Genomic DNA, 131,325 nt, shown 5'->3' with positions numbered 1-131,325 from the left:
TCCTAAATATATCTATATCTACTGTGTATATAAATCTCTTTCTTATATTTGTCCACCTGGCCTGCCGTCCAGTTTTAGCCAATGCTGGGCAACACTTTAGTTTAAGCTCCCTTATTTAGTGTTTATCAGCATTACACAAATATTTAGTATATATAAGGGTTTAATGTCTTTTGGTGATGTACATTAACATATTGAAGTATGTGATGTATAAACAGATAATGAATGACAGTATACTAAAACACAAACATAATAATATATGTCTTCATAAGAAATGTTAGCATTGCTGGCAAATACTGTACATTTAGCTGCAGTACACTGTGTTAAATGTGTGTTCTTCTGCTTATCAATGCCAAATAGTAGACTAAAGGAAAGTGCTACCTAATTCTGACCTCAAATGAAAACAACATCAAAACAACAAATAACTTACAGAAGACTAATAGTTCCACCTATTTGTACAATAGCAAACAGTGAGAAGATGAGAAGCTGACTATCGAAACACACACATGAGGATTTTGTACTGGGCACTGTCCCTGGGGAACATGACATATACTCAGCAGAGTAAAAACAGTGACAGAGACATGCAGGCCATACAGACCGTGCTTTGGGATGAAAGAAAGCTTCAAAAATAACTCAAAATGGTTTGAACTTGACATAGCCACCGGCAGGAAACCACCATCACTCAGGAGCACCACCCAGCCAAGACACACTGGGATGGAAACCTGGCGTCCTCCTTCACTCAACACAGATCTCAGTATGGGAAGGAACTGGCCAGTTTATACAGCAGTACATTAAACAGTTCTGATGACCTCTGACCATCCACTGTCTTCTCCTCAGCTCCAATTCACAACACAATGATCAAGTCTTTTTTGTTCAAATTGTTTGAAGATTTACATACATTTTTCTATTAATGTAATGAAAAATAAACAGCTTGATCAGGTAAAATAAGAAAGTCGATGGATGATGTCACAATAGGCCTTTTTCACTGAGACATTTTGATATATCACTAAAGGAAAAGCACAGGTCAATCGTGGCATTGTCAGGCTGGCTCGCTGTAACGCTGTCTTAACCTATTTGTACACTAGAATAGACCTGAGCCACATTAATGCTATTGGAAAACATGTGAAAACACATCCACTGTTAGAGTTATCTCATAGTCTGACCAAAGGAACAAAAAGAAAAGAGCTCAAGGTCCTTTTTCTGTTCAGACATGGTCTTCAGGGTCCGATGGCTCCTTGGTCTTTATCCTCCAGGATTGATTTACAGTCTATGTCAAACACATGATTAAAGTCCCAAAGTCATGTAACAATGGAGCAAACATGATAACTGAGCCCCCTCCACTCACTCCACCCAAGAGTTTTGCATATCGCTCCATCACTTGTTTGAGCATCACTGTACAGAATGTCTGTGTCTGAAGGCTGTTTTCACACTGATCTGTTGAAGGAGGAAAGTTTCTGGGTGCTTACCTTAAATCTCACTTTAAGACGTATGAGCAGGATTTTGTCACATCAGTCAGTGTGGAAACAAATCCTGGTCCGATATAACTCACATGGGTGTGATGTGGAAGCTTCAAACCTTGTTGTCACCAACACTGACAATGGGCTTTTCAGTGAAAACTGAACTAAACTGTTGAAATGAAATAGATTTGCATATTCATATATTTACATTCTTGATTTTAAAGTAGAACAAACCCTCTGAAGAGGTGGAAAACAGATAAAGAACCGCTGTATTTAAAATGATAAATGCAACAAAATAAGAAATCAAGGAAATTACAGCACATGAACAAATGTGTGCATTGTGCTAATATTGTAGCTATGAATATATACTGTATGTGCAAGCTGCATTAAGTTGGTACGATTTACAAGTTGATTTCCTTTAAAAGGTTTCCCATCAAATGTTCTCGTGTAGTCTCTACACTCAGGCAGTGTAGATTCTTATATAAATTATAAACAAAAACATCTTAAATGAACATGTCTATTGCTTGGGCTCGCCTGAGTTGTATGTGTAGATTTGTTTGGTGACATCGCCATCTAGTGTTGGCTGGTGTCATATTTAAGGAAGGCTCCACTGAGGTTGAACATGCTCTGTTTTTAGTCTGTTTGTGCTGCGCTCTGACACAGCTTTTAAAATATTTTATGTAGACACAATGGTGGTGGAATGTAACTAAGTACATTTCTTCACGTACTGTACTTTCGTACAAATTTGAGGCATTTGTACATCTACTTGAAAATATCTGTTTCTTGGTACTTTTTATTTGTATTCCACTACAGTTCATGGAGAAACATTATAACAGCTATGGTTACTTGTTACTTTACCAACATTTTTCATACAAAAGTATCAGAATATGATAAACTAACTATGATGTAATTAAAATGATCTCTACTACAACAGTGAATTGCTACTTAGACACAATACATCATCAATGATAAACCTTAAAATGAATTGACTATAACAGATCGTGGACAAAACAATCAAGGACTTGTGCTTCATTCTGTGAATAAGGAGTGCTGAAAGTGCAGTTGTGAAATGCTGCTGTCACCTTGAAACAGGAGAGAGAGAGAGAGAGAGAGAGAGAGAGAGAGAGAGAGAGAGAGAAAGAGAAAGAAAGAATTTCAAAACACTATGTGATGTATAAGACCAGTACACCACACCTGTTCTTTACATCTGAACATACAAATATTCCCTATGGAGCATCCTAAATACTTCATACTGCCCACACACCTGGCACATACATGCACTTGCTTGCATACGCACAGGAACAATGGTTTCAAGTCTAGGTAGGCATAAGGATCTGCATGGAGATGACAGTAAACAGTGAGAAGAATGTCCCCATTTGGAGAGCTGTTGGCTGCAAACTAAAGAGGGAACTGGCACAAGAATTTGCTATGAAGAAACAAGTGTGTGGACAATGTTGATAATCACTGGCATGCTGATTTATAACCCAGACAATGTAATGATTGCATGGCCTAACATTCACTCAGCTGGTGTAAATGTAAGGAAAACAAGGGGATAAATGATGGTTAGTCATCCAGGTGGTGGATTACTGTGGTCTGTTCTACAGCTAAATTAGGACACTAGCAGACAAATCCAACTGAGAACAGTATGTATCTGTCTATTGACCACACTGAACATCTTAGACATTTGTGCTCACGTGCATGTACACACACACACACACACACACACACACACACACACACACACACACACACACACACACACACACACACACACACACACCACTGGACCTCCAAAAGGCCTTTGCTCTGACTTTCTCACACCATGGTGGCAGCATAGCATAAAGGCACGAGTTTCAGCAGAAGGTCACTTGGAGGACTCACATTCCTTTCTCACCCATTGCTGTTTTTCCACCTGGGATCAAAAAATATCCTTATTTTGTTCAGGTTTATGCAGCTCTTTTATCTAACTGTCACAGTATATTCAGTTCTCTGACCTGCTGCCATTGCGTCCTCATCTGCTCACCGGTGCCCTCAGTACTTTTACACTCAGCCATGTCTACCTGCCTGCTCACCCGATCACACAACTGAGGCTCATAGCAATCAGTGCAGTATATAAGCTGCTCTGCCACACTCACTCTTGGCCTGACTGTCATTGTTTCTATGTAAGACTCTCAAACTCTTTCATATGGACTGATCTCCCTTTGCCGAACCTGCCTGTTTCTGACCACACCTGCTCTCCTGTACTCCGGTAAATATATCAGCCTTTTTTACCTGACCACGAGTCTTGCTTTACCCTTCCTGAATTTTTGTTTGCCTGAGAGTGTTTGGTGTTTGCCACACTAAACACTTAAAGAGACTCTTAGACTTAGTATTCAGCACATCCCGAATCCTTGCCTGCCTGTGACTGCTTGGTGTCTGATTCACTTTGCATTAAGAAAGACTCTGTATTGTTGCTACTCATCTGGACCTGGCAAGTCTGAGAATAAAGTCAGTACAAGCTATATCTGAGCTGTAGCGGTTCTGCACTTGGGCCCAGAACCCACCCTTGTGACATGAACTGGCATTTAAATGTCAATGATACACTGAATAAAACTCACATTCTTTAAGAAATACACAGGAAGTGAATGTATCTCCATTTCAAATAGAAGCAACCTCAGCTTTATTATCAGCCTAAAGGAAATTTGGTTTGCAGACAGGCAGTAACACAGAGATCACAGGAATATACTGATCAACAATAACCAATAGGCAAGGACTTAAGCAACATAAATTATGTATCCACCTTATTCCTAGCCCCATGAAACTATCAGGATCTGGTAGGAGCAGGTTTGGTTATTTGCAGAAATTAAGGATGGTTATTGAAACCAACTACTGTATTAATGTCAATAAAATTATTAATAAAAATTAATAATGATGGGGTACCACCCTGAGATCCAGGACCAATAACCAACTGTGGATACAGTCTTACAGAATGGTTTTTCACTTAAAATGCCAATGTTTAAAACACCGTTTTACTTTTACCAGGTGAGCAGTGAAGGGTTGAGTATGAGCACTGACCCTCACAACCAGCTGTTATGACAACACATATAGACAAATAATCACAGATTACTGCTCTATAAATGTACAACAGTTTTTATATAACATCAGCAATACTGATAATCCTTCAATTAATAAACATCTATTCACACAAACATCTACACTAACAAGCATAAATGCAGCACAGTTTTGCACATGTAATGTGTGTATTTGTGTGAAGGGAAAAGGGGGGAAGAGAGAGAGAAGGCAAGATGGCGGATGTGACCATGTCAATGGCTACAAGGATCCAGACTGCAAAGCTTGACAAAGAGATATGAGAAGCACAATGGAGGACATGTTTACATGTCTCTGACAACAAGATGGCGGAGAGCAAAACTGAGTTATACTTCCACTAAGAATTGTGTGTGTGTGTGTGTGTGTGTGTGTGTGTGTGTGTGTGTGTGAGTGAGTGAGAGAGTGCGTGCCTGTAAAGGCACATGGATGTGTGCATGTGTGTGTTAGTAAAAGAGAGGGAGACACAGAGCAAAGCAGAGGGGATCCTAATGGCCATGGGATGACACAATAATTGTCTCTTTATCACACAGAAAACCCAACATATGAACTCAGCTCAGAGTCTGCCAGCTGTGGCTCTGGTCTTTTAGCTAATAAAGTGCAGCTTACTGGCACTACTGCGGTGGCAGAAAACTAACAAAACAAAGCCTGACGGCATGGAACACACAATCAATATAGTGTGTTAGGCACACAGAAGCAAGCAATGACTGAGGTATCTCAAACAGCAACAACAGGCCTTGGCAGTCCATTTATTTCACAACAATACAGTAAAACTAATATAAAGCTTACAGTAACACACAATTATTAGTTTGTCTCTGCACAGACAAAAGCCTATTACTTAAGGTCGCTTTAGAAGCAATTGGCGTGTTTCAGTCTGTCTAGGTCTGGTGATGTTTTTTTCCAAACTTAGACAGTAACAGGGCAGTTATGTTGCTTCATTGCTGGTTTAATGGCAGGCTGGTCCTCCTAGTGGAGGAAACAGCAGAAAGTCCACTGGTTGAAAGACAGTGGGATGTAGAAATTATCCTTCTCTTTCTTGAAGAAAATGTATAATCTATGTCTTTTTTCTGCAAGCAAATTTAGATAGCTGGATATTCAAACAGCTGATCCCTTCCAAGATCCAAACGTTTTCAGTGAACACAAACAGTCTGTTACTCGTGCCCCAAGTTAAAGGACGTTGCCTTGGCTACTTAAAGTACAAAGGTTTGATTAAGAATGATACACCTCTTACAGCAACTTGACATCACAGTGGAAAGGTGAGGTAAACCGGAGTGTGATTCTCACATCCTTGATGATGTCATGGGCATGTTGCAGGATTTTGATTCTAACCAAATCTTACACTCAAGTGACATTTGCTAGGCCTTACAGTGTTTTGGTGCTATTTCTTTGTTCTTTGGACATGCAGGCCAGTCTTGTGGTGAGGTCCAAACACTGCTTTGCATGAAATATGGACACAACGTCCAGTTATTCTTGTCAGTGAACCAGCTGAATCAGCGATGGTTCTGTTTGTTTTTTGGGGTACTAGATGATATATAAACTCAGTCTGTCAAACCTTAAGCCGGATAAAGTGATCATACCTCTGCCTTCTACACAGGAGAGGTGGAAGGATGACCTGAACAAGTGCGCTCAAATAATGGACATTTGCATATGTAGCAATGTTGGTCCCACGAATCCATTATTATCGATGGTGAAGCAATGAACGATTTAATAAGCTCTGAGGCTTATCGGCACTTGTACTGCAGTTAAGTCGAGCACGTTTTATTTAAGTTGGTGGAACAGAGTGTTACTGCTTACTACTTCTCAGAGCAGACACAGGACCAAGCGAGAGTCTTAAGACCCTATTATAATTGCAAGCGCAATTATTTTTAACTGCTACCAGCAGCTCTATAGCTTGTTCTGTTGGATGGTCAGTCAGTTGGTTGGTCTACAAAAACTTCACCACCCTTTGGCTGCCACAGTTTTTCCCAGTAGGAGGTTTAAATTTGGCATGGAGGCCAAGTGTGTGTGAAGGTGTATGTTTGTGTTCATGCCAATTGGCTAAAATAGGGCGTGACAATGGAATTGGCCTATTGCAAAAAGGTGCATAACTTCCAGATGAATTAACAGACTTGCATATTAACTGTACATTAATCCTCGATTAACTGTCCATGCCAAATGGCAAATGGAGGTGGGGCAGTAGGAGTGGCCTATAACATAAGGTAACATGCCTAAACACAGGCACACACACACATGCACACTTTCACACACACACAAACACATGCAGAGATAGACAGGCATGTGCATAGACATACCATTCAGCCACGTCTCCTTTCATAACTCATATACTGTTGTCAGAGACACTTCTGGAAGGCATCATTGAACACACCAGAGTTCCTTTATCATGGCTGTGAATTAGCCCTACCCTAATAATTTAGTCACTTTCACAGCTCATAAACCATGTCATGCAATCTCACAGGAGGCATCATTAGATCCAGTAGGTCCACAAAAAATCTTTCATTGGTCCACAAAACAGTGCTCACCCTATAGCAACCACAACCTTGTATCTGAAACTGAGGCTGACACTGAAATTGCCATATAGGTCAAATGTTAGAGATTGTGATGTTTGCGCTTGTTTTCTTATTCAGTCTTAATTAAACCAGGTTTGTCCCAGTGAAATCAAGGATTTCTTTTACAAGGGAGACCTGGCCAAGAATGACAGCAACACAGAGCCTTGAAGAACACTGCGATCATCTTCTGCCAGTTTATTACGGTGGTTCAGCTATAAATTCTGAGGACAAATTTGAAAAGACAGGCTCTTTAATTACCTGGACCAGTAGGGTTTCTAGGATTAAGGTCTTGTAGAACCGTAATGACCTCTTAGTGGTCAAATGAAAGTAAAGAGTTTTGCCAGTAGCTCTGCCAATTATTGGAGATATTAGGGGAATTTTCAGAGTTAAACAAAAACAGAGGAAATAGCCCACAGTAAAATGATTATTAAAATTATTTAACATTTCTGTCTTGTCAGTTACCCTGAGACAATCAATGAGTATACTTAGTGGAAGAAACAGAGGGATACAGCTTCCCTGGGTATGCCCAAAGGAAAACAAAATCCACCTTTTAGCTCACTCACTCACTGTTTCATTTGTTTGTCTGTATAAAAACAAAGTGTATGAACAACCAATTGCCAGCATATAAATTTTGAAAATTATTTAGTGAGCTTTAGAAGTGTGAGTGGCTGGATTTTTTTTTCACTTTTAGACAGAGCCAGGTTCAATCTTTGCTAATTTAAGCTAACTGGCAAGAAAGTGAATTGGTGGATTTACCAAAATGAATAGCAGAGTAGTTCTCACATCATTTATTTCCAAAACACCTCCAACAAAGGAAAGACTAGCATGCTGCAAAGGCTCACAGATGCTGAACAAGCGGCGAAAACTGTTATTTTGACACCAAGTCTTCACATTCTATTATTGGCTTTTCTATCATTATGAGAAAATGCAAACATAACAAACCATCTCTTTCAGCAACTGAACACTGGGCCCACAAATACTAACAGCAAGGTGTGACTGGTGAGCTTCATGCACTAATAGGCTTCACCAGCTGACCACATTCCACAGCTGTGTGACTCAAGGTCCACACACACACACACACACACACACACACACACACACACACACACACACACACACACACACACACACACACACACACACACATTCCAACTGACCTCATATCTGCTCAGTCAGGAACACCTTCAAAAAGCAATTCAGGGGAGTTAGTGAGTTTTAGCCAAGTCTCAAGTACCTTCAAAGTGTTTCCACTTTGTGAAAAGAGTGCTCAAAGTTCATTTGGGATTAAGGACATATGCTTTTTTTTGGACATATATTAGTCCTTATCCTGGATTTAGAGGATAAAAGTGTATTTTTTTTTCAAATGGGGATAAGAACGAGAAATATTTTTTTCTGCAAGACTGTTTTTACACTTAAATATTTTTGAATGATGGTGTATCAGCATTGAATTTTGTCTTGCCTTTTAGCTCTGCATCTCCATCACGTACGTCCAGTGCTATTGCGCTTGATTCCCAGATGTCTGGTAACTTTCCCCTTATTTTCAACAAAAGTTTTCATCAGCAATGAATTTTGGTGCTCAATTACACCATTTACCTGAGCCCATTTTGGTGTTGCCTTTGTGCCTTTGATAATATTAATTTCTCATTATTTAACTTTTGCAGATGAAGTGTAACTCATATCTGCTGAAGTCAAGACAGTAGATTACTTTTTCAGCTGTGTGTGGTGTAATTTGCAGGTGAGAGTACCTCTGCTCACAGTGTGTCGGGATGTGGCTCACACAGGTACCATCTCTCCCTGCTGGTCCTGCACTATAGTATGGCTCCTAAACAACCTTGATTGGTGCATCCTTGTCAAAGTAAGCTTGAGTACCAGTTCTAGTTATAGCTCATTCTTTAAAGCTTGGAATACTTGCTTCTGTTGTGGTCCACAGTTGAATGGTGTGTCCTTTCAGGTCAGACACTGTAGCGGCTGTGACAGAGTTGTAAACTGTGATATGAATCAAATGCTGTAATGGACAAGCCTCAGGAAGCTTCTCACCTCTGTAGTGTTCTCTGGCTTCCATTACAGCTCTCACTCTCCCCTCTGCTAGTCTGATACTTTTCTGTGACAGAGATTTTTGTGGATTCAGTGTTAGTCAACACTCAAAGTCTCCTCATGACAGTGTGCAGGCATTTGTGTGTGTCCTGGTCTGGGGCATGTACTATTCCTCATCCATCATTCCACCATCTAACATGTTCTTGACACTGTCAACACCAGCTCATGCATTTGCTATATCATGCTGGTATTGCTCACTGGCTAGGGTGGGTTAGGTTAAGAGTTAGACCAAATATAAGACTCTTGCATCTGTATTGTGAATATGGTTGTCCCCAGGGATTCTGGGCTTAGTTCTAATTGATGGCAACCACATTTCAGGTCTAGCTTCCTAAATATAGCAGAGCTATTCATGCCTCGGCATATTTCATTCACAGTAGGATACCATTCCCTCAGGATTACCTCATTGGCCCTTCTCATATCTAGGCACATCCTGATATCTATATAGAGTTTTGGGAGTACCACCACTGGGTCTTCCTACAAAGTCCATGTAGATCAGTTCTTTTATCTTTTTCTCCCCAGTCTCCTGGAGGTTGTATGCTATGCATCTGAGTGGCTGAGCCACAGATTTCACGTTTGAGTTGATGTATTGGCTAATCTGCTCAGTGTTCAACTTTCCCACTCCCTTGAACACATTTGGGTACTGCTACTGGAATATGCATGTAATGTCTGTAACAGCTGAGACATTTTCACCTATTTTCAGCACTGTCAGCTTCATGGTTGTCTGTTTCAGTGTTTCACCATTGCTTTTAATTACAATGAACTCTACCTAAGCAGTTCTGTTATCAATTGTGATTTCACAATTGAATACCCCTTGACTAGCAATGACTTAGTGGATGAACATGGGTACAAATTCCTACGTTCTTCTGGGCATAACATAAACAGAATTTCAGTCTGTCCCACACATTTTCTCCCATTACCTGTAGCACTTCAATCCTGTGACATTTTGAAGTTTCCACCTCCACACAAAAGTAAGTATCTCTGATATTTCATTCTCTTTTACATTAAATGCAAACTCCTTCTGTTTTACCACGACAATGTTCACATTTTTTTTTATCCTTTTGTGCAGCATATTTTTCAGATATGGTCTTTTCCATTTCACCTGTGACATGTCTGTCCATGTGCAACAGAAGCTGTCTACACTAAGTCCTGTGAGTTTACTTTGAATTTAAAACAAGTATACAAGTAAGTTTCACCATATCTGTAATATTTTTTCTTAGTTTTTCTTTCCTCTTTTCCCTTTATCTTTCCTTTTGTTTTCATGTACTTTCCACCTTTTTATGTGACACAAACAGTTTCCGTCTCCTTCTTTTATCCATTCGGTGATATAGCTGCCATCTGTTCCTCAAAGCTTTCAAGCTGTGAGGCTAATTCCAACATGTGGGTGAACGTTAGTCAACGCCCTTCCTCCAGTAATTCTCTGTGCACATCTTCTATTATACACTTCCTCAGAATTGCACCACTTATCTGATTTTCTGTATATGCTCAAAATTCACAGAATTTGCAGAAAATTGCTGGACAGTCTCACCTTGTTCCTGACACAACTTGTGAAATGTCTGGCAGGCAAATGCTGTATTTATTTTGAGCAACTAAGCATATATTCAGTCGTCCAACATCGGCTGTATTGTCTTTCAAAAGTCCAATGTCCTCGTCACCATTGTTGTGTAATACTTAATCAGAATCTAATCATGTTGTGGAGCTTTTGCTTTTATTTACTTTATTGTCCAAGCAACAGATAATACAACTACATGCTTCCATGCTATCTCCTTCTGTTCTTCTCCACCACTTCCTGATGTGACCTATCTAAACTAATACATCACAATAGTTTGTTTGGTGGTTATTAACAACTTGTCAGGAGAGCCTTGCACTAGTTTGCAGTCCTTTTTATTTTCCTACTAGACACATATATTTAGATAGGCACACATTTTTACCAGATCATCATTTATATTTTTTCAATAATGAGCTCCTCCATAACAACTATAGAGGTAGGTTTGATTGGGAATTTAATTTGAAAGGCTGTAAGTTACCAGGACAACCACTGTTCACGTGTCTGTGTGAGCAACAATCCACCCTACTGATGTGTCCTTGAGCAAGACACTTAATCCCTGCCAGCTGCAGGAGTGCTGCTGTCTACTTGACCCTGATCTCTGACCTGCTCGGAAAGAGCCCAAGAGAGAAAAGACAATTTTGCCACAGTGATGAATAATTTATCAAACTTTTATTATACCTCTACACTGCCTACCAATCTTTACTGGTCTGCCTGTCACTGAACCAATTCCGACTGGACAATAAGAAGAGGTCAGAGGTCAGGTGTGTGCACCTCAGACATCTAAATTCACACAGATCCCAAGGATATTAAGACAGTCTCATGACATGAAGCCTTCTTTCGCTGTGTGTATTTCACACTGTCCTTGAAAAGTTTGATGCTTTCTCTAACTCTTATATCTGGTCTTGCTTGTAGTTGGAGAAGGAACGGTTCCTGTGCTGAATGCGCATATAATTTTTAGTTTATTTCTTTATTTAAAGAGCAACTTCACACTGCCTGGAAATCTTGTTGACCTCCAGTGGTTTGAGTTCTCACGCTGCTGTAGTGAAGTACAGGTGCAGGTGTGCTGACAGGTCAGGTGTGGTTACACGTGCATCAAAGCACATTTATCAGTGATGATGGATGAGATTAGATTAGACTGTTTGGTCTACAAATTGACAGACTAGAGATGACATTTTCAAGCCCAACGTGACGTTTTCAGTTTTCTGTTTTTGTCCAACAACAATCCAAATGTAAATGTTTTCAGTTTAGCAATATGTAAGACAAGGAAAGGCTTCACAAGGTCTGGCATTGTTGCTTGAAAACTGACTTAATTGATTCACTTAGCAAAATAGTTGTCGTGAATTTTCTCGACTTATTGATTAGTTAACCAATTCTTTCTGCTGTAGTCATTTTAAACCATAGTGGAAAACAGTAAAAACCACTCACTTGAATCAAAATCAAAATTTAAAAAAATATCCATTCAGCGCTGGATCTGTGGTTTTTCGCTGTTCCTGACCTTTTGCCTCCAGCGGCCTGTCTTAAAAAGCGAAAAGGAGGCTGTCTCAGTCCTCGGGACTCGGCAGTCCTCCTATCAGCGTCTCTGACTGCTTCCAAATCTCCCAGCGGCACAGCGCATTGGACGCTCCGCCTGTCAATCATGATTTCGGCCAGCATGTGGGAGGAGCAGGGTGGAATGATGAAGGGAGGGGTGGCGGGCAAGAGGCGGTGCGGCTGGACTGTCAATTGTGTTCCATATTCTCGTCAAAAGTCGGCTGTCGTTGCACTGAGTGGACTGAAGACGAGCGTGGAGGCTGTGGTCAGTCACAGCTGTGCGCTCCGCACTCACACTTCAGCGGATCTTCTCTCTACTTGACGCCCACCGCTGCGCAGGTTCGCTCCTTTCTGCACTTTGAGATCACTGTGTTTTGGGGAGAAACGAGCAGGGTTTCGGGTAGCCGTGTAGCCAAACGCTGGATTGTTTTCAAACCTTTTTTCCACCAACATCACCTCGCTTTCATGGTTTTTCATCACGCACTGGGGCTTTAAGGGTTTCATGCACAAACTGTGCCTTGAGCGCCTCGAGGACAAGCAACACTGGGAAGACTTGTTGCTCGCATCCGGGGAGCGCACCAGTCCAGTTTACATCCAAGTCGGTTCTGTACCTGCGTGTGATGCTTTGATTCCAACAGCGAGTCATCTGTTGGAGCGGGGATGGACTGTGGAGAGCAGCTCGGACTCAAAGCCTGAAGCTTGGTGCGCAGTGAATATGACAATCTGTTCATAATTAACCAAATTGGGCCGATTAGTTGTGACAGAGCTGCTCGTGAACTGCTGATGCTTCAGGAAAGCCAGGACCCATTTATCCTTTAAATGGCACCAGCGCACAGCCAAGTCAAACTTTCTTCGGATCAGATCCGTCGAGTTGCTTAATTTTTCTCTTCGGTGTTTCAAATCGAGTCCTCCGCCTCTTCGACATGTCTGAGCGTGATGGATATGGAGACGGGCTGTGCAGCGACGGAGCGCCGGACTGCATCCCGCCGAGAGCGTCCCGCGGCCGGCGGAGCGGTGTCATCCTCACCGGTGGCGGCCAGGACACCGACACCATCCTCCTGGATTCGGTGAAGGCAGCACCTCGCCGGAGCAGCATCATTAAGGTAAAGAAAGCCCAACCTGACATGATGGTGTTATTTGCTCCATTTCACCTGTCTGTACGAACATGGAATGGAAATACCAAAGCTGACTGGATCCGTTTTGTTCAAGACGGCCAAATAATGGTGTAAAATAGTACCTTACGTGACTCTACCAAAATATTAGACTGTAGGTTGTTTAATGTGTCAACAGGTGGAAAGTCTTTTGAGGGAAATCAGAAATAAGTGAAGCTGGACTGAATAAATAGAGAAGTGATCAGAAATGTTCGTTTTTGCTTGAACTGACAAGTAACAGGTCATCTTACATTTTGGTGACGCCTGTCCAAAGCCAGCGGCCATGGCTCACAGACCAGGCTGCACCTTCCCTGCGTCCTCCCGCTCCAAGGCCGTGCTTCTTTTGACGCGAGAGTGACAGCAGCGCACCTCGTGGCACGCGTTCTTTCACGCGCGTCACATGTGCGTAATTTCAGATTCCTGTGACTGACTTTCAAAGCAGCCGTGCCACATTCTCAGATGATAGGATAGCCGTGCAAGGTGAAAAAAAAAAAACCCTTTTGACTCTTGAGCCATTGATTGTGTGTGACAGTAAAGGCTGCTGGATTCATAGTGGCGTGCAATTAAAGAGCTCCTTAAAGAGTAGTTTTCCCTCACAAGAATGAACTTTGATGTGTTTTTTTTAAAAGATGAAATACCCTGGCAAGGAAGTCTGCAGGAACAATAATTCTGTGGGAATATTATAGTGATCTTCTGCAGACAAATGGACCACACACCCTCACACTGGGAATGAATTTCATCAGGGCGTACTCTGGAAAGCAGTGGTGGAGGAAGTGCTCAGATCTTTTTCTCCAGCAAAAGTGCCAGTACAACTATATACAAATACTCTGCTACAGAAAGTCCTGCATTTAAGATTCTACTCACATGAAAGTATATGAGAATGTTCCACGAAATATACTTAAAGTATCAAAAGTACCACTAGAGTACTTTTACTTTAAAAAATGTCCCTAGTGACTGATATTGACACTTTTATAGTGTAAGTGACATTATTACATTGTTATCTAAACTGCTGCATTATTAAGTTTATCACCAGGAAATTATACTGAAGTACAATACCTGAGTAAATGTACATAGGTACTTTCCACCACTGCTGGAAAGACCCCTCACCTACTGACTGACTGATGTCATGGTGACATCGTGCTTTTCCACCCTCACCTGTGCTCAGGTTGCAGGTCACACACTCCCATGAAGGAGCGGGGTTGGATGCGAGGATCATGTTTTGGGGATCATTACCGCTAACATATCAGCTCAGTGGGCGACTCTCCACCGCAGGTTATGTGTCACCTGTGGTGATGAAGTCATTCAGCTGAGCAGAAACTTGACAGGTGGAGGATTTCTGTGATTTTAAAGACAGCTGAAGGAGAAATAGATTGACGCTTTAGTTGCCACTGAGGTTTATGACCTTCTCAGCCCATTTCCCATCTGATGTTAACATCAAGCTTCATATTTCATGTTCGTGGTCAGGTCATGGGGGAGGTTGTGATTTTTGCCAGGCTCTCATTCACACTGTATACGGGCTGCGAGGCAGCCCCGTGAGCCCCATCTGGACGAGCCAGCTGAACAGAGAGTCCTTTGACTGCTGTTGGGGAGGAAGTAGATGAAAGAATGGTCAGACAAGAGGAGTGATGTCAGTGACAGGCACGGTCAGCTGTGACAGCTAGGACGGAATATCCAACCAAGATATGTCTGAATATCAGTAACTGTCCAAGACTGAAAGGTGACACCAAATTCTTGGTCAGATTAAGTTAGTAAAAGTGAGTCACAATGATTAGTTGATTCATCTGCAACTATTTTGATAATCAAGTAGTCATTTTTTGAGGAAAATCTTCAAACTTTTTTTTTTTTTTTTAACATCTTTTTTGTTGGTTTCTTTCATTGTAAACTGAATATCTTTGTCCTTTGACTGTTGGTCAGGTAAAACAAGCAATTTGAAGACAACAACAATTTTGTGACATTTTAGACAAAATAATTGCTTGTTTAATTGAGAAAATAATGGTCAGATGAATCATTAATGAAAATAATAGTTGATTGCAGCCCTAGTTAAAGTCAAACTGAAAGTATGAACTCTCCTCACTTTTTTCTAATAGGCTGTATGTTGCTGCAGCTAGTGTTTTTGGACATACATGTGGAAAAGGCATCTTAGCCGTCAGCTTTGATGATGCCACCAATGCCTGTGATGGTTGGTACAAGAACATTTTTGCCCTTTCCAACAAGCATGCATAGTGTTGGTCCTGTTCTTTCCCTTTGCAACATCCAGCATTGAGGAAAACCCGTCATCCTGTGAAGACAGTGAAACGGGAACTAGAGTATCTTTGTTATAGATATAACATAACGAGAAATGATTCTGCAGAGGACTGTTCACATGACACACACACACACACACACACACACACACACACACACACACACACACACACACAGCTCCCTCACCTGCGTTGTTAGATCAGGAGTAATCAGTGAGTAACGTTTTACAAGAAAAGAAAAGGAGGCATTTTAATATAAAATTTCTCTCAAAAATTCAGTCAGAAGCCAAACCCCCCCCCCCCAAAAAAAACGCTCCCCCCAGAAAACACTAATGTTAGCTGCTGTCAAGGCAGAACAATACACCAAACCAATTAAACTTCTTTTTGTTTGGCATTAACAATTTTAATGTATGCAATGCAAACAAACAACAACCACATACTGTACATAGTGATTTCTGAGCAAAAATGAAATTTAATTTCACTTCGACTTCTGATAAAAACAGAGCAAGTGGAAGCAGCGAGGATGGCGAAGTGGTTTGGTGCTTGACCAGGAGTGAGGAGTTGAATGTTCTATTTATGTATTTAATTTTTACCTTTTTAACACAGCCCTCCCTTAAGATAGGACCTCTTCATTTACGGAGGATTTTTTCGGGTTACCAGTTGAAATGACGGAAAAGGGAGAGGTTAGTTCCTGCATGGCTCATATTACTACAACAACACACACTCACGTGTGTGAGACGTCCACACATACCACATTAGCTTCTGCACACATGCACGCACACACCCCTGTTTGTTCAGCTCACCCCGTTAACACACACGCACACACATATGCAGGCAATTAAGTCAGCCCTTCGTCAGTGTGCAGTCTCTGTTGCATGTATGTAGTAATTGCATGTTAAGCTTGAAACCTTACACAGTACGTAGGTAATGGTAATAATCATCATCATCACCATCGATTATTTTTGTAGAAGTAAAAGGCAAGTGCGTCTTAGTGAGTTTACGGGGATGAGCTCACAGTGATTAAAAAGGCAAATCTTGAGCGTCATTACGGCTCGAAACATGCTAAACTGGATGAGCTGCAAGAGCAAACACACTTGGATAAAGTCAGTGTTCTTCAGAGGAGTTTTGGTGCTTTCACAACAGCACATTCTGACAGAGACATGCAAGTTCTGTGGTAGGGTTGGGCGGTAATCCGGTAATAAGGTATCCCACGGTATCTAAAAATAGCAACACTATCAGTTTCATTACCGTCATTAAAAAAAAAGTGCTGCGCATATAGGTCTATAGGGGCCTAACATAATTGTAGCATCGTCATACCAAAAATGAAGTCCACTCCGTTCAATGTATCTGGTTGAATTTTTACTCGAGAAAAAGGTGACTGTGCAAAAGTACATGCTAAAAAAATGAACCTGAGCAGTTTTACAGATGTTTTAACACAGGTATGTCCAGGCGCTCATCTGGGCAGAGTACCGTTATCTCGTCCAAGCATATGGAGAAACTCCTCAAGATAATTGAGGGGCAGCACCCAATTCACCATAGAAACACCAATGACGATCCAGAAGGAAGTAACCCCAGAGATAGGCTATCGCATGAAGAGCGCTCCCTCCACTCTAGAAACCCCCTCCTCTTTATGTAAACAACCAGGACCTTCGTGATTGGTCTCAAACTAACACAGAGTCATAGGAGCAGACATTAGCAGCGTTTCTTTGAGCTGGAATATAAAAACAGCAAAGATAAGACATACTGTATGATTTAGCGAAGTTTTTTTCTGCTCACCGAGTTTTCGTCGCACAGTGAGGAGGCAGACATCTTCGTGATCATCAGACTCTCTGCTTTCATATGACACCAGGCTTGTGTGGTTTGTGTATGTGCATATAATTTCTTGGGGTATGAATTATGTTTTGTTTGGGTGGCAATGCTTGGTAGAGGCTTTTATCTGAGTTTCTCCCCGTCATTCTGGTATGCTACAAGTTAGGATTGGTGCTTCCTAGTGTGAGCATTGACCGTCTGAACTGCGCGCATGTCACGCTGCCCTGCAAAGTGATTTTTAATTAGTCACGGTAATACCGTATACCCCAGGAAAACGTGGGGAAGGTTTGACGGTACCAAAATTTGAATACTGCCCAACTCTATTCTGTGGTGAGCGAGCTACTAGCTAGCTGAGACCTCATTCAGAAGGAGAATTTGAGGAAGAGTGCCTTGTTGCTGCTGTGGAGCTGCTAGCACCAGACAAAGTAAAATTGTGTCAGTTTATCAGGGATAATTCACAGAGATGAAGGAAAACCTTCCATGGAAACGTGTCTGTGTGAACGTGTCTGTGTGGTTTGACATTCATGGTGGATTTTGCAGAACCAGTGCAGATTAGTGCAGTTGTGCATCTTTTGTACTGATGATTCATCCGGGAGAGTTTGTCCATCTTACCCTGAAATGCTCCAGTCACCTCTCGACCTTTGATGCCAGAATTAGCTTCCTTGTTCTCTGGTTTAATAAGAAAATAATTGTATGTGCTGGGTTGTAGAGAAAACCCCTCTGGTATTCTTCAAGGATACAGGGCCACAGAGAACAGCTGAGCTAGAGTAAAGCCAAACAGAACAGTGAGCAATAACAAGACCAGCTTATCATAACGTCAAACTCATTTTCCCTTTAGCTAATGCAAACTAAGTAGTGAAATGGGGTGAAACCTATAGTATCTTTCCAATAGAGCAGTATAAATGCTGTTGTACTTGTGTGTGTGTGTGTGTGTGTGTGTGTGTGTGTGTGTGTGTGTGTGTGTGTGTTTGAGAGCGCAGCAGAAAACACAATAACGCAAAAACATTTCACCCAGAAATATGCCAAAGCTAAATTCAAAATCTGCAACTGTTCAACAGTTCCGCCTCCATCGTTCAGGCTTGTTTTCACTCATTCATGCATTGTTATTCAGGCCATAGTCACCCGGATGAGCTGGTGCAGCTGCCAGAGCGCTGCTTCATCACGCATTAAGAGTGAGTTAAAGGGATGTTAATCTCAATCAAGTTAAACACATTAGGCTCAGGCTGTTATATTAATTTTCCCCAGCAAACCATCAGCAATTAGCTTACAGCATTACTGTGTAACAGGCCAGAAGGCAAACACGGCACTCTGTGGTAGGCATGGCAGTCAGGCCTGGGAGAGTGGTGTGGGATTAACAGCTGAGTGAGTACACAAGTGAATGAAAACACACACACACACACACACACACACACACACACACACACACACACACACAGACAGAGACAGGTTTCCCAGGATGAGGCTCAGGGGAAAGCATGGTTGGACGTCTCTCTGACAGGCCTGTGTGTTGCCTGACTGCTCCCTGTTAGGGTGCTGAAGGACACTGTCTGTGTCCATCTCCCTTGCTGTTGTGTTTGGAGAGCAGAGCCTTGATGTCTCAGTGTCTGACCACCAGACTGTGTTTAGTATTAGTGCAAGGCTTCCAGAGCTCATCAAATGTGTTGAACATTAAAGATTTTTGAGAACTGAAATGGGAACCATTCATTATCCTGTTCCCAAAATCCTTCATAAGGGTGACATGACAGGAATATACGGACAATGTTTAGTATTGTGTGTCAAAATCACCTCCTCATTCGCTTCTATGATAGAGACCGTGTCACACCAAGGTAAACTTTGCAGCTAAAATGCTACAGACTGAACTGTGAGATTGTTAGCAAAATGGAATAAAAAATGTCCTTAAAAAAAAAAAAGGAGACTTTTGTTCCACTGTGTGTTTTTTAAGGCACTACATGGTGATTGAATTGCACAGAGTCTGGACAGTCAAATGAAATGTCAAAGGGTAAATGTAATACAGAATATGTAGTTCTATAGTTGTTACAGCTGCTGGTTTTCAGCTGTGTTATGAAACGGGCCAGTAATCACATTATAAATCATCACCAGTTCAGAAACAGCATTACACACCATGAATGATTTTCAGAATTAAAATTGCACAGATGTGCCGCCACTCCATTATGGAAAGTCATGGAAAAGTCATGGAATTTCATATCAAGGCCACAGTGGGAGCCCTGTTTATGTTTGATACGAGTAGCTGAGTTTATTTTCGTCCTTTCTCAGACAGAGTGCCATTTGGGTTTCTTATCCCTCTCTGCCTGCCTCTCCTCTCCCATCTGCACTCTTTGCTCTCTGTCTGAAACATTGTGTTTCTGTCTTCTTCCAATCCGTTCTCCCTCCCTCGTTCGTTCAGTACCACTTTGATGTTTTCTCTTGTTGTCCTTGGCATTATTGTTCTCACTTTGTTCCATTCCTCTAATTCTGTGTCCTGCTCCTGCTGTGCTGAGAAGTGAACAATGATTTGTTTACAGCGCACTCCTGGAAACTGGTCAAGAGTAATGACAATGTATCCCCTGTGGTTTTGTGTGTGTTTGTGTGTGTGCACATGGAAAGCAATTAGGGCCACTGAGGGCCTTGTGTCTCCCAGTATCATTCTGCTACTGGTGCCACATCTCGCCGGGAACACACACCACCTCATCACAGCTGCTGGTCAGGAGTTTGTGTGTGTCACTGCAAAAGAGACAAAGCACATGTGCGTACGCAGCGCTGAAACACCTCCCAATGAAATACGTCTTTACAGAAACACCATGAAGTGCAGCCTCAAAAGCGACCAAAGCATTGACACATGGACACTTCTCAGATGATACCACAACATCAGAAGCTTTACGCAGGCAGCATTCAGTCATGGCTTTGCATTGGCTTTACATGAGTCGTGTTTTTCCTGCTCCGTCCTCTTAAGTCAGCCCCTTTCATTACATAAATGTTTAGTAAATTTGACAAGTTATTTGTTCTATAAAAGTTGCCATGGCATCCATACTTGGTTTGACCCTCATCTCAGTACCATTTTTTTGCTGGATCCAAAACTTGGTTAAGAATGTGAACCTTAAATTGACTTGTTGCTTATCCTATGCATACACCATCGACACCTTCTGGATGTAAATGCAAAAAGGCATTTATTACTTATTTGATGAAAACAGAAAGTGCCGTCTTCAGTTTTACTAAAGTCGACAAACAGTCTGACAACTGTGTGGTTCCACTCTGTGTGCACATAAACTACCTTTAAATGCTTGTTATGTGAGTAAGTTACGGAGTAAGTTAGTAATTTTCACAGTCGGTCTTAAAGGGACATAAACATATTTGGGTCTGTACCACCAGTAACACCAACACAAATGAAATTGTAATCAGTTTGAGTATATTTCCATTCAGGCTGAATTATTATGAGTATCTATCACCATATAAATGATCGTGAATATGAGAGCTGGGCTGTGCATATGTATGTGTCAGCTGATAAGTAACGAGAAATTTCAGTATGGAAATATCAAACTAGGTTTGATGTAAATTAGAAACAGTGTGGCCAATGCATAGTCTGTTCACCAGAGAGCCCTGTGAAGTGCATTTTTACATTGTAAAATGTCCGGCTTACTGTACATCATCGAAGGGACCCATTTCAAGATTGTTGTTTGTCCTGTGTTTATGTAAAGAAAGAGCCACAGACACAAACATCCTCTGCTTGTCCTTGACAGATCCTATGCACTGTAGCTTACGTGTTGACAAGGTTGCTGTCAGTATTCAGAGTAAGAAAGCTGACCTTTCTGTGCCTGTATTAGTTGCTTGCCTTGTACAGTATTTCATTTAAAAGCTGAAACTAAACAACTGAATGAAGCTTATATATGTCAGAGTTTCTGTGTGAACATGCTGCTCTCCACACATTGTTCTTGACAGACTCCAAATGGACTTGATGTAGATGTGTACCCTATAGCCCAACCAATACTGGATTTTTGAGGCCACTAGTATTTTTTTTTTGTGTACATTAACACATAACATAAACAATCTTGCAGCAGATACATTCGATTTTTTTTCTTAACAACTGTGACCATTGTGCATACTGTGTGCTGCAGACATATAGCTGAAAAATCATCTTGTCAGTTCTCTTTGGTGAACAAACTATGTAATGTGTCACTGTTACTAAACTGCCTCAAACCTAGTTTGGCATTGCAATTTCTTGCTATTTATTGTCCGACATATCCAGATACCAATTTATCTGTAATAAGCTAATGTCTGCTGATATATCATCCTGGACAGTTTATCAGTGTGTACAGTTTGCTCATCAATTCTGGTCTGTGCAGACCCTCACAGACATGGGCGGATGATGAAAATTATGTCAAGCAGACCACTATTCACTATTCTGTGTCCACGTCAGCATGGATACAGAAGTCTGACTTGAGCTTTAGTTGATCAGGTCTGTGTTGGGTTAATGGCATGCGTTCCTGTCTACCATATTGACTTTTGTCACTGTTGGGATATACTAGATTTAAAAAAAAAGAAGGCATAATGAAAAATATCCTTTGTATCTTAAAATTGTATCTAATGTCTCTTTCATACCTCATGTGAGAGGGCGTCCTCCTGCAGAAACTTCTCAAAATGCATCTACTGCATCTTAGACTTCATTCTTCACCAACAGTGATGTTGATGCCCTGGAATTCAGGTTCATTACAAGCCAAGAAATTCACAGGTGTTGCTCTTGGAAACTGACATTATATAAGCAATTGTGCCTCCACTGGCTTTGCATCTGCGCACCCGTACAGCCCAGTGTGTGAAACCTTTGTGTAGTGTGATTTCTAATTAAACCCATCACCTGACTGTCCTGTTTAAGGTCAATCCAAGAGCTGTGAGAAATCTTATCACGATCTTATATGATCACTGATACTGGCTGGATCTCCAGTGAGTGTGGAAAAAAAATTGTTTTGAACTTTGGGGCGAATTTCTCCGACCTGCACGCCTAATTTGTAATTTCATGTAAATTTCATTAATTTCCTATTTAAATGCTAGCCAGCACAGTGTGTTTTGGATGTTAAAGTGTTACTATGGGGCACTGGAGAGAATTAATTTGAAGACAATTGTTGGAAAGCTAATGTGGGTTGTTGCTTTAAGTCTGTAGCTTTTTGCTTGGTGGAGGCCTGCTGTCTGGTTGTCAGTGTGACCGCAAGCCAGTGATAGAATGCGGATGTTACTGCTTTATGCAGATTTGATCATATGAAATGATTGGATTGACTATATTCAAAATGGTTCTCTGTCAAAGAAACAGTTTTGTTCTGTCTGCAAAGTTCACACACATACTGAGACATCATGAACCACAAATACAGCATACATTTCAAACTTTTGGATTCTGATTGTACAGGAAAGGCAGCCCTGTATGCTCTATGCAGAAAAAAACATGCACTGTAATTGCAGATGGACTTCAACAGTTTTACCAGATGACTAGGAGGTCATTCGTGTAAGACTTGTAAGTATTTCGTGGAAACTGTATGTAGGAAATACGTATGACAGATAGAATGACAGACAGTTAATACATGTGAGAGCGTTCATGTCTGTCATTAGCGTTAGTGCAAATGATGTGGGATTTAAACAGTGACCTTCACTCTGGAGGTGGCAAGGTTTCCAGTGGTGGAATTAAAACACCAGAGCATAAAGAGGATTTTAGATGTGAATAACTGCAAACACAAACTAGTTTAAAGCTGAGTGGCAGCTTGGGTGACTGTGGCAAGGACAGAGGAGAGAACGAGGGAGGAGGGCAAGCAGTTTATATCTACAAATCTCTCCCTGTTTAAACCCTTCTCTCCCTGCATTCACACACAGATAAACACATTTCCCAGTTGCACAGCTGTCTTGCCTTTCTGTCACTGTCAATCATTTTGAGTTTTCTCTTCAAACATGCGGGGAAACAAGGAAGGAGATGACATTTCCTGAAGCAGGGAGGGAGCATCTCCAGCACGGAGGGGATGCAGACGGATGAAGAGAAATGCTGAGTGGTTCGACAGATTTTAGAACTGAAGAGCGAAGGACTCAACGTGAGGGGAAATACTGAAAAAGAAGGAGAGAGAAAGAAAAAGAGAGAGTCATTCAGGCAGATGCAGTTTACAGTGTGTGTGTGTGTGTGTGTGTGTGTGTGTGTGTGTGTGTGTGTGAGAGAGAGAGAGAGAGAGAGAGAGAGCTCAGCAGTGTGTGGTGTTAACCTCAGGGTGGATAAGTTATAGAAAACGCTTGAGACTGCATGTCGAGTTGTTTTACTGTTTTTTGGGCTCTAGATAGCAACACACACACACACACACACACACACACACACACACACACACACACACACTAACCCTAAATTTGCACAGCCGCCTAATCCAAATGCAACCCTAAACTCAATTCACACCTTAACCCTTACTATAACATGCACATACACATCAACAGGACTGACTTTGGTCCCCATTAGGAGGACTAGTTCTGACAAGGTCAGTGTATTATATTACAAAAGGTCCCCAACAGGTTAAGAGGCCGTTTCTTGCTAGTTTGAATCCCTCTGCTAATAACCCCAGTGGCCCTCTGTCACACACTGTGGTAGTTTTGTACATGCCTTCCCTCCGCAAATGGCAGGTGTTTGCTCATGTGCCAGGAACCATGTTGGTGCAGTTGAGGCCTGGTCACACTGGAAAGTGGAACTGAAGTTTATCTTCATATCTTCATGAAATCGGCAGCACTTGAGGCGTAGTAGCATAGCGTCTACTCACAGGGTTAGTTAGGGAACTACTGTAATTGCTAGCAAATGAGGAACATATTTGCGTAACATTATTCTATTTTCTAGTTCTGTGCTTTGTGTTCCTCTCTGGCATGTTCTCCTCAGGATCGTATGTCATTACATTAAATAAAAAGTTGTTGAAGAGGTGAAAAACTGAAGGGAATGTAACCCCCACCTCCCCCATGTGAGCCACTAGGAGTAAAAAAAATGAATGAGCGTCTGTGATCCCACAGGAGAAGAAAATGTTGTGTAGCACCATGTTAAGCCGTGAGGGATTTTATCCTGTTATATTTGGCCAGCAGTGCAGGAATGTCACAGATGATGTTATCATGTTGTGCAGTCTTGAATTTTCTTCACATGGATCTCAGACCAGCTCATTCAGACAGACTCGTTCAAGATTTCGGTGAAAAAGTCTTTAAATGACCACATCTTGAAGTGAACCACTCCTGGATTCAGACTGACATTCAGAAACTACCAGTTTGAAAGTGGGTTATTTTTTCCTAAAGCAGCTCCATGCTCATATCTGTTTTCTGCATCAGTGCAACATAATGACGCTGCTCTGAGTCTGTCCACTCCAGCTGACTTGTTAGTTTATAAAGCCAATGGGTGTGTCTGGATTTACCCAAAGTTGATCCAAGTAATGTGTGTGCTTGTGTGTATCTGTACTTAAAAGATGTTTGTTGATGTTGTCTATTATAATAAAGAGACTGTGTGTGAGTGAAGGGCATGTTTCAGCTGTTTCAGAGTGGAGGAATGCTGTGTGGCTGCCAGAGTCGGCTGCTGTGACTTCACTGGGACCAGCGGAGATCCCTGGCACCACACACACCTGCTGCCATGGCAACCACATACAGGCCTCATGACAATCCCCCCTCTCCCCCAATCCATGGTGGGTGTGTGTGTGTGTCTTTCAATAGGTTGTTTGCAGTCATGTGATGTTAAATTCAGATGGAGGGCCAGAAGTGAAAACTGCAATGGATGAGATGGTGGAAAGTTCTTACTGGGCTAGTTTCTATGAAATTATGAGAGAAGGGTATAAACAGAAAATCAGAACATACGTGAACACATGAAACTGTGTTCCAATTTAACAAGAGTTAGTCATGCTGCTTCCAGCCATTACTTTAAATCTATCACTATAGATTTAAAACAATAGCTAATGTTACATCAGCTCCTCCGGACCGCAGAGAGTTAAGCTTTTTTTTTCTGGCATTTTTCATCCCTATGAACAACAACTTTTGGTATTCGGCAAAAGCTCCTCATGGTTTCTTGTTTTGCTTGATCTGAGCAACCGTTAACGACCCAAAACATCAGCATTTTGAGTGTGTCATAGTGCTTCCTATGCAGAAAATCACTTCCGGCCCATCATCTGCGGTTTTTGCCTCAACAAAAGAGTGACATGACGTCATCTGCAAACAACCTATTGCTTGTTAAATTTGTGTGTGAGTGACTTGTCAGGCCAAGTGGCAAGTATTATGATGGGGGCCACCGGCCATTTGACAGGGGGCCCAGCGACAGACTGATGGCAGAATTGAGGTTAATTTGTGTGATAAAAGAATTGTGGATTGAATCGCAGATTTAGAGAATTTAAAAAAGCTACAACACAGATTACATAGAGCTAACATTAAATCAGTGCCAAAAGCTGACTGGAGACGTGAAAATATGGCTACGTAATGTGTTAGAAATAAGTCATTTATTCAACACACATCTTTAACCAATTTTATCGATTCATCCGTTCATCCAATCGACTTCACACTTGGTAGGTGTATTGCTGAGGACTAAAGGAAATGTAGTGTTGAGTGTGAAGAAGTTTGAATGACCTATAACCGATTAATTATTGAGAATTATTACATTTTGAAGGAGCGTTTCTATTTTTATCGGCGCATCTCACGTGATGCTACTCAGCCAATCAAATCTGTGCATTCCGATAAGTATTCTGACTCGAGTCAGTGAGAGAAATGACGTTACACACAGGAAAGAGATGAGAAAAGAGAAAAATATGTGAGTCAGAGAACAGTGAGTTCAGCTGGTGTGCTCTGAAAAGAGAAAAGTAGACAGCCACAACAGAGCTTTTAATCCAGAATGGACAGAGTATGACATGTTCACTCTTCCCACGGGCACTTCAACACCAGTATGTCTCATATGTTCAGAGACAACCATTATTGGCCATTATTAAAAGCGGCAAAGTGAAGCCCCACTACAAGACAAAGCACAGAAGTCAAATCCACAGAAAGGAAACAGTCTGACCCCAGTGTGATGTGTGGCTGTGGCTCATGAGTAGAGCAGTCGTCCACCAATCAGGAGGATGGTGGTTTGATCTCCAGCCTTGACAGTCCACATGCTGAAGAATCCTTGGGCAAGATACTAAACCCCAAAACTGCCCCTAATGCTGTGCCTTCGGTGTGTGAATTCATTTGTATGTTGCTTTGGAACAAAGCATCTGCCAAGTGACTAATTTTAATTGTACTGTAGGTGGTGTGGATATTGAAGGCAACATCGCACAGATGAGGGTGGTGTAGGCCAGATGAGGAGGGTGGAGGTGGTTGTGGGTAGGTGGGGAGCCCCTCCTGGAGCCTCTCTGGAGTGACAGCACATGTGATAGTCCTGTAAAAAATGAAAAACAAAACTCAATCACTGAGGTAGACATTCATCTAAAATGGCTCAGTCGTGTTATCATGACACACTGTGAAAAAGACTTCCTGCTTGGATGTTTTGTTCGGCGCAAACATCCAATGCTAACCTGAAAGTTCCACCAAAAAGCATAGAAAGCTTAGCTAACTCTGTCTATAGCCTAGCTTAAATATACTAACATTGTAAAATCAAATATGCAAATCAAGTCTATCTGTGAATGTGAAACCCTCTTTTCACTTACTGACAAGCTAACAGCACAGCTGTGCTATGCTAACAGTAGCTTGCTAAGTTAGCTTGGTAATATCGGCTGTGGCTTATTTATTGGTAGTGTACAAATCATCAAAGTCCATTTTTTTTGAATATTTTTGAAAACTTGTGTTATGCCCGGCCTAGGGGTGCACGGACACAACCCGAAGAGCCCCCATCTTCCCCAGGTCCCAAATAGCCACAGATCCAGAGCACCAGTTTATAACTAAATCACAATTATTTATTTGCAAAAGAAATTTAATGGACAAAAGGTCCAAGACAATCATGGACTTCAGGGTGGACAAAGGCCAAAACAACAAACAAAACAATCCTAACTGGGGAGGATATATCTTACCTAACCAAAACAAAGGAAACAAAAGACACAGGACTTACCTCCCTAACTAAGCAAAACAGAAGATAAAATTTGGGTTAACAAAACTGGCAGTCCACCCCTACTAGAGAACATTACAAAATTCACTTGAGCAAAGCAATGTGTGGCTGGTTGGGAGAAGAGGGAGATGTGGAATGCCTGCTGCTGTCCGGCCGCCGACCGCCATCTTGGATCCTTTTATAGCCGGTACCTCCGGAAAACAGCCAATCCGCCAGCCTGGATTGACAACCAGTGACCAATCACCTCTCCGCACTGTCACACTGCAATTTGCATACAGAAAACTTCACAGACACAGACAGGGACACAGAGCGCACACAGAAACTAACAAAATATACGACTGCAGTCGTAACACTTGCTAGTCTTCTTCTCTTTGTTTTAGCATGTTGCTACACTTCTTGGAGCATTACCTCCACCAACTGTCGATCAGCTTGCTTGATTTAGCAGTGATATAAAAAGTTTCATTTTCAAACAGCCGAATGACAGCAAAACAGGAACATTTTGCGAGATAAATGAAGACTTCATATTTGCTGTGATGATTTTATTATAGGGAAGCTGTACAGGGAAGAGTAGCACCAAATGTCTATAAACACTGTTGAAGTTAAAAACAAATTTCCGTTGCTAATGCATGAGAAAGACAACATAAGACGAACATGTGTGTACATCTGTTAATGTAAAATTCTGCATTCTTCATAGCTCATAGTGAACCCATATGAAAACCTCAGGCACAATGTGTTTTTTGTTTTAAAAACTAATTTTCCAATTATATCCAACGTTTTATCATTTTACCCAGAAAGTCTGACGTTTCTCCTGTGCTTGGTTTTTAATTGGTGATACATTTTGACAGGCTTTTTGGAAGAAATCCTTTCAGAAATGATAACATTTCAAACACCCGTACTCTGTCTCGTTTGATCCTTGTGGTCGGTCTCTCCGTCACCAGCCTAATTCAGCCGTGCAGAACAAATTGTTGGAGAGCAGACAAAAGAGGAAAAGGGTAATGACTTGGAGGGCGGTGGATTCAGAGTGTGAGACACGCGTGGAGAAGGACAGGTGTTATGAAGGCACAAATTATTGTGAATCATGTGGAGGTGGCAAATATAAAGAGGCAAGAGCAGGAGAAATAGAGCAAAAGGTGGACTGGAAACAGACAAACAAAAGAAGCAATACAGCACTTGGACATCCTCCCACAGCAATATAATGACACATATTGCTGTATTCCAAGATAAAATAACATGTTACTGCTGCTGAAGGGCTGTTTTTACCCACAATCCTTTCCTCTCTGCTATCTTTCTTTTTCCTGGTGTTGCTGTTTCCCTCCTTGTTTGTCTGTGCCCACAGTAGATTTTACAGCTTATAAACTCCTCATCCCTTCCTTTTATTCCAGTTTGAAAATATGTCCAAAATCATTCTGTTTATTCCTCGTACACAAGAATTATTTTCACTGTTTCATTTGTCGTGAAATGTCTGCACTACATACTACCCTGAAACACGTTTGTTATTAACAGCACACTCAGCTTTTTGCTAAAAATCCAATAATGCATTGCTTCGATTTTGATAGATGTGAAATTGGCAGTTATGTGACAGAACGCCTGTTAGTGATGGCACATAATGATGATTCAGAAATGTCCCAAATCTCATTTTACTGTTCACTTCAGAATAAACTACAAAGTGCTTATTGTTATGTAGGAAATAGTCAATGAGTAAATGAAAGAGATGTTCAACATAACAACAGTCTGAGCTCAAACATGTCCGGGCCTAATGAGGAACCACACCAGAAATACACACACACACAGACACACACACACAGACACACACACACAGACACACACACACAGACACACACTTTTGTGGAAGAGGTGTTCAGTGCATGAACTAACAGAGTGCACTCAGTGGAGTGATGTGATTTGGGGCAGTAATGCACACCGTGGATAATCCGCGGATCAGGCGGGCCGTGTCAGAAAAATTAACATTCTGATTAACAGCAGATGGGTGAAATAAAGCCTCATTAATGAGATGAGTTTATTAAATACCTGCAGCCACCCCCCGTACCAGAAAGGATAAGTGTGTCTCCCTGTTAAAACAGACACTGTGCACATTTCTGCATGAGGCACAGCAGCGTAACATCATTATTTAAATCTCCTGACACACCAACAGCATCAGTTGGGATCTAATGTTTTCTAGAGAGCACCTTGTGATAGAATCAAACTAGCTGTGTCGCCTGTCAACATGTTGACGTTCCCTCCCCTGAGCACTCAGTTGTTATTGTTACATTATTATATGAGCAGTCAGTCCTCATCTCTGAACATCATTTTGACCTCAGCTAAGCATTAGTAAAGTTTTGTGACTGCATCTTGTAAAGTTATGATGATGTCGCTGTGACAGACACATATCCATATTCTTGCTAAACAACTGATCATTTATCTCTTGCCAATAATAACACATTTTCATTCATGACTAACTGTTTTTAATGATTTGTATCAAACGAGGGAATATTTCAGCGAAACACAAGCACATGTCAGTACTAACATAGGTTAGAAGTTGACCAGATTGAATAAATCTGCCACAGTTCACCTGTTTTGCTCAACTCATTCTTCTCATGTCCTGTGTTCCGTTGCACTATATGCTTTGTTAGGTTTTTGTAACTTGTGGGGACATTACATAGACTTATATTCATGTCCTGGAGACTTACCCTAACCCTAACCATAATCACTACTTGCCTAATCCTTACCTAATCTTAACCCTAAAATGTAATGATTTATATTATGGGGATCTGCGTTTTGTCCCCACGACATGAGTAACACATATTACACACACACAGATGCACACACACACAAACACAGTCACAGCATGTGAGTGTGTGAGTGTGTTTTTCCGGTCCGACGTCAAGTGGGGGAGCCAGTGGTACCTTCCTTACTTCCTACCCACTCTGCCAAAGATGGTAATTAATGCTCTGTGTTCTTCTACACAATCAAAAGGTCGCACACACAGTGCAGGTTCTTACTGTGACACTGCTTGGAGCGCAGCAGTCGTCCTCCTGGTAAATCCTACAGTGTGGGAAATTACTGAACATTTTTACAAACACAAACTGTGTTTGTGATCCGTATTTAAACATTTATGCCTTCAGTAGGAATGAAGTGAAGTTAGAAAGCATAAAGAGACAGAATGCCCTGTAATGCACTGTTGGTTTTGATCTTTTCTTGGAATTTACTGACATATCTGAAAAAGCAGAGCAACATGAGTCTCATCCTTTAAGCCTAAAGTAAAGCGTAACCTTGAGGGAACCTGCGTTTTCTCCCCAGATGGGAAGTGAGCAGATTGTACATGGCACATACTCAATAGAAGCATTTGTTTTCAAGAAAACACTGGATTTAATTGACTCAGTGTTTTGTGGATTTGATAGATAACATGTCATACAAGGAAGATTAAGAGTAGATGGACTTGAGCCCTTAGTCTGCTATCTGCTAGTCTTCTTTAATCCACTGCTTATGACATCCTGTACAGGAATTTGCAGTTTCTGTCTAAGCTTATGTTGCATGATTTATAATTTCTATATAAAACCTCCAACCAGAAGCTCCACTGAATTCTTTATAAAACCTTTCACATTGCACAATGCAGTTGGGTGACATCATGTACAGTAATGTGAAAAGTTCTCTGCTTTTATGTGGGAACAGACAAACAGATTGCAGTATGGAGAGAGCTGCAACAGAGAGGTGACGGCATGACTGACACAACAAGCATCACAAGTCAGATGCTCTTTTTATACTTGCAGTTTTCCACAGAATGCCTCTGTGTTTGGGGTCATGTGAACAGAGGCAATATGTGTTCTTGTGGAAAAGTTGATCTGAAGTTTCTCCTTTTGACCTAATGAAATTCCTGAGAATTTCCCTTTGTGAAAGTTTAAACAAAATCAGCAAGAGTAGCGGGTCAGACACTTTTTGGAGGTTGTATTCATTCAGTCATTCACAGCAGCCATACGTTTCGAGTGAGAGAGATTAACATTACAAAAGAAGCAAGGTAATGAACAGTTCCTTTTTCCTCACTGTCTGTTACTGGATGGACTCAGGCAATAAAAAAGAGCAAATTTCCATCCCACTGGAGGATGTGAATGAGCACTTTAAAAATAGTAGCAGAAACAAGAGTTCTTGCCTCCTTACAATAACAAATCTGGGAGCGCGTGTCACAAGGTGACAACTGTCGGCGATCCGATTCCAGCCGGAGACCTGTGTTACATGTCGTACCTCTCTCTCTCTCTCTCTCTCTCTCTCTCTCTCTCTCTCTCTCTCTCTCTCTATCTCTCCCTCTTTCTCATTCTCTGTCTGCCACTGTCCCTATCCAATAATCAACAACAACCAATAACAAATCTTGTTTCCTGTTATGTGCCAATCATTTAGAAAATCACACATATCACAAACATATTTCTCTGATCACAGTGGTATATATCCATAGCATCATTTATACATACTATATATATGACACAGTTTCTAAGTTCTTTACATACATTTAAAGTAAATAGGAATTGAAAAAAAACTTTTAAAAGAAGAAGTAAGAGAAACTGCTAAGTATTTGTATGACTCACCAAGAGTAATCATGCCATTTAAAGTTTTAATTGCAGGACAGTCAGAGTCAGAGAATACCATGTACTTGGTCTTTTCAGCATCAAAAACTAATCTGTGATGAAGGAGCAATAATTGGAAAGCATGAAAGGCAGACTGAAGATGAGTCAGGGCCTGGGTTGGCATGGAGTCTGGGGCATATAATACATATGTAGTATGTACATAATATGAACATTGAAGTACTGATTAGAAAGAATTGATGGAGAATTGAACGGTGATGGTCCAGGGGTAGACCCCTGTGGCGACCCATTTCTCATGGTAAGAGGGCTTGACTGAGTACCATCATCAACAACAGCAGTCTGAGCTCTGTCTGTGAGGTGACAGTGAAAACATCTCCAACTAAAGACAACAGTAATTATCTATTCTTTAACCTGCAGACATATTCAATAAAAGGCCAGAGGAGCGGAAATGGTAATTAAATGGTCAACCATGGGTGATCTGTCAGTAATATGAACAGACATTGGTTTGGTTTTAAGCTCTTAAGAGATGCTGTAATGTTCCAAAATTTGGTGGCACCATCACAGGCAGAGAGAGCTGGCTGCTAATAATGTGATTTAGCCTTCCTCATCCTGCTGGTGCAGATGGTTCTTTGTTGCCTAAAGGTTAACCAGTCCTTGTGGTGCCACTGGATCTAGCCTTGGATTTTTGGAACAGTCCCAAACCCAAAGACATTCAGTTTCAGACATTTTGATAAACAGAGGAAAACAGCAAATCCTAACAATCAGGAGGCTGGAATACATACGTATTTTACATTTTCGCTTCATAAATGACTCCAACGGTCCATCAGTTATCCAAAAAAATACAGATGAATTTCTGTCAGCTTGAAGTCTGGACCTTTTGTTCCATGGATATCAGAAGTTTCAGTGACAGATATCTCAAAACCTAAACAAATAAATTGGAAACTCTGCACAGTCTTTTGGATGATTTGGGCAAATTGACCTTTTCCTGCTGGGTTGATCTGGGTCTGATCTGGACCCAGAAAGGCACATTAAGGCACTTTGTCTGAACAGTATGACCAGTTCAGTCCAGTTACAGTGTACAGGCCACTGCGCTCACTGCTGCACATATTGGTCTGTGAGTTTAGATGGTGAGGTCATTGTGCTCCCAGACATGCTGGGTGGAGTGAACACATCTCACAGAAGCCATAAAAACCTCCTCATTAAGACCATTCTGGCTGTAGTCTTTCTCTCTGTCATACTCTGTTGTATCACTTGAGCTTAAATGGTAAAGTCAAATCTCTCTCTCCAGCAGCGTCTCTGTCCTCCAGCAGCCATTTCCTGTACGTCACCCGTGACCTGTAACCTTGCATGAGGACATCTTTGGTTGGTTTCCTTGGCTACTGAGAGGGGAAAAATCAATTGCTTCTCTGACTTCTCCATCTGGCTCTCTTTTTCATTCATACACACCCATCATCCACACCCATTCTTTTTTCTCTCAGCACTGAGGGTCTCAGCTGTGTATACAGCACTGAGTTGAAAATGTCGGAGGCTGAGGACTGCAGTGGAGACCGTGTTTCCATTCAACTGCTTTAAGCACTATTTCTGTTTGGGCAGCCCTGAGTGGAAATGCTGGAAATTCGGGGAAAAAAGAAAAACTTGTAATACTGAAAAAAGTACTTCTGACGCACATGAAGCGCTTGATTTAAACATCACGCTAACCTGACACACCAGATGGTTTGTTACACAGAACCATCTGGGAAGTCGTCCATGGAAACTGTTTGGGAAAGAGCAGGCACCTTCAAAACACACTTGGCAGGTGATTGGATGAACCATCTGTCTATCAGTGTCTAACATGGGCTAACTTAAAATAATTAGATCATCACCTCGCAAGGTAAACATCTCGTCAGATCTGATCTGGATCCAGATCGATAGTGTGGCAGTATAGGCTAAAACTGTTGATCCAAAGAGCTGCTCATGGCTCCTGTTACAGAGATCTTATTTTCTTAACCTTCATCACTTTATCACTTGGATTAGCTGTTGACATTTTTGCAGTAATGGACAGAGAAGCTGATAAACTGTTTGTTAATGAGCAGGCAGGGAGACGGGGAACCCGGCTGGTGCACAGACAGCCAGGCATAAATAACAGTTTTGCTAAGCAGCGATTCCACTTGAGGATAGTAAGACACAAGGGACACATCCATAGCTGGCACATACTGATGTTACCCCCCCCCCCCCCCAAACACACACACAAATGTGAGGATCCCGTGTGTGTTGCAGCTCCAGCTTTGGGCCTCTATTCAGATATAACAAGGGCTAATTAAAATAATTACTGCTTTTCTAGCATGAAGAGATGTTCTCTCCCCTCTTTTCCCCCTCTGCTGTTTTGTGTTACTGCTGCAGGAATGGAGGCATCATTAGGAGTCTATTCACTCCCAAAATAGTCTTCTCCTCTCTGTATGAACATCTCTTCCTTTCTTTCTCTTTCATTCATATGCCTTTCAATTCTCCCGTTTAGCCATAATTGCTGACATTGCCTTTGTGGTCATTTTTGTCACCTTTGTCATAAATTATCTGTTGCTATTCTTTCAAGGTGTCAAAACTGGATTCACAGACATTTTTTTTTTTTGGAGATTGTCATTGAGCCCAAGAAAAAGCTTCATTTAAATATGTAGTTTATGTAACCTCACTGACAAGCTGAATGATATCAAGTCATTAAATATTTCTACATTTCTAATTTTGCAGAAATTAAACATTTTAAAAGGAAATGATCACCATATGATGCTAAACTCCAAACACTAACAAAGGTAAGCACCACACATATATCATATGACCCTGTGGGGTGACTGTGAGTTAAAACCTTTTACTGTGTTGTATATTTTATTGTATATTTTAGTAAGTAATGTGACATTATAAAGACCAACATTTTGTCCATATCATTCACCGCTAGTCAGTATTCAAGTCGTTAAAATTCTAAATCCATTTGGATACATTTTGCTCTGTAAATACACTCACCTAGTGTTCACAAATGCATTTGAATCGATTGGATGTTATGATTTAAGTCTAGACCAATAGAAAATAGTTTAATCACACACTTGTACATAATGAATCATATTTCCAAAAACAATGCATATCATGTCAGTCAGTCTGTCAGTCAGTCTTCACATATTAAATTGACACACACACATTAAACTGTCCTTTTAAACCCTAGAACTGACTGCACATAATGCTGGTAAATAAATTGTATAGATTTAGCAGATATGGTGTATGTGCTGGCATCTCCTGGCACACAATGTGTCTCCACCTAGTGGTGGCTCTATTTTTCAATCCATTGGGAATTTTGAGTTGACCCTTTGAGGTTGCTGTAGCTGGTCAGTGTGTATTGTTTCAGCTGCGCATTTGCAGATTGAGTCAGCAATGTGAAGTCAGCAGCTTAGTTTGTTTCCACAGAGCACAGGAAATACAGTATAAGCCTGTAAGCCTGAGAGCACATGTTCTTTCATGTTAAGCAGATGAAGTAAAATAGGTCATTTTTCAAGATAATATTATCATGGTCATGCTAATTTCTGTTAGCATCAAACTAATGGAATCTATCTATCTATCTATCTATCTATCTATCTATCTATCTATAGATCTATCTATCTATCTATCTATCTGTCTTATAGATAGATAGATAGATAGATACTTTTTTTTTTCCAATCAAAGAATCAATTCAGGAATTGTAAAAAATGATAGAGAATAGCTAGAGATAGAGAATAGCTGTTTGTTTACTGTGCAGGACTGATTTTAGTTGTCACAAATACGCACACACACACACACACGCACAAACACACACACACACACACAAACACACACACACACACACACACACACACACACACACACACACACACACACACACACACAGACTTGTTTCCATCATTTCTGGGGACATTACATAGACTTCCATTCATTTCCTGGAGACTTGCCTTAACCATAACCACAATCACTACTTGCCTAAACCTTAACCTCACCCTAACCTGAACCCAAGTCTTCACCCTGAAATGTAATGATTTACAATATGGGAACCTGAATTGTCCCCTTAAGGAAGGCAAGTTCTCCAATGTGACTGTGTAAACAGATTTATGCCCCCACAACACGAGGATTACATGGCCACACACACACACACACACACACACACACACACACACACACACACACACACACACACACACACACACACACACACAGTACTTCTAGGCTTCATACCAGGCAGCACATCCAGTACGCTTGATAATTCATTTTCTGTGTATTTCATCACTGTCTGTGTGTTGTTCAGGTTAGATTAGGTTTAGTTTAGGGTCAGGGTTGTTGTTAGGCTTTTAAGTTTTGATGGTTAAGGTTTAGGTAAGGCGCTGGAGACTGAATTATGTCAATGAGTATTCCTCACAAGGACAGAAGTACAGGTGTGTGTGTGTGTGTGTGTGTGTGTGTGTGTGTGTGTGTGTTGTGTTTATGCCTTTGTGGCAGGTTGATAGACATAATGATTCATTCTATCAGTCAAATCTAGAACTGGAAATATTGCACTGAGTATCTTGGAACATGAAAAGATTTCAGATACAAGCATTTCTTGTTAGACACCACTTCACTGTAATAGGCTCAGTCATTAGAGTTTCTATATTAGTGAGCAGTATTGCTATATTGGTCTCTGTGTGTTACAGTGAGCTAAACAAAGCAATCCTATTGGTCTCCTTTACCCTCTTGACACTTTGACCTGAGGAGTATTAAGCACTTTATTGATTATAATCTGCTGGAGCTAACTGACGGGATTACTAAGAGACCAGGTTAAGACATCCGTCCATTCAATTTCTATACTGGCTTATTCCTATTCAAGGAATCATTCCTATTTGGGGCAAGCATTCAAGGGCTGAGAGGTCGGCAGTCTACTAGGCAGCTAACACATAGATAATGCATGCTTATCATTTTCAGCTTTTACAGATGTTCATCAGAAATGCCTCCTTTCACTTTTCAGTGAAGATACTGTAGGTTTCAATAGATTTTCACCTGGTTCTCACACATGAATGAAGTTGATGTGAGTCTGAGTTTACAGAGTACCTCAAAGTCATTTTAAAATCCGTTAGTCACTTACTCTTTATATTCAGAATAAACGCCTGTGTATCCCAAAACTGGATTTGATAAGACAAGCACTTAAACACAAACAAACGTCCACCTAGGGCAGATGGAAAGGAGGGTGAGGCAAAGATACTGAGTGAGGTGAAAAGAACAGGTGCATGCTGGCATTCAGAAAACAACAGGAAGGTAGTAATTGTAGTTTGGCTGCTGATTTGGCTGTTTAGCAAAGTGTCCCACTCAACCCACCAACCTTTTTCAAGATTTCCACTCCATTTTTCAGTGGACGTGGCCTGAGACGATGTATGTTGGTGTTACTTTTAACATAGAAGCTCATTCAGTGCTGTATAAAGATGATGGAAGCCTGATGAATTGATCACGGTGGATTGAAGCAGGTCATAGGATGCACGTACATCCCAGCTAGCTTTGAGCTTCTGCCTCTCTTCTCTTGAACAAGGTTCAAGGATCCTTTCATACCTTGCTTCATCCTTTGCTTCTTTGACTGATTGGGGATGAGACACTGATTCGGATCACTTTAAACATTGATGACATGCAGTTATTCATAGATTGAACAGAAACGTTAGTGACATACTGTCACCAATTAGTAGCATTAGAAGTTAATGGAAATAATAGGAATTGCAGTTTAGACCTAGTTTGTCCTAGTGTCATTACAACTATAAGGAGAAATGTAAGATTATGCTAGAATGAGTACTTCTCCACCTTGCTCTGTCGGAGGCTGGACCCAGGCCTGCACTGGTACCTACTGGGGGGGCTGTTAGCCAGTCTGCCGGGCTGTTTGGTGACCTGCAATCACCATATTCCCTGGTGCTGCTGCCGAAACCAAGTAACCTTACTCGTGGATTTTGTTCAAGCTCAGTATGTATAAAGTCTTTCAGAGTTAATGTTTCTTATTACTCAGCACTAGAATAAACCCTTAAATTCATCAAGTTCAGTGCACCATGTTTGCCATTATGGTTCCAGAGGAGGAGTGACCGAAATCAGTGGACTTTCTGTGGCTTGGCATCCAATGACTGATCACTGATTAGTACCAAAAGCAAATGTTTCAATAGACTGAGCCTGTTGCTCTTGTCCAAAATTATTATTTGGTCATAGGTCTGTGATGAAAGACTTGTTACAGTTTACATTTGGTCATATAAACATTACATCATCCAAAAGACTTTGTAGAGAAAGATTCATTGATAATCCTGATATTTAAGTTCATATTCAACTCTACTAAACTAACTGTATTTAACTGTATATGCAGAAAGAAAGAGGATGGGCAAAAAAATGTCCTCTTCGGAATGAAAATGAAAAATTGGGCTACTTTTTGTCAGCTGATGATGCTCTGTATCCGAGCATGCCAACTGTGTAGCAACGTACAGGCAGACACTCAGTGTAGCATTTACAAAACATGTGTTGACATTTTGGAGATTTTCAGGAGTCTGTGGCGTGTCCGGAAGTGTTCACACACGTCTTCATGTCTCAATGCTGCCATTGTGTGTGCTCATACAGAAAATAATGGCCATGGGTGTTTTAATGAGCACCTTTTAGACACATACAAGCTCTTAACTCAGTCCCACTGTTGGTCTGCCTTCCCTATTAAAGATCCACCTACACCCTATTCTTTCGTTTCTGAAATTCTTTTTCTCTCTCTTGGATGACAGCCACACAGGTTCCCCTTTGCTCTCCCTATCCCTGACTCTCTCTCTAACCCCATCTGTCTCTCCATTATGCAGGCCTACCGTAAACATTTCAGTCACACTTAGCTGCAGCGCTGGCTGATTTATTTAGTGCTGCTCCATGTCTGCCTGCGTACAGAGCTGTCCTCTCCATCTCTGTCTTTGCCTGTCACTCCCGCTCACTCAAAGTGCCTTGCAGCATGCCTGCACGCCTGTGCACACACACACACACACACACACACACACACACACATTTTTGTATTTCTATTGTTGTGAGGATGTCTATTAACATAATACATTCCCGAGCTGCTTACCCTAACCTTAAGCTAAGCTAATTCCAACCTATCCCTTAAAACCCCTGAACCCCTGAACCCTCAAACAGCTCTCTGAAGGTCTGTCTGAAAGTAAGGACTGACCAAAGATAGCTGTACAAGTTCTCTCTCTCACACGCACACACACACACACACACACACACACACACACACACACACACACACACACACACACACACACACACAACTTGACTGTCTTGTCCCCTCTCTTACATCTTCTTCTCTTCTCTCTCCTTGTCCTCTTACCATTGTGTCCCATCTCCCTCTTTTAGCCTCAGTCCTTTATCCTATTAGAAGCTTCTGTTAAATTCCTCCTCTGTCTTTTCCCTCTATTCCTCCCTGTCCATCATACTTCCTCTCAGGTATTAGGACTCCGGGTAATCAAAGGTCTGTTCTTTATAATGTGCTTTATATTTTTTATTATCTCTGACAGTTTCTTCCTTTCTTCCTTTCCTTTAATGTTGTATTGTGTATCACTCTATAGAGTGATAACAAATCGTGCAATTATCGGTAGTGTTTACAACAGTTGCAGACTGGGAGGCATTATTTTAATTATTTTAGCAGTTGGTGAACTTAATGGCCATGCAACTTTTCCACCTGAATCATGAGTACAGAAGGTGACCATCTGTGTATGAAAATCTCTGGTTGTTCAAAACTTAAAAAGCTGACGAGAAAATTCTGTTGCTTGACCTCCTAACAGTGAGCTAAAGCTAAACACTACACTTTATAGACACCCCTTAATATGTTCAGCTGTTGCAATGTACTTTTGGTTTCTGGGTCAGTGACGTGGGGTTTTGCTCTAAATGCACCTCTGGATTGTCCAACAGTGTAGGCTGACACCTTATCTACATCAGTTCAGTTCAGTTTTATTTATGTAGTGTCAAATCATCTTTCTATGCAGAGCAGGTCAGGCCCATACTCTTTAGTGTACAAAGACCCAATAATTCCGCCATGAGCAAGCACTTGGCAGCCATTTCAGATTTATATCCCCACAATGTAAGATATCAGCTACTTCAGTCCTTGCTCAGTGTCTCAGGGCCTTGGCCCCCATGACCCTGACACCCCCCCCCAGTCATCAAAGCTGCTTGCTGGGCATCCAAACTCCACCAAAGAGCGTTAACTTTACCCAAGTGCATTTGTCCTTGCAGTTCATCCATTTCACATGTTTGTAGCTGTAATAATGCTCCAGATTAGCCTTTTTCACCACTGCGCCCAGAAAGTGCAACACTCTGCACCTACTTACTTCTTGACAATCGGCATGAGCGACTCAAAAAAAGAATTGCTTTTTTGTATTTATGAATTGCCTTGTGAGCTGGAGTTCACCACCTCTGGTGTATAGTCATAGTATAGTACCTCTAGGCTCATGTGTTTTGGTACAGCACAGTACAGCACAGTGCACAATCACTGTAGGTATGGTAAACGGACTGCATGCATTTCTTGTTGTTATCATTATCAGCCCTTTACGTTTGAGCTTATCTCTTTTGAATCTGTCAGGTGTGGCTTTGGTTTAGTTGTAAGTAGGAAAAGATAAACTGCCATGTCAGTGCAAGTGTGTGTGTGCAGCATGTGAAGTATTTGTGTGTTAGCTGAAAAAAGCACCTGGATGGCATCTGGTGAACATTGCATGCATGATGTATGAAGGCCACTCACCATAACTAAGAATGAATTAAAACAGAGTTCTAAAAGCTCTCTCCACTTCACGCCTCTGTGGCAGAGCAGACCAGTGTTTAAAAGTAAGGCTAAAGGATGCACTGAACCACAACCCAGCATATCTGCACTGAGTACCACTCAGACACCAGTGCTCTTTATCCCCAAATTTAAAATTCTGCTTACCTTCACTGTGTGGAACCCCTTGGACTAATGTTTATGTAAGGTTACATGAGGCCAGTGATCTTTTTCAAGTCAGAGCTCTACTGCCTGATCACTTCACAATGCAATGTCGTATTGATGCCAGTACTGATTCTTGAGTAAAATATGTGAGCTAGGAGAATGATATAGGTTACAAAATATTCATGATTGTCATGTCATGACAAATAACTCTTTATGGGAGAAATAATCTGTTAAAAATAAAGGTGTTTTTGCTTTCAGTGTATGTTAGTTGATAGATGTTTGCTCAATTTTGCGAAATATGCCAAGAATCTATCTAAACCAGGAATGAAATATAAGGAGGAGCCAATGAGGAATCACAATCAGAATCACAGCTGATAATGTCTAAATAATACCCCCCTCCTTATTGCTGTGTTATCCTGTTTTATTGGCCCTGTCCCTTCTTACTCCCGTCTCAGTCTCTCTTCTACATATTTTTCTATTTGTCTCTCCATTGCCATATTTTCTTCTTTCTTGCTTGAGGATGTCTTGTCTAGACGTCTTAATAAAGTCAATAATGTGGAGCGGCCTGGAGAGACTGTGTAACAGAGATAATGTGAGGCACGTTTTCCCCCTCTGCTCTTAACGTTGCTGCCCTTTGTGTCTGTGTGCACGGAAATGTGTGAATTTGTGGGCTGTCATGTACTGTATGCATGTGTCTATTCATGACTTCGACACATTGTGACATTTTTATGATTTGTTTTGAGCAATTACTTTTCCATTGAGTCAGCTGTTATGTCAGTGCTGTATTAGAGAGCTACTTTAGCCTGGAGCATGTCAGTGAAGCATGAAACTGGGGTGAATGCAAATACTCTTACTGCACACCTGAGAGCCACATGAGGCAGATACAGTGTGTGTGTTTGTGTGCTGGGGTGTGTTCTTCCCTGATGTAACTGAAATTCAGAGTGGCATGACCCACAACATTGTCGTACTGTCACCTCATATTCTCTTCACTGATTGCAGTTTACCTCTGCCACATAGAAACTCCAGCTTTCAGTAAACTGCAAGAACGGATCTTGATGTGAGTTTTTTTCCTCATTTTCTCTCCTCACGTTGAAAATTAGAATAACTGTTCACTCCAACCTTCATGCCTGTTTAACAGTCACTCAGTGGGGATTTCAGGGTCACATTCCCAGCTGATAAGCCCTTTGCACCATTGTCTGTCGTCCCTCGTATACCTGGTTTCCTTGATGCTGACGAGACCTAACCTGGCTATTGTAGAGGAATTTTATGCATGTCCAACTCAGAGGAGGTCATTTTGGGTCCAGAACATGGGGATTACTCTTATTCGATCTGGGAGCCCTCATGTTAAAATTGACAGGGTTATCAGTCGGTCTTCCTTAGTTTTGATTGGTTATTACATGCTGCTTGTTGGATTTTGATGATCACTGAATCAAAGTTCATGGTCATTTATTCATATATTTATGTATGTATTTATTTATTTATTTAGCTAGCCTTTACAGCTTGTAGTCCACTTGGCTAGTCCAAGGTGTGTGTGTTTCAGTATTTATGTGGGTGAGATGTGTGTGCAATGTCAGCTTTTGCTCATATGTTTATTCATGTTATATATAACATCTAATTTTCACATATAGAACTTCATTATTTGTCATTTTGTACGTGATGTGTGTGTTTGTGTCCTGTCTTGTGATGTATACTGTATATTGTTATCTGCCACTCTAAGATGATGTCCACATTGCTGGGTTGGTTGAAAAGGTATTGTTGGCAGTTTTGTTCTTTGAGGCATGAATGTGTTCTTGGGGTCCAACCTGCCCCTGTTGCGTAGTGTGGCAACAACTCATTTGGGGTACAGCTTCGCAGAATGGTTTCTGAGGAGTCAAGAGCACAACATCTGTGTGTGTGTGTGTGTGTGTGTGTGTGTGTGTGTGTGTGAGACCACACTGGTACTTATTTCCATGGTTACAATGATCCAGGGTGGCCTATGAAAGTGTGCCTCCTGCAGACATCGTTGTGTGCTCTCATTACTGCCCTGTGTGTGTCCTCTCCAGCTGTGAGAGGGGGAAAGAGGGACAGAGAGCGAGACGACAATGCAGAGCTTGTGGGAGAAAAGATGCATGCAATACAGCAAAAGTGGAGCATGAGGGAATGAAGAAAGGCGGAGAGATGAGTGAGAGTGGATAGAAGACTGCTGTAGGGCCTCCCATGAGAGACTCTCAACACGACAATGGAGACACACTGATGAAAAGACAGCAGAGACACAGATTGATGCTGAGAGATGAAAGCAAAATGTAACAAAAGACAGCTTAGCTATGATACTGAGAGTATGGATGAGAATAGGCTCTCAACTCTCAAAATAATACTTTATATTGATATTTAATTTAATAATCAATCGTTGTAAATGTTTTTTTTTCTGTTCAGAACATGGCTTGATACTGTCAGTTGTAACAAGTGTTTAGGACTCGAATGCAGTACCACCAGAACACAGATATAGCTTGTACCAACTTTAATCTCAGACTTGGCAGGAACAGATAAACAGCAGCAAGTTCAAAGTTGAGTTTGGATGTAAAGTGAATATAACTGATGCTGCAAAGCACTCACTGACCAGAGGAGGCTCATTCAATTCACTCTCTTGTGTTATCTTGAAATGCTTGGTGAACCAAAAATGGTCAAAGGCTGGCAAAAAAAAAAAACAAAAAAAAAACAGGACAAAACTCTTAGTCGGAGACAGAAGGCTGACGTATTTTCCGGGGGACAGGTGATCAGCTGTTGTCACAGGCAGGCAGGTTCAGTAACAAGGTCAGTCCAACAGTTAATGCTGGAGAGTTTTGCATGGATACAAAGAACAATGTGGCCTTGAGTGGGTGCAGGAGAGCAGCTTAAATACTGGGCTGATTGGGAATGAGGATCAGGTGAGGATCAGGTGAGTGGACAGGTGGGCCAGGCTGGCCAGGAGAGTGAGAGTGGAAAAGTATGGGCTGAGAAGGTGAACAGATGACGAGGGAATGGCAGCAGGTAAGAGGCTGAAACCCTGTGACAGTCAGTGATTCAACACATCAGAGCTTAAAATCGTTCAGAATGTTATATTTCTTTTGTTTTTGGGGTCATTTTTTTATTGTGATGAATATGTAACATGTGCATGCTGTACTGCCACTCACTGTTATGAATCTGTTATGGTATCGTACCTGCCGTTTGTTTCATAATGCAGGGGTCTGAGAACATAACTAAATCCTTCCTGTTAGCAGTGCTTACCATGCTGTAGTAAGAACCTGAGAACAACATCAATAAAAGCAGCATACTGCATGAGTCATGTCAAGCTCCCAGGAGATGATTGAATCCTCAGTACACCCAAACCATCGCCTCAATTGATTGGTCAAGTTGAATATATTTTCCCTCTTCAGTGGTATTGATATTAGCACACAAAAGTGCATTTTTGGTTCAGACTTTCTCTTCAGCTGTCATGACGTATTGAGGGAAGAGAACCAGAGCATTATTACTGTACAGAAATGGATTTTTAACATTTTTAGATCCATTCAGATTTGTAGAAGACGAGAATCTACATTCTTGTCTACATCTATAATGTTATTTTTTCCTCAAGCCTTTAGACAGGCTGATGGTATGTGAATTAGAAGAATCTTACAGGCATGTTTCTTGAGTCTGTTGGATTTCCTGTGATTTCAAAATAAAGTTTGATGTGAAAATAGATTAGGTGTTTATTCTGATTTTGGGATGTTACTCTTTCATATTCATCAGATTGGTTGGTAATTTTTGTGAGCACAATTCCTCATGCAGTGATTTTTTACCTTCAGAGGAGAACATGTAATTTACAAAGCAGATATTTATGATAGCAGATTAATTTCCGTTCTGACTGCAGGTGGTGACAGAGAAGGAATACACACACATACTAAAAATCCTACAATTGTACAGACATTCATCCCAGCAGGCTCAGGCTCTCGACTCCCAGTGTTCAACACCACACAGGTTGATCAAGCTGTGTGTCTTCTTCCAAAAGGAAATCCAAGATACACTCAGCACTTAATGATCACATATTAGTGGATCTATCTTACTCCTCCATTTTTATTACTGCTTTCTACTTCATGTGTTCATCCTCATACACAGAGTAAATTTGTTGTTTTGGCTCTGTGCGCCAGACGGTTTAGAAATCATGAAAACAATTACATACAGACTATTGCAGATAAATACTGACTCGAGAGTCATTCCAGTGATATAAAACTGTCAGATAGACTTGTGTGGTCTCCATGGAGATAGTTATGTGAACACTTCAAACCCCTTCTCACACACGCGCACACACACACACACACACACACACACACACACACACACACACACGCACACACTGTACACTGAGAGGTGCATGCTGTTAGATAATGACACCAAGCATTGATGCTGTGCAACGACCCTGACATTAAGGCAACTTATTACTTGTGTGTGTGTGTGTGTGTGTGTGTGTGTGTGTGTGTGTGTGTGTGTGTTTGTGTGTGTGTGCACTTGCAACATAGCCAACAGAGTAAGGAAATTTTTTGGAAGTGAGGACATTTTGGCTAGTCCTCACAACTGCAAAGGGTTGTTTGAGGGTTCAGGTTTTAAGTGCTAAGTTAGACTAAGGTTTAGGTTAGGGTTAGCGTTGGGGTTGGCCATTTAGTTGCAATGGTTAAGGTTAGGTTAAGGGGCTACTGAATGCATTATGTCAGTGAGTGTCCTCACAAGGAAAAATGTGCAAGTATGTGTGTGTTTTTGTTACGTGACATTAGTGTGTGAAGGAGGAAAAGGGCTGGAGAAGGTCATATAGTATGTTAGACGGGGCCTTGTTAAATGAGATGACACATTATGGTCTACATATAGCATTATCTGTGAGTGTGTGCATGCAAAATATGTGCTATGCGCTGCTAATGAGTTTGAGGCTGATAGGAGGTCATTGCAGTGACAAATGACACTGGTGAGGCAGTGTCTTAGATGTAGGACACCAAGAAAAGTAGGCTGCTTCTTAGACTAGTGATGTTTTCAAGTGCCTGGATATGCATGTGTGTGTGTTTGGTTGCATATGCTCCTGCTGTCTTAGTGAACGTTTATCAGGTGGATTGTACTCTGGATTGTGAGGACATGAAGGTTTGTTTTTGTGTGCCAGAGCATAAATTTGTCCGTACAGATAGAGGTGGTAGGGTAGTGTGTAGTGTAGTCGTGTATTTTATTGTTGGTTTTTACTTTTTTCTGTGGAAGTTAAAAACTATTGAGTTGAGCAATCTGTAAGCCAGTGTTACAGGAGTTGGGATTCTGAGCCTTTGACGCATGGTATCACCAGATTTGACTGATCAGACAGGCCTCCTTTGCTGGCCAAAATTTTGAGAGCTCTGTGTTAAACTAAAATCAGAGCTCAAACAACTGGATTTGACACAGAAGCTAATCATAAAACTGTTTGTGTGTTCGATTGGCTCTCTCCTTATTCATGTATTAGCATGACTGTAAAATGGAGAGCCAAAATCATGCTCTCTCTCATAGCTATCTCCTCCTCCACCCGTTTCCATAGCTGTATTCACACGTGCTGCTACCTGAACTTGGCTGCTGCTGAAATCTTTCGGACATTACCCAGACGAGCAGTTGAACAGTTGAACTGGACATCACATGTACTTTATCCAGCCAGCTCGCTATTACAAAGCCTGTGTAGTGTCTGATAGAGCCTGTGTTTGAATAGAGCAGGTCGTTGTAGGAGAATTCACAGCGAGTGAGTGCGTGTGTTGATGACGCTGATGATGCGCACAGTGTAGCTCCTTTGCACTCTTTTCTGCTTGCTTTCCACTCTCTCTGTGGCATCGCAGGTGTTCATGTAGTATTAATTTATTATTACTCATGCGTTCATGTAGTATTAATTGCGTTCATGTAGTATTCATTTATTATTACTCATGAGTTGTCGTCCTCCTGCTCGCTGTACCCAGGCACCACCCCTCGTCTCAACTAGAGTATTTCCACTTGGTGAGAACGCGACTGAGGCGGACAATCTCCTGTTGTGCTGCATGTGTGAAGGGCAGCACCGGAAAATGTCTGGACCTGATTGTCCTGAGTTCGTACGAGAAAACGGCTTATGACTCAGAGTGGTTTCTCATCGGAGGTTTCGATTATCAGTTTCTGAACAGCAGAAAAAAGTTCTTTTGACTGGCAGTAAAATTTGAGCATTTTGTCATTTTCACAATGATAAATAAGTTAATTGTTAAGGATATGGACCAAAAGCTAAGGAATATGCTTCGAGAGAGATCACTACTCACAGAGGTTCGTTCTGTGTCCAAAACAATTAAATCCAATCATAAAAAAAAAATGAAACTGACAGTAAAGTAAAGAAATTAGCTTCTACATGTTTGGAAAAGTAAATATCATGGACTATATTATAAAAGAGTGTTTTGTGACACTGCCATAGCCACACAAAGATGAGGAGATTAGTATTTGGAAACATGTCTAACTTTCACAACAGAAAAAGCTTTGAGGCTGATTTGGCAAATTGGGTTAACCTCTCAGCACTCAGTGGCTTCCCAGGGCTTTTCAGTGCGATATATCCGGCACTGTTTTCCACACAGTGGATAAGACAGTCCCAGAGGAGGTTCATGAAACAGAGGCTAGCTTGAGGAGGGGGCAGGATTTTGGCTCTTCATACAGTACTGTAAATATGACCCTTTGGATGTGTCCCCTTGAATCACTGAATACATAAATTGTTTACAAATGTTGTTCTTGATTGCTAAAAAACTGAGATAGTGCCTTTTGTACTGAGCATGCTCAGATCAAACGATTTGCACAACAGTCTTGCGGTGGATGATTAGTTAATAGATTACCTTGATTTGATTGTAAGCTCACTAACTGCTTTTTTGACATTAGTTACCTCCCATAGTTTGTGTGTTTACAGTGTTCCCATGTTGCTCTCCAAAGTACCGACGAACACACACACACAGACATCCGGTGGGCTGATGCTGAACTGATGGGGTCACATCACTGTATGTTTGTGTTTGTGTGTATATATATGTGTGTGTATGTTTACATTTGTTTGACATGAGTCTGACCTTGTATCCAGTATTTGTCTCTCATGTATTTGTCTCTGCAATTGTGCGTCTGTGTGTGTGCGTGTGTGCATATGCATTTCTATGTGTAAGGGCTTTCCTTTGTTACATAAGGAGATTATATTATGTAACATTTTGGTTTATTCAAGGAGACCAAACAGACAGTTGTATTTCATAGTATGTGTGGATATGTATGTGTGTTATCAGGAAACGGTCTTGAGATTCTCTGTAAAAGAAGTAACTCTGCCAGGACTTGTGTGCCTCTTGCCATAATCTTTGTCTTTCCAAAATGGGTCCATCAGCATTTACCTCGCTTTGCTGTTCTGCCTTGAACACGTCACATCTGGGCAGTTCACTTGAACCAGTGATTCCAGCAGCAATAGCTCACTGGGGATGTTCTTTAAAGTTGGGCCCACATTTCTGATGAATTGGCGTAGTTGGTTTTCCTGTGTTTCTTGCAATCACTCAGGAATGGTGAGGTCATCTGTGGCATGGAATAGACTGTGCATTGCAAAATAACTTAATAAACTTTTCTTGTCCGTGGGCGTTGCCACCTCTTGAGAAACTTCTCTGGTGTCTTGAAGTCCAGAGGCCATATCCATACCAGCATGAATGTAAGAGTAGTTTATGCTTCCTGTCCAAAGCTCCAGGAGTGTGTCAAGGTGCTCTGCTCGGTCAACCTCTACGATGTCTTTACGACCTGGTAGCCCAGTTAACACACTGATATAGTCTTGCTGGTATAATGAAATAGGTGTTGCTAGATGGACTTGTGGTTAGCAGGCTTCACCAGCCATTCTGGGGTCAGTTTTTAGGTGGACAGGCGGTCCACTCCCAAAGTGTTTTGGGCTGCCTGTGGAATAGGCCCTTGTAGGAACAGAATTTGGTCATCTAGTTTAGGCCATTCATTTTCACTTTATCTGTAATCTATTGCTTCGGTATAGAGATGTATTTTGATTGCCCAGGCCTTCCGGATTTTTCCTGTAGGTGGATAATGTTGTTGATGGCTTGGTCATTATAGTTTGGACTTGAAGCCAGCAACATTGTGTCCACATCATTTCGTTCTATCCCTCCCCTTACAGGTGAGTGCAATGGTTGCAGTATGTTTAACTGTGTACAGTATGTTACAAGGAACACACTGATGGTAAAATATGTGTTTAACAGGTAATTTTATGGAGTGAATTTCATAGCCCAAACATGAGAGAGCTGGCCCGGCTGCAGCAAGCTTGCTCCTTGGGTTACATTGACGAAGCATGATAGACGTGCCCAGTGCTCTTCAGTAAGAAAGTGGCTTTTGTCTGTGTTGTATGGTTAAAATAGCAGTGTTGATGTGTGACAAAGAGGGAAGTTTAAGGAAGGTAGTGTGTGTTAAATGAATTAAATGTAAAAATGCATATGTGTGAGAAAGATAAAGCAAGAGTGAAGTGTATTCAGTGGAAAACGGTAATATGCCGTCTATAATGCCGTTGGTTTAAAGTAACTGTGTGTTGGGTGAAATTTGCATTAGATGTATTTTACCAAATGTGTGGTTTCTTAAAGACATTTGTATGTTGTGAAGTTTAGTGAACATATATGTATGTATTTGCTCGTTCATTCTGGTTTTGACTTGACTTTGCCAGCAACATCATGTCTGCTTCATGTTTTTCTATTCTCCCCTTTAGAGGGGCACTAAACAAGCCGGCACCCAATTACAACGTCTAGGTGTTTTTCCCATGGCTTCCATATCCCTGTTTGCACCCAAGTGCACAAAGTGATACCTACACACACACACACACACACACACACACACACACACACACACCATCCTGCACTTAGCACATGCTGGGAGCAAGGTTAGGCACTCACAGCTGGACAGCTTCTGTCTTTCTCTGCTGTACTCACTCTTACTTTTACTTTATGTCTCTCTTATCACACACACACACACACACACACACACACACACACACACGCACAAACACACACACACCGAACTTATGTCAATCAACATGTGTATTAGTTCCTCTTTTCAATCAAATTTGCATCTGTACTCGCTGAAAACAACTGTTTTAACTGTTAAATAGGATGCACTACATGTCCAGAGACATGTAGTCACAAACCAAAATAACATGTATTCACTGTTCCACAGCAAGCACAGATGCATTTGAAAAACTCTGTTAGCAGCAACACCTGCCTGTAATTACAGTCGCTCTTGAAATAAAAACATTTGTCTACCTGGGTGCCCTGACAGGCCTCCACAGTGATTGCACAGAGGATGATTATATTAGGGCTGCAACTTGTTACTCAAGATACGTATGAGGGCAGCATGTTTTCCCTTTAAGCATTACTTCATTCTTTATGCTTTTGGATATATGAGCACCTTCAAATGGTCATGTTTGATAGCATCTTGGCAAATGACTCAAGCAATTGATCAGTTATTAAAATTGTCAGTGAGTCTCCTTCTGGGGCAGATTAGATGGACTGACTAATCACTTCAACATTATATTTTAAAATTAGGCCTTTTCACAGCAGATGATTTGACTTGTCATAGTAGGAAAAGCACAGGTGTCTCTAATAACATTGAAAATGGCTCTGTTCTATTCCAGTGCCCCAATAATTCATGACAGTGAGTAGCATGTGGGTTTGTGTGTGCATGTGTTTGTCACTGAGGCAGCTGAATAGCCAAATGAAGGTAGAGAGGTGAAAATGTGCATTTTCACCTCTCTACCTTCTATTCAACTTGATCACAGAGAACACACTTTAATTAGCTGTTGACAGTAAGTGCTTCACAAAGAACATGCTCTGTGCAGGAGACACACTCCCTCCTACACATCAAATATGATAAGTGTCAAATTGGCAAACTTGAAGTGAAATGGTCTACTCTGATGGCAGTAAACTGCTTCAGCTTCCAGAATCACTGCTCCTCCTGGTGGATAGGGAAAACATTGGTTTCCATACATGGCACTTGGAGTCATCAGGAGGCAGTGCCGTGGTCACCAAGTCATTGAGGAGGGTCTCATTTCAGCCAAGGACCCAGCAGGGACCTGGCAGGGATCTGTGTGGGCCCTGTCATGGACCAGCTGGCAAATCAAGATGGCTGCGTGAAAGGAGTGCAGCTGGATTGTATCAGATTACACCCAACATAATGCTCCAACGTGTATTCTGAGAAATATTGTCCTCAAATGTTGCAAAAGCCATCAGACATCGAATTGTATTCTTAGGATTCTTGTTATTGTATCATGAAACGTCAGGGAATTCTATCTGTCGGGGTGTCATCAGATGGCTTGTTCATTAACGTCTTACAGCCAGTTTGAGATCATTCAGAGATTTCCAGTGTTCTCAGTAAAGAGCTGTTTGTTCGTAGTACTTAATGATTTGTTGACATTCAGGTCCTTGGTGTAGCACCTACAGTCGAGCAGTAATGAATCCATTGTGTGTGAAAGCACAGGCCGCCTGCTGAGACGACACAGCATCCTGTGACCACTGCTGCCCTGCCTGTCTGCGTCACTGTAGGACGACAGCATCTTTTGCCCACAGTCTAGCCTGAGTGTGTGTCTGTGTGTTTCAGTATTTCTTGACACACTTCTGAACTTACCGCTCTACTAACCTCCAGCCCACTTCCTCTCGCCTCAGCCACTCAATTTTTCTCAGTCTTTCTCTGCCTCAGTCCCCCGCCACTGCTCTAAATTCTATTCAGGCAATAATAGAATGACATTTATCATAATCCATTTCTCGCTTGCTGTATGCCTCCCTCCCGCTCTCTTGTCTCAGTTTGTGTCCCATCTATTCTCCAATGTCAGTCCATCACCACCTCCTCTCTGCCCCCTTTCTCATCCATCCATCATCCATCCATCATCCACCCATCCATCCATGCATTGTTTTGACTCTTCACTTGTCAGGCGTGGTGCTGGTTTGAGGTGCAGATCCCTGCAGCTTGCGTCAGGGGAGATTAACTGGAAAAATGATTAACTCAAATCTACTTGATTAGCACGGCCTCACTTTAATGAAATCCAGTCGAGCGTAAATTGCACTGTCATGCTTCAGGTCCTGGAAGGAAAGTCCCACTTTCTGGACCAGTTCCTGTTCTAACTGCACTTATTTGTGTTATATACCAAGACTTCATTTCTGAAATGGATCAAGTCCATTCTGGATAAATAGCCTGTTTCACCTGAAGACATTCATTCGGCATATTGGAAAAATAGAATTTCTTCTTATGCAGTAGTTCACAAATTGTCAGCCAAGGACTTAATAAATATTGATGCGGCTCCTCATCGATTGACACTGCATGAAAAGTGGGATTTCCGTAAGTGAGCAGAGCTGTTAGCTGCTGTGGAAGTTCAGGTTAACAACTGTTCATGGGAAGGCTCTGATAACGTGCTGTTCACACTTTGCCTACCACGTAGACACGCTATACTGACCACCTTCAATTCTCTCAGCGCTGTGCCTGAGTGCATCCTGGGCAGGCACACACACAGCACTGCTGCTCTGAGAACATGCTGCTTTCACTATGCAGGCTTTGGAGACATTGTATAGTGTCAAGTGCGGTGGCTCACCTCTGAAATAACCTCTATCCGCTTGTTTGAAGTTTGGTTTCTGCTCCCTAGTCACTAAAATTCTGTTTTAAAATAGAGTGGATGTTCTGAAATTCAGTGTCAAGGATTGGGAATGTATGAGTCTTTGTGCTGTAAATATATAGGTACATGTTACTTGAATACTTTTTGAAGTTTAACCTAGGTAAAGTTGTCGGTGTGAACTTTGCTTTGAATACCTTGTGTTTTACTGTAGGGTCACGTCCTTTTGTTGGTCAGTCCAGATCACCTTCTAACTTGTCATTAGACACAGTTTTCTTGTAACAAGACCAAACTACAGATTCAGGCATTTCTGTGTGGTGATTAGGTGCTGCCTGGCATTGATCTCACCTCTGCAATTAAAGGAAAACAAAAAGAAAACCCTGGTTTCTGAGTTCACATAAACCGCTGCAAACATGCTGGGTGTCAGTGTGCTCTTACAAATCCAAGCAGCTATCAAAGACAGTGCACTGTTTAATCTCCAGGAAACTGAATAGAAAAAATGGACACAATGACAGCTTAGTTAAACTGTGAAGTTTTAGTCTTCCATACCACTATCATAATCTCTTTTTATAAGGAATATTTAGTAAAGTAAATTTTAGTAAACTGAAACACTCTATACATTGTTACATGTATTTTCTATGTCTATGCATTTAATTATTTAACATTTTGTCTTTGATAGCTGAACAATTTGTTCTTCATTGTGGCATGAATTTTCCACGCCGTCACATTGCCATGTTGAAAAATGAAGAGCTGAACTGCATTTTAGTGCCATCCAGTTCAAATAAATCTTCCATATCTTTACTGTGTGCATATGTCGTGCCGTAACAATACATCCCACTTGGTCTCACTGGACTTGTTTGAGAAACTGCATTTCTTTGGGGAGTGATTATAGATTTTTTCTAGTCAGTGTCAGTGGAGGAGTGTGAATGACAGTAGGAGTGTGATTTTCAGATTCACAATCAGATTTTGTTGACAGCTGGCAGATATTACCTTATAAATCAATAGAAACATACAATACAGCACAGTTGGCTGACATAGACCTAAATCCAAGACCAGAACTCTTTTTGATCTGTGAGGCTTTTAGAGGTGTTTATTGATGATAAAGATCATTTTATCTGTTTTTGTCGCTGTGAAATCCTGCCATTTAATGTCAGCTTTACTGACTTCATGCATCATTTCTCACTCACTCATTCTTTCCCTCTTCATTTTAAACCCTCACAGATTTCCACTTTGGCTTTTGTATAAAAAATAGAAGCAGCCACTGCTGTTTTTAACAGCAGTCACCTTTTCAGAACTACACATCTATATACCTAAATGACCAAATAGGTCGATTGCAGTGACTCCCAAAAGACATATGACCAGTGGAGGCTACCAGCGTGCACCAGACCTTCGTCCTCACATGCTTATTGTGAAATGGTTGCAGTTTGCTTAAGTTCAGGCACTAAAGCTACTTGATTCAGGAAAGGATTAATGGTTCAAATAAGTGTTCGTGTTATGTATGTGTCATAACTTAAGTAAGTTATGTAACTTAAAATAGGTCAATGTTGACTTTTCTCCTGGGTGAAAGGCCTGTGTTTATTTAATCCATCCGTCCACCCCACCTTCCTTTATATGCTCCATATTTTTTGCTTTTTGTACTATGTCACCTGACTTCCTTTTTTGCTCCTGTAATAATCACTACCCTTAACAATAAATGTAAATATGGGTTGAAATAACCACCGGGCCAAAAAATGACACTTGGCTTGTTGTTGCATGAATCCTTGTCTGAAGCTTAGCTCTAGAGTTAGCAAAAAATGTCGTCATCTTTTAGCTTTATTGGCTGTAAGTGATGTAAAGAATTGTTAGTTTTCAGACAGTTACAGTGGGTTCACAGCACATACTGCATCACACTCTGCACAGAGGGCAGCTGGCCTGGTCTTTGACCTTGTGTTTTTTTCCTCTGGATTCATGGGAACATAAATCCCTGAGCTGTTTGTGTCAGTGCCCTGATGAAGCTCAGACTGCACACCTGCCACTATGATTATTATAGCTGCAATTTAAATGAGATGTTTTGGTTTTCACATTCAGATTTTCAGACACAGTTTATTCTCTGGTGTTTTTCTGTGTCAGAGATGCCTCACATTAGTGTTTAGCAGTAGATTTTTTTTTGTCACTTCAGTCAAGTTTTAGTTTCTCAAGCTGCTTTCATGATACTAAAAACTCCCACACTAGTGATGGAAACTTACATTTCAGAAGACTCTGGGTGTAATCACTGTGACTTTATGGTCTTAAGCCCCGGTCACACCAGCATATAAATCAACAACATTTCATAGCAGATTCAGATAATTCCGGTGGAATCTAGGGGTGCTCAGGGACTGCTTTGAGGGCCAATACAAAGCAAGGTTTACTTCACAACTGAAGCTCAAGGATGGATCGATACCGACTTCAAACTTAGACCCTGTACATTTTGACCTGTTTGCTGTTTATTCTCCTGGTTAACCTGTTGAATTTGGTAAATGTTAAGTCTCATTTGAATCCAATTAAATAACCAGAGGAGAAGCTTGGATGTGGGAAACAGTTTTTTCACATAGTCTCACAGAGCCAGAGCTAATGTTATCTCCACACTTCATACTGCAACACAATGTCCTGTAGCAAGTTAAGCTGCAGCAAAATGGTAAGAGTCGTCTTTTTTTTTTTTTTTTTTTTTTTTTAACGTTGAATCAACTTCAAGTGTAGATCAGAGGCAGGCAAAACATGTTCAGTTCATGTTTTTTTTATGAAACAATAAGCTGTGCTCTCTGCTCTCACTGCTGCAAAACCAGTATGGCAACACACACACACACACACACACACACACACACACACACACACACACACACACACACACACACAAAATAATAATAATAAAATTGAAAAAAATGTGCTTCACATAACAAAGTTGTTTAGAATGTGTGTATGTTCATTTATGTTTGTTCATGTGTGTTTGAGAGTGTGTGTGTGTGTGTGTGTGTGTGTGTGTGTGTGTGTGTGTGTGTATGTGTGTGTGTGTGTGTAGCTTCTTCCTGAGGCACCAGGCACCTGAACACATAACTTCTCTCTGTTGTTTCACTTATACTCATGTATTTCTGGAGGCACGACGACTTCCACATGTTGAATTTTTCTCCTTCCTCGTATTTCCATCAAATAAACTGGATCTTGTGTGTCTGCATTTCCTTGCCGCAGAGATGTTGTAGGCATCAGCCCAAAGATTGGTATGTAATGTCATCATACAGACGTCCTCCTGTTGGCAACACATACATATCGGTGTCATGGCGTGCTGTGTCTGTGGTGGTGGCTTCACTCACAGTTCCTTACCAGTTTTATTTAAGACTCCAACAGAAAGCTCTGCTGCATTTACGCTTAATGTTTGGGAAGATGGAGCTTGTGTGGTGGTGCTATGGCACTATTTGATCAATGCAAGAGCTCAGCTGCTGAAAAGCTATTTGATTCAGAAAACAGTGACCACATTATTGAGAAATGTAGCTAAACTAGTAACACTGCCGCTGCCCAACACCGACAATGGAGCAGGCTACTCCTTCTACAAGACACGTCGGCCTAGACCTCATTTTCACTCCTGCAGCCTATAAACATTCTTTTTTAAATTCAGGTTTTCTTTCTGAAGATATGTTCTCTTAGACTGTCAATAGAGTGGAAAGAGATAGAATCATGTATCCTTTTTTTAGAACATGGCACAGGACAGGGAAAGCAGGAGCTCAGAGACGATGACTTTTGCTGTATGTATGATTTATGTAGAAATGCATGTATGTATTTCTGTTTTGACCTTAATTCAGTAAACTAAATCACATGGATGTATAATAATTGTGCTTAAAGGAAGAACACACACAGCTGGGCTTCAGTACGAAAGCCACACTTATATTTCATCCAGAAAAATGCAAGCTATCCACACTTGTGTTCAGACTTGAACGGGGCAGGTTTATACTGCACAGGGCCTGAGTTTAAAAGCTCAAGGGAATATTTGATCAGATCTTGCATATTTTTAAATGAAACAGCTGCATGTGGCCAGAACTTTCCTAACTCTGGGAACCCGAGTAAAAATGACGTAAGAGCAGGACTGGTCGTAGAGCTGATGTGATGAAGAGATTCAGGAGTGAAGTATCTTTAGTTATATATACATGTTATTTTGGTGATTTCTGAGCAGATGGTCCTGAGGGGTAATGTAATACAGCTCATGTGCTGTCAGCATTTAGCTTTGTGCAGAGGGGCAGTGATAGATTCATAGACTTTTCACTGCAGAATCAGAGAAATGATTTCTCGTGCACAAAATAGTGGAGTTCAAATACATGTTTGTTTGCAGAAATGCTCTCAGGCCCAGGCCCTCACACAGGAAATGGGTGTGACGCGGGGTTGTTCAACTGAGACACACACACACACATTCAGAATTACACACACGCACACACACACGCACACAAATGAGTTCTCTTTTCCTCTCCCTTGTTTCCTCTCTTCTCCTCTCTTTATGTCCGTCACCTTTGGTTGCTTGGCGGCGGCTGAAATCATGTTGAAGACAGAGGTGAAATAGCAGTGGTGTGTGTGTTTGTGCAGCCCAGTCACTGCTCTGACATGTCTCTGTGGGTATGTTGGTTTTTGGATGGGGTTGCGTAACTGCCGTCTGGGCCAGCGTTGGGCTCGTCTGACAGAGCCACTGTTTGACTGCTTGCTCCAGAGCCTTCTGGAGACATTTCTGCTGCAGCTTTAGAACGATCCTCCAGCACATGCACACACACAGACACACAGACACACAGACACACACACACACACACACACACACACACACAGTCATGCTCACTGACTGTATCTTCATATTTCCCCATTCATCATACATGGCCCACACGCACACATGTACAATATTGTTTAAATTTATTATGTATCACGATAAACCACTATCCCAGTTTAATTTCCTTTTATCTCCTTTTATTATTCAAAATGAGCTTTTTCCTCCTCCTCCTCATTCTTCTCCTCCTGCTCCTGCTGAACCCACTCTCCCCACTCTGAAAGATTCATCAAGCCATTTACTAAACATCTCCTTTTCAGAAGCGTACAGGGCTGCCATCCAACTGTCTCCTCCCCCCTCCTTCCCTCTCTCCTCATCTTTGTTTTCATGTCTCCTTCCCACAGTGAGAGCAGGAATAGAGCACTCAGATGTCAGCCTGGTATTTTTTTTTCTTTTTTCGTGGAATATGATTGGGTCTCTGCGTTTTTGACATACCTACATGACCTCCTCTCTGCTCCTGCTTCCCTTGCTTCCTATTTTTCTCTCGCTTTCCTACCTCTATTCATTTATTTTTTCCCTATAAGGTTCGGCTTGGGTTCCTCCACCAATTTCCTCCACCAGCGGTCTTTTCTTCCCTCTCATCTCTTCCCCCTCCCCTGCTTCCATCATCTCTCTTTTCTGTCCCTGCACATCTTCTCCTCATATATCTCTGCCTTCTCCTTTCTTAATCTCTGTCACTCTGTCCTCTTTCTGTCTGTCCTCCTTTCTTTTTCCTTCTGTCGCTTCTCCCACTTTCTCTCCCTCCTCTTGATCTCAGTTCCAGCTTAATCCCCCCCCCCCACCCAGTGTGTGTGTGTGTGTGTGTGTGTGTGTGTGTGCGCGTGTGTTTGGTTCATCTGTTTGTGTTTATTTGTGCGTGCGTGTGTGCACATTTGTAGATATCAGCCGAGTCAGAGGCCCACCAGAGAAGCCGGGAAGCTTTAAGCTGTTACATAACAAATGTCCTCTTGACTTGGAAGTGTGTCATTGCTTTGGATAAGGGCCCCTTGTGGCCACTGCTTAAAGACCCTACAGGCCTCCCTTGATAGCATTAATGCTTGGATGGAGGGATGGAGGAGGAGAATAGCTGGGTGGAGATAAAGGGCAAACAATGGAGGGAGAGATGGAAAAGGGCAAAGAAGGAGGATAGAGAGGTGATCAGCAGGGAGGAGTAGGTAAAAGTCAGACTAAGAAGCATGACTGAGGAGGTGCAGTGTTCAGAGGGTCAGAGGGGACAATCATTGGTCGGATTCAGGATAAGTAAAGAGAAATGGAAGGAAGGAGATGGAGCAGCACAGACAGAAAGGGGAAAAGCACAGGGAGAGAGCAGGCAGATGGAGAGGTGAAACTGTGAAATGGTCATGAAGGAGAGGCTGCTGTCCTGTCTGTCTGGGTGGCTTTAGTTTGCCCTCTGGTGTCACAGTAGTTGAATTTATGTGCAGTGTGTTGCAGGAGGCAGTGAGCATTATCGGCTGCCAGAAAGGCAGCCAAATGTGACGGCACAGGCTCCTGGATTCCAGGGGAAACAGTAGATGTAGCCGCTTTCAGGCATAGGATAAAATTATGAAGTGATGACATTTTATATCCAAAAGGTCAAAGGTCAACTTCGCTGTTTTTCTGACCATGATTCAATCAGAAGAGGAGATTGTGACCATGTTTCACATTTGGTCAGATACTGAACTGGTGTCCACCTTGAAACTGGTCACTGTGTAGATCTTCTGTGCTGCCGGGTTGAAGGTCTGTGTGAAACATCCGTGTTTTACAACATGTAGCTTCTGTGCAGCAGCAGCATCCATATTTGAATCGTTGTACTCCATCAAAAGCTCACTGGTTTTCCTGATACCTGATTCCTGGAATGATTTACTAGAATCATACATGTCAACATAGTCAGAGCTCCCATTTCACCAATAAATACACTAAATACCTTTTATTGAATTCATTCAAAGTCTTCACTTTGTGTATTATATGAGACTGGAGACACATGGATGGAAACTGTAACTTGACTGGTTGGTGGAGGCACATAAACATGACACAGTAATTCTAGTTCTCTGGGCTCTCTGCAGTTTATTCAGTGGTTAGAATAGGTTTAATTCATCTGATATTCCTGATCCAATTCCACGAGTGCCAACCAGAGAATAATCTTCTATTTCTATTCTGGAGCTTTAAGAATAGCTTTGCTAAAGAAACACACCTGTTAATTCCAGCTTACTGTCGGCATTATTTTGTACTTGACACTGAAACAGGAGCCTGTTCCTATTTAAATCTGCTTGAAAGTAAAGAGTAGTCCTCTCTCCTGTGCTCTATCGAGCTGTAGTGTTAGGTGATTCCAAACTCTTGCACACTTATGACTAAATGACAAAAAGCCATCACTTTAATGGATAAGTGATGTTGGCAATGTCATGTATTCTATGTCTAAAGAGCAAAATCTTTTGCACACCTGTGGATCAACAGGTGTGTAGGAGAGGACCATGGGTGAGCAAAACAGAACAAAAGACTCTCACACACTGTTCTCCTCACTTGCAATCAGAGATATTCATACGACATTTCAGTACACAAACCTTTATCAGGCTATTTAAAATCAATAAATAAATCCACTGAAAATGCCACATGTTGTCATTGTCATGCACTATTTCAAGCACCTCACATCTTTTTTTAAACCAGTGGCATTGTTTTTTTCAGTTGTGTGTTAATGACTGAGTGTGGGAAAGCTTGTTTGTATGTGTGTAGGGATTCAGGCAAAGTGAAGCAGACCGCCGTGTTGAAATCCATCAGAGATTCTCTTCATTATATGAGGGCAGATGGGCAGAGAGCCAGAGAGTAGCCAGAGCTGTTAACGGTGTGTGTGTGTGTGTTTGTGTGTTTGTGTGTTTGTGTGTGTGTGTGTGTGTGTGTGCCTGTGGTGCAAGGGGCTTTGATTGAAACACCCCCATCAACTCTGCCGTCCTTTACATTCATCTCCACAGCATGAGACCAAAGCTCCGCTACCGCCAAAGACGCACAGGAATCCAGGTCACCCTGAGGAACCAGGTTAATGGAGGAAATCAGAGTGTCTGTGTACATGGCAATCGTAAGGACCACCTCTATACCTGCCCCTGCCTTCCTGATTGAAGCACCTGTAGGGCCTTCCACCGTTGCTGCGCCCTCTCGTTCCCATTCCTGCTGTCTGCATCTCCTCTCTTGTGAGGGCCTTCCTCACTTCACACTTGTGAGAGTTGATTGTGTGGCACTTCTGGATGACAGTCCGGTCGACTGAATCGTGCTCATCAAAGGTCACAAAAGCAAAGCCCCTCTGTCTTCACACTTGAAGGCCCCCTGGCTGTATCGCTTCTCTTGTGAGAATGCAAGGCCCAGTGTGAGCAGCCGCTCAATCCAGCCCTTCAACGCTGCAGGAACAGTGAACAGAGTACATGGGGAGCTGAAAGATAATGAGGTCTGCCTCAGTGAGTTTCAGTGTTCAGTGATATCAGCAGACAGTCTGCCTGACTTCCATGCCAGTTTGGTCTCCTCTGCAAAACAGTGATCAGCATTAATAACTCCCCCAACATGCCCCAGTAAATTTAATGTGGATCCCTGAAATGTTCAATAATGAAACACATAAAAAGACGTTGTGAAAAAAATTATGATATGATGACATTGTGTAAGATATTATATAAAGAAATCAACATATGGTGAAGTAACTGAGCTCATGGTAAATGGGAAATGGACTGTATTTATAAAACGCTTTCCTAGTCTTACTTTTACAACACAAGTCTGCATTCACCCATTTCCACTCATCCATACGATGGCAAGGCCACCAACTCATTATGAGCTTTTAACCATTCACACACACTCACACACTGATGGCAAGGCATTAGGGTCAATTTGGGGTCAGTATCTTGCCCAAGGATACTTCGACGTGTAGACTGCTGAGGCTAGGGATCGAACCATCGACCGAACCAACTCATTATTACAAAATGTTATTTCATCTTTCAGCTTCATAATAACTGAACTTTATTGGATACCATATTTCAAAAGTCATTATTGCATTCTCCCCAATAACACATTTCATGTCAAGTTGTATTTGATAATGCCGCTGCAGTGATGTTGTCACTGCCCTCTCTAATTTCTCTTTATTACAGCTTGGACTTTGAGGACAGTGTTGCCATTCTGGGCAGTTTGGGGTTGCTTTGTGTGGGATGAAATGTGCTGAGGCGTGTCGGCAGGATTTGGACTGGTCTACCACATGCTGGACTGTTTTTCAGATGCACAAAGATTTACAGTTTATTAAAAATAGCTTGATCAATTATTTTCACAAGTTGTACAAACACATCCAGTCACTAAGCACAACTTTGATTTCACATTTTGAACAATTGTGTGATGCACTGCGGTCCGAGGCCGTCACCCAGTTGCTACTGCTGGGAAGCTCTCACAAATGACGGCTGCATACATCTACCTGTCGCTTCACCAGTGCTGACTGGGAGCAGGGTTTCTGTTATGGTAATTAACGTTTTGAATGAAGGGTTTATTTTGACCAAACCAGAGTTGTTGGTGATTATTTGAGTAGAGTAAGGATGAACTGAAAAGGTTTTGGTTTTGTTTTGCTTCTTGCGAGGTTGAATGAAGTGTGTTTTACGATGATAAACGCGTTTGGTGGCTGCTGGCTGCAGCACTTTCGCTCAGTGCTGGACCAGTTTCCAAAATTGCTGTCACTATTAGTCATTTAGACACAAAAACAATGGAGCATTTTGTCCATGAAGACAGATAATTTTGGACCATCATTTCTCCCATTTTTCAGGGACATTGACATCTTCCAGGAAAGCTCCAAAAAGCAAGTGATGAGTTCATTTAGTTTCACAGCTTGGATCTTTTTCCATAGATTCAGCCATTGTTTCAGTATGAAAATGTACTCCTAAAGATGATTCCTGACATCTTTGACTGCTTCTTTTCTGTGCACGCAAAGTCTAGAACCTAAATCCCAAAGACTGTGGAAAGAAACAAACAGAAATAAGATTACACATATCAAGAACGTTTCGATGTTTTCTTGTTTTTAACCTGTCTTCTTCTTTTTATTTGTTTGATTGTAGAACCTGATGATTTTATGACCTCTTTTATGATCTGTTTTATTTCACTTCCTGTGTGAAGCACTTTGTAACATGGGTTAACGTGGAGTCCATAATCACACATACATATGCACACACACCAGCTGAAGCATTGTAACATTCACACACTGTGAATGTGGTCTGGGTGTGTCTCAGACATCATTACAGATACATTATTCACAGACCACTTGAGCTTTAGGTCACTGAGGAGATGTGAGCCTTGTAAAAGGTTACAGGCCCGAATGTTGCAGCTTATTGGGCTTGTTGTGATTCTCATCTGTCTGAGATCATTTAAAGGGAATTCAGTTGAGCTCACTGAATTGAAACAGTGGTTCATTGTACAGCACAGAATTCATACTGCGCAGGAAGCGACGAGCAATACCACACAGAGCTGCTGGAGGAATCAGAGTGATAACACCTTTTATTGGATGACTCAACCAAACACAATCAGTGGACATGCACTGAAATATCTGCTCACCCACTCCCACACTCCCACTCATACACACTCAGACACTTCCAGGCACACATATTAATTGATCATTCTGGTTTTTGCACGACTCCCTCAAAGTGTTGTATCCTCCACCACTCTTTCTTTCTGACTCTGTTTCTTTCTTATTCATAAAAGACATATAAGGTAAATGAGATTGAAAGAGACACACACACGCATGCACGCACGCACGCACGCACAACACACAGACTCAGGGCAAAAGTGCTCTTTTAACAGGCTGTTTTCAGCTTTGTTGACCTGCAACATCAGTGATCACAGAGAGACAAAAGCAAAAGTCAGTGTCTGTCATGATTTGGAATAGCTTCATTTCCCCATCAACCCTACAAATGTAACATTTTATGAACGTGAAAAATGCTGGTGTAGTGTGAACGAGAGGCTAAAATCTAGAGAACATAAATGCTTTTCAGTTGCTTGTTGCAGAAGAACTGGTCTTTCCTTCCTGATGCAGTGAGTGAGGATGGTGTTGAAGCACCTTGGCCTGCTGAGGTTACACGATATACAATACCTACCAAGCCTGTACTCTTACTCCTGCCCCATGCTGGTTACTTTTCATGCCGAGTGCAGCATTGCTGAACTTTGACATCGTTAATCAAAGCAAGCTGTCTTGACAGCGCTGACCCTCACTGACTTCAGGTATCATAGCCCATTAGCTGCATCACAGTGTTCACTTTTATTTAACCCTCATCTGTGGGAGTATAAACTGCACTGCACTAAGACTGGGAAAACTTTTGTGACCTCCTAGCTAGCATGTCAGCCACTAGTGCCGCAGCCATAACAAGACTGAGACCTGAAAAATTCTTCTTCTTCATCACTCGAAGGACTGTGGCTGTGTATGAACTCCGCTCTCTACCTTAACAATAGCTACAAATGCTGAAACCTGAGCACGTTCATTATGTAAGTTACCTTAACCTGCTGCTTGATTTCCTCCCTCATCTTAAGTTTCCAGAGTGTTCAGATCCTTACCAGAAGTAAAACTGGCCATGGTGCAGTAAAATGGTCCCTGTCAGTGTTTGACTATTATATCTATTATTTTTACATTAATGTTATTGCTGCATTAATTTGTATGTTATATTTTACTGCTGTAGGTGTTTAAGGTTGCACTAACTTTAACTACTTGTTGAATCTACAGCAATGTATCATAATCTGTTAGATTATATGTTTGTTGCATCACTATCTTCTGAGAGCTAAATATTGTCTGAGCTCAGACAATCAGCCCTGTTTTCAGCTTTGACAATCCATTTTCCAGCTAATCCAAGAGGGTTTTTGAATATTTAATAAGCTTAAGAAGTAGGAGAATGTTCTCAGCCTGTGAAAGAAAGTTTAATCCTTTAGGTCATCAGAAAAAATCACAATCAACATTGCCAAAAACAGAAAGAACAATTGTGATCAAAAGTTACTAGATTAGTTGTCAGAGAAATGTAGTGATGTAACAATATTTGTCTTCTGCAGCATCAAACACAACTCAATACTTGACTATTCCAAGAGGGAGAAAGGTCTCCTTCACCTGTTCAACCCATCTGGACACGATTCAGAACACCATGACTGTAGGGTTAGCCCAAGCAACTGTCTCATCTGAGCCGGCAGCGCTGGCTCTTCTGGTCATCAAGCGTACTTCTCATATTTTGTTTTTATGTACTTAGGTTGAATGAACTTGTGTTGCTTTAAGAGGAAACTTAGTCCCAGACTGCCACAGAAGTTTGCTCTTTCTCACAGTAGACATTCTAACTTTCCAAACGGAGTGGTCACTATGTTCATGTTGGCTCACTGACTTGCCTTATTTTGACACTAATATATAGAACAGAGCAATCGTTAATGACATTAGTAAGATTAGAAAGTCTAATTGTCCTGTGTGTCCTGTGTCTCTTCCATTTGAGTGTTTGTGTCTGTGGAGCCCCAAAACTGACATGCAGTAGTCAAAGTTTAGCAGACAAGTTTATAACTGAGCACATCAGTAGATGATATTCGTAGTTAATAAGAATGAGTTTGCAAATAAAATGAAGTTTAAATGTCTGCCATTCTGCCATTAGTAATACTGAGATCTGTGTGTGTGTGTGTTCTGTACAGTTCTGGGCCGTTGTGCTGACTCTGGTCCACAGTGGCCCGTCCTTTGCAGTGGATTAGTGGCTGTAAGACTGTGGATGTGGGCGGCAGTGCAGTAATCTATTGTGGTAATCTTCTGCCAATGTGCTGGGGGATCATTAGCCAGATCATGGGATCAGATTGGGACTGGATTTATGCAACTGCCAGGTGCTGGTCTCGTGTGTTCATCAGTCTGCGTGTGTGAGTATTATGCACAAGGTTAACAAGTTGCATAAACAAATTTGTCAATAGTTGGAAACATTGAGGCAGGGTGCAGGCACAGTGTAGGGGCTGATTAATGACCTGGTGTGTGCAGTGGTGTGTATGAGTGCGAGTTTTGTCATAGTAAATGGATTTTCACATGAGTGGTCCATTGCCTCTTACTTCATTTAAGTGTTTCCAGTGTCTGTGTTACAATTGGTGAAGGTCACTGTGCAGGACACGGCGACATCCCAGAACAGTGCAGGCTGTGACAGAGGCAGACTGATGCCCGTGGTTTTAAAGTGATGTTCAATAGTCACATAAGGGTAATGTTCAGACGTCCACATACATGCGTAGTCTGAGTGGACAGAATGCATTTTCATCCCACACCTGGCCTTTTGTTTACCCAACTCACGCAAGCGCATTGTGTCGAGCCTGATGGTCGGCCAGCTGAGACCCCACCAGCACTCCTGTGCTCTTGAGTTGCTGTTTCTAACCAACATGGACCCACGTCTGGGAGCAAAACCCCCAGAAAGGTTTTGAACCGGGTCTCTGCATTGCGCAGTGTTTTCTTGGTAGAGGGCTCTGTGTGATGCAGCGTTGCTTGTATGGGTCTACTTTAAGCATATTTATATAGCAACGTACTGTCATACATGTGACCGTGAAGTTCTGCTGTATTGTTTGGCTGTGTGAGGGCCGTGTGACTTGCTGAATCGCTGAGTGAAGAGCCAGCTGCTGTAAACACTTCATCCGCTGTCCAGGCCTGTTCAATACAGTGACCTATTGTTCTGTATCAATTTATTCTACTTTCGCTCCTTTCTCCTCTCTGCTCTCTGTGTCCCCACTTGTTGCGCCTCAGTCCTCATTTCATCTCCCAGCGCTCATCTATTCTGTGATTCAGTTTGCTCCTTTGCACTGTATTTTCTATGCCTGTGTGTCAATTTACAAGCCATTTGCTCTGCCTTTTCCCTCTTTTTTCATCTTCACTAATGCATATTCTGTCGTTTTTAACCCATTCTCTTGATTTGTCTTGTCTGACCTTTCTTGCATCTCCTTTTTTTCCCTCCAGCTTTTGGTCCCATTTCTCTTTAGCATCTCTCCATCTGTGCTGAGATTTTTCCCTGGCAGCAGTTCAGTGATGGAGAGAATGATCACATCTGAACTAAAGAGAGCCGAGAAGTAAAACAAGCCAGAGAGAGGGAGATGGAGCTTAAAGCAGGCTGTGGATTATGACTGATAAATGCCCTTTTAGGCCAAACATAGCGCTGCATTAAAGGCTTTATGAGGACGTGGCCATAGTTTCCTGGATGGCATCGTGTGTCATGCACCGATATGTCAAAGTGACAGTGGAAACATGCACATACGCAACACACTGGCATGCACACACTGGATTAATAACGACAGCCACAACGTCAATGCTTCCAAATGTCCACGCTGGCCTAAAGCATCACTGACATCCCCGCCCAGCTCTATCCACCTAAATACCCGCTGACCTGCTTTCTCTAAGCTCATCTGTCCGGCCAGCCCCTTTTGACCAACTTAATAAAAAAGACATTTTGTGGGACAGTTATGTGAACAAAGATAAACAAGCAAACAATCTTATTTGGAAACTCTGACCCCGCTGCCTCCCTGTGTCTGTCCATGTGCTGGGACTTGTGGAAATAATGCAATTGGAGATCAATACATGTTTGTGTTGTGAATGGAACGAGGCAGCGTTTCTCTCTCTCTGTGGTAATCTCTGTTGTGTTTGTTCCATCCTCATCTCTGTTGATGTTCGATGTACTGTGCTCATCACACACTAAGGTTTTTGAATCATATTCACCTATTTGAGAAAAATATTCTCAACACAAGGCCGAGTTTACTTGTTGCTTTTCAAAGCTTTCAACCATGTCGTAGTCTTCCTTAGCTTCCTTAGCAAACTTAAAGAGCAACTTAACACCCCATTTTAGCTTGAACATGTCCTCTTCAAAAATTCAAAAATGACATTTGAACCTTGACACACACCAGTGCTTCACTAACCCTCAAATAAGTCATAGATTCCTGGATTTTGGGGGAAGTTTAGCGGACAGAAATAGTGGACTTTCTCTGAAGACAGGAAAATAATTTCTTTGGTAATGAACACTACAGGATGAGATCAGGATCAGTTCACAGAATATTTCTCTTCAAGAATGAATCTTCGATCTTGATTGTTTTCAGCTGGATGTTATGTCCCCACGCTTCACTCATATTAGTCTAGTTTTATTCTATCAGGATAAACCCTTTGAGATGCATCATCCTGTTTTCGAGGGTCCCAAAACATGTGCTCATAACGAAATTAACAAAAGAACAAACTTAAAAAAATATTAGTAATAAGTACATAGTTAATGTAGTGAGAGGTCGATGATCAACGAGCACAACTCAGTTGATGCTTCAATTTATACGAGTGAAGAAAAAAATAGAGGGAGAAAAATAGATGAGTCACTCGAAATAATGACAAAAATAAATCTACATAATGTTCACGGTACAGATCATTTTTTTTGCAAGATGGCCTCATACATAAATGACAGATTAGGTCCAAAAACTGTGACTGTTCTCCATAAATGACATGTATGACCGAGAACACCGGGGTCAGCAATTGACGTCCTAGTGACAGAAACATCAGATCACAAAGCTCTGTCATGTGTTGTTCTGGAGGGCATGGAGAGTCATTGTGTTTGTTGTTTCATTTGGACGACTTGTTCATGTCACAGATGTCAAAGTGGTCCTATACCTTCAACTGTCCTTCCCACAAGGACAAGTCAATTCTTTTAAAGACCATTCTTTTTCACCTAATACTGGAGTTGGGCGATATGACAAATTTATATCAGAGTCCTTTTTTTGGTCTTGCAGTGACAGTGTTATCACAGTATTACAAAAATAAAAGTGATGCTTCTGGAACCACAAGCAAGTCCAGCTGCCTTTGGAAAGCACTTAGAAGATATTTCTATCAAAAATTATTCTACCTCTTGTCACTCTATTTGCAATGTAAGGGAGCACAATATCTTCAGAAAGAAAAGAATGTTTAAAAAATTGGATGTGTTTATTGACTCCAAATAGGAATGAAAATGAGGTGTAGGCCTACATCCACATGGAAGGAATAGCCTGCCCTGTAATGTAGGTTCATTAGTAAAGTAATGTGATTCATTTTCAAAGTTAGGCAAGCAGTAGGATTAGACATAGTATATTATAAAGGAACAACAGTCAGAGTACCATGGGGCATGTCTATCAAGCACATTTACATACAGCAGCAACAGACGCACATACTGACTCAGCACACAGCAGAGGGGCTTTCCTGTAAGTGTGGAGATAACGTTAGGTCTGGCTGTGTGAGACGACACAGATCCAGCTAAAACACTGTAACCTTCGCGTCCTGAGAGTTTAGAATGGAGGTTTAATAGTCATATTATCAAGTCACCCACAGGATCAAAAGTGAGTTGGCAGCATGACGGGAGTGTTTTTCCTTCATTTAGATATGATGCGATGATGACATGTTGTTACTATGCTGCACAATAAAATGTTCTGGGTATTAGGACACAAAGCTGAAAAACACAGATGTTCAAAAATCTGGACACATTTTCATCACATATCAGCTCAGTCTGTCTGTCTATGATTGGTAGGGGAGATTTAGCACGGGTGGATCGTCTTACTTCAGAGGATGCAGATGAAACCTGTTACCACAGTGCAGTGGGAGGAGAATAGAACAGCAGATCACATTGGAAGGTACTTAAGTGATGAATGCTGATTTTGTGTTTGGGGTCCTGGAGGCCCAGAGCTCAAAAACACACTGAACACTGTTTTATCTCTTTGATACTTCATTACCTTTCTTCGTTTCATGAGAATTGTTCATAACCTTGATTTTGGATTGAAGACATATTTCAGATGTCTGCTACAGAAAATGGGGTAGGTTACTACTTCTGTAGAGACCCCAGCTATGAAACACAGTATAGATATAGTGGATTTTCATAAGTTGTATATCTGTAATTGATGTTGATAGTGTTCATCATAAGATCATAAAATGTTTTATTCTAGCAAAAGTCCAAAACTCAAAGATATTTGAATCTATAAAATATTCAGAATTCTGATTAACTTTTTCATATTTAATAACTAGTAACTAGAACTATGAAATAAATTTAGTGGGCTAAAAAATACAATATTTTCCTCTGATTTGTAGAGGAGTACAAATATAAAGTGGCAGAAAAGTAACTCAAGCAAAGTATCTCAAAATTGTAAAAGTACAGTACTTGAGTGAATGTACTTCATCCCTGATTTTCTTTGTGCTGTTGCTGGAAACCTCCAGTAAACCAGCAGCAGTCCTACTTGCTTAAGTACAGTTCTTATTTTTTACACATAGCAGGAGGATCTGTTGGACCCCAAGCATTGTCAACATCGCCATTGTCAGTAAGATACAAGGGCTAAATCTACAAAGTAGGAAGAGCAAAACACTGAGAACTTTGTTTCTCATTCCGGGACTCACAACATGTATGAGAGAGAAAAAACAGCTATAAGTGGATTTCTGTGCTTGGTTGGTATGCTGCGTAATGTTGGTGTGTTTATCACCTCCACTTTATCTTCAGTGATGTTTCCTCCATGTTCAAGGCCTTTTAACTTTGAAATCATTTCAGATATGGAAGGTAAACAGTCTTTACTGCGAGTAGCCTCCACTTAATTCTCTCTGTTCGTACTCAACCCAAACACTGCTGGCTGATTGAGGTAGCCGGGGAAAGGACTGTATATAGGAGACACAGGCCAAGTCCCAGCGCTCAGCACCTCATGTAATTACTGCTGCCATTTCAGCACGACCATTGCAGCTCATTACAAATCAGTGAAAAGCCTTTCAATAAAGATAACATGCTGTCGCGCTAATGAAAGTCAACTTAACATTGACATTTGCTCAGCAAGCAGAGATGGAGCTGCCAGTCAGTCTGTCATTAGCTGGAGATGAGGTAGGAAGCAGAAATCTTAACAGGGTTGCAAAATAGGTATGTCCACTGTAAAAAAGGTCGCATTGCATATGCATATGCCGTTAAGGGAATCATACAAATGAAAGGAGGTGACATGTAACAGGGAGTGATCATGCATTCTGCTTGACTTACTGAGGTCACACTATTTGTTAGTCCTTCTCCACCTCTGAAAAGGAGGCAAAGTGCAGATGGGATTTACAAGAGCGAGGAAGATTGTCATGAAGGAAATGTGTATTAATTATTAAGTTATTAAGTATTTGTTTGCGGCATATTGAACTTGACATCTATCTTCACCCCTCCCCCACCGGTTGTGTTTTTGTGTCTTTGATTTGTCTGATACTTCAGCTCCTTGTCTTTCATTTTTTGGGTTGTTTTTGCTTTTCCATTAATTTTCATTTTTCATTTACAGTTTTGGGGAAACAGACAAAATATTCTTGAAATATGCTGGCCTCTGTTCTTGTCTGTGTAAATACAAATGTAATCACCTGCAAGACTGTGAGAAAACAAAAGCAATACTGGCCAAATTTAGAGAAGGAGACCACATAGTGGACTGGCTCCTCTGTGCAAAAAACATCCCAAAATAAGTGAGAGAAAAAGTAGTGAAACAGACCTATGTGTCCCAAAAATATCCAAATCCAACTGTTAAACTTTGTACTTTCAAGACCAAAATGTTAAGGATGTGATATGAAAACAGTTGTGTAGTTTCCAGAGAAGAGTTCTGTTGTACATTTCAGAAATGACTCTGTGGGAAATTCAAGGATGGAAACTGTTGAAACTGCAAGTGAACCAACAATGTCAAACATTTTAATCCACCTACAAATGAGTATACATTAAACAATGCTTCTGCCAAAAGCTATGAACAGATATGTGTATGATACAGTGTCTGTGTGGTATAAAATATATAGGCCTAAACATGAATATGATGTGGTGAAACATCTCATTTTCTTCAGGAATAAATGACCGAAAATAGCTGAATTAGATATACTGTGTATTGATAATGTAACTGCTCCTGTTTGAAGTGAGGCATCACATCTTAGATCTTTAGATACTGAACCCCAAATGGATGCTGTGCCACCAGTGTGTGAGTGTGCGTGAATGGTAATTGCTCCTGATCAGCAGGTGGCACCTTGCATGGTACTCTCTGCCACCAGTGTATGAATGTGTGTGTGAAAAGGTGAATGCTGACTTGTGTTGTAAAGTGCTTTGAGTGGTTGATAAGACTAGATGAGTGCTATATAAGTGCAATTCATTTACCGTCCTATCATACTTTTTTTCATCGGTATCAAAGTGGACAAGCTGTGCTGAAAAGGTTGAAATGTTAATTTCCTGAGGAACGAGAGAAGCATTTTGAATTTTTCTTGTGACCTCAAAACTTTATTTCCATTGTGTATGAACAAGGACTTAATCACTTGTTTTCATAGTGTTGTTTTACAGTGCTTCTTCTAAAAAAAAGTTTTTTTTGTTGATATTTGAGTTTTTAATGTATTCTTTTATTCTGAATTGCTTAGTTTTTTGTTGTGTTCTTTTGTCGGCTTTTGTTGGTTTTTTTTTTGGTTTTTTTTTAGTTTTGCAGGCATCAGATGGAAAAATCTGTGTATTCTCCTGTCAAATATTGCGTCCAATCCATCTATTGCCATAGAACCACATGACTATCTATCAGTGTCATTTATGGCCACAGAATTTCTGTGTGAATGCACCACCGGCTGCTGCTGTGATTGTACTGTATAAAAGATTGTTCTTTTTACATGTTTTTCCCTTTGAAACTAACTTGGAAATGTTGATTAATGTTTGATGATCCTGACAAAAAACTGCTCTCAGAACTACAAATCTATTCAAGATGTACTTTCATGAGAGATGTTCGGACATAGAGCTAAATTATTAGATATCAATTTATTTGAGTAACTAGAGGATAATAACTTGTAATTACAGTACTTTTGGAGACCAGGGTGTAATGAGTGTATTTTTAGACTGTTCCAGAAGTCTGACTGTATGGCTGTTCCTCTTAGCATGTAGAAATATGCATTTTGACCTCCTGGCCATCTGTCTTTGTCTTTTTCCAGGATCCCTCAGTGCAAAAGGTGGGCGGAGGCAGGAAGAAGACTGTGTCCTTCAGTAGCATGCCCTCTGAGAAGAAGGTAAAATATGCATCACAGAATTACATTGTAAAGAAAGGTTTGTTATACTTGAAAATAGATCATAAAGATGTAGTTGATTTTCTATCCCAGGTGAGCAGTGCAGCAGACTGCTTGGCGTTCATGCAGGGTGGGTGCGAACTGAAGAAGATCCGGCCCAATTCCAGGGTTTACTGTCGTTTCTACACCCTGGACACAGACTTCAGCTGCTTACGTTGGGAGCCATCTAAGAAGGATGGGGACCGAGCTCGGCTGGATGTCTCCAGCATCCGAGAGGTTCGCACTGGAAAGAGCACAGAGACGTTCCTCCATAACGGTCCTCTCTCTGAACACCTGGCTGAGGAGGCAGCCTTCTCTATCATACATGGGGATGACTACCAGGTACCATATTAATGCTGAGACATATTTCATCCTTCCATCTATAATGCTATAGTCCTACAACCTGAGTGTTCCCATCCACCCATCCATCAACCCAGTAATCTTTATCATCTCTCCCTCCCTACAGTCTCTGGACTTGGTTGCATTGTCAGCAGATGTAACCAACATCTGGGTGACGGGCCTTCGCTATCTCTTGGCCCACCCCTCAATCATTGGGGGTGCTGGGGCAGGTGGAGTAGGGGGAGCGCTGGGTGAAGGGGGTGCTGTGGCAGTGGAGGGCAGCCTGGGAGGCAAGATGAGGAGTGAGTGGCTGGCAGCGGAGTTCGCCCAGGTGGATGAAGATGGGTACGGCATTGTGTCAGAGGATGTGGCAGTCGCCACCATCTGTAAACTGTGCCCAGGTATCAAGGAAGCCAAGGTAAGGGGGAGCATGTAAAGAATAATTTCAAATCATACACCTTCATGCATGCTTCATGCAGACTTGAATGCTGCACATGGGCAAAATGATAATGACCATAGTGGCCAAAAAGACTTACCATTCATTAGGTGGCCAGAAACATGACTACACATGAATGATAATGTTCCCCCATAACTGCTGGATGCATAAATAAGCACCTGTTTGCTAAGAAGTCCACTATATCAACTTAAACAGTGATGATATGTCAATATTGTGTTCACAACTTCTCTCCGCCCAAATAGACACAAAAATCAGTTACTGCAGGTTTAAAAACAAATACAGAGCTGCCAGAAGAGTTCAGGAAGTGCTGGGATCTCTATCACTCTTCTTGGTTTTAAAGAGGAACTTCAAGTAAACACTATGTAAATGTAACATGGTGATATGTAAAGGACAGAAAGAAGAAGTGAAAAACAGAATGACTTGGCAGAAAGTGTCTTTTTTTATCTGAGTTTGAAGATTGTAAAGCTGCATATGTCCTGACACAATGAGCATGTGTCATGCTGAAGGCAGTTTTTTTTTTTTTTCTGTTACACAGAAAATGCACACGTTTGTAAGAGTGGCATATCAGTCCAAACACATTTTCATCTTGATGTCATGTCCTGACACACCCCAAACTTGTAGGGATTTCTGCTGCTGGACCCACTGCTAGCAGCACTATTGTAAACAAATGATCACTACAGCTAAGAAAATATTTGTGGATGCAGGAAGTGACAAGGAAACATGCAAATGAGCTAGAACTAGAATCCCTCAAAAGCAAAGAAATATACTATCATCTGCTGTAATAACATCTATGTAATCATGACTGTATGTCCAAACAGGAGGTGACACTAAGTCTCACTGACCTCAGCCACAGCAGAAGCAGTGTGTTTCCTGATCACATGATGTGCTCCTGTACTTAGAGCAGGGCAACATTCAATCCCTCATGCTTGTCTGCTTTTGCTGCCTTAGATTTCTGATATTCAGTTACACGTCGGTTGACATTGATACATTCTGTTCTTTAATGTGGGTCACTGTAATATCCTTATTGAAGCAAGATAACTAAAGTTTAATCAGATTTGTCAGCTTCATTGAATGAATGAGGCATAATGTTGGCTAACTAATTAAGTCCCTTCATCTCTTGTTCAGTCAGCAGTCCATCCTACCTGACCCTGCTCTTTTATTCAGCTTGTCTTTTCTCTTTCCACAGGTCCGTCTGCGTTTTAAGGAGATCCAGCGCAGCAAGGAGAAGCTGACCTCCCATGTGACACGTGAAGAGTTCCAGGAGGCGTTCTGTGAGCTCTGTACCCGGCCTGACGTCTATTTCTTATTGGTGCAACTGTCGAAGGACCGAGAGTGTCTGGACCCTCAGGACCTCCGGCTCTTTTTGGAGACGGAGCAGGGTTTGTCTCTGGCGACAACGGAGGGCTGCTGGGAGCTCCTGAGGCGCTGTGAGCCCTCGGCCCAGGGCAGGGAGAGAGGGCTGCTGGGTCTGGATGGATTTGCCCGCTACTTGCAGTCTCCAGAGTGCCAGCTGCTTGACCCAGAGCACCTGGGAGTCTGTCAGGACATGAACATGCCACTGTCCCACTACTACATCAGGTAGGCGTTCCATTTGAGTCTGATCAGAGCAAATCATGTATCATCTAGTTATCCACATGTCAGTCAAAACTCCACTGACATACATACATATAACGACCAAACGAGTGAATGTCACACTATCATTAAAATTCATGAAAATAGAGCGCTCTCCACTCAAGCATTTGCTAATTCTGTCCCTCGAACAGTGATTGCTCAGTCATAGCTCAGCAACAATAACTAGGCACATCCTGTCTGGCAGGTGCAGTTTTGTCTTTTCTTCCTGATGTGATGCTGGAGGGTTGTGTCTTTTTCTGAGCTTTTCCAAATAAAAAATAAAAGAAATACAGTGCAAATGACTGCTATAAGGATTGGATTATCCAATGTGTTTGCCTGTTTTAATGAGAGCTGCAAATGTTTGCATGTCTGGCTAACAAGCTGACTGCATACATATATATATATATATATATATATATTTGAACCTACAAAATGAACAGTCCTTGGCTAAAAATGGGCCTGCTTTTGTCTACTTATGTGACATTCCTATAACTGCCACATAAGTACAGTTTTGAGGTAAATGAGGGCACTGTTAAAAACAGGTCTATACATAACTCTGAATTCATTCACAGTCCCTTTATTAAGAGTGGTGGTTCACTCATCTGCCAGATGGTTCTGCTGACTCACTGCACTCAATCAAAACAAACATTTGAGAAAAATATAGATATTATATTGGACATATTGTGCCACTATTACATTGTTAATGAGGGCATTTTATGTCTTTTTTTGAAACTGTGAACGACCTCACTGCCTAGCAACATGTGTCAAGCACCATGGGATTCATTAAAAGTCTCATGTTGGGTTAAAATGTGCCTTTAAATTTCCTTATTAATAGTTGTCAGTCAGTGATTATTTATAAATAGTTTAATTTGTGTACTCATATGTTTTTTCCTCTTCTGTGACATTTTGTAAGATATTTTCATTGAATGTCATTAATTCTAGAAAACCTAATTTACAAGCAGGCCGTTACTCAGATTAGTGTATGAGTAGTGTGGATTTTTTTTCCTGCAGCACCTCGTACCGCTCCTACTTGCTGGATGACCAGGTCCACGGAAGAGCAGACCTAGGAGGACTGATCAAGGCCCTGCAGTCTGGCTGTCGATGCATAGAACTGGGAGTGACTGACGGCCCAGAGGGGGAGCCTCTCCTTGGGGTCGACTATGGGCCAGATATCCCCCACCACCATCATCACCACCACCATCACCACCACCATGCACCTGTCACTATCCGCTCTGCTCTGGAGGTGGTCAATAAGTATGCTTTCCTGACCTCTCAGTACCCACTCTTGGTGTACTTGTGCCAGCGTTGCTCTCCTGCCCAGCAGTGCACCATGGCACAGCACATGAAGAAAGTATTTGGCTCCCGTCTTTACACTCCAGATGCTCTACCTGTCAGCCTGGGAGGACGAGCCACAACCTTACCCTCCCCCGAGCAGCTGAAGGGACGTATCCTACTAGTAGGGAAGAAGCTCCCTCCAGAGCAGGAAGGGTCTGACGGGGAGGTGTCCGAGGAAGATGAGGAGATAGGAGGAGGGGGACCTCTTGCAGGACGGAGAATGACCATCCCTGGTGAGGAAGAACTGGGTGTGGTCTTAGTGGTGCCTCCTCCCTCTCAACCCAGGAAGCTCCGTCTCCACAAAGAGCTTTCAGACCTGGTGGCTATTGCTCGGATGGGCAGCCGCAGCTTCTATGCTCAAAGAGCCAGTCACAAACAGGCTCAACAGCAATCACCACCCAGTAGTCCCTCCTCTCCCAGCACGCCAATTCCCCCTGAGCCGCCTTATTGGACACTGTGTTCCCTGGGTGAGGGAGAGGCCGGGCGACTGACCACTGAGAGCCCAGAAGACCTTGTGATGTTCACCAAGCGCACCCTATCCAGGGTACGGCCCAGTTCAGTGCGTCTGGACTCCAGTAACCCCAACCCACAAGGATACTGGAAGGGAGGGGTCCAGCTTGTGGCCTTGAACCAGCAGACCCCTGGTGCCATGCTGGACCTTCACAGAGGACGCTTCTCACAGAACGGAGGGTGTGGTTATGTTCTCCGACCTGCAGTAATGAGGGATGAGGTGTCGTATTTCAGTGCCCATACACAGGGCTGTGTGCCAGGAGTGCCACCTCAAACTCTACGCATCAAGGTGCTGATGTTATTTCTGTTGTGTCTTTTAACACTCAGTCTTTCATTTAGACTCAAATATTTCAAACATTTGAGTTTGAGTGTGTGTTTCCTCTGAATATTCTTTTGAAACAGTTGATTATTGTTTTACTCTCAAATATCAATTAAGTAATGAAATTAACTGCTTTGTGTTTTACTGTGCAGGTTATCAGCGCCCATAATCTGCCCAAGCCTCTGGGATCAGGGGCTAAGGGAGAGGTCATCGACCCGTATGTGGTTCTGGAGCTGCATGGTGTACCAGCAGACTGTGCTGAACAGCGGACACGTACTGCTGCTCAGAACCAGGACGACCCTCTGTTTGATGAGACCTTTGAGTTTCAAGTAAGACATGCTACAACTGCATCCACTGCATGTGTTTCTGTTCACTGGAGCAGATGCTGGTTTATTTGTGGATGGCTCTTTGTGTATTTATGAGTTTATTCTGATTTTGCAAAAAAATAATGCAATTTACTCATATTATGAATCAGGGCAAATGCTCAAGCTTGGCATGCAAGGGTAGGGGAGTATTGTCAACTACATTTTATACAGTTTTGGTGACCAGAAGGTGATCGCAAGTATGGCACCCCACAGTAGTCTTGAGTAGATGTTGATGCAGCAATAGTACATTGTTATTAGGAGGAATTCATTATTGGTAGGTGGATTTGGGTTAGGCTTCAATAATGATGAGTCACATTAATTCCTCTCATCTTCTTTAAAAGCAGCAAACATTTTCCTTATGGACCAGGGGGAGACTGGAGGCCACTGTTCATGCCTGGGAGGTGCAGAGTCACAAAGCAGCACAAACATCAAGCTCCCCTTTATGTTATTATACACTGTATAAGCTAAAATATATAAATACAGCATTCCAAATAAACTGAAAAGGGTAAAATATTCTGTTTTAATTGAATTGTGTTTGTGAAAATCCTATATTTGGATTCTGGACATGTACACGATAATGTCCACACAGTACATAATGAGAAAAGCAATACCCTTTTTAGGCTATTTGCATAACTGCATGACAGCTTCTCATAATAATCCTATTTACAGGACTAAAAATCTTATTTTAATTTTCTTAAGAAAATGGTTTATTTGGTGTTTTTCTAAAAGAAATGAAAATGCAGGGAGAACTCAGGTTGCGTTCTGGGTCCCAGGTCAGTGATGATTTCACTGAAAATACTTTGGTGTTTGCTAGAGCGTGATGCCATCACAAAATTGTATTTTGATTTGCATTTTAAAGTGTTCTAAACAGTCATAGGGAACTGAAAGTGAAAAATGTCAACAAGTTATGTGACAAGTTCTGCTCTTCTGTCGCTCTACAAGGTGGTTAAGACCATCAGGATTTAAATTAGGTGCACCCATGAATACGCTTATGTCTGCAGTGAGTTTATTATAGGAGATGGGATTTGATGACTGCAGTGTTTCTGATTTAGCTTTACTCCTCACTGACAGAGTCCTGTATTGGTATAGTTAAAGCATAAAGACAAGCTGTCGCAACTGATACAGCATGTCCTCTGTGGCAACATCGTGTGTGTGTGTGTATGTGTGTGTGTGTGTGTGTGTGTGTGTGTGTGTGTTTGTGTGTGTGTGTGTGTGTGTGTGTTTGTGTGTGTGTGTGTGTGCGTGTGCGGGTGCATATTTGTATATTATATTAGAATATTTGTTATTCCACCAGCTCTTTGGCGGAGGACAAAGTGAAATTTATAGGCATGATTTAGGTGTCTGACAAAAATGCTTGCAAAATGCAGCCACTGCTAATGTGCAATAACTAAGTCTAAGATGTCATTTTTACATATTTTAGGGATTAGCTCCATCTGAGTATTCAATTGAAGCAACTTTGGCTGTGTTGGCCAAATCAAAAAAAGAAAGGTGATCTTGCTTTGCCTTTTTATTTCTAGTTCATTTTCAGATTCAAAGTACTGAACAAACACAAACCACAAACATACAGTAACATACTGAATGTTGTAATTCTGAAGTCACATGGATGAACAGGTAACTCATTTATTTTGACTAGTCATCAGCACTACTCAGACATGTGGACATTATGCAGCACATCACTGCGCCTAATGGTTTTATTTATTTTTTCTTGTGCTCACAACAAGCTCATGAAGAAATGGGTAATATATGAAGAGTTAGAGTCTGCAGCTGCACTTCATGTATCATAAAGCTAGAAACAAAGGAGAGAAATGATGCAGAATATGTTGCTGTCAAATGCTGTGTGGTCACTACTAGTTTTTGAAGGAACTGACAAAATACAAGCAGGAGAACACAAGCACAAAATAGCTGTGTTGGTACATACTGTCCCTCAGGTGTTAAAACAATCACATACTGGCATTCTTATGTGTTGCTGTGGTTACCAGTTGATCCTGGATAGCTAAATGAAAAGAGGGATTGCTGGTTCTGGAGTTGTTTGTGCCCTTTCTGTTTTCCCATTGAATGTTTTTCTTAAACATTATCCTCAACACTGTTTCTATGTTACTGATCATAGAAGTGCAGGACTCTTCTGGATAATGTGACAATCAATGTAGGTTTTTGTTCTGAACACCAATTTGAATGATTTCTTCATCATTTCTGAGAAACCATGTTTTATTCATCATTTTGGCAAGGCAGACAGTTCTAAATATTACAATAGCTGTGAGCCTTGGCCCCCAATGCTATGGAGAAGTCATTCAGAGTTCCGAATGCTGAACGCTTCTTTGTCATTGTTGGACACAAAATGCAGTCACTGAATTCTTCCAAAATTGACCCAGAAAGTGAACTGATTTAAGCTGCGTATTATAAAATCAATTTTCTCATTGGCATAATCTGCAACTTCCGCTGGCTGTTAGCAATACATGTGAGAGAATTTCAAGGTCTGTGGTTGAATGATTCTTGCTGAAATACAGCTTGGCAGCATAGTTAACTTCTCCACAGAAGTTTTTTATGTACACATCCTTACTTACTCACCATCCATACCTTTGACTTTTAATCAAAGAACAAGATATTTTCTGATGATTCAGCCAGAATTGGGTTACATGATACAGTAACAGGACAAGGGCACCTGAACTCCTCTTACTTTGCAACTCTGTCGAGGTCTCTTTTTTGGCAGTTGTGTGAGAAGTAGACAGAAATGACTTAATTCATTAGCAAGTAGCTTTTGAATTCACATCAGTGTCACATATTTGCTATTAAACAGTCTTTTTAGTCCACAAATGCAAAAGCAGGCAGAGACCCATGTTTTCAAGGTATCTCAATTCAGTTGTTTGGACCACAGTGGAGTTAAAGGATAGCGGTGACACGAGCCTGATCAAATTAAACACCACATCAAACAGGTTGAATGTGAAATTACCTGTATGCATTTATTGTCCTTTGTCTGACACAAGGTTTTGGTCAGGGCAAAGAACGTATATGTAACAGGTAAGACTAGGACCCAATAGCAGCACTTCTTGAATATGGAAGTCTTTTAGAGTCTTATCAGCAGCAATAAGGAGCTGGCAGACTGTGACAGTGTAGAATAAAAAAGATGATCCCTCAGATTTTGCAACATTGTTTTTTTTTTTTTAGTCCAATAAGAGGCAGTGAAGGACATGTTATAGGAGTGCCATGCTAAATTGGACTCATTTAAATGCCAGACGGTGCACTTAAATTACAGTCATTAATTTTTTGAACTGCCTCTTATCTCCACTGCTGACAATAGACAAGCTCATTTTCTTTTAACTGACATGTTTTTGTCCAGAAATATGAAATCAGATTTTTTCCCCCCAAGATGTTAAATTGCTTTTTATGGCCAGCTGAGGATTTTGAGATATGGTACTCAAATAAGTATCTTAATGGAGAAAGTCTCATCTAGATGTCTTTTTTTCTTTTTGTATAATGTAAATAAGGATCCACTAGCAACTAGATATTTTTTATTGAAGTGATACTGGTAATTACATTTTGGATTTTATAAGAAATTGTGAATTATCTTTAATTTGTTTTAGTGGGTGTATGGAACTGTGAACGCAGTATCTTTCTGGATTGAGAGGTGAGGGCTCTATCCAAAGCCAGAAAAGCTGCCTTTCAGTGAGGTGACAAGGAAGCTCAAAAACAATGCCAGAGCAAGACTGAAAGCAGACATCAAGAAGACGGTGGCACAGTGGCAACACTGTCGCCTCACAGCAAGAAGGTCCCGGGTTCGAATCTCGCTGCGGGCACTGGGTGTGTCCTCCACCATGCTTCGGTGCCTGCTGCTCGAGGAGGGCCTTTCTGTGTGGAGTTTGCATGTTCTCCCCGTGTTCACCTGGGGTATCCTCCGTAAAAATATACCCCCACTAAAAACATGCAAGAAGATCACCACCTGACCAATGGTGACGAAGAAGATGGGTCCCTGGGCGCCGGTCTGGCTGCCCACCGCTCCTGGTCTGCCGCGGAGGAAGGACAACCAGGATGGGTCAAAGGCGGAAGACAAATTTCACCTCCGTGTGCTGTGTGCATGTGTGTGTGACAATAAAGGGGAATGTCTCCCCCTGATTCTTCTTCTTCTAAAAAAAAAAAGACAACAGCAGAGCCTGGAGAGAGACCTCAGCATCGACAGACCATCACAGGCTACAAAAGCAGGAGTGCCCCATTATGTGTGAGGCCATGTTGCCAGATGAGCTTAACATACTTTATGCTTGCTTTGATCTCCTCAACAAAGAGTCAGCTGTCTGCCTGAAACATCCATAGCCATGTACTAAAGACGTGCCAGTCATCGAGTTGATCCCGAGGAAATCACTAATCATGCAGGGTGGTGCAAGATTGGTGCTCAATGTCAACTAAAGCTGACAATTGATTTTAGAAATATGGAGGCAATGACACACACCCCTGTCTACATCAGTGGATCTGAGGTAGAGCATAAACAGTTTTAGGTTCTTCGGAATCAGCATCACAGAGAACCTGTCAAGGAAATCACACATCTCCACTTAGGTAAAGAAAGTCTAGCAGCATTCCAAAGAATCAGAAGAAGAAGAATCGGGGGGAGACATTCCCCTTTATTCGTCACACACATGCACACTGCACTGCACACGAGGTGAAATTTATCCTCTGCTTTTCACCCATCCTGGTCGTCCCTCCTCCGCGGCAGACCAGGAGCGGTGGGCAGCCAGACTGGCGCCCGGGGACCCATCTCGTCGTCACCATTGGTCAGGTGGTGATCTTCTTGCATGTTTTTTAGTGGGGGTATATTTTATGGAGGATACCCCAGGTGAACACGGGGAGAACATGCAAACTCCACACAGAAAGGCCTTTTTCCTCAAGCAGCAGGCACCGAAGGCATGGTGGAGGACACACCCCCGGTGCCCGCAGCGAGAATCGAACCTGGGACCTTCTTGCTGTGAGGCGACAGTGTTGCTACCGTGCCATCTCAGGGTTAGGGTTAACCCTCAACCATGCCAAGTTCTTGATACCGTTTACAGAGGAGCAATAGAAATCACCCTGACATTGGAAGCATTACAGATTGGCATGAGATGTGCCCAGCCCAGGACAGGAGTGCTCTGCAGTGATTGAAATCACCTCAAGCAACAGTGGTACCCATCAACCGAGCATCATTGATATTGGTGAGATGAAGAGCCTGCTGAGCCAAAAAGGATACTAAAGACAAAACCCACCCCAGGCACAGCCTGTTGCCATCTGGCAAGCGATACAGAAGTGTCCACTGCCATATTATAAGTATAAAAAAAGTATAAATAGTAGTAAAAGTATAAATTTAGTTTTGTCAGTTGCATAAAGGGGCTACAACTCGTATTTTTGTACAACCTGGTGTTATAGAATGATAAATAAACAAACCATATACCCTGCCTATCATAATGAATTGTCACTTGACTGTAAAATAGCATCTCCAGATGTAAGGATTATGTAAGAATAGTGAGTCATTCATTCATTCATTCATCCTGTGCCACATTTTTTGTCTTTTCAGAAGAGCATTTGGTTTGAAACTGATTGAATAAACTGTCAAAGAGCTTTTCTGCTCAGCCCTAGGCTTGTTGCTGAAAAAATTGAGAATTGGATTGGAGTCATCATTTGGTTTCTGTCCAGCTTGCCCATGCATGAAACTTCAGTTTTTCTCCCTACCACTCAGCCCTCACTCATAGCTTGTGGGAGTGGGGGCACATACACATGCACATGCAGACACACTCACACACGCACACACACAAGGGAGCATCCCAATCGTCATTCAGTCAGTGTGACATGTTTTCTGCTCCTTCCTCCATCACTAGCTTCTCCCTCATATTAGAATCGACTCGGACACACATGTAACACATTCCTGTTAACATTGCCCTGAATGTCAGTTGTCTTGTCATGTTTTGTTTCACTTCCTGTCATTGTTTTTCCCACCTTTGTGATTGTTGATTAGTTTCACCTGTCCCTCATTTACCTTTCCTCCCATTCACAGTCTGTGTTTTTCCCCAATTGCTTTCCAGTTTGTCTTTGTACCATGTGACAAGCGTGACAATCCTTTAGTTTGTGTTTAGTCCTAGTGACCTAGTGTTTTGGGGATTTTTGCTTTGTGTACCTGGACTTTGCCTGTTTTTGGATTGATTCCTGCCTTCTCGCAGTTGTATTGACTTCCCCAGTTTTGACTCTGGTCTGCCTCATCCCTGTAAGCCTCTGTACATTTGCCTTTTGGGCAAAAAAATCCTTGAACTGCATTTGTGTTCCTATTCTTGTTCATCTGTCACCCTGCCTGTAAAACCATCACATTATGAACTGACCAGTCATGAATCCAGCAGATGCTATATTTGATGAACTATATGACCTTATTTCTGACATCCTGTGGATAAAATATTTTTGGAAGAAGACAGAGGTAGCTCTGTCTTTGGCAAGTGGGAAAGTGACTTCAAAGCCTTGCCTAAGAAACTCCAGACCTGGGTGAGTTATGGACTTTCTTAATGCCCCCCACTTTCGAGCTAGGTAGTTTTTCAGCATGTTAGCCTCCTGCCTTCATCCCGTCCTGCTAGCATCCAGCTTGCTGGCCTCCAACCGTGAAGCTTCCAGGTGGCTAGCCACAGCCCTGCTACCGTCCTGCCAGCTCATTTCCCAAGTTAGCTACCTTCCTCCTTGATTGCACCTCCAGTGATTCCCAAGAGTCGTCTATCTGCGGGACATGGCTAACCCCCACAGGGAAGTGAGACTCCGAATGATGTAGAGGCTCCCAATCATTCAACTCCCTGTTTTTCTTTTCTGCTAGACCTTGCCCTAGAGCCAGATAACCGCTAGACTAGCCAGTTCCCTGCCTGATCGTGACCTGGAGACACACTCGGTCACAGCAGTAATCACATCTGATGCCAAAGCATCAGAGGGAGGTCACATTTTGGTTTAACTCCTCAAACAGGGCCAGCACAGAGAGTCTTTTCCAGAAGTATCCACTAATGAGCACCAAGATTGTTGGGGAGCTCATATTGTGGCATTTAGTATGTGCTGTTTGGCAAGTTTTCACATCTTGCTGGAGTCTTCTTGTAGGCTTGTTGAGCTGCACCTCAGGGTCTTGCTGGAGGTGGTAAACTAAGACGGAATGTTTAAAATGTCCAGCTGCCACCACATCAGCTACACTTCTCTGAGCAGAAAGACACTTGTTACAGTGTGACACACAGCAGGCCAGGCAGTCCAGCATCATTGATCTGATCATGTTTTTGGCATTGTCCTTGAGAGCAATGAGAACAGAACTTTTTGTAATGATCCACATCTGAAACATATCATCAAACACATCTGCTATAGTGCGACTAGTGTTAAAATTCTGAAACTGCTTTGCTTGTAGAGCGACTGACGAGAGGTTAACGCCACATTGCTGCACAGTGGTATGCAGTGCAGTTGTATAGGAGTAATTTTATGGTATGCTTGCATTTATGAGTCGATGAGCACAGTATTGGATTCATGGAGAATTTGGCAGCTAAAGAGCCAGATATTTCTCTTAGGAGTTGGTAGAGACCAAAAACAGAAATTAAAAGAGGGCAAATATTGGACTTAGATTGTTAAGGTGGCAAATAAATCCCAGTGTTGCTCTGTAACCATTGGGTGTGTAAATAAGCAACTGTTTGCTAACAAATTTGACTTAAAAACTTAGAAAGGTGATGTTATGTCAGTGCTATATACACATCTTTTCCCTGCTCTCAAGTGGCCAAAAATCAGTTGCCACAGATTTAATCTGGTATGATTCAGTTGTACATGTTGAAAAATGTAGTATCATGAAACTCTGAATCTACCACTGGTATTTACCACTTTGGTGGATACTTGAATGTTCACCCAAGCATGCACAGAGAGGAGGCAGCACAGTCAATGGCACAGAGGACTGAGGTTGCCCACCCAGTTGGGGAAACACCTGATAATCATTGATTGTGGACTCTAGGGCTTGAAACATGTTCTCCAGATAGAGAGCCTCTTTCACAGCTGGTGGGCCATCAGATATAGCCGACTCACCCACAACTAGGAACCGACCAGGACCAAGGCAGGGTGGTGTCGGAGCCAAGTGGGGCTAAGACTGAGGGCATAGATGCTACACAAATCACTCACTCAGTGTATCTTCATTAGTTAGTCTTGCTTGTTACTGCTGGAGTTTGCTGCTCTGCTAATGTTAGTCTCTCTGAGAGCATAGAAAGTATTCACGATATACATTTATCTCCCAAATGAAATTATTTAGGCAGTAAATCAAAAAAACACTAAGTACACAACTCTAGGGGTATGCATGCTATAGACTGCCTCGGTGCTTCACTCCCTTGTGTAATTTCAGTGCTCTACTTAAGGTAATGCAATGCTGTATAGCTTCAGCTTTTCTGAGGCAAGATAGCTCGGTAAAGCTCAGGCTCAGTCCTCTGAAGGCAGGGTCCCCAGAATTGGAACACAACTAGATGCGTTAATAGAAATCTTGAATCTTGAAGTGAATAACTGTCTGCTGTTTTTGTTTTGGGATTAAGTAGGCTTTTAACAATGCGGAACAAAAGAGTGTCCTTACTGCTGCACTCTCCTTGTTGTCTACTGAACATTAATAACAGCAGGCGTTTAAAATAAACAGATGTCACAGAACACATGCACAGACACTATTTCAAAACAATGCAAACTGTAATCTCAGTATAATTGAGGGATTCAGTGTCACAACCATGCTGTTTATTTTCTTCTGAGCCTGAAGACTTGATGGTTTTATTGGTATGGATCCATGTACAAACACACACACACTGGCCATGGGCAAGTTTATTCTCACTCTGCAGGAAATCATTGATTGTGTGTGTGTGTGTGTGTGTGTGTGTGTGTGTGTGTGTGTGTTCACCATTGACTGTATAAATAGCTTCTGGGTCTGAAAAGTGAAACCAATGCAGAAGTGCCCTAAATATGCATTCTTTCTCATGGCCAGTAGGTGCCACTGGTTGCAAATGTAGTCTGACTGTATTATCTGCTTATGAGAAAGTGGCCCTACTTCTCATTTGATTTATTACCTCAGTAAACAGTTTCCTAATGGGTTTATGGTCTATAATGGTACTTCAAGGCTTCTTCAATACAGCATTGTGTTCCTTTTGTAAATTATTGTCCCATTCTGAGGAAAAGTAACAGTAAAGGGTGTGGATGTGGCTACCTTGTTATTGACAAGTTGCTACCACATCGTGTCTTCAGCTTCTCAGTCATATCCAATCAAAATAGAGGCATATCCTTCATAGCTCTTGCCTCTTGTCCAAATACAGTCACTTCTGGCTCCAACGAACCAAGGTGGCGATGGCCATACTACAAAACTGGAGGCTCCAAAATGTTAGTCCACAAACCAATGGGTGACGTCACAGTGGGTTTACACTTACTGTACACCAACCCATGGGGACCTTCTGTCGTGAATGCCACATTTTGTAATATGTGGTTGTGTTTTTTTGAAATGTTCATATAAATCATAACCTTTAGCCAAAGGGAAGGTAAAGCCATCTGAAGGTGTACGGTGTGTGTAAGATGTAATAGTAATAGTAATATTTCAACCAGCATTTTCCCTCTGCAGCAACACCACGATGCTCCTTTCATTTTACTGTGTAATGAACATTAATGCCGTGCTTGATTAGCTTCATGAGTGACACTTGATAATGGGAAATGGTGTTTGAACTTCTTGTAACTGATTGATCATCTTTTGCTGTTGTAAACATTTAATGAAGTGCATCTTTTTCCACCTAATAAGAGCTTACTAATACGTGATTATTCTAAATCAAGAGCAGGTGAATAATGTACAGATACATTTAAATGCTGTTTGAGCATCTGCACCTCCTTGGGTGGCAAAACATTAAACTTTCAAAAGCCTAGATCATCAAATGAATGAGCTTGTTTATTCTGGCAAATGCAATTTACTGTAGCACTGTGTGTTCTGAGATGTAAATAATAGGTTTGATTTTCCATGAAATTAGTAATTGGGAAGAAAACAGTTGTCCAACTGTCATAAAATTGTAGCTGAGGTTCCAAACCCCAGCTTTTAAGCCATGATACTTGAACATCTAGAATTCCATTAGAAAGGGGCAAATTAGTTCCACTGATGAAGATGGTGTGATATGGTCAAAAGCCCTACAACGACTACTAAATCCACTGCGTTGTAAACACTTGATGTGAACTTGTTTGGTCACTATATAGTGCTATATTTATATACACATATATAGTATATATATGTATATAGTCTCTATATATACATACAGTATACATAAAGTATGTGCACACACACAGAGACATAAATATAATATAATATATATATTTATACCGTAAACCAGAAAGGACCACAAAATGCTTTGTCATTATGGCAGTATTATTTCTTTTCTTATTACAAAAATCACAATTGGGTGTACATGAGAACAAGAATTAGTTACCAGGATCAGAATCGGGAAATGGGAAAATTTGAATGATACAAATCCCAGTCTTCAGTGGCAGCTGAAGTGAGCAATGTCAGTCTCAGTTACATCACTATGAAATGTTCAATGGCCATTTTTTTAGTTTTGTACTGGCTCACAGCAGCATGAATGGATTTCAACTGCATTGTTCACTTCTTGTCTCCAGGTAAACATGCCGGAGCTGGCCTTGTTGCGCTTTGTGGTATTAGACGACGACTACATTGGAGATGATTTCATTGGCCAGTACAGCGTGGCCTTTGAGTGCCTTCAGCCCGGCTACCGCAATGTGCCCCTGCTGGGCATGGCAGGAGACCCGTTACCCCACACCAGCCTGTTTGTCCATGTGGCGATCACCAACCGACGAGGAGGCGGGAAGGCCCAGCGACGAGGTCTGTCTGTGAGGAGGGTAGGGAGGCGAGGACGAGAATACGTCACTCTGAGGCACACTAGCATCAAGGTGGTGGATGAGACTTTCAAAACAGCTAGTGCCCCCCTCAAAGAGGCAACTGACCTGCGGGAGGATGCTCAGGTGAGAGGGATTTATCAAGCCGCTGTTAATATACTGTACATAGTTTGACCGCCAGTCCCAGGCAGGGACACTTAATGGTCATCACCAAATCCTAAAAATACTAGCTCCTAGATACCTAGTGGTATGTAGCCATGTACATGATTTTGGTTTTATGGGCTAAGGCACAAAGTCATCCCAACCCACCACAGCCCCGTGTCTGCTCATGATTTTTCCGATGTTTTACTTTAGTTGTAGATGCTGTATATGCAATGCTCTTGTGATGTTCATACAGGCACACTTCCAAACAAGTCTGTTTGTCGATTGCTAGTTAGATCACATGTACAATCTGTGGACTGACTGTTTATACAGTCTGCACAAATGGTCCGGAAGTCAAATTTACATGAATGATTCAAGGTGAAAATCTGGTATACTTTCTATATGAACAGAAAAAATGCTACATTGCCTCATTTTGCTACTTGAAGTACCTTAATTGCCTCCATGAGCTCAGCCATCAGGAGACCAGCATACGCCTGTCCCTTTCATCTCATGCATTGCATCACCTTGCCAAACTGGGGAGATGCAACTAATGTACTGACTGCGCTTGATAATCCACTGACCACCTTCCCCACAGTTTTCATTTGGAAGATTTTGGACAGAAATGAAAGGAAAGTGAAAACTGTTTAGTAAGGATTTTGGATTGCCCAGTGTAACTAGGACATTGTTATTGGAAAAGGTTTTTCATCACCAGCACTTTGAGCAGCACAAACACAATTCCATTTACCTTCACTGTATTGGAGTAGAGACAGAAATCTCAGAAACAGATGTCTCTAAACCTACACTGGCACATACAACCAAAACTATCTGCACGGGAAACTCCTTGAGGTTTGTGTTCTTAGGCTTTGTTGATAAGGTGTGGTAATGGTAATGTGGGTTAACTGGAGTAGCTCACATAACCGTACTGAAATCACAATCTGTAAAACATAGATGTAGTCTCCATGACATCGCCTATAGGTTTCTGAAGAGCCATTGTGAAGCTCAGTGACAATGACTCCGGTTCATTGCCATTTTGTTAGGGAATGACTCCGCCAAACTCTGTCTAAGGCAAGACAGGGCAAAGAGGTGGAGTGTGGGTGGAGCTGAGGTGGGCTGAATATAGCCTGGTTGTAGAATTTTAGCCAGTAGCTAGTGGCCATGCCCATATATTTTAAAGTGAGTTAAATAAAATGTCACCCTCTACATATGTCGTGAATGGGGAAATTAGACCAAAAGAGACCAAAACTGTTTTCTGTACCAGACTGCTATCATTTTTTTTCTGCTGTAAAGTTGGGCATTTTAATATGGGGGTCTATGGGGACTGACTCACTTTTGGAGCAAGCCTCAAGTGGCCATTCAAGGAACTACATGTTTTGGCATTTTTCAGCCCCAGAAGTTGCTGCTTGGACTCCATGTGATTTCTCTGTAGGGTGAATAAGATGACAGAGAAAGAGAGAGGAGGAGGAGAGCCAGTGACAAAAGAAGACTCAGTAAGAAGAGTGGAGGAGGATTATAAAGCATCTATAAATACCAGCAGAAATAGAACCTGGTCACACAGCACCCACCAGCTTATCTCTGAATACAAACATTCCAGAGGTGGATGATGTGCGGAAATGAAGAGAATCATCTTTCACTGATCTGTTTTTAGAGATATATGCGTTAAATATACACTAAGTAGCCAAAAGTATGTGGACACCCCTGCCCTTTCCTGTTGCAACTTGACAGTAGTCCCCGTACTCAAAGCCAGATCCATAAAGAGAGATTTCCCTGTTTGGTGTGGAAGAACTTAAGTGGTTTGCACAGAGCCCTGACCTCAACCCCATCCAACACCTTTTGGATGAACTGAAACGCTGACTGTGAGCCGGGCCTTATCGCCAAACATCAGTACTCGCTAATGCTCTTGTGACTTACTGGGAGTAAATCCAGCCAGGTTCCAAAGTCTTGTGGAGAGCTTTACCAGAAGGGCAGAGGCTTTTCTAGCAGCATATTGCATGACTACTTTGACATTTTGGAAAATAAGTGTATTCTTTCTTGACAAGAGTTAGATCAGAGATTGATACCACTCTGTGTATTCAGTATGGAGCCAGAGTCAGGATGTAGTTAGCTTAGCTTATCATAAAGAGTGGAAGTAGGGGCAAATAACTAGTCTGGCAAGTTAAAAGAGGCCTACCAACATCTTTAAAGCTATTAAGTATGTTGTTTTGTAGAAGGGGCAGTTAGTGGTTTTAGAGGTGTGTGTGCCATGACAATCTCTTGATGAACAACAGTTTATCCATACACCCAACACATCCATGCGGGAACTCCACTGGTTGCCTGTAATCCATGGTGATGACAGCTTTCTGGGAAGTCACTGTCAAAGCTGGTGTTCACCAAGAAGTAGTTATAGCACATAACACCACATGAAAAATTGTACAAACTATGATACAAAATATTTGTACATTTTTGTGTGTATATGGATTAAACCACTCAGATACACTATATTAATTAGTGATCTTTAGAGTTGCTGGTAGACGTATTTTTGAACTGGCCAAGCTTGCTGGCAGCTTCCTCCTGCTCACAGTGTTTGTGCTAAGCTATTTGTCTCCTGGGTCTAGCACCAGACTTAATGCACACACAAGAGTAATATTGATCTTCTCTTCAAACTTTAAGTCAGAATGCAAACGCATTTCCCTAACTGTTGAACAATTCATTTAATGACCATAATACTCAGTATTCACAATGGGTATAAAGTTTGTGTGTCCATAGTGTTTTGGTCATGTAGTGTAGATTTATGGATTAAATAACCAAAAGGGAATCTCTGACTTTGGCAAATTTGGTCACTTGAGAATTCAAGAGATTTCTTCACACGACATTGCCATAAAGTACTCCTGCTCATTCATTTAAAACATTTCCTGGTTAAGAAAATCTATTTTGAGCAGTGGCGTAGTGGCTATGTGGCATGCCGAAACAAATACCAATGGGCTGCTGGCACACCGTGGACTGTCAAAGAAGTTTTCTGGCTCGGTCTGTCTCAGGCCAGGGCTGAATTTCTTTACCACTACATTGCTGAAATTGGGAGATAAATCCATTTCACCTTATGTATCATCCAACCCTGAAACGATCCCACCAATTCAATCTATCGTCCTCCCACTTGAACCCACACACACTCTCGTACTCAGTCCTACACAGATACACATTCGCTCATTCACAAACGGCTTTTTATCTCCCTGCTTCAATCTCATTGTCCTTTCCCTCTGATTTGAACTCTGTCCTCCTCTCTGTCCCTGTCTCACTGCCACGAGTCCAGCTGTGGGCTCATCTGTCGCAGTCGGTTATTATTCACCATGCCTCTATTGCTGTATGTCTGTCGTACACACACACACACACACTTCCACACAGGTGGGGCGTGATAATCACTAGTCCAGTTGGGACTCTTCCAGGTGGCAAATTGTGTTCAGTTAGACAGAAGAGGTTCCCATTATTGTGTTTGTATGTAACAAGAATAAGTCTTTTACCTTCACGATGAAGAGACCCAAAATAGCATTTCAGCAGATTGGCATATGACTCATATTTTTTGCCCCTGTCAAATCTGCATACCAACCCAGTTTTGCATCCTGACACACCTGCAGCAGTTGAAAAACACTAAATGCTGTGATTTTTCTGTTCCACATTTATGCCATATTGTCTTCTCTTTTGCCAAATGCGCTTAAGCTAAGGCTGATTTCACTGGATTAAAAGCGGCAATGACTGCCATATTGATTTAATTCACATGAGAGACAGCAGATGACAGGGGAAAGGAGGGGAAGTGTGTGTGTGTGTGTGTGTGTGTGTGTGTGTGTGTGTGTTGTTTGTGTGCGGGCATGCATGTGGATGTGTATTACTCACATGATGGGGACATACATCTGTTTACACTCATTGTGGGCAGTCGCCTTCCTTATGGGTACAAAACACAAGTTCCCATAACATGAATCATTAAGGGTGAAGGCTCAAGGTTAGGGTTAGGTTTAGGTAGTGTTAAGTCTCCAGGAAATAAATATAAGTCGATAAAATGTCCCCAATGTGTGTGTGTGTGTGTGTGTGTGTGTGTGTGTGTGTGTGTTTGTGTGACCTTTCCTAGCTTAATTTTACAGCCGGAATTGTATATCTAATCTAATACTGTTTTCCCTCGCCTCCTCATCCTCCTCATCTCTATTTCTTTGTCTTTTGCCAGAGTGCCACTGCCAGTTTCAAAGAGCAGTGTGGGCTCCCCACAGTGGCCAAACTGAAGCAGTGCATCCAGAGCCTGGCCACAAGGCTGCAGAGCCCTGAGGGCACTATGGGGGCCAGCATGGTGCTGAAGGAGGGCTACCCATGTTTGGAGCCTCTGGTCAGCCTCTCAGAGCCGACACGCAAACTGCTCACGGCCTACGACACGGTCAGTATGACGAAAAGGCACAGAGGTGTGATGGAGGGTAAACCTTCTACAGTCTCTTCTTTCTCACTCTTTTGTTCACATAGTTAAGTTTTCAGATTTGGCTTTCATATTTTAAAGGATGAAAAAAAAATCTACAGTTCAAAACAGGCCTCAACGTCTGACCTCTCTAGTAGTAAAAAAAAAAAAAAAAGCTCAAATATGGACACACTTGCATTATGCTTATCAGTCATTGAAGGTTCCAGCTGAGAAACCTTTGAGTGCCATGTTAAGGCTGGTAGTATTCTTTGCCTTTCTTATTTGTTCATATTGTTTACAAACTCTGAACAGACCAAAACCAACAATGAATTTAATCCTACCAAATGGAATTCTACATATTCCAAAAGCCTGAAAAATTAAAAACACATCAAGGCACACGTAGCACTGGGCAACATGTTTGTTGATTGCATGGGCAATCCCACATACACCAGAGTCAATCACAGTGTTTGTTCCAGCTAAACCCTAATGACAGCATGCTAACATGCTCACAGTGACAATGTCAACAAGCTGTTGTTTCGCAGATATAATGTTTACCATGTTCACCATCGTAGTTTGGCTAGTTAAAAAGCTAACATTTGCTAATTAGCATTCAACATAAAGTACTTTTTTGTAATTGTTAGCATATTTGAGTCTGGACTAAAGTGTTCATTTTCATTTAGTGCTAGCATGCTGAAAATGTTTAACATATTTGCCATCTTAGCAAGTTAAAAGCATTTGTGAATTAGCGCAAATTAAGTACTGTCTGTCAACATTGCCACACCAAGAGCCACGCTGCTACTGTGGCTAAAAATCTACAATAATGTCAGCGATCATCATTTTAAGGCTTTGAAGTGGCCTGTTTCATAATGCAGTGGCAGGTCTCTCTATTCTTTGTGCTCACCTTGAAAATAGATTAATAATTACACCAAATGCAAATTCATTAGCTTAGTTTACTCAGAGGTTGGTTGCTAAGTTCTCTCAAGTTTGGTCAAAATTGATTCTGAAAGTTTAAAGTTTGGTTTAGTGATGCCCGACACTGTATGACAGAGTGTGCACACGCATACCCACGTGCAAATCTGTCCTAAGGCATTAAATATGCAGAAAGACACTCTGTGGTGACATGCATGAAACAGTCACCCACACTCCTCGTCAAACACACACACACACACACACACACACACACACACACACACACACACACCCTGACTACCAGCTGTGTCTCCTCCTACTCGATCCCCTCTTGCATCAGATCAGGACGAATCTCGCCCACTTGTTTCAGCACTCAGCCAGTACACCTACACACACCTCAGTATAGAGACTGCTTTTTTTTTCTGATCATCGCTTTCTGTTTCTGCATGTCAGTGGCTCGGATGATGTTTGAGTGTGAATCCAGCAAATGTGAGCCTGGCAGGTCAGTGCCATGAAGCCACAGTTGGTGTGATCTGCGTCATACATACACACCTCTTCAGCCTTTCCGGGCACACACAAGGCTTAGTCATTACACACTCACCCCCCCCCCCTTCTCTTTTCTGCTGCCATGTAGCTAGTCTTCTGTGCTTGCGTCCGTATGCTTCTTAATTGATAAAGAGATTCTTACTGTATCAGCATTCAAATCAGTGCTGCTTGTGTTTTTGTGTTTCACTTAACCTGCAAATTCTGATATTTCAACTTATGTTTTTTTAGTTTTGGCCATTACTAATAATTACATTTTACTCACCAAGTTAATTTCTGAGATCTGATGACATCACTAAAAAGAAGTAAGGCAGCACAGTGAAAGAGCAGTGCCCCAAGGGAGCTAAACTGTAGGGTTTGGGTTAAATTGTCAAATTCGTAACAAAAGTCTGCGATGCTGGCTGACCAGCATAGCAAACTATGTGATTGGTTGCAGAAACTTGAAAACATTTCACCTGTCATTCAAAGGGCTTCTTCTGTTCTAACTGGCTGGTGGGGAGTCCCGGTATTTAACCTCTGTGAGGTCATTATCATGGTCATTGAAACCACTTGGCTGTGGCTGGCTGTGAGAACAACAGTCATTCAGGATGTCACATGAGGCCAACCGTGAAACACTGTTAAATCTCCTGAGAGGCATGAAAGGACAGCGTTGTAGGTGGGTGATAAGTGGTGTCGTCGACCCCCTCCTCTGTTGAAGGACGGTTTTTCTGTTTTTACATAAATAGCCTTTGTCACTCCTCTTTCAAACCATCTGTCCTCCGTATCTGAATGAATGAGTGTTCCTGATTGTCCAGGTGGAGGTAAACTGGTGGGTCTTGACCTGAGGAGTTGGCCTTCCTGTGTTGAGCTGTGCATTTGTTCAATGGTTGTTAAGTTTCCCTGATACACAGGTTGATGCAGTTCTCTCTGTGCTGGACTGTATACACTAGATTGCTGTTCTTATGCTAGGCTGTGAGGTCTTTCAGGTGGAAAGCTCCTGTCTTAGTGTGATGCTGGGTTTGAAAAACACAGGGATGCAGTGTTTGTGTTGCAGCATCCCGACAGCTCCTAGCTTATGCTCCAGTGTGTGGTAAGAAACAAAGGGTAAGTACTGGTCTGTGTTTGGGGGGGTTTCCTGTATACTCCAGCGTAGCTCAGTTGTGTGTAGTCCAGAAGACCAAGCTGTTGTTCCTGACGTCCCTTCGTGTGAACTTGATGTTACTGTCCACTGAGTTTAAGTGTTCTGTGAAAGCTTGCACCCTCTGAGCTTCGATTTTGACTCATGTGTTGTCTCACATATCCAAACCAGTGGCTCACTACTGCTCCGGAGTTCAGGGAAACAGCCACAAGATCCTGACAGAACACCAACACTGCGGGTGGTGTAGAAAAACAGAACAAACGCAATAACATTCCATACGTGTCTGGAGTATGTGAGTAACTCCGGAGGATTTTCAGCAAGCACTGCATCCCTATGTTTTTCAAACCCAGCAACAACATAAAGACAAACTGTTACACCTGTAATCCCGCACATGATTCAAGCCTCCTTGGATCACCATGACCTGGATGACATCCATCATAGTTCACACTGACTTGCTGGTTCAACTGTGACTGACTGCACTTAGTGGACAATTATCAACCTTTTGGCAGAACGCACTGTTGGTTTCACCTCCAATCAAAGTGATGTTGATAATCTAAATACACTGTTGGCTTGTTTACAGCCTGTTGGCTTGTTTAGAGCCTGTCTGACTCTCGTGACAGCTGGACTATCTGAGACTAATTCTGGTCTGAACTTAACTCACTTCAGGTGGACTTTTTTGTGGCGATGTCACTGCGCTCCTGGGTGTCACTTTTTGCTAGAAAAGAAAAAGCACATAATGGACAGCTACATCAGAGTAGTATCAATAATGGTCCGTAAAATGTAAGACAGTAGTTAAAACAGAGAGAAATCAGAGATTCCTAAAATCCATGGTGATGATTTTAATTTGCTTTGTCTGACCAACTGTCAAAACTCCTACTCTTGGGAAGCTGGAACCCCTTTTAAATATCACTTAACTGGTAAATCAATCATCAAAATAGCTGATAAATTTTGTGTCAATCTCTTCGAGTAATTGAATTATCATTTTAGCTCTGATGTATGTTATGGATGCACCATTATATGAAATAAATCATTCGATACACATTTCCCTCACTCTCAGCCTGACATACCATATATAGTGTATTTTTGGAAGCTACAACACTCCTTTGACATAAAGCTCTTTGGGTTTGAACAGTTCTTGCCTTCACAGCATTGATTTTATAAATAGCTGGAAAAGTTGAACACAAACTTTCTTCCTTTCCGTTCAGATGATTGCCGCCCAGAAACAGCTGATAGAGAATGCAGATGCTGTTCAGGAGAGGATCGCCCAGGTGCAGAGAGAAGGTAAAGAGCACAGTGAGAGATGGCTGAATAGCTGAATGAGCTGACATGAGGTGATGAATGAAATGACTACAGTACAGGATGTCATAAAAATTCACCACATGAGCAATTCTGATGTGAACATCTAACAGAACTTAATGAGGGTGAGTCCTCAGAGAATGAGTCTGTGAGTAAACAACATTACAAGTGTAGATACAGTACTTGCTGGTGATTTTACACTCTCACATGTTGATATGGACTAATAAGAAAAAACAATGTGCTGTCATGTTTGTACCTTTTGAAATAAGGATCCTTTAAGACGAACATTAAAAAAAAAAAAAACTGCAGTAAGTATCTCTGCTTGAAATGCTGTACAAAAAAATAGCACTCATAACACGCTGCACTTCTGTTTTGCATGAATATTTTGGATTTTCCAGTGTAATGAACCAGTATGTGTGCAGCAAGTATTTACAGTGAAAAGGCAGGCAACTCCACAGCCAAGCCTCTGTATTATTAGATCCTCTCACTGCCTTAGAAATCTCCTGACCTTTGACGGTCAGTGTAAATGTCATGAAGGATGGTACAACCAACCCATCAAGACATGTTGTTGACACTTGCCCCTAGACATTTGGCGTTAGTCACAACCTTGAATTTGAATCCCCATCTAAACCCATGCAAAGCTCCTCTTTGTGTTTGTTTTGCAGGCATGGACTTCCATGAAGATCTTTCTCGGCTTGGGGAGAAGGAGGGACTGAAAGGACGCAAACTAAGCAAAGCTGTGGAGAGTTTCACCTGGAACATCACTGTGCTCAAGGTACTCAGATCGTGCTTGATAGGTGGCAGATAAATATCTGTCAGTTTAGTTTTTTCGTACACTTCACATTTCTGGTACTTGTGACATGTCTGAGACTCAAGAAGCTGATTGTGTTCTGTAATTTTAAATTGAATTCATAAATTAGGATGTACATATCTTCTTCTTTTTAAAAGAGACTTCAACCCTTTTACAGTCTATTCTTATGTTTCACTTGCTGTTCATGTAACTCAAAAGTACAGCAGTGGACGCACAACTGCAGCTTTCCATGCAGAGTGAAATTGTAATAAAGAGGTACAAGCTCACTCCATGGTTCAGCTAAAGCTAATAGCAGTCTGTCATTGTAAATTGCACATGGTTATTTATTCTTTCCATTACTCAATTAGATGCTTTATTATTGCCCTTATTGCCCTTTGACATCCGTTTTTGAATGAATCACACTTTGACATGTCCAACCACTGCATCACTCTGTTAGCTTTGGTTGAAGTGTAGTTAAAGATTTTCAGGACTTAGTTATCTGAAATATGATTTTCTAAAACTTGAATAAATTTGCTATAATCGCTTAACAATGGCTACAAATGACAGTGTAATATGAAAGAAAGAAGAACCATCTGACTGTGCAGTTCTCCGCACTCTCTGAGCTGTTTAGCCTCTTAAAGCTCATTGTTTTGGTTTTCCATCCTGCTGATCTGCTCTTGCCAACCAGAGGAGGTTCTGTACACTACCTGCCCAGCACAAAGCAGCATGCAGACAGAGTTAGCACCTAATTGGTACACAAAGTTGAACATCTAGCAGCTGAAGAGTCAGATATTTTTTTCACAGTTTGGTGGAAACCAAAACCAGAGCTGAAAGGAGACATGCATTTGTCAGGTGGACAGAAACACCTTTTCCATTGCCCACAAAAAAAAAATCAGTGACTGCAGCTGTAAGTCAGTTGCTAAAGATTTCTGCAGTTGTTCAGAACTAGCCTCCTGCTAAACACATCCCAGGAAACAATCCCAGCTAGCCTGTAAAACAGAATGAAATGCTGAATTTCCACCCTCAGCTTCACTTTAGATTTCTTACAATGCATGCGAGTCAAACTCATGTGTTTGCCTGTGTGCTGCAGGGTCAGAACGATCTGCTGCGTGGAGCTAAGATGGATTCCCTGGATGCCCTGAGGCAGCTGGCTCTGGCCTGTGAAGCATGTGGACTCACCTCCTCCTCCTCTTCCTCTACCTTTTCCACAGCTGAGCTTCACTACTCCTCTCACCCTCTGTCTGGCCGCAGAAGCAGCACACACGGCAACGGACGCATCTGACCCCCCCTCCGTCCAACATGCTGCCAAAGATAAATAGGGAGTGGACAGAGTAATTACCAGGGACAGCAGAGCTGAGGAGATGTGAGAGTGATATGACAGAGTATGATAGAGAGTGATCTAAGAGAGTGCGGGTGTGAGAAGCAGCACAGGAGATTTTCTATCCCTTTATCCAATGCAGTAAGTGTCTAGATGAGCCTAGACCAGAGCAGTATATCTGTTAAAGCCTTACGGGTGAGATCATCAATATATCACTGACGGTCCATTCTGCAGAGAAGCTTTCATGAATGTTATAACTCCGTGGTGGAAAAGCAAAGACAGACACTCCACACGGGTCTGAACTTGTGACGGCTCCTGCTTATTTAACTGAGAGAAGATGTGTGACTTAACATTGTAACTCTACAGGTTTTCCTCATTAGAGAGGAATCATACACACCTGAATAATCTGTGACAGCGGGGCTGGGTCAGAGCTGACGTTTACAGTCCTGTTGGTGTTTCATTTCAGAGGTAGAATGCAAAGTGGAGGGGCTGTAGAGCTGAGGGGACACGTTTTTCTCTGCCTTGGCATTTTAGTTTGTCCCTTGGGAAGGCATAAAGATTACCTGTGTGTGTGCGTGTGCCTTTGCAGGTTGTGACCCACAAAAACAAGACACACTTACGACTTTTTTAAAACTCACAAGTGTTTTATGGTACTTCTGCTTTTGTTTTTTGATGTAACCATAGTTAATGCAGTTGAACTTTTGAAGTAGCTTAACGTAAGAAAAACCCTCAGTCCTAAAGAGGTAGTCAAATTAGGATGGCCAAGGATGACTTGGATAAAGACGGATGGCAACATGAACTTTTTTCAGTACCTGATCGGCCGAAAGCATCCATAGCTGGGCTCTCTTTGGTCTTCAAACGTGAAAAACAAGGCGGGTGTTCTGAATTTCTCCTAAGCTATCAGAGAAAATCCATTGCTCACTGAATTTCAGATGAAAACTAGACATCATCATCATTATCAACAGTTATTAATGAGGTTTGGGAGTTTGGAGAGGTGGAAGGTCACATTGATCGAAACATCTGCTGATTTATCTAATTGGCTGTGTCAGTTCTTTCCAGATAATCTCGTAGCAGAAGCTGAGCTCTGGAGCTCTCGTCTGGTCTGTTTAAAGGCCTTTACCCTGAAATAACTCCACAGATTAGTTGACATGCAAAACACCCACGAGGACCCATCAGAGGTGTATTCGTATTTGGCAGATTCTGAGGATTTGTACACTTTCTAAACCTTAACCAGAATACGTAAAGATTGAGAGCATACACACATGTCCTCATCTAACTGCTATATTCATGTCGTGTGTAAAATAACCAGCGGCAGCTTGCACACACAGGGTCTTATCTCAGCCTGAGCACCTTTGAGTCTGTCATGTTCACTTGGAGAGGCGACCGCTGAAACATGAGGAATACAGTGTAGTGGAAAAGGGACACAGTAATTGGAGAAGTTGTGGATGCGTATTGATACTGTAGTACTACATGTCTGCTGTAGCACCTGTGTGGATCACATAACCTCACTGCACAGACATGTGGGGTTATGGGTGCTCAGAGTCTGTGCATGCGTGTGTGTAGAAAGAACAGACTCCTGCAGCATTGATGAAGAACTCTCTATTGATGTAGCAATAATAATAGTGGTAAGTTTTAAGAAAGCCAGTGAGGCTGTTTAACTCACTGTGTACTGATTAAAGGACTGAAAACAATATAACTAACTTCATAGCTCAGTGACACCTAGAAATGTGTATGAAAACAAGTACAAAAATGGTGCCTAGCAGGTGCTACTGATCTTGGCTCATAGTTGTACTTACCTGTCAGTGATGGCGTTCCTCAAGGCCTTTGAGTGTAACTGTGTGTTTCTTCTTAACGCAGGAAAACACCTGATTCTTGTTCTTTTAACTCAGCTTTTGTACTTGTATTCTTGTATCTTGTAATGCTGTGTTTGAACCAAAATTGACAAAAGTGAAGCTAAGCAGCACACAGGACTAAGCTAACCAGATAAGATTTACCTCCTTGAATATTGTCACATGTCTCTATTCTGTGGTGAACAAAATGGTATGTTGGATGTCCAGAACCTTTTGGATAATGCCAAAAATGCATCATCATCCATCTTATACAAGGCTGTTTTCTCAGTCCCAAAGAGATAAAATGTTTTCATCTGATAAGATTGATGTTATGAGAAAAGACTAAGGCAGGAATGTTTGAAAAGGTTCAATTTGATTCACTAGTATTCGTAATCTAGTGGGCCACAGGAGTTTGAACAAGTGTAATGGTATCTAAATCTACTCCAGCTGACAGTACAAACAGTCTGAACAAAGCAGGCGTGCGGTCACTGGGCAACTTGAGGGAACTTAGGAATGGAAGACATTTTGAATGTTTATCCTGCCCTTTGACGGAGGCAGGAAGGTGGACCGATGACGGACGGCGATCACAGCTTAACATTGTAACAGCTCCCCAGCTGCTCAACCCAGCTGGTGGCATTTTGCAGTAGACAGGATGTAATGAGAAACACTGAAACATGGCTGTGACACTGAGTTTTGTTCTGCCCCTCTTAAGTGCTTGTGCAGGACTACTGTATGTTCTGAATGACACTGTTTTGTCCATCTACACATTCCTTTCCTTTTTTAGTACTATTAACCTCTTTTATACCTCCATGTTTCTCCATGCTGTTGTTCTTGCTGCTCTTCCGGAGGCTCCAGGTTAGGGAGTAAGAGAGCTGATGTACTGAGTCATAGCCACAGGAGGAGGTTGACCTAATAACATTTCTATGTGAGTGTTTTTTTGTGTATGTTTGTCTCAGAGAAGGCATACGCTTCTAAAAGTAGAAGACATATATTGAAGAGAGAGCAAAGGTTGAAGCTGAGTAGAAGAAGGGACTGATATTGGATTAACTTTTCATTGCATGTGTGGTTGGCTGGGCACACCTGCAGAGCTTCATAATTGGCTGTGAGCAATAGACAGAGTGACAGCACCTGCTGTTTTGGTCTATTAATAACCTTCTGACTCACTGGAGGCCCTGGGGTGTGTGTATATGCTGGTGTGCGTATGTCTGTCATGATACCATGGTGCCCCAATTCCTGGCCTGATGATGCAAACTGGTTTACACTCATTGCCAAGCTATTTGCCATATTTCCTCTTCGCTGCACTGAAGCAGATAGCAGCCTCCACAGCTTCTTTGAGGATCTCCACTGCCCCTCAAGGCAGGCTCAAGTGCATGAAAACAACAGATTTCATATGACCACAGGAGGTGTCTCTATGCGAGATCTGCTTACCTGCAGGGAGGATCCCTCTGCATTAATGATGCATCAGCTCCAGTAAAACAACCCACAGTATTAGCTTTCTGTGTCCGGTTTACATGCCCGCTGACACGGGGAGTACAACTGGGTCAAAGAGCAAGCAGGCCATGGGACTCACCGTACCTGAGGAGATACAGTGAAAATGGAGGCCGCAGGCCTGACCTTAATAGATGAACATAAGGGGTCGAGGGCTCAGATTTCGGTAATTAGATCTCTTGTAGTTAATTTAAACCTCATTCTCAGAATAATTCATTAGGTAAACATTGTTCTAACAAAGAAGATCAATGGTAGACGGTGATGACTGTGCTGCTGCGTTACATGAAAGCATCATGTAATAACCGAGAAAAACGGCAGCTTGTTATTTGAGTGGAGACGACCTTTGCATTGCTTCAGGAGGATACAGCACCTGAGCCTCTCATTTGTGGGGCTTGAGCTAGAAGGAATATACCTGTGTTTCTGCATGCTTTAACCTTCTTACTTTGAATTATTTACTGTATACTTGTAATAGCAAAACATAGCATTGTATTTGAAATGAATACATCGAATGTGCTTTTATACCTTCCAGGCAGCTATTGGTTTCAGTTAATGTCAGTCAAGTCAGCTTGTTTAAAGTGAATCCATTCAGTAAACATTTTGCACAGGTTTAGTTTTTTTTTTTTTTTTTACAATATCATATTGTGGTGACGCAACACAATTTTTGTGATATGCGTTGAAAAACAGTCCCTGTTCTTTGTAGATACCAAACTTCTTTTGTCACCGTCCATTTTTTTGTTTGTTGTCGAGGTCTGAATTTCTGACAATAGCGCTCATCAATGCAACACTGTCTGACTGAGCTTCTCATCAGCTCATGACTTCCCCACAGTGTTTGCAAACTGATCCATGCTTTTCATTGCATTAGTGCGCAAAGATTATATATCCTCCATAAAAATGAAACTGTGCATAATGTTCACTGTGGTGGATCAACTGGGTCAAGCAAGATTTGGAAACCAGTGAGCAGTTAGGCAAAACATACATGATTTGTAGTAAATAAAGTAAACTTGCAGAAACACCAGTATGATCCTTTAAACATTCTAAAGTAGGGTTTAGGACTCTCACAGCTTCTGCTTCATACGTCACTGCACTCGTCTTACCTGATGATATGTTTACCTCTGCAAACGGCACTGCAGCCAGCCACTCACTGCAGTGTTTTACTATGATGTTCAGTAAATTGTATCTCATTTGTAACCCAATTCTGCACACTGATCCCTGTAGTGTGGACTTCCTGACTTCCCTTTATACCTTTAAAAGTGAAACAGATGTGTGTAAAGCTCTGTTTCTCACTGTGATACAATTTTAAGTTTTGAGTTTGGTGGATGGGAGTGGGAGATAGATCCATGCTAAACAGCAGGTTGTTGCATTGGGATGCACTGTATCTCTGTTACCCATGTGTCTTAACTTAGAGCTAGCTCTCTCTGTGCTCTTCAGTGTGTGATACTACCTGTCTTTGCAGACCAGTGGTCAAATAGTGCTTAACATTAATTTGAAAAATTAGAGAGTTGTTTATACCTGTCATGGTGATGTGGACAAAGTGGTGTAAAACACTTGGAAATGTGTACAGGTCAGGTACTTTCAGTTCTGTATTACCCGTGGCATCTGCAGTGTCTGTGTTGGCCTGTGTCTACACCGCTGACCTTTAATTCAGTGTTGTTCCCTCAACTGTTCTTACAGTCACTGTATGTTTTTGTAAAATAGTAAAAAAAATAAAAAAAAAAAAGACCAAAAGGAGAAAAATATTTATTGAAGTGTGTTTTAAAAAGCAGAAATAAATATAATTAATTAAATGGACTTTGCTTTTATTTTGAAAAGCTACTGTGTTTTCTATCTGACAAGTAATCAAATATAACAAGAGCGTGTACCCCAGACTAAATAAAGTTATCTTTTCCTGACCAAATCCTCGTGTGGCCTCTACTTCGTCTTACACTGTGTCTCTGTCCCAAAGCTCATGTCTCTATGTGTAATCTCAGGCTCTTTCAGGCTCACAGTTCCAGTTGTACTGTTCCACTCACACACTCCACTGGTTACAACCTTTATACCTTTATTGACAGTGACAGTTGGGTTTCAATTACATTTTACTGAATCTGGACCCAATACTGAATTTGCTCATCAAATCTGAAACCTTTTGATTTCCTTTCATAGACTGTATAAATAATCCCTTATTAAATCTAAATAGGTTTAGCTTTCATCATTTGCAGCTAACTATATTTATAAATGAGTAAAAGTCAAAGATCTATTATCAGCTTTTGTTGACTTTTTTTTTTTAACTGGCAGTCTGATAGGCCTTTTCCCGGAAGACATTTTGACATGTCATAGTAAGAAAAGCACAGATGTAAATAAATACATCATAACTGATGGCTGAATTCCATTTAGCTGTTTCAGTTTCAGGATATTGTGCATGCTGGATCACTGTCACACTGTTATTGGCTCATTGGGACATTTGAACAGAACGGAGCCATCATGAATGTCAGATCAGTAACACTGCTCTCCCTATGACAAGTCAAAATGTCTGCTGTGAAAAAGAGCCACTAATGTTCACAACTTGCATCTACAACCTCAAAATGAGATGAGCAGCATAATGATAACTTTGACACCTTATTTTCCACAAGCTGCCTGGACTATTAAGAACTAAGATGTTGAGCTTAAAAACTTGATATGATTTAAATGCCAGTCTATTAGGTGCACCTAGCTACACCTAACTCAGTCTTTTACAGCTGTCCTGCAAGAAATCCCACCTTCATTATAATGTTCAGATTATGCTGAAAAAGTCAATTTAATGGGTCTGCAGGCTGCAGTTTGTGCTGCTGTTGGTTTTGTTATACTGACAGGTGTCTCTGGTGCTCTGTGCTAATTGTGATGAATATCAATTTGTGCAAAGGATGACTAAATAAGTGGATTGTGTTGTGCTTCCTTAATAAACTCATGACCTCTTTTTGGTCTTTGAAGTGTTGTGTGGGTTTCATCAAATTTGCCGGAGCATGTGAGTTTCAGTCCATGTGAACACCTGTGGTATTTTAGATTTATAGTCATTTTACTTTTACTGCACAAAATGATTCAGGTCATATATCACATATTTAGCTCCGCGGAAGTTCAACCAGAAAGACTATCTTTATACTTAACCATTCAGTCACTTTCTCTCCCCTCTGTCAATGAGGGTATTGAGTCTGTCTGCTGATCTAACCTGCTGTTCTGTCATTGCTGTCATACTTTAAAACTGTTCTACTCTCTGCTGCTGTCAGCTGTCATTTCAGTGAAAAATCGATGTGACCCTCCTCCACCCCATCAATCTCCAGTTCTCATCACATCCAGCACCCAGGGATCCTTCAGATGAACTCATCAGAGGTCCTTCACCACATCTCATCCTCACAGATCTCCACCCATTTCCCCTCAACCCTTCCTGTACAGCTCTGGCATCAACTTTACTGTGCACCATGTCAAACGCAGTTATTTAGTCACTCTTAAATGAAGTCTCTCCTGACTGAAATGCTTTCTCCTATGTATCTCCCAGTGCTTCAGATAATGGAAGATCAGTGTTTTATTGTCAATCCTTCTTCATTTGTTGTTATTTGATTAAAATCTTCTACACATATCCACAAAACCCTCAAAGTATTCAACTGCGTAATTCCACTTTAAGGCTGAGGGGGGTCAGTCATAGAAAATAGTCTCCACTTTATCTTCAGGTTCACAGACTTTGTTTTTTCATAATGGCTCGGGAGATAGAGCGGTCATCCACCTATCAGAAGGTCAGTGGTTCGATCCCTCGGTCAACATGTCAAAGTATCCTTGGGCAAGATGCTGAACCCCAGTATGCTGTGTCATTGGTGTGCATGAATGGATAGCGCTCGTAATGAGCAGGTGGCTTAGCTACCAAACAAATGGATGAATATAGACTTTGAGTGGTCGTCAGACTAGAAAAAATACAGTCCATCTACCATAACCTTCTCTGACTTTTACCTGTGTAGATTAGTTAACTCTTTAATTAATAATTGCTTTAATGTAACAGAGAAGAAATTTCAGTTTAAACTTTCAAAGGTTACCAGTACATTTAAAGAGTTTTTTGGATGTGGAGCCGAAACTGTGTTCAAGCAGCTATAATAAAAAAGTTGAAATGTCAAACTATTCCACCTTAAAGCATTTGAAAAGGTTAATGTGATCATCTCTAGTTAACAGCATCTTCAGCCTAAAAACTGCTTTTACAAAACATGAAGTATGTTTTAGTCTCACAGTCAGCCTGATGTTTGAACTCATGGAAATCCTCACTATAAGTCGGAACTGAAAGAAAGATTTATAGATTTCACTGCAATTAATCAAACAATCAAACAATCAAACAAACAAACAAACAAACAAACAAACAAACAAACAAAAACCCCAAACATTTATGATTTTTTTCTGTCTCTGCCTTCAAGAACACTAAAACATAACAAGAAATGTGAGCCTTTAAAGACAGGAGAGCTTGAGTCTTTAGGAAATATATAAACTAATCTAAATAAGGAGGAAAGAGCAGTCCTACTTCTATTTTTAATGAAGGATTTCACAAATGAAGATGTCCCACCATAAAATAACATGTATTGTGCTCATATTTGTCATGAACACACTAGTAGCCAAAGACAACAATCACTGGCTGGCCTAACATGAAGTAACAATGTTTTGGTCCCACAGGATCAATTATTTAAATTTGAATAAAAAACAAAACAAACATTTATAGACCTAAAAGAGTTATGAAGCCACAGGCGAACACACAATAAATAGACTCCATCAGTGAAACTAGAAATGTCAAGGTGATTAGTGAATAACATGGGGATTGTTCTTTCAGACCACAATTCAAACAGAAATGTTCAAAGATGATCCTTTTCCAGTAAGACACAGTCTGACACCAACAGATGCTGAGAAGAACACTTTGAATCTCTGTCTCTAATCTTCATTTAAACTGCAGCATTGTTGAAATTTTCCATGAAACTGAGTCAGACAAAACACAGTGTTAGTCCAGTGACTCCTGAACAGCTCCACCCAGTGGAGAGTTATGACAATGACAGGAAAGGTCTTGAAGACTCTGGACCTCCTCCAAGTTTAACAGTTGGGACAGCTAAGCTATTGCTAAGAAACAAAGCAGCACATAGTTTGTTGTTTCATCTCACAACTTGTGGACTCACCCCTAAATACACACTGTGGATGCTGTGTTTGCATGGACTCCAGTCTGCCCTCAGTCCATTCATGCACACTGCCATTTTGACCATAACTTCTGTCCATACATTCTGTAGATACATGAGACCTACTTACCATTGTATACAGGGCACATTGAAGTCCACGTGTGTGTACATATGTTGACAGTTTTGATTATCTCTCGTTGATTTGAAATTGAACAAATTGTTATTGAATAATAGCTGGGATAGGCTCCAGCCCCCCTGCAACCCCAAAAGGGATAGTCGTTATAGAAGATGAATGAATGAATGAATGAATGAATGTTATTGAATAATTTAATCTTGATCACATTACATAAATGCATAAAGTGGGAGGACTACTTTAACATTCAATGAGGTAACGGTAAGCAGCGTATGTGCTGTCACATATTTTATTTACTGATGGATGGAGAAATGGTGCCTAGCTAGAGGGATTTTTTCTAATGCTCACACTCAACATGCCTCTGTCTTTAACAGCACACATTTCATGTTAGGGAATTTAATGTCATTATGCATTCCAGTCATATGTTATTCCAGTCAGGGCCCCAAGAGTATACAAGGGTTAAACTTGTCATCAAGCTGAAGTCATGGGATGATATAATATAATATAAACTACCAGTGGTAGTTATGCTGGAAGAGCTAAAAAGCTACAATCAATTTTGCAATCAGCAAGTTACTAATCAAAACTAGTGCAAAATACACCTCAGCGTGTCTGCAACAAAATAATTTACTGACAACACCTTATCTGTTGACTTTATAATTTACAGTTATTCTTGCTCATGTCACAATCATGTGATTTCATGTTTATGGAGGTGATGGTTGATATTCTAATTTTGGACAAAAAGTACATTCAGAAGTCACTAATGAAGAGTTAAACTAACAAAATAAAGTGAAAAGATTCAAGTCCTGATGATTTTGAGGAGGAAGCGTGCTGCATGGACAGTCACATGGCCTATTCAACTGCCGCTGCCAAGTGACATTAGCCTTGAATAAGTTTGTTCTCTTTTAATGTTTTTGCAAGCAAAGTTATGGTAAACAGATAATAGACAGCACTAAACAACTGCAGGTTTATCCGCTGCTGAAGAGAGCATAACGCTTTGGCCTAAGTAATAATACCAACTACATGCCAAAGATGTGGTGCGTTCACTGAAAATTTCAAATGTGAAATTGTGAACTTGTGGCTATAGAAAGCAGTGAGGGATGAAGAACCCCAACAGACCAGATTCAAACAGTTGTCTTAATGGCTTCAAAGGTGGCTGGAGGTTACTGTGTAGTTACATATTGCAGATGTGTGATGTTGATCCTTGTAATAAGTTATCATACATGACACTTTCAAAGACATCGAAATTCAAAGAAATGGCTTTTGTGGTTGCGTTTTTCTTGGTGACTCTCACATTAAATGTTTCATTTTAATTGTTTCATTGTAATATGAGAAACTGTTTAAGCTTTTAAACGATCCAAAAAGTGTATGAAAAAACTTTTTCAAGTGTTTAAAAAGAAACAAATAATTTCGTTAAAAGTATAAATTTTAAAAATTTATGTTAACACCCCCCCCCCCCCCCCCCCCAGCAAATGTGTTATTAAAAGGGCTAATGACAAACAACATGAGCTGGCTATCGCAGAACTTGATGTCAGTTGGGTCAGAATTGCTCTATCCTGGCTTTATACATTCAGTTTGACACCAAAACATTGATTTATCCCACTCCACTGCATCAGTGTGAGCAGGAGAGCAGCCCTGGAGCCCTCGAGGAGCCTCAAGAAAAAACATCCCGTAACAACATCGCTGTCCAGCTACAGAGAAGCTCCAGCTCACAGCCATCCACCTGTGGTTCACAAGTGACTCATGTCCAACCAGAGAGGAGCTCCAGCACCGCCCACCTCTGGCCTACAGCGTGGAGGGTGGGAGATTGTCCAGCAGGTGGTGAGTAGTTGACCCTAAACACTTTGCTGAAATGTCTGTCTAGTTCTTTTTACTGAACCAGTTTGACCTGCTTGTTCCTTTTCCTCCTCTGTCCATCTCTCTAACAGAGTCATTAAAGAAGGAGGAGGAGGACAGACGGAGCAGCAGCTGAGACGTAGCAGAGGGGAATTGTGAGGGGCATTGTGATGTAGAAGTTGTAATCAGGGGTCCCAGGCCCTCTCTCATGCCTGCTTGGGTTCCACCCACTTCTGCTGCGGAAGTAATGGCACGAGTATGGAGATGATGGATACATAAAGTCGTTCATTGTCTTTCTGAGAGTTTATTCAGACACCTGCAGAGGACTCCTTCCTTGTCTTGAGAGTGAGATGGCAAGAAAGAGCCCAGAGCAGGAGAAGTATTTCTATTATATACAATACATTACCTTGTAAACAGGATGACTTTGACATAGGTGGTGTCATGGTCAGCAGATTATGACACACGCACAAACCTAATCATGTGACATGGTTATTCATGGGGCTTTAAGACAGTGAATGCTTATGATTGAGTAACAGGGAAGATGAATAATAAGAATTTCCATCACAGGTCTGTGTATCCCTCCTGGGTTCAGATCCCATGTTTCTGGGTTGTGCATGGGTCTGGGTCCCAACTTTCAAATAATAGATCTGGTATGGTTCCATGTACTATATTTCTGGATCTTTGAAGGTTTGGGCACAATTTTTTGGACCTAAGAAGACCTCTACTCTGCATGCTGGGTAGAGAGTGCAAGGAAGCCTGGGGCCTACAGTAAGTGTCCATGCAGCAGGGATGACCAGCTCAGGGGTTTGATTTTCATATTTTGGACGCAATGTCTTTTTGTCCCAAATTTTTCACGAAGTAATCCTCGAGACCGAGAGAATTAGACAACTTTACAAAATGGTGATCACATGGCGGACTATATTGTGAATACCACATGTTTTGGAGCACAGTACAGGCCTGTTATTGGACTAATTTCTATAACAGTAACTTTCCTGTTAATTTCCCATCAAATTTTAGTGATCTACAGCTTTTCTCAGTGACAATTTCAAATTCATTTTTATTGTCCTTGAATTGAAATACATCTTGCAGCTAGGTTAAAAATAAAATAAAGTTTGTGCCTCTCAACTAAATCCTATAGAATTGACCTTATGTGTGAAGAGTCTTTTAATTTGTCAACAGTCTATGAAGAGTCTGCTTCCCCAGAAGAGAAAGCAGACCTCTGAAACTCGTCCTCCCAAACCTTCAGCTGAACAACCAGAGGTGTTGAATTAAATTCCCAAGCCTCCATCCTTCAAGTCAGCTGTTGCCATTCCAGGGTTGTTGAATTTGGTCCTATGGTCCCAGCCCTCCATGACGCTTATGTCAAAAATCATCTTTCAGTCTTTCAGTTAGATAAATAACACATTTTACTTAGCGACACCTTTTACCTATCACTCAATTTTCCATTCATAATTTAATTTCTGTTTCTTCTGCCCCTCACAGGTACAACAATTGCTGGATTTGCCCATACAGTTTAGAGCTCAGATGTTGTGTCAAGCAGAAGCTGTGGACGGGATCATCCCATGATTATGACATCAGCCAATGAAGACGGACGTGTGCATGCCAACACATCATACGAGTCTATCCTCCTCTTTATGATGTTGATACTTTGGGAGAACCAAAGCCTAGAAGCCACCAAAGAAAAGTGATAAAAAAAATCAAACTAAAATGAAAGCCATCATTAGAGTTAATGAGATGAAACTTGAACCTTCACCTCCACTTGGAGATTCCACCAGTCTACTGCAGCCTGAACCTTCACTTCTAGCCTCTTTTTGTCATATTGCATCTTCCAGCCTCCATCTTCATTTGTAAATTCTGGCTGCACAGCTGGCTGGCAGCTGCAACACAATCTCCATGTCCAGCCTCCACCTGCAGATTCTAGAAAATAGCTGCAGCCCAGTTCTCCTCCTACAGCCTTCTTCAGCTCCTGTCATCAGCATCCAGCCCTGGCACCCACCTGCAGATTCTCACAGACTAGCCTTTTCTAGATATCTGCAAACCTAACATCTGCCACCATTCAATAATAGCTATCTCTCTTAGATCCTTCAGCCTCTGCATGCAGCCCACAGCCCCATCATCCACCTACCTATTTTGGCAGATCACGGCAGACAGCAGTCCCATTACTCTGCTTCAGCTACCATCAGTCAGCTCCAACACCACCCTCCACCTAGAGCTTTTACCAGATATATTATGCCTCAAGCCTCCACATCTACCTACAGCTCCCACCAAACAGCTGCGGTCCCAGCCTTCACCTGGTATTTCTGGTAGCCAGCAGCACCCCCAGTCAACACTCTCAGTCTCTGCATCCCTTGACTTAACTTGCAGAATCTTGCAGACACCTGCAGCTCCACCCTCTGTCTGCTCCTGACTTTAAGGTGCCGCCCATCCTTTTCCCACAGCCTTTGTCACGCACCATTTACCTTCTCCTGTAGAATTCGAACAACCTCATGCAAGCTGAGGAGTTAATTGCAAAGATGTTCATTGTACCAAGTTAGCTGAACAGGAGAATCAAAAGTTGTAGGTAGCGTTTGGTGTGACAGAAATCTTTAGAGCTGGTTAACTTGAGACTGAAGAAGGTTCAAGAGACCTGGATGTTTAATGCTGAAACATTTATTGAAGCTAGAGGAGAAGATAGATTAGCAGCACAGGAGAGTCTGTGTAATGCCACCCATTTCTGAAGGATTCCTGGTGGGGAGCTTTTGACTCTCACTAGACCCACAAGATTTACTACATGTCCAAGTAAGATTATCTTTCACTCATCTGTACACATGTGAGGACTCTGTTGGGTGCTGGATCCTAAGCAAGACACTATGCCTTCCTTGGTCACATGTAATACTTCAAAGGGGAGACAGGCAGTCAGTGTGTCTGTTGAGATAAAACAATCAGGTAAGGTTTTATCAGGGAGTGAGCTTTAGGAAAATTGTACAAATGCTGATCAGCCTACAATGCTTTTTTCATCACTAGATGACATGCTCCCTGATGATGTCAAGTTTGGAAACATTAAATTTTACCATTTTACATCATGGTGAGTTATTGTGTTTATTATCTTGGCCACCATTTCTGAAATGAAAAACCTAGTGAGCTAGCTTTGGTGCCTGGTGTGTGTTACTACAATCATGGCATCTATACACTGGTCAAGGGAGCCGTGGCTTTCGAAAATCCAGTCAAGCCAGCTGCCACTTGATGCTGCCAAAAGGACAAAGAAAGACCTGTATTTAAGCAATAAATTATGACGTTACGTTTGATGTAACAAGTCAAAATGGCAGGATAGCCCTGGCTGTGTCCATGTCCAATTTCATGTGATTTTATGAGAAATGGTCCTCATGGCCCCGGCCTAAGCTCCAGATTTTTTCCCTTTTCATTGTATTTCTCCTGTTTGGTGTTCTCCCTGGTGTTTCCAGTGTTTGTGTCTCTCTCTTCCTGTCTGTCTGTGCTTGTTGTGTCTCTGTGGATGTGGCGAACCTCCTGCACACCTGCAAACCATCCAGTCCTCCTGACTGCATCAGCTAGCCCACCTGCTCCTCATCGCGTTATCAGCATGTACTTAAACCCTGGTTCCACAGTCACTGGTTACCAGATCATTCAGTCTGTCAGTGTGGGTACAAACACAAAGGCTTCCTTGTACTTTCCTTCCTTGTACTCTATTTTTTTTTCCTTCCTAGTGTTTTGCTCTTTGAATAGTTGAATGTCTCCTGTGCTCCAAGTTGGAACCAAATCCTTAATTTGTGATGTGAAATTTTCAATGGATTTTTTCAGGATCACCCTAATTATGTCCATATCATATTTTATGTAATTTTACTGTATAGTTTACAATGAAATTTAAGGGAACGTGTGCTTAGATTAAATCATAAGTTCATGTCGCCATATTGTGCTGCTTAATATCTAAAATTGCATTTCTATATTTGTGTTCGACAGAGAACAGTTTTGCCACGTACACATCAACCAAACCATCCAGGCCTAACCCTAACCCTTACATCACTGACTGGGTAAGGTGTTTTAAGATTTTTTTTATCTTGTGTTTGTAGATGCATTTGTTTGGGCATTTTGTGTCTTTTTTTTTAAGTTGTGTGTCTTTTCCATTTCTTTTCTTTTCCTCATTCAGAACTTTTCTGCTGATGATGTCTGCCATTTCTAAAAGAAAAAGAACATAGAATATAAAAGTTTACATTGTCTTAACTTATTTGTTCATTCATTTATTCATCTTCTTGCTCATTTTGTCAAATAAAAGAAATGATGAGGCTTAACAGCCCCTATCCCAAAGAACTGCCCAGGACAAACTCTGATGTAATGACCCAGGGCAAGTTTATTTAAGACAAATTCTACATCTGTGCGCCAATTAATTATATTTACTGAAATTATTTGGATGGAAGCCACCTCCCTGAGGGATTCTTTTCAGCTTTAACCACTGAATCTTCATCTGCACACCCCAGCTGCTGCAATGCCTTCTTTCCTACTACTGCCGCACACACCCAGTGGCTACCATTCTTCAGTTATGGAAGTAGCATTTTTCCTATTCTGATAAATTTATAATTATAGTTGGCTTTTTCACCAAAGTCTGTTCTAAATTTGTCACTGCTTTTAGCAGATGCTTCAGTGATGGGCCACTGCTAATCTTATTTCATTCATTCATGTGCTGCATTCTTTCCTGAGATGAAGGTAAGGTACCTTCATCTATTTGTTCGCTCTCTTGTCATTGTGTGCAGTTAGCATTTACTGTGTCATTGTTCAGTCATTCTTTGTTAGTAGTGTTAGTAATAAATGTTTTATCAGTGTCCTGTTTTCTGTGTCTTTTTCCAGTTCATTTTCCTCTTTGTACCTTAAAGTAATTCTTGCTCCGAAGTTAATGTGTGCATTCTGTCTGATCACCAAGAGACACGGTTTGGTGATATTATTAGGCTGACTATGAACTTATGCCAGTAAAAAAAAAAAAAAAAAGATAATAAAAAAAAAATGGTTGAGCATAATAATTCTGATGAATGGCTGACAAATATCTCCAAATGCAGTTGAAGACACAGTTGGATGGACTACAACCAACCAATCACAGCAATAAAACATGTAACAAAGCGCTGAGCAGCGGTAACATGTTACCACATATGCAGACTTGAGCTGTGATGGTGTAGCAGTGTGTTTCCAATTCTCCTACATACATACTTTGGTGTCTAAAGGACTAATAGGTAGAAAAAGTTGTGTCCAGTTTCCTGTGCTTGCACTAGTGACTTCAATGGCTGCTGCGTAATTCCTGGGGGCAACTGCACGTGTTAAAGTGTGTCCAATAAAAGTGTGTGATTTTATGATAAGAAAAATAACTTTTGTTTAGTACTTGTCTAAAAGTGCTTCACAACATAAATGAGAATTCAACAGAAAACCTCTCTAAGCCAGGAAAATACAAAGCTGACTTACTTTTAGTGACATTTTTTAAGGTGAAGTAACAGGATTTAATAAGAACTGTGAAGTGAATGTGATGCCTAGATTTTTCTGGCTGTAGATTTTATAGTGGTTGCTGGTGGACTGGTTGTAATTTACTTGCTCGGGGGTTACTTCTGTCTTGTCTGAGTTTAGCTGAAGGAAGTTACAAGTTATCCATTTCACAATAGCAGTTAAGCACTCCATTAAACTACTCACACAACTAACATCATACAGTTTAAAAGACACATGTTGTGTATCGTCAGTGTAGCAGTGACAGGAGACCCCATTAAAATGATTGACAATGCTTCCAATGTGGCACCCCACACATCAGTGGAGCTGGAGATCAAACATAATTTATGAAAATGTAAAATTCTCTATCTGAGAGACATGACTTTTGCCACCGACAGTGTCTGAAAACATTACTGAGAGGATCCCTACAGAGACAGATTAAAGAGTAAGATCCTTTTTGTTTAACCAGAAACAGCCGTTCTCTTGCTCGCCTCAAAGCCACCAGACTCCACTGACAAAAACTGTAATTTTACCTCGCAGATCATCATAACCACACTTCCTTCAAACTCAACACAAACAAAATAATACTCAACAAAACCTTATTGGTTAGTCTTTCTGTTGTTCCGACATCACCAGCTCTGGTTTGGTCAGTATAATAAACCCTTAATTCACTGATTTTAGATGTGAAAATATTGTGGCTCTGATACCCGACCTCCCTGTTGCAGCCATCTTGGTTGTTTCATATCAAACCTGTCCCATATTTGATAAATGGTTGTGATTGGCCTAAGATGGGCCAGGCTGGATGGAAATCTGTCTTAATGAGAGGGACACCAGATGCACCTGCGAACAAATAAAACACTAGATCACAGACTCATCTGTTTCCCAGGCTAATGAATTGCATGGATACATTTTTTTCCCAGAGCCCAAAGCACACAGTTTGTATGCCTTTAGTTGACAGAGGCACACACCCATAGCACTCCAACATCAAAAAACAACTTTCATGTAGGTCACATGTAGAGTTTTGCACCTATGACAAGTTGAAATGTTCATAAAAAATATAACTTTTAATGTGATTAAGGCAGATCACATTACATTAATTAGGCTCATCAATGATGTGATGCTTGAACCACCCCCGTAGGTCAGTACTACAAACTTGAGAATCGAAACATCATCATGCTCGGTAGTTATCCTTGCTCTCATCTTATAAGTACCTGGGTGTTCATCTGAACAACAAACTGGACTGGACTCATAACACCACTGCAGTTTACAAAAAAGGACAGGGCAGACTCTATCTGCTCAGGAGGCTGAGGTCTATTGGGGTGCGTGGGGCACTCCTGAAGACCTTCTATGACTCTGTTGGCCTCTGCCATTTTCTATGGTGTAGTCTGCTGGGGGAGCAGCATCACTACAGCTGACAGGAAGAGGCTGGACAAACTCATCAGGAAGGCCAGCTCTGTCCTGGGATGCCCTCTGGAACTGGTGGAGGAGGTGGGGGAGAGGAGGATGACAGCCAAGCTGTCCTCCATGACAGACAATGACTCCCACCCCCTCCAACACACACTCACTGCACTGAGGAGCTGCATCAGTGACAGGATGCTACATCCAAAGTGTGTGAAGGAGCGGTATCGCAGGTCATTCCTCCCTGCAGCTGTCAGACTGTACAATAAAAACTGCTCCAAGTAATCAGTGCAATAGTCTGAACAATAAGCTGTGCAATAAGACATGTAAGTAACAGTCTGTAAATACTATTTACAATTTCTTACAATTTCCTACAATTTCTTTCTTTTTTTTCTTTTTTTTTTTTTAAATTCTCACTCTTTTGTATATATACTGATGTTGTTTTTAATTTGCATGCACCTCTTATATTAATCTGCTCTACTGATGCTGCTGTAATCTGGAATTTCCCCTCGAGGGACAAATAAAGGAATATTGATTGATTGATTGATTGATTATTTATCAGACAGACAGACATTGGTTAGCAGCTTCATTTAGCTGCCAAGCTGTTAGAAGATGAACTGCAGATTTCATGTGTAAACGCTTTTGGTTGCTGAACATTATAAACAATATTCCTGAAGAGGCTGAGGAGGAATGATTCTGACCCCTGTGGTGGATTGCTAAATGTACCAACCTCACTGATACTGAATCTCACTCCAAACTGAATTAAAAAGCTCACAGCCCTGACATGATGTTACCCTGCATTGCCAGAAGGGGGAGGCAAACATCAGGTTATTTTCTTCAAAGCTCATTTCATGGGTCATCAAGGTAGTTCAGTTCAAATAATTAGACATCAATTGTTTTTGTGTTAAATGTTGCAAACATATTTGTGCAAAAATGTTGTTTTCACATCAACTTGTCATCATAATTGTCATCATGTCTTGCTTAATAGTCTGTAATCGGCCTGCAACTAACAATTATTTTGACTAATCTGCTTGTTATTTTCTTGATTAGCTGATCATTTTGTCAGGAAGATGTCAGAAAATTGTGAAAAAAAGCAGATTATAAGAGCCCAAGTTAATATCTTCAAATTGCTTGTTTTATTGGATCAACAGTCCAAAATCCAAAGATATTCAGTTTACAGTGATATGAAACAGAGAGGCAGCAAATCCCAAGAAACTGAAACCAGCATATATTTGGTATTTTTACTTGACATCCTACACTTCACTCAAAAAAGAACATAAGCCTGGCCATCATGACATATCTGTTATTGTTGTGATGTATTGTCTCTTATCTGGGTTGAAGGGACTAAAGTCTCATACTCACTGTATCTGCCCCCCCCAGGAGGTGTTGGGCAGCAGATGGGAGGTGATGGAACTGCGTGGTAGTGTAGGCGGTGACATGACAAGCTGTCAGACCCTAATGCAGGCTAACATCTGGAGGTTGTTGGCCACGTCACTTCTTGCCTGCCGGCACGGTCCTCTTGCCTGGAGCTAAAGTCCACCCTGAGGGACATATACCCAGGGCCAAACCTGGGCCTCTGAGACAGGAAACAGCAGCAATAATGGTGTACGTACAGCAGGAGTCACTTTGCCTTCTACCAGAAAGTGAAAGCAAAAAATCAAGCTCATGTTGAGGGTACTATTGATTGAGCTGCAGTACATACTGTCAGAGCAGAAACCAGAGTATGTGGATCATCAACATGCATGTATTGTATAGGGTTGAAAATATAGCAGGAAAATCCATTTAGTTTGAGGACTACAGGGTTCTGCAGCTTTGGAAGACATCACGAACCATCTTTCTCAGTGTATTTATCACAGTAAACAGCTGAGACAAACTACAAATAGACCATCATAAGGCATCCTCGGTGAGCGGGTGGTGTAGACGCGACTACATGCACAGCAGGATAATACAGGGCCTGTTAAAACTGTTAGTGCCACTGAGGCACTGTGCTATTAGTGCCAGCTTCATGCTCGCCTTGAGCATCCAAGAAGCAAGTGCCTCTTCTATTTTAATGACAGCCCTCACCCAGAGGTAATTTCACTGTGATTAAGGTGGAGAAAAAAAAATCATGTCTTAAAAGTCTCTAAATTGCATCTTATTTATCCACCTTTTAACTAACTACAAAAGGCAGACAGACAATGGCACTGCATGTTTCTACCTCTCCTGGTGAACAATTATACTTCAGACATTATCTGGTCCATCGTTACATGGGTATTAAAAATGGCACCCAGGAGATGACGAGAGTGAAGCTTTGATGGAAAAGTTTAGATGAAAGAAATAAGATATTTTCTTTAAATTTGAATGGGATTTTTTTCACAGACCACCATTAACCTGCCTGATGCAAACAGGCCTTTCAGTTTAGTTTTAATGCCTCCTTTTTGAGCAGAGCATTTTCTGAGTTTTAATTTTCACACATACTTTGTATCAGGCCTCCCTCCATTGTGAGCCTTAAAAATTCATTCATTCTTTTTTTTTTTTTTTATTTTTTTTTTTTTTTATCATGCTACCACTGTGGCTCAACTGCTGGCAATATCTGTATGTTGGTCCCCAGAGGCTGAAGGCTATCGACTTTGGTGATCCCCACTTCTCATCTGAAATATCTGCACATTTACCAAACGCATTGGCACAAAACTTTACAGACATCCATTGTTCATAGACGATGGATTTTAATGACAGTGGTTGACATTTGGGTTTTTGAATGAAATGTCTCAAGAATGTTGGATGGATTACCATAAAAATTGGTGCAGACATTCATGAGGAATTATTACTTGATCCTCTGACTTTTCTTCTTAGGCCGTCATCAGGTTCAAATTTCAATGTGTCCAATACTTGCTTTATGACTAAATGCCTGCAAAGCTAATGACATTTCCAGCTGTAGTTTATATTTTATGCTAATTAGAAAATGCATGCTAACAAGAAAAACCTATATGGTAAACATGTATAACATTATACCATCACAACTTCAGCATTGTCCTTGTGAGCATGTTAGCATTTAACTCAATTCACCGCTGTGCTTACTAAAGTACAGCCTCAAATGGGTGATTACTGAGTAATCAGAGTACTGATTACAGTAGTGTGTTACCGAAGAGTCTTGTTTTCTTTCTCTCTGTGGATTTTGTCTGCTGGGTTCAGCTCTTCTCTGCGTCATCATTCTTTATCGTCTTCCACTCAAGTCAAAAACATTGCTGCTATCGAAACTACAGTAACTTAAGCAAGAAGAGTCTCAATTAACAAACAGCTGAATATTATTACAACACATCAAGTCAATCCATTCTCTTTCCAACATGTACCAAATTGACAACAGAGAGCCGCTGGAAACTGCCTCCTCTTGGGTGAATCCCAAAAACAAGTTTCACAAACCTAGGATGGAGGGAACGAGTTCCCATCAACGCTGCTCATCTCTACCAAATCACACCCTATTGTGTGAGGTGGAATGGAGTTGGAGAGCAGTGTACATGGATAATTACACTCACCAGAATCGCTATTGCGCCTCTCTGAGCCCTCTCTTTCCAGAGGAAGTCCCCCCTTACCTGAGCAATCACACAGCATCTTCAGAGACATTGTATTATAATCACAGCCATTCACAACTTGCTAAAGTTTGAATTTAGCTCTCTGTATAATCCTCTTGAATGATCCCTTCTACTTTAAGCTTTTCATTCATTTTGTCACTTGATTGCACGCTTGTGGACTTATTTAGTCAGTGAGTTAGTCACATAGTCACTCCCGGAATCAGACTGTCACTTTCAGTCCTGTAAGGACTGCTTTGCAAATGACTGAAACACTTGAGTTGTAGTGCCTCCTCTTTCCACAAACAGGCACCCATGTACACATACACACACACTCCTCTAGCTAATGTCGCTAATGTTAATAGCCTGTGCTGCTTTAATTGGTTCCTAAATGCTGTAAGCAGGGCTCCCACTGTGTGTTTAATGAACAGGTAGCACTCCATGATTACAGCAATCACAACCCACCACCCCGCTGCTACAGACTCCCTTCACACACACACACGAACAGACACCACACACACTATCCCCAACCTTGTACGCAAATGGACAAAGGCAATTTGAGAGGCTTCTGTGCACTGCAGGATGCTGGATAAATTACAGATGAGAAAGACAGGGAGAGAGGGACCAGGCAAGGGAGACAACAAAAGAAAATGAAGGGAGATGAGCGCAAAAAATGATTACTGGTTTATGAAGGGATGGAGAGGGGGAGTCATTTCATAGCACATGGCCGTGTGTGAACAGTCAGTGATTTGCTCCTGTGCGAGCTTGAATATGTGTGTGTGGAGAAGAAGCTTTGCTGATTATAAAATGTGTGTCATCTTTGGCTCATTTGGTTGTAATTGGGTTTGACATCCATAGAGTGTCTGTTCTTGGCCATATATAACTTCTTGGTCTCCATTCCAATACTCCTTTTCCCTTTCCTTTCCTTTCCTTTCCTTTCCTTGATTTCTTTTACTCTCCTCTCCTTTTTGTTTTGTTCACTTTTGTTTTGTTTTGCTTTCCTTTCCTTTCCTGTTTATTTCTCTCCTCTCCCCTCCTTTTTCTTTTCTTCTGCTCTCCTTTCCTGTTTCCTCCTCTGATCTCCCCTCTTGTTTCCTCCTCTCCTCTCCTCGCCTCTCCTTTTTCCTTTCCTTTCCCTTTTCCTGCTCTCCTCTCCTCCATCTGTTAGTCCTTGTCTATCCTGAGGCTCAGAGTTAGAAGCTCCTCTTCTCAGTTGGCTGATGAAGATGTGAGATGACGGCCATCCTTCTCTTTTTTCGACAGAACCGCTTACACAGAATGAGTAGAAACAGAGGTGGGTCTCGTTGGAGGCCTGTATATATGTACGGCTGGGTGGCAAACCTCATGTTGTATACATATTTGTTCAAATATGTGCAAGTTGCTCAGTAATCCTCCCCACTCTGTTTCCCCTCCCACACATGTATATAAACAGGCAGGCCGCTGCCCATCTCAACTACCATGGGGGAGATGTGATGGGTGAGGTTAGTGAGAAGGGGGATGGTAAAGGAAAGGTGCATGCGCAGCCTGTGCCAGATGCCCTTTGTAAATAAGCAAGGAGTCCTTAGAAGGGCGCCGTCGGGCGTCCTGACTCACCTGTCCCATAGGACGCAATCAGGGTGTCCCCCCCAAGGGTCTAAGGAGGGGTGAGGAAAGGAGAAGGTCTGGTCTGTATGTGCCTGGCGCTGACACAGAGGAGCTGTGGGCCTAATTCATTAAGCCAGCCTTCTAATATAAACAGCCATTCATTTCGCTGCCTGACACTGGGCCGTCTGGACAATGTGAAGAGCCCCAATAGAACTGCCATACACTGCTGTTTGTGTGTGTGAGAGAGAGAGGGAGAGCGTGGTGGAGCTGGACTGTTTGTGTGTATGAAGTCTCAGAGAGCCTGTTGGTCCCAAGCAAGTACAGTGAGGCTAAGCAGAGGCTTTCATAAGCCTCCTAACGGTTCACAGAGCAACCAAAATGCACCTCTTATTTTTCAAAAATTCCAGATAAATCCAAAATCCCCCTAATGTGTTCTGTACAGATTTTATAATACAGGGAGGACATTAAGATGTTGCTGCCTTATGTCAGTTGAATTAATGATTTGCAAATGACAACTCTCCAGCTGGTGAAAGTGACTACCTACATGTAAGGACAAATAACCTTAGACCCCGGAGTGCAGACTGCCTCACAAATACAGGAGTTAGAGATATTAGACTGTAGATAAAGTACATAGGAAAGAAAATAAATGACATGATAAGAAGTTATTCACATAATACTGATCTCAGGAGAGACAAGAGGAAGTGTGAGTCTGCAATATTTAGATACAGACATGTAAAAAGTGACTGCTGCATAGAGACCTTACAAGAAAATCAAGCCTATACAGAAATAGATATCCGGAGCAAAATGTTTGAGAAGTCGAGCTAATCAAATCATATAACTGCACTTCAGCCAAAAAGTTTCAGATCAAAGTTTTCAACAAGCCGTAAACAGAATTTGTAATAGGCTGGATTCATAACTTTGAAGTTTGAAACAATAAAAGATGGACAAGGCAACAGAAAACTTTTTTTCATCCCTATGTTTAATACACACACACACACACACACACACACACACACACACACACACACACACACACACGCACGCTCATGCAGTCTCCTGCAGGGCCAAATTGTCCAGATCAGACCCCCTGTCGCACACACTTAGCTCCATGTCTTCTCTTGTTCTTTTGCTCGAAGTGTACTCCTTTGTTAATCTGATTGAAAAGAATGATAGAAGAAGCATCAAAAGACCCAGAATGCTGAAAGCAGACAGCAGACGAATGTATTTAGAGGTAATGATGTACAATGATGAGTAATCATGAAAGTAACAGGGTTTTTTTTTTCTGTGAGGTAAGTGGTGGGTGTTTTATGTGTGTTTCAAGTGAAGAATTTCTCAGTGTAAAATAACCCAAATCATTACAGCTTTACTTCAATTGAAAATTGAGAAAGAATTTTAACAAAAAGAGGAAGAAATCTAATGTGTCAAATGATCAATTTTATTTTCGATCGCATTATCTTTTAGCTTCAGACTGTATATATGGCAGATCTCCACTGACCAACAGTCCGGCCAGCTGTTATTCAGGGACACGTTGACAGTAGACACTGTCGTCGACAACAGACAGACAGACAGTACACACCCACTGAGACTGATACTGAATGTGGAATGTGGGTTTTATGGGCTTACAAATGCACACACACATTATGCACTCATGTATGTGCATGCACGCAGACACACATTCATACACGCCCATCCGTCCAAGCATGCAAGCATCCACCCATCCACACATGCAAACACACAAACACACACGCACCTAGGTATCTGTGACCACTAATTGTGTCTGGCCAGTGCCGTCCCCAGCAGCCAGGGTCATGAGAGTGCTGCGGTGAAGGACAGGGTAGCCATTGCGGTAGCCTCTTAAACATAGCTTATCCTGAGGCCTGTTATTACCCTGAGAAACTATCATCTTTTTCTCCTCAAAACCGTCCTGCTCAGTCAATTTAATGAAGCAAGCATTCCAATGGAGGGAAATGAGCAACAACTCCCACAGTCCCACACAGCACCGGCAATTAATGGTTCTAGACAACAGCCTCCGGGAAGGAGACAGGGTACAGCAAATAGGTTTATCCTAACAATGTTATTATCACTTGTCTCTCTGTTGTTTGTCTTTGTTCAGTCTTTGACTGCCTTTTGAATTCCTCTTCAGGTCGGTGCTCCGATGTGGCTGTGATATGCACTAGAGCTGTCAGAGCACTGTCAGTGTTTAAGTTGCAATCAAACAGATTTTTGCTGTTCTGTAGCACAAAGTGATCAAAATGTACATTATGCAGGTGGCTCATCTGTACTGCTGACTTGATGACTCAGGGCTGAGGACAAGTGTCTGGATTTGAACAACCACTTCATGCCCCATATTTATTTTTAGTAGGAGAGTAGAAGCTCTCTAGCAATTTTAAGATTGCTCTCTAACTGTATTGCAAAAAGACTATAAAAGACAATAAATGTAATCTGCAAAGATATCGTATGTAGTCATATATCTGTGATAAGCCACGAGTGGCTTAAAATCTTCCCTGGCTGATGCAGCCATCAAATACAACACAACCACCCATTTTTGCAGTGTGAAAAAACACTTTGGCAGAATTTTTTGTGATTTCTGCTCTCTGACCTTATTGTGAAAATGTTTCATGTTGCCAAAATTACCTGTATATGTACCTGGCAATAGTACTGTAATTGACTAGACTGGTGCTCTTTAAAAAGAACAAAGGACACACATGACCTTGACCTTTCAGTAAATGCTATGTGATTTCTTGAAATACAAAGGTTTCAGAAACCGTTAACATGGCAGAAATACTCCTGCTGTTCCCTCAGTGTATGATTCTATTTTGCATTTGCCCTGTTGGACTGAATTTCCTGTTTCACTTTCAGTATAATATCGGTTGTTTAAAGAAAGCAGAGTTGCTAACTGAGTGACAGCACAGCCTTTAAAATTTCTCCTCCTCTCAAGGACTCCCCTTCAACTGTTGACTTGAATTAGTCTCCTGCTGCCTTTATTAGCAGCAGCGGTGGAATCAGAGAAGGCTGTCTGCGTGGATCATGGAGGAAGGAAGGGGGGGGGGGGTGACCGCTAAGTGCTTCACTTCTGATCTCTGATGGGGGTCATGGGGTCGCCGCTCAGCCTCACCCTGATGACTTCTGACACTGCATGAGCAACCAAAACCACACACATGCACACACGCACACACACGCATGCACACACACACACACACACACACACACACACACACACACTGGATTTGTATTCAAGAGCACAAAAAGCCACATCCTTAGGGATGGTTGGAGCACTGATACAATTAACTGTGCAACTACTTCTACAGATATTGCTCAAATAGAAATTCAAAAGTAAAGAGCAGCTTCAAAGCACTCATGTATTCACTCCATGTTCTCACATTGCAAATGAAAATTTGTGGACATTTCAAGAAAATATGAACTGATAAGATGCTTTTGCAAACAATTAATGGGCTAACATCAGGCTTGTGTTTGATGTTTAAAGGAACATTGCTCTCTAATCATATCACCAAGTTCGTAGTAATTTGGGGTTCTGAATTAGACTGGGCTCATTTTACTCACTGGTTAAGTCTAAATGTACCAATCTCAGACAAGTTGTAATTAAAAATGAAATATATGTTTTTAACAGCACTCCAGACTTTTGTCTGATACTTGAGACTGAATGTCTGATACTTAGCAGCAAAACAGGGCTGCAAACAAAATAAGGGGAGCAGCTCCAGTTGCTTTCCTCCATCTCACGAAATTGTTTTAAAGGCTATGAACCATTTATGATGCTGACTACCATAGTTTGTTTTAGGGAAACTGGTATAGTTAAACCAAATATACTGTATTTGTAGCCACAAATCATAACACTACTGGAAATCCAGCTTTACACTTTTATAGATTTGGAGTTTGAAAAATCATTCTCTCATGTATCAATCTGCTCAAACCAAAGACGCCATTTTTGTCTAGCTTCACCAGTTACAAGTATTCTTGCTTCGTTTTATCTCCTCAAAGTTCAACCTGTACACCCATCTGAGGTTAGGTTTAGGCTGGTGAAAGATGGAAGTTTCGGTTAGATCTCATGCTTCAATCCACCATGGACCTTCTCTGTATCTCACTAAGACCTCCATCATTCCCGAATCATAAGCAAGTGCTGCCAGTGCCTAAAAATAACCATGAACAACTTTAATAATAGTGTAATTCCAATATTGTGTTCTAAGTTTGAAAACAAATGAAATGTGCTACTGAACGTTCTACTGATGCATTCATTATCAACATTTTGCAACTTGTCAGATACATTGTTTACATTTCTGTGTCCATTCCTGTTAATAGGAAACATAATCTGGGTAGCATCACATGTATTTACTATAGGAAATTAGTTATTATTAGTCTCTAACATAATTTCTGGAAGACCACGTTAATCAAATTAAGCTCATTCTAGTTAATTTTAGTTCATCTTTAAAGCAGCATTAACTGATATATTTGGCCATGTGTGAACCAGCTGTAAACACAGCACTGACATATAGCTTTATTACATTGACATTTTAGATCCCTGCTCACATATTCAGCAAAGAAACATTATTATTATTCATTTAGAGTCATGCTCCTGGCCATCTGATGAATGTAAGTCCATCATTCACCCTCCTTTTAGCTCTGTTTTGGTCTCCACCAACTGCTGAAGGTAGTATCTGGTTCTTTAGCTGTAAATGTTCCACTAACTTAAGCAGCTAGTCACTAACTGTGTCCATCTGTCCACTTGGTACTGGGAAGTGGGTTTAGAGCTCTCTGGCTGAAAACAGCTGCCTGCTGCATCAGCAAACATGACTGATGAGGGCAGTGAGAGTGGACCAAACAGAGTTGTGAGCAGTTTGCTAGAAACATGCCCCAAAGCTACACAGAGCATACTGGGACTGCAGACACGCGTGATAATTGTCTCAACTGTCATTATGAGTGAGCTGCTTCACATCACACAATATATTATGAATCTGAAAATTAGGGGAGCTTTAAATGTGTAAATCTTCAGGGTTGATCATAAAAACAGACACAGCCTTTTGAATCACTAAATGGTCATTAGTCTTAATCTGGATGTCCGTCACCCGTTTCTGAACGTACAATCTGTATGGACCAAATGTCTCGATGACTGAAGGAACTGGGGTCTGTTCTCTCACTCTTCAAAAGTCTACACCTTCACACCTTTTCCCTGTCAGCTCCCGGCTACTGCTTAGTTATTGGTGGAACAAAGTGGAGGATAAGAGCCCAAATCCCCTCTCTCCTCCCCACCTCCTCTCCCCTTCCCTCCCCCCTTCTGCCCAGACTGTCTCCTGTGTGTTTATCTTCTCATCAGGGCTCTTTATTGGTAAATAAGGGTGGCCCGCCCAGCCTGGCCCCTTCTTTCTCTCCTTTTTCTCTCACTCCTTATGCTCTTACATCTTTCCTTTACTCCATCTACCCATCCCATCTCCCCCTCCCTGCAGTGCCTCCCTCCTCGTCTCTGTGTGTGGAGTCTAAGTGCTGCTGATATGTGTGTGTGTGAGAGTGTAACTATAGCGGCCAGTGTTTAGGCTATTAGAGCCGTCTATTTACAATCTGGAGTTTCCTATTGATTATGTCTGCCTTCTCTCTGTGTTTACATGGTGGAAATAAATAACATATGTCGCTGACTCGCTCTGACTCGACATCTTCTTTCTGCTCCAGCTCTGTCTGTCTTCTTTCCTTCTCACCCCTCGCTCTCTTGTTCCCCCTCCCCGTTTTTTTTTTTTTTTTTTAAAAACTGTCAATGCTTTTTAACTGGTTTTTATTTTCCCTTTGATGATTTCCTCATAGCTTTCTGCTGTTAATATGGCAAATGCAGATTTTATCACAGTCTGAGCAAGGACACACAAATGAGGGACGTCCATTCTTAGAGTCTCTCACATATCAATCAACACCGTCGGAGGACACATATGTACATCCACATATGGTACATGCAATCAGGTTTGTGCGGGAGATCCTTAGTGATGGATGCATCCACAAACCTGCAGCACACACAAAAGCGAACACACCCAGCTCGTGCTCCCGTGCTCCCTTCTGCCACCATTGTGTGTTTTTTCTTCATGCCTCTCTCATTGGTAACAGGAGTTGGTTGTCTGGGCTTCAGACCAGGCAGTGTGTCATACCTTCCATACCCCCCTCTCTGCTTCTTCTGCTGGGCATGCAGCGCTCAGATAGCCCCTCTGATAAGACTGGAGCTCCATATGAACAACAGACAGGAGTGAAATCACACTCTGGAGTTGCCTCTCGCTAGTGGGGAAAGATGTATTCAGAACCAAAACTACTGGAAATATGCAGCATTAGAAGCTAAAGTCCTGCATACAAAATGGAATTAAACTCCTACATTGAAGTAAAATGTACATGAATCAAAAGTGAGCAGAATGGTGTCTTTTATGATGAACTACACACACATTTAAGACATATGAAAGAAAAAAACTCTTCTTTGAATAATTATTTATCTTTTTTGCAAAGAAGCCTAACTTACACCTCCTCACTCTGCCTTAATGAAAAACGTAAAACCATCAATATTCAAATACTGTTCGTATTGTTCATTGTGTAAAAGCAGTGGTGGAAAGTACAGTAACTAAGTATATTTACACACATGCTCTACTTGAATAATTTCTACTCTGCCTCTCTACTACATTTCAGAGGGAAATGTACTTTTTACTACACTATGATTATTTTACATCTTAAGTTACTGTACTTTGCAGTCCAGATTAATAATACAAAATATAACCAACAAATAAATTCTGATATATTATTGTAAGGGATACAAGTTATGCAGCAGTAGATAAAGTCATTCAAATTGGAACACGTTAATGCATCAATAATTAGAATTCAATAATATGTTGTTGGAAAATGGACTTTTCTGCGTAATTAGATCCCCGAGGTGAAACTGATTTTAGTAATGTTATAGACTAGTGGGTAGTTTAATATACATTATGTTTTCTAAACTGATCATTAAATTTTAATCTGTAAAGTAACGAGCAACTAGAGGTGGCAGTAAGTCACAAGCAAGTCCCAAGTCTTAACCTTCAAGTCTCAAGCAAGTCCCAAGTCTTAACCTTCAAGTCTCAAGCAAGTCCCAAGTCTTAACCTTCAAGTCTCAAGCAAGTCCCAAGTCTTAACCTTCAAGTCACAAGCAAGTCCCAAGTCTTAACCTTCAAGTCTCAAGCAAGTCCCAAGTCTTAACCTTCAAGTCTCAAGCAAGTCCCAAGTTAGTGTGGTGAGAACCAAGCAAGTTCCTGCACGCAAAACAAGTAAAGTCATCGCTCATGTCAAACAAGTCACAAGTCATATGAAATCCTGATGAGCCGGTTTCCACATTTAAATCACTTAAAAGACAGTACTCATGAAAAGTGCAGTTTTATTTTCTACATTAACGTAAACTCCTGCAGCCTGCTGACACCTTAAATGTCTTACTGGAATTTGACTTTTTGCCCAATCAATAACAAGCAAGTTAAATAAACAACAATGGAGAGCAGGGCTCTGTAATGATAATATAGGCCTATAGGACATGTCATAAGAATCGTAAAACCCAGCCTGACATAGCTTAAACGTAACGTTAGCTTTCTCGTTAATATTTGACCAGCCACTAAGTGAGCTGAAGAGACACATTCATGCACTGTACATAATATGTGGCTGTACATACATTTGTGTATTTGTGTGCATATAATTTACTGTGTGAATATATAAACACACACACACACACACATATATATACTGTTATATATACTATACATATACTGTTCACATAGGGATTGTCTCACTCACTCATATGAGCAAAGCAAAAAATGTCCAAGAAAAAACTTTTCTTCAAACATTTTCCAAAGAAATGAATTTTGTGTGGTTCGTGATTCAAGTCTTTTTCTGATAATATAGATCTATGACCTGAATCTGAAGATCTTGCTTTTTTCTGTAGAAGAAAAACCAGAATTGACCGAATCCTGTCTGTTTTCACTGAATCTGAGAAAAATGAGATTTCACAGAAAGACTGCAAAATGAAAAATATTTTTCAGATGTTGTGGACACACGTGAGCTCACGGATACGTTCACATATCATTAAGAAAAAACAATAACTTTCAAAAGTGGTTCCTCTGGTCTGCGTCTTGTGTCCACTGCTTATATTTGTGCTGGACCACGTTTACATGCTCGCAAGTGTATATATTTGTGTAGTGCTCATCACAAAGGGCGGCAACTGACTCTCACTGCATTTGTGTGTTTGTGTGTGTGTGTATGTGTCGGGGGGTGGTATTCTCTCAAGAACACCTCTCCACAACAATCAGAAGGAGGATGAGATGAAAGAGAGCAAAGCCAGAGAGACGCAGTGTGTTTACAGGAGAGAAGCTTGAATAACGGGTTGTGGTGGTCAGTGCCTGTAACTCTAGCTGCTTGTGTGGATGCATATGGAGTGTTATGCTGCGCTCTGTAATGCAGGAGGGTTACAGGCTTTGTTATCCCATAGTGACACCACATATTTTGACCAGCAATCAAATAAACTTTGTCTCGGGTTCTGGGGTGCCTTTGAACCGAGAGCGCCGCAGGTTTTGAGTTAGAAGGCATTTGAGTAGGGATACACATGAACATCAGCGCACTGCACATAAGAGCATAAACACTTAAAAAACCTCACTGCCCGTAGAGAATATACACAGAGACGACATGACTGAAGTGCTGTGAGGTGGACGGTTTCCTCTGTGGCCAACAGGGAGCAGTAGAGGCCTGGTAAAGCTTGTGGCTGTGACAGCACGAGTCCAACTGTTCTCTTTAAAATACTGACCCCACGCTCCATATGAAACTCTCTCCTCACCTCTACTGGCCTCTACTTTTGGTGCCTCCCCAGCTCCCTCCAATCAGGCCGAGGTGTGTGTGTGTGTGTGTGTGTGTGTGTGTGTGTGTGTGTGTGTGCTTATGTGTGTGTGTTGAGAAGGGGAGAAATGGGTGCTGTGAAATATCTTTCAACAAGTCTGCATATACAGTTCCGACTTGAAACAAAATGTGAGTGATGGACATCTGTGTGTGTGTATTTGTGTGTGTGGAGGGGAGAGTGATACTGAGCATATCTGAATTTGTGCATGCATGTTGTTTTTCTGTTGTTTTCCATGTGAACTGTATCTGGTGGCCTTGTGGCCGCCGCAGACATCCCTCCAAATGACAGTCTAATCAGAATACATGTCCATGTAAAACAGCACCAGTCATTACTCTGCTAAGTATAGGATCGCCGCTCTGCTCCGCCAAATGTTTTACGATAACCAGCGTGTGTTAAAATATGTGTCCTATGAGAATTTATCTGCTGAGGAGCCAGCATGGGTAGATGTCATGGTGGCCTGCTTAGTAGGCCAAAATTCAAGAGACAGTCTTGATCACCAAAGGATTTCATATTTTTAATGCTCTTTGTCATCGTCATTTTAAATTTGTGATTTTATATATATCAGCATAGATGACAATTTGGATCAAAAAGCTTTGATGTCACTGCATGCTCGAGGTAGAGCTGATAATTAATTTGATCCTTTTTTTTTACTTCCAGTGGAATTATATTGACAAGATATCATATGTTCTAAAACTATTAGCTGACTAATCAATTAATCAATCAACAGAACACTGATTGACAACAACTTTGATAAGTGATTAATCATTAAAGTCATTTATCGACCAGAAATGAGAAATCTTCTCCAGTGGCAGCTTCTCAGATCTCTAGATCAGGTCTGCTGATCAGACGAAACAACAACAACAATCAATTCTCCACGTTTTATAGATTAAACAATGACTGAATGAATGAATTAATCAGAAATAATAATGAAAATATGGTTTGCATGGTTGCAGTCCTAGATACTAGATACTAGTAATGTTCTCCAAAATGTAGTTGTCCAAATTAATGTTTCCATTGAGACATTATTTCCATTGTTATTGAAGCTCATTCTAGTTTTTCTTTAACCAGTGGAAATTGTTTGGAGACTTCATTGTACTGAACACCACCTACTTAGTTTATTGGTATTTGCTCTTTCACGATATTTATTGATGCCAGTAAAACATTCTTTTTAAAGGATCGGTTGACATTCATTCTTTGTCTGTACGCTGACACAGTTTTTGCTCGCTGTAATCATTCCTCCTTTCAGCACTGAGATCCTCTGTGAGATGGTTCCAGTGTCAGCGATGAGGATAGAGACTTGAGTCTGAATTAGACAGATCAAGCAGGTGCCGTTCAACGTTTTTATAGT

The 131,325-nt window shown here is 41.5% G+C and overlaps 1 protein-coding gene across 1 annotated transcript; it reads left to right on the top strand.

Moving 5' to 3' along the window:
* Nucleotides 1-12,463: 12,463 nt before the first annotated feature.
* plcl1 (phospholipase C like 1) lies at nucleotides 12,464-103,902 on the top strand. The gene is made up of 12 exons (XM_076746506.1): nucleotides 12,464-13,357; nucleotides 72,275-72,349; nucleotides 72,440-72,727; nucleotides 72,852-73,142; nucleotides 74,368-74,759; nucleotides 75,804-76,926; nucleotides 77,109-77,285; nucleotides 87,936-88,298; nucleotides 92,500-92,703; nucleotides 96,493-96,568; nucleotides 97,249-97,358; nucleotides 98,464-103,902. Exons 1-12 carry the CDS (start codon nucleotides 13,178-13,180, stop codon nucleotides 98,653-98,655), a joined length of 3,471 nt encoding a protein of 1,156 aa, XP_076602621.1. The 5' UTR covers nucleotides 12,464-13,177; the 3' UTR covers nucleotides 98,656-103,902.
* The last annotated feature ends 27,423 nt before the right edge of the window (nucleotides 103,903-131,325 follow it).

The sequence above is a fragment of the Chaetodon auriga genome, chromosome 13 (genome assembly GCF_051107435.1).
Source record: "Chaetodon auriga isolate fChaAug3 chromosome 13, fChaAug3.hap1, whole genome shotgun sequence".
NCBI classification, from domain to species: domain Eukaryota; kingdom Metazoa; phylum Chordata; class Actinopteri; order Chaetodontiformes; family Chaetodontidae; genus Chaetodon; species Chaetodon auriga.
This window is presented reverse-complemented; position numbering and strand designations above follow the sequence as displayed.

Bases quoted from the DNA above. Each gene is read 5' to 3' on its own strand.
- plcl1 (XM_076746506.1), top strand. From the start codon at position 13,178: ATGTCTGAGCGTGATGGATATGGAGACGGGCTGTGCAGCGACGGAGCG. The intron at 13,358-72,274 runs GTAAAGAAAGCC...GTCTTTTTCCAG, and splicing joins GCCGGAGCAGCATCATTAAG to GATCCCTCAGTGCAAAAGGT. The intron at 96,569-97,248 runs GTAAAGAGCACA...TTTGTTTTGCAG, and splicing joins CGCCCAGGTGCAGAGAGAAG to GCATGGACTTCCATGAAGAT.